The sequence below is a fragment of the Paramisgurnus dabryanus genome, chromosome 7 (assembly GCF_030506205.2).
Source record: "Paramisgurnus dabryanus chromosome 7, PD_genome_1.1, whole genome shotgun sequence".
In the NCBI taxonomy this organism is placed as follows: Eukaryota; Metazoa; Chordata; class Actinopteri; order Cypriniformes; family Cobitidae; genus Paramisgurnus; species Paramisgurnus dabryanus.
In genome coordinates, this window is record NC_133343.1 from 25,797,166 (window position 1) to 25,941,344 (window position 144,179).

Genomic DNA, 144,179 nt, shown 5'->3' on the forward strand with positions numbered 1-144,179 from the left:
CGTAATCGCAGAAAAAACACGCACTCACGTGTACCAAAAGACCAAGTCAGATATATCACTACAGTAAGCCTCTGTGTAATTAACTCGAGTCAAAAATCTCAAAGTTTCAAAGTGAATTGTGAGCTTTAATTTCCACATTCTTGATCATGACGTTAAACCCTGTAGATAGGATCCTGTCCTGTCACCATTTCAAAGCGATCCGATTTTTTCCCCCCGAAATTATTTGAAGAATGAGAGCACCCGGCCTCATTACGAGCATTCTTGCTTGAATTAGTGCCGAGTGTGTGTGTGGTAAAACTGTGTTTGGCTTTGTCTTCATCTGAGCTGATTCTTTGCTTATTTCTGCCCGGGTCAGAAGTACTTCAGCTAATTAGGGGTTCACTTGGTCTTTAGTCAAACCTATTTGGGCTTAACGTGTTCTGCCTCAGTGGTCTCTGCCTGGTACCTCCCAGAAGTTTTCACAGGGCATTTAATCTATACGTTGTTTTATCAGTATGTGTGTTTCTGGGGATCGAGCCTGTGATCTTTGGGCTGGTAATGCAGTCCATTGAGCTATATAGAAAAACTCTGATAGGAGTCAAGTAAAGCCTACAAATTTTAAAGGACAAGTTCGGTATTTTACACTTAAAGCCCTGTTTTCAGATTGTTTATGATGAAATAGAACGGTTTTGACTGAAATTTCGACATATGCGGCTGCCCCGAGAATTTTTGTGTGTTTGTGTTTCACCTCCCACCTTTACAATGGGTTTATAGGTGCACTGGAACAATCCTTCCTAAAATGCATTAAACTTTCGTTTACAAAGACGTGAAACTCACCGAGTGGTCAGGGGTGTTCACTGATATGCTCACACAAAAATCGCTCCAAAAGACGCATTCCAACAGGTTTTATCGTAGTTTTTACCAACTCCATTGACTAGTATTAGATGTGCTGTGAGGTACGGTATTACTCCGCACCGGGAACTTTGTTTCTATTCTTGCAATTGGCAATGGCGGATTAGCGCCACCACCTGGGCTGGAGTGTCTATTATTCAAGCTCTAAGCGGAAGAATGTACAGGTGTGAGGCGTTTGGAAAAATAGGTCCACAAGTTAACAATGAATGCTAAAACAGCTGTTGGAAAGCATCTTTTGCAGCGATTTTTGTGTGAGCATATCAGTGAACACCTCTGACCACTCGGTGAGTTTCACGTCTTTGTAAACGAAAGTTTAATGCATTTTAGGAAGGATTGTTCCAGTGCACCATTAAACCCATTGTAAAGGTGTGAGGTGAAATACAAACACCCGAAAATTCTCGGGGCAGCCGCATATGTCAAAATTTCAGTCAAAACCGTTCTATTTCACCATAAACAATCTGAAAACAGGGCTTTAAGTCTAAAATACCGAACTTGTCCTTTAAAAAAGACTGATATGCTGTGAATAACTTATTACAAATAATTTAAAGGTAAATTAGGGATGCACTGAATCCAGATTCTTTGGGTTCGGCCAAATATCGAATCCACTGTGATTCGTCCGAAACGGAATACTGAATCCTTCTCGCATCCTTATTCCATTAACACAGTAAGACAGATTAATGAAGTAAACAACGTCCACAGCATTGTATTTTTCATTTGATTTAATTTTAACTGTAAATTTTTATGCCAGGATGACAAGTGGGAAAAACTATTTTGACAATTACCATAAGCCTATGCATAATGAAAGCGATGCGGGGCGACACGCTCATTTTTCCAGGTGCGTCCGTGAAATAGCGCAAGGGTTCGGTTCGGTGGGAAAAAAATCTAGGATTCGGCCGAACCCGAACCCCGTCAAAAAGCCCAGTATTTGGCCGAATCTAAATCCTGGATTCGGTGCATCCCTACTTTAAATATAAAAGGACAATAGTTACTTAAAGGGCGTTTTGCAGGTAAAAATTTTCAACGAATTTGTGCAATTTGCTTGTTAATAATAAACATTTAAACTGTTATCCATTGTATTTTATGTTGTTGAGTATCACAAAACCCGAAAAATTATGAAAAAGTACAGCGGTTTGCAATGATTCTCCTTTCCCCCACAACGCACTGTATGACGTCACGCTGGGGAGAGAATTTCCCAAAGCAGACTTGAGAGCATTGAGAATGACTATAGAAAGACGAGTAAAGTACAGTTCTGATAGCGCAGATTATTTACATAGATAGATAGATAGATAGATAGACAGACAGACAGACAGACAGACAGACAGACAGACAGACAGACAGACAGACAGATAGATAGACAGATAGATAGACAGACAGATGGATAGGCTAGTATAGAGAGATAGGCAGACAGCCAGATAGCATAACGTTAGCATTTCTTCGTGTAGAAAGTAAACAAACAATTAACATACTCGTGCATGCTGGCTTGAGGGGGTCCATGATCCTGCCTGAAGTGGGTGTAACTTTTATGCGATCTTCAGCACAAACGGTTTTGGCAGCATGTCTCTAATCCTGGAAGGTGAGTGAAGCACGTCACATCTGTTCGCGGGGACCAGCGACCCAAACGCACTCACTTACTTACAGCCAGTAGCGAAATGGCAATCGAGAGAGTCGGGACTTTCCCGGTGGGTCGATCTGATAATAGTTATACGTTTCGAGTTAACAACACCGTCTGGCGGCGCGATGGGCGCCGGTTCCCGCAGCCCGCTGGTCAAAGTGCAGCCTCTCTGCTCAACAAAGTATATGAAAGTGCTCAACCTGTTCGGCAGGTCCAAACATGTACAGGATTTATAAAAATACGGTGATCAATGAGCGGTTCCTCCTCAAATGGCATAGTCTGTCGTGATGTAAAAAGCCGCCGAACGCCTGTTTATTACAGTATGTATGGGGTCGGATCCGAGTGTGCTGCAGCTGCTGACTGCTGCGTATAAAATGATCGTGTGATTCGTTATAATCACATAAACAATATAACAAAGCATCCTTTTATTTCACAAAACAATATATTTGAGATATTATTTGATAGACTAGTAAGTGTGGATTAAGGATGTTTAAAAATCTCTAGCCTGGTGGTCAGGACATGAATGGATCAAATCAGCAGATTTGCGAAGTTTTATTTATCTCCACATATATCATAAATAATAATTAGCATGGTAACTTTGCAGTATAACACATTATATATTTCCTACGATGTATATATGATTTCCAAATTATATACGTAAGTATTAAACAGCAATAAATGTCTCATCTATCTCTATGGCTCTGGCTGAGTCTTTCTCCACTTCTCCCCAACGTGACGTCATCGCAGAATTGCGTTAAAATAACCGTTAATACCAAAAACGTAAAAAAAGTGGTCTTTAAGACCATTTTTGAGACATTTTAAAAATTATACACATATCTTGAGTGATTTATGTACCCATTAATCGACAGTGGTGGTTAACCTGCAACACGCACTTTAAACATGGAAAAAGTAAGATTTTCATGCCATGGCCCCTTTAAGTACTATAATTGGGTCCCCAGTGCTTCTATCAACCTAGAAAATGTGAAAAAGATCAACCCAGTAACTTATTTTTGATAAACATTCTCTAGAAGCACGTGAAAAAATAGGTTGTTGAAATTTGGCTCTCCTTATGATGTCATAAGGAGCTCTTATTATAATAATACCGCCCCTTAATCTGCACTATCCAACCACAGCACTGCCATTTAGTGCAGAAAGAGAGAAAATAATTCACAGCACAATTGAGTTTCAATTTCAACAAACCACTATCATTGTGATCAGTGTTTGCACTTCATCCGCTCATTTGCATTTTAAAGGACACACCCAAAACAGCGCATTTTTGCACACACCTACAAAGTGACAATTTTAACATGCTATAATAAATTATCTATATGGTATTTTTAGCTTAAAATTCACATATGTGCTCTGGGGACACCAAAGATTTATTTGACATTTTAAAAAAGTCTCGTGACATGGCTTCTTTAAAGGGATAGTTCACCCAAAAATACACCATTTTTTTTAAATGATAAGTTGATATTACCCTTTGAGTTCCATAGTAGGAAAAACAAATACTATTGAAGTCAACGGTGTGCTTACCATCTTTATCAAAAATATCTTTTTTTGTTTTCAACGTAATAAAGAAACTCATAGAGGTTTAGAACAACACCAGGGTGTATAAATAATAACAGAAATTAAATATTTGGTGAACTATCCCTTTAAAAAAGACAATAAAAGGAAATAAACAATAAACAGTGGTTGTTTAAATAAACAATGCATTTGAGCCCTACTTAATGTGCAATAACACTTTAAACAATGCATCTGGTTCGTCCAATGTTATTGCTATGTGCATATTAAATTAAATAAATAAATAAATTATCGGCAGTAAAAAGCATTTCGTGGGCCCAAAATGTCAATTAACATGCATTCAAATGCAACTATAAAGTGTATTTGTGACTCCAGAAGTACTATTAATTTTTATCTAGGACCCATGACAGTGCAAATAAAAGAGACACCTGCTTTACCTGTTATATTGGCAGAGCATCATCACATTTAATTACCTTGTATAACATACTGTACAGTATGCATGCCTGCATGAGCCTATCACTGTTACTACAGTACCAAATGTGTTTGCAACTAAATATTACTGTAACAGTTTCTCCACAAATCACAAACGTTTGCATAAATTTATACAACTTACCGGATCCTTCGACTTGTTTCTTTCTGTTGGTGGGGGTCACTTTACAACTAATAAAACCATTTTGTGTGTCTGCGTGAGATTCTCACTATATCCACTTGTGTAGTCCACTCAGACTGAGCGAAAATCAAAGCCACGAAAATACGTCAGTGTAGTGGAGCAAATAGGATTACAAACGTTAAACGCCAAAAGTCTGGAAACACGGCGCAAATTAGGGGAGGAATTCACTGAGTAGAGATAATCCCCCCTATGTATTTAACACAGTTTAGTCTTCAAAAGCAGTATTCTTTGGTCACATTCAGACAAAGTCAATTGAAATTTTATGCGATAGCCAGAATATTTACTAAAAATAAGATTAGCTCAAATGCAGAACCCTATAAGCTTGTTTTTATAATTTATTTATACGTTTTTTTCATGTTTGCATTTTTTTATCAGACTCTTAATGGATTTTGCCAACAAACTGGTGTTTCTGAATGACCTGAGGCCAGGATTAAATGAATTTAAAGGGAAAAATTTGATGAATTTATAATACATGCCGAAAGCTTAATATCATTATCTAATTTTTGACCGAGGTGGCATTTAGTGGCTTTTGCAACTGATGTCTACATATATACAATAAACTTGCAACTTTTGTTGGCACTGACATGAATTTCAAATGATAAAGACCACATAACCTTTGTTATTGTTGGCTAAGACTTAATTAAAGTCATACAAATGGGCAACTATAGACCATCACACTTGAGCACTTCGATGGAAAGTCCAGCACGTGTGGAGTTAATTTAACATGACACAAGTTCAAACTTCTGTCCATTTGAGAGTCTGACTATTGTTTCTTCTCAAGATTTTGTATATCAGGGGTGTTCAAACTTTTTGTGAGCAAGGGCTACCACAATGCATTAAACAATCTGGAGGGCTACTTTTTGATATCATCTACTCAAAACTTTTTTGTTTTACTTGTTGATTTTATTTTACTTTTTGATATGTTTTAGTATTGTTTAAAATGTAAACCAAGCCAAGCTAATATAAAAAAATATTTAATAAATAAATTTGTCAATTGAGACCATTAATAGAATGTGCTTTGGCGGGCACCTCACAGACTCTGTGCGGGCAACCTGGTGCCCGCGGGCATCATGTCGGAGAGCACTGCTGTATGTACTGTAGAAAAGCTCAAGAGCCCAGTGTGAGTGTTAAGGAGTGAAATATATAAAAACGTTTGACAAACGAAACAGATTTTAATTGTTCTGAGCTTGAAGGATTCAACATGCAGATTTATCCCTTTGCCCGATAATCCTTTGAGCATTGAATATGTGCATGAATAACACATGGAAAAAATTATGTGGCCTGTGCTTGCAAATTAAGTTGCAATGAGCAAATTTTTAAAAAAAATTGTTATTTATATTTTGACATTCTCTATTAAACAATGTATTATTTGTTGGAATCTGACAAAAATAACTGAGCTAAACCTGTTTGAAGCTGATAGAGTCAGCAAAGTCAATTTAGAGAAATTTAAATACAAAAACAAAAGCATCCATAATTTCAAATCACCAATAAAACTAATAGATTTGGGACACAAAGTCAAAAACAATATCTATGAGAAAAATATATGTTCAACTTTTTTCTTTCTTTAATTGTTTGATTGACATTGAGACAGACAGCTTTAAGATCTACTGTAATGCAAGGATCTAATATAATGTTACACATCAGATGTTTTCCGCAACAGTTAACCAAACATTAACTTAAGACATAACAGATTATCTGCGTGAATTTCTTGTCAAAACACATATTTTTAAAATGTGTGAATATATCGGGGTATCGACATCAATCAGGTCCCAAACTTTATCTCTCTTGATAACTCTTTTAACATCAAGAAAGTCCTGCACTTTATTTTCTCATTCCTGCATGTTTTTAAACCGAAACCAAAATTCAGACGCGCATGTGGATGGACACCCATCCTTGTATTAAGTATTTAGGACTGTACTCCTCTAAGAAAACGTACAAATAAAGATCATTTTATGTTTAATGACTATTTAGAGCATTGATATGAGGGCTTAATGTACTTATTTTTATGAAAACATGTTTACATGTATATGCTGCACTAATGGTAATTAATAAAAATAATTATTTGGTGTCCAAAAATGATTTTATAAATAATATTAATTAATATAAATTACTATTTAAAAGTTTAAATCTGGAAGCTATAACATCAATGTGAATTCATCAATTAGATATATTAATCAATCAGAATTGCATTCTCATAAAAGGTGTGAAGTAAGAACTTCAACCTGACAAATCAAGCAAGCCTCTAAAATTGATAGACAGCATAAAATCAAAATAAATAATTTAAGTCTGAATTTTATGAAATATATACAAAAAAAAGTTTTAATAACACTATAAAAAAATTTGCCCTTACATTTTTAAGGTTAATCAACTGTCTTGACAAGTGATGAGTTGTTACTTAATGAATTTGCTTTAGTTATGTAAACTTTATAAGTTACAGCAACTGATCACTAATCAGGTTAAAATTACTTGTAAAGTTGATTAAACTTAAAAATTTAAGTGCAAAAAGGTTTTTTTTTTACAGTGAATTACACATTAATGTATGAGCAATTTGCATCAACACATGGGAGAGAAAGACACGCCTAATGACAAACACAGATTTCGCAGAAAAATTTCAAAACCTATCAAACTGGCCCCAGAGGTTGTTTTACAACCTGTCAAAACCAAAAACGTGTGCTGTATCTCACTAAACTTTACGAAACGTTACGGCACAAAAAAACACAGAAGTCTCGGGAATGTAAAGTTCCAGCAGTGGTTACCCTGAGTACTATTTGACAAAATCCGACACTGTGCTTGTAGAATGTAGCCTACAGAAAATGGTACAAAAGCTGTTACCTTTGATAAAGGTCCTAATATGCAACCTTTAGGTACAAAGGTGTGTACGGCTAATCATTCAAACTCATTCATTACAAATTAGCATGTTGGCATTTGAGTTTGTTAAATGACTTAAAGCATCTTTTTGAGGGCTACATGTCTCATCAGCAACCCATCATAATGTGAAAACCTACAATGCTGCTTTCATCCAGACAGGACAACAGGGTTAGGACAGAAACACCTAAAAGCATGTGAGGGGATACTGGGTTCAAAGAAGCTATAGGAGACAGCCTCCGGGAAAATATCTGAAAACATGCCCGTTCATGTTACTGAGAGTCTGATCTTGAAGAGAGGTTATGTCACTTACAGAATCACTTGTGATACTGCAATGAATTCTCAGTGTTTGGCTTAAAGGTAGGGTGTTTCCCCCAAACAGTTTAAATAATCTTAATATGCTTTACAAAAAAATAAAAAACAGTTGGCTGACTCCTGATGTTTTCATTTGTATGAATCTCTTTACAGTACGTAATTTATTAATTGCTTGAATTTTGCAACTGACTGGCTGTTGCATAGCAAACACAAACGTATTTACACAACATGCTACAAAACAGATGAGTAGCCGACATGTTAAAGCGATTAACAATTCTTGTCACTTAACTTTTTAGCATAGAAATTTGACTAAGCTACATAAAATACATTATTAGTACAATTTTATAATTATATACATTGTAAGAAAATATAAAAGTGGTCCCTATAACTGTCACTGTTGCAGTACCATTTAAAAATGCCCTGATATTTAGATACTAAAATGAACTCTTTAAGTGCAAAGGTATAATTTTTGAAAGGGTACTGCCCCTTGACATATATTGACTGTTTTTCTAACAGTGAAATTGTACTGTTATGTACTGAAACAAAAATCTACATATATTTTCATAAATTTAATTATTTGCATAAATAATTGCAGTATAGGCTACCATATAGTATACTAAATATAGACCAGACTTAAAAGATATGATGTGCAATATGAGATGCAATCTAAATCATCATATAAAACTAATATAAAAAATAAAGTATAAAGTACATTTTTATTTTTCTTAAAATCTGATATTTATTGTATGATTTAATAATCATTGTTTGCAGATGATTCAAGTTGTGGAGAAAATGCTGTATGGTAATAAAACCTGCCAAAGATAATTCCCCAGGCTGGACAGCTAGCATGATAAATCTTTTATTGTTGGTTCATTCAAATCTTTTCTTCTAAGGAATGAATCAAAAGAGTGGAGGGGCAGGGCTCATAGCCTCATTTTTGTAAACATTAGAGAGGTTTTGTAACAAGCAATAGGGCTTTTGTAACATGAAGACCAATCAGGGACAGGCTATGGTCATATAATCACTAAATATACACACCCATTTTTGTCCTCTGAAGAAATATTTCATTGCACTGCAGACTTCAGACAGCTGTTTTGTTCACATATTTATGTGTTTTATATTGTTTCCTAATTTTTGTAAGTTGCTTTAGATAAAAGCGTAAAATGTAACTGTAAATATGTGGGTATCACCATTATACAGTATGTATATGATAAACTCACAAATAAGATCAAACTCATATGATTCAATGTTGAAGCAAACATTTATATTTTATTATTTTATATAGAAGGAAGTGCTGCCATTTTTTAGCATTATATTAAGCTTTATTATTTTTCATTATACTTCACTTATAAAATACACACTATTCTATTAAAGCCAGGAGATGGAGCCAAACATTTCTTTCTTATTGTTAAAATCTGTTATAGCCACAAGATGGGAGTAAAGAGTAAATTACACCCTTATAATTTAAGATTCTAAGCTTTTTTTGTTAGATTTCAAGAATTTTTTGTTAAATGTCTTTTTTGTTAAATGAGTATTTTTAACATTTTGTTATTTGAAGAACCACAAATGGTTCATATAAGCATTGCTGCAAAGAACCCCTTTACCACCTTTATTTTAAAAGTGCATCACAAGTTAGGGAGCAGAGAGCATATGCATAATATTTTAATCTAAGCATACGCCCATTAAATAATTAATAGTAAGTGTAAGATGCTGTTGACATTTGGTATAAATGTTACAACTAATAGACTATTAAAATGACCTAAAAATAATCTAATAATGAAAATATCTATAATTCAAATAACATTTTAATTAATTTAGGATACTCCTTTTTGATCCAATATGATAAAAATAATTTAATAATCTAATAGATTAATCTTATCTTAATATTAATGATATATTATCTATTATGTTGGGTGTAAACAGTATAGACACAGTTTATGAGAATACTTTACATCTAAATATGAATGAAAGTAAGTTTAAAGCAGAGATTTAGGCCCTATCAAATTAAACCAAAATTATTTTGGGGGAGCTATAGGGGAGTGAAAGAGATCTGAAGAGATCTATTATCTTTAAATGTGATGTTCAATATTAATGCACCATACAGAGTCCTGGCTTTTACCCCTCAAAACAGACCCTTATGCAATGTTTTATTATATTTAAAAGGATGTTAGGGTATCTGTAACAGTACAGAGTACAAAGACAGAAACAGATGTTTTTTATATACTGTATGATGTGTGAAGTAACTGCAAAAATTCATTGTTCTAATTTATTGGCCAAAAACCCTGTTTCCTTTTCTCATTTTCCTGCAGTACTATTGTATAAAAGGTTTTTCATCGTTTTGGACATTGACACTCCCTTCCTTCCCCCATCCCTCTTTCACATGCTTTCTCTTTCTTTTTCCTGTGCTTTGTTGGCTTGTCAATTATTGCCTTTTAGGGAAAAATGTCCTTTAGTGTATTGCAATATTTCTTGTACGTAAACATTTAATAATTGTGCTGGCTACATTTACAAAGCAAAATCAAAATCAAACACCAGACCTATTTGAGAGGGTTTAATACAATTCGTTTCACGACTCAAAACTGGATTTTTTTCTAAAAAAATTTTATTCTGTGGATCTTTTATGCAGTTTATCGGGGCTTGCCACATCATACAACGTAGGAGCAACTGTGCAGTGTGCATGTATTGTACGTTACAATGTTTTCGTAACGTAAAGGGAGAGTCCTGTAGATATGGGCTGTGTATCATTTATAAGGTTGTCATCTACCGGTGACAATCCCAAACGCTGTATGTGTGTAAAAGCATGGCTAGTCTTGAAATGTCCTATTATTCAACAAAAAATAGGTATTTAGACCACAATAAACAGAACAAATATGTGACCCTGCCTGTGAAAATCACGAATGTAACATTATGTAGGATGATTTTACAGTAAATCACACAACAAAAGACTCTGTTTTCACAGGCATGGTTTTTAATTTGATGTGGTTAGCCCACAATAAGTTACACTTTAGATTTGAATCAATATTAAGTTCAAGGTGAGTTATTCTTTATTAAGGTTTCCACAGAGCTTAACAAATGTATATTTGAACATGTCCAGTGATTTGCTGTGGTCAGTGAGGTGAGGAGTGGAACTTTTCTCCATTAACAAGCCCAGAGAACTCATTAACCTGTCTTACTGGATAATCATCTGAATCCAAATGGATGTGGGAAAGTGAGCTGGCATTACAGTGCTGTCTGGACTCTGTGTGTGAAGCCATGTGTGAAATCACTGATGTGGATAAGATGCCATCAGTCCTTCACACTCCTTGCTTCCATATCCAAACTATACAATACGAAAAGGTCCATGAAAATATTTATCTTATATACTTTATATATTTAGCACTCTAAAAAACAAACGGTGCTATATAGCACCAAAACAGTTGCTTTGGATCGTAACGATAGAAGAACCATTTTTAGTGCCATATAGCACCGGTGAAGAACCAGTGAAGCACCAGTGAAGCACCTGTGTAGAACCATATAGTGCTATGTAGAACCATATGTGGTGCTATATGGCCCCTATATGGTTCTACACTGGTGCTTCACTGGTGCTTCACTGGTGCTTCACTGGTGCTTCACTGGTTCTTCACCGGTGCTATATGGCACTAAAATGGTTCTTCTATCGTTACGATCCAAAGCAATTGTTTTGGTGCTATATAGCACCGTTTGTTTTTTTAGAGTGTACATAATAAGTCTTATATATTTGCTACAATTCTCTGAGCTGATGTATATAGTCGTGAAATGTAGTTTTAGGCACATTGTTGTTCTACCACCCACTTGTTTTACTTTATTATTAAGAATATTGACTTCCAGTTTTCATGCCTGGCTAATGATATTTATTATTGCACCGGTTGGGCTGGGTTGTAGCTGACTTGTCATAATAGTGATCAGTGTGGGAGCTTCCTATAGCTTTGTAAAGAAGCCACCTAAAGCTGAACTTGTCCATAAAATGTGTGGCATTATCAGAAAATAATACCTACTTGTAAACAGTAGGTCATCTGACACTTCCACACAGCGGATGGAGAAGGGAAGTAGACAAATCCAAGCAGAGGAGGTCTTGAACAGCTGGTGACAAACTGCAGTAGAACACAAAGTCTTTAGAAGAACATTAAGGTGACCCTAAAGTCTTCAGACAAAGATGTGATGATCATTACCTTCAGGTAGATGGCTCTCTTCTTGGAGAAGAAAAATCACTGGAAAGGATGTCCCAAACCCAAAGAACAGTTTTGGAGGGATATATCATTATCGGGCTCTGCCCTGTGGTACACCCACCCATCCACATCACAGGGCAGGAGCCTACATCTAATCGTATTTGTTAGCGTTTCTATTTTTATATGACGCATAATAAGCTCTCATTTTTAAATTAAATAATTAACATGTCACTAAGTTTTATATTAGGAGAAGTGATGATGTCAAAGTTTAGTGTTTATGGTGGCATTAGATATCATAAATATTACTACATCACAGGGCAGGACCCTACCGCTAATCGTATTAGTTAGCGTTTTGTCTGCAAAAAGTTAACCTTTACATCTGTTTTTTGGGATCATTTGATACCATTAGATGCTTATGCATTTCAAAAGTAGGGCCATTCCTGTTTCCCAACCCACTTCTAACTCTTAAATGAGACCCTGGGGTGAACCTCCAACCCAACCTCAGCTTCATGCCAGTCCCACATTGACCCACACTGCACTGTGGGCATGAAGCTAATAGTCCCGCCCAGAGTGCTGCACCCAGAGTAGCAAATCCCAGACAAGCACCCAGCCACTCAGTTAACGTTGTCTTTGCAGGTTTGATTTTTAAAACGGTTTGGGACATTTCAACATATTTAATTATTTCCAATAACCTTTTGTCAGCAACTTGTTTCCAAAACGTCACAAGTTATCATAATAATCTCATCATAATAATTAATAATTTTAATATTTTTTTTGGCCCCTCTTCGGAGGACAACTTTATTTTAATTAAAGCAAATTATCTACACAATATGTTACAATACAGACAATAGATTTTTTTTGGCCCACCACAACCCCCCCTCTTCGGAGGACAACTTTATTTTTTATTAAAGCAAATGATCTACACAATATGTTACAATATACCCAATAGATTTTTTGGCCCGCCACCACCCCCCCTCTTCGGAGGACAACTTTATTATTTATTAAAGCAAATTATCTACACAATATGTTACAATACAGACAATAGACTTATATACAGTGCATTATACCATACCTACCATAAGCATTCACCAAGTTAAGTGAGACCCTGGGTACATAAGAAGAGAGGGGATTATGGCACCATGTACAGAGTGTAACACATAACAACGTGACAGACAGATAACAGAAGGACAAGACAGTTGACAAACACAAGAACGTATTATTAATGTTTGAGTAGAACGATCTTGAGCAAATTCTATTTGTTGATCTGAGATTCACATTGGTTAGTCACGGTTAGGGTGTTTGAGGAGAAATGGATTTGGAGATGTGTTATGCATGATATGGATATTGTGTGCCTATGTGTATGTGTGAATTGATAGCTGCAAGGGCAAAGGCAAAAGAGAAAGAAAATAAATGAACTTATAAAACGGAAGAGGGAGGTATGTGACTGTTAATGTACACCGCTTGTAGTTGTTTTTGTGTTATTAAGAAATGTTAAAAATAAGGACCAGGTGTCTTCAAAGGCTGATTCTGCTTCCTTCTGTGTGCATTGTGTTTCTCCATTGAAATGTGTTCTGAAATTACATTTATCCAATGATTGATATGGCCAGATTTCTTTGATTTCCGGTTTTGGAGAACTAACGTACTTTCTTAACGACAGAGAGATGAGCAACGGATTCCTATATTTTTGTTTTGTGGAATATGGATTTCGGAAAAGTCGCCCATGAGACAGAGTGTTATTGTTGTGTTTTGGTTTAAAATCATTGCATATAGCTGGGAGGTTAATTTTTTTGAAGTTATTAATTTTTTGAAGTTATTAATTTTAATAATTATAATAATATCTAATAAAAGCGTCTTTCTTAATAATTCAAGGTTTTAGATGTTTTCTCTCTTACCTGTCCTGCAGTGCTGCTCACTAGAGTGTTTTTTACCGTGCTACACGACTCCGGGCCTGATACCAACCCGAGCGGATCCTGCCCGGAGTCGTCTGCCGTCTGGGTACCCTCACCACACAACAACCCAACACTGTGACAACTGCGCTTTAAATAGCCTGAGAGCGGGCGTTCTATGGTTGTCATGGATTCTAAATATGAGGTCATAAATGGAACGCCTACACGCATTACGTAGCAACTAGTAACGTTACGTCAGATGCCGTTTACTTTGAATAGAAGTCTATGCTGAATGAACCGCCTTTGTGAGGAAAAAGCGTAACACATCAACAGCTTGTTCGTTCATCTTTAACATGTTTAACACTAAACAATAATTTTGTTGAAAAATTATATAGGTTTCACAGTGATTAAAATGCATCTGCGTCGGAGGCAAAAATGTGGGTGGGTCCAAAACATGTACTGGAGTGATGCCATTATCTTGTATTTTTGTGCCTTTTAATTAAACAATTCATTTTATAGCTTAAACGCTTTATTTACCTTGTTGTGTTGCGGTCGTGCAGCAGGCCAAAGTAGTAAAAACACGAAATTAATATCATTTATTTGAACTCTAAATGAGCCAAGTGGAATGGATTCGATGAAGCAGCAGCGTGGAAGTCAAGGCTGCAACTAAAACGCGGAACGGAGTTAATTTTTTACGTCATTCCTCAAGCGGAATGGATTTGACTGACGGCGCTCTGACAAGTGAACAGACATCCCGGTATGCGCTAAGAAAATGTGAGTGGGTCCAAATTAATATAATGATGGGTTAAAAAGTGGATGGGTCTTGTCCCACCCACATATAATGACTGAATTAACAAATTAGAAGTGATGCACATTGAATATACTGTATAATGCATGAAAATATATTGGCCGTTTAATTTTCAATCGGAAGGCTGCAGCCGGAGGTCGCATTATAGGCTGTATACGTCGGTCATGAACACGGTATTATTTCAGACTATTATAATGTTGACTATTATTCTTAGTTAGTCGTAAATTGCTGTAATATGCGTATGACTTGCGAATGTAATACTTAGTTAACTTACAAAAACAGGTTTGATGACGTTTGCAGCCTGCATATGCGACTTCCGGAGGCTGCAGCCTTCTGAGAACCGGCCATACAATTACATGCCAAGCACTCAAATAATATGTATATTTCCCATAACAAAAACAGTTCATACTTTTAGTTCATAAGTGCAATTATTTAATAGACAACCCGCGTTGATTTAAAGTAATTTATATTATTATTATTATTTTTAAGCTATTAAATATTATACACTTTGATATCGCACGCGTTGTATCCGTGGTTATAGCTTTTTAAACCGCCTGCGTCAGTGGCGTTCATTTCTCCATGGTAACGGCAGAGGGAAATTCATCTGCTCCGGCTGGTCTGGCTGGAGGGAACAGATAGGGGCGGAGGAGGGGTAGATGAGTAAATGGACGGCCACGGGACTTTAACGACACCCTGCGTCCTCACAAAGCTGACATGAAGTGTATCACCGGCGGGTTACATTTTTGCGCCTCGGTTTTCATCTCGTGTTCATGACTTTGCACTCGATATCACGGAGACACCAGAGATATTTTAGCCTCGGGTTACAAAAAAGACAAAAGATTTTCGCAAACCTGGGGCTTAAACCGAACAATACGGAGAATAAAGAGAGGTGAGTTCCGCTTGTGTATGAAAGGATTGGATAGTCTGCGTGCTGTTTTTCCTTTTTGTGTTTTATGGTAAATGTTAAGGGCATAAAATTGTTAGTATAACAACTTGATGATAATATGTTTAGTTTATCGCTGCGCTTTTGGACATACGTTTAATATTTGACAACCGCACCTACGTATAACGCTTGACTGCTGTCAGAAACTTAACCTAGTGTGTTTACTGCATACTACGTTTATTACACAAACAGTTTGTTTTTCTTTGCCTGCATGAGACAAACTTTGTGGAAAGTGTATGGTTGTGTTGAAATACAGGGTATAATTTTGTCAGAAGCACCTGATTGTCAGATGAGCGTTCAATGATTGCAAATTCAAACCTTGTTTACGTTTGGTTATTTGATTTAAACGGATCAAAAATATTAAAAACGTTGAACCATGTAAAAATTTAAATGTTTATGCTTAGTTATGCCCAAATATGTAAGTAAGTGTGCATTAAAGTACTTGGCTTTGGCATGCCTACTGTTTCCTTGTTGACACATGTGAGAGCTGTTGATAAGACAGATTGAGACAGATTTTTCTGGTCTGTTTTGAAACACAAAGAAAGACAAAACCCTATCAAAAAGCCCACTTTTCCCACCGTTCCTGCAGACTCTGAACTTCCTGCTTCCTGTGAAAGACAAACAATAGGAGACAGAAGCATGTGACATCCTGAATATTGTGCAAGGGTGACACAATCCAGGCCATATTTAGAAGAAAAGAAATTCGGGATAGTTTATTTTTTGTGTGTTTTAGGAAACCAGTGATCGTATTAACAAAAATCTAAATGAGATTTAAGGATTAGCTGGTTGTATTGTGTGCATGTGACAGACAGAGTATTTTGTTAGTAAGGCAGTATTCAAATAAGGAAGGCTGTGTAAAAATAGGGCACACAGGTGCCTTCAAACACACATGCATAATAAAAATTACAGTAGGCATGCATTTACTACTTTAAAGCAGTTCAATTGCATCATGCATGCATGACATCGGGTCAGTTCCAGTTCAATGAAGCTATTAACCGATATAAAGAGTAAAATGGGTGCATTAATAGGTTTGCTGATAGAAAGTGCTTATAATGTAAAAACACAAAAATGCACCACACATTAAAAGATGGTTTAAAGGGATTGTGCTTAGTTAAAGCAACAGCTTTTTACAGGAACCCCCCTACTGATTATGTTTCCGTCTAAATGATTGTTAAAGGTGTTTTATGTTCTTGCCCATGTCATATTTCAGTATTTTTGTTAACACTACACACAAGAGTGATGTTACATGATATAGTTGTAAATCCAGTATGTTCACGATGTGTAACCTGACAACGCGCTCACCTTCCTGTTAGACAACAAAGGAAGACTCACCACAAAAGATAATATTTCATGCCCGTGTACACACTGTAAGATGATGCTTTTTTAAGGGAACTTGAAAATGGGATCTTTAAGGAAGCGAGTCAGTCTATTAGAAATGACTCAGTTCTGTGCATTTAATTATTTACGCACTTGTTTTACAGCAGGTGGATTTAAATGTATTTTAAGATTTAAAGGAGACTGATGGTCAGTCTCTCTGCATGGGTCAGCGTTAATCTATAGGTTTGAAAGAACAAATCAATTCAAAGCCCCCAGATTTAGTAGTGCTGGCCGTGCCTCTGCGGGGTATGTGGGTTCAACTCAATTCAATTACACCAACCTCGGTTACAAACAAGTGTGACCCAGTGTCGTATCATTAGTCCCTCATTGCATTAAGGACACTGGTGTGTCACTCCAATCTGACCGTGTCCTTAAGAAGACACGCTGGCACATAAAGCATCAGAAGGTTTATACTGAAATGTACTTTGTGCAGTAGATTTTTGTATACTCAGGGTGTGAGCATTTGAGTATTGGATCAGCTTTGTATACACATGCATATGTTTCTAGTTAGATTTCTCACGTCAGAATAGTTGCAACAAATAGCTGTAAAATTAAGCTGTCAGAACACATTTGGATCATATTGTATACTGTAGATTTGCATTTGCGTGTCTATGATTACCTCAGTCATTATTTTGTAGTGCAAGGTGTCAAACTAGTTTGTAGGCTTGGACCGGAGGGCCATTCACCGGTTAAATTTTTTGAGTCACCTTTTTAAGGGGTCATCGATTATTAAGTTTATACAACAATGATTTCATCCGTAAACAAGAAAGTTTTATCTGGTTTGAGTGTTTGTTTACACAACGGGTACGTTTTTGATAACAACACCATGTAACTACGTTAACGTGAATCTGTGATAGTGGTGATGCCATGTGGGTGTGTAATGCTGCGTCCACACCAGCCGCGGTAGAGGTGTCAAACGCGAGTGATTTCAATGTTAAGTCAATGTCAAGACGCGTTGACGTGCGTCTAGAGGTCTCACGGCACGAATGAGGCATTTAGCGCGGCGGGGTAGACGCGATTTTGCCTCATTCGCGCGTCTAGTTTGTGCGAGTTGAAAAATTTGAACTTTGGCGTAAAAACGCGACTCGTTAACCAATCAGGAGCTTGCTGTAGTAGTGACGTGATTACGGGAAGGGAGCAAAGTCGCAGAAGCCCCTCCCATGACGTGAAATTCCGCGTGAATGTCTCAATGACTAGAATTTCACGCGCAAATGAAACGAGTAAACTCAAACTGTTCAAGCGGCAAAGTAGGCGCGAAGTACACGCGAATTTGATGCCTTAAACGCGGCTGGTGTGAACCCACGGTAACGTGTCTGCATTATTTTTCCATAAACACACACCTAACATGTCAAATGTGTTAAAAATACACACCAGAGAGCAATATCTATGGTAACCGTGGCATAAGCGAAATAATTGACTCCAGGGTTTGGAATTATTTGAAAATGATGCACACCCGCAGTGTATTACTCTGTATTCAACGGCCCGTCGTTAATTATTAGAAGATGCATATACGCACAACCGGTGCAACGTCATAGAATGTCTCTGAACAGGTTCACGCCCACTTTTGGGGGAAAACAAACTAGACCTCCCATTGACTTCCATACAAAATAGCGGTGTTCGTACACACCTGGCAGGCATAAATAACTTATGAAATTGCTCAGATTAAACATGTTGAGTAATTATCTGTCCACCCTGCCTGCCATAGAGCGCGAAAGATACATTAACACATTTAATTTGGTCAATATAAAAACATGTCCCTTTCGTTCTCACAGCGTCATATTTATGTAACAACGCTTCCCATTGGCCAGAGATGTCTTACCCGGACATTTACTCATACCTCATTGAGTCAACAGGGAAGCCAGTGAATGATTTTACTTCGTATTTGAAAGTTACTTCGTATTTATATATTATGTCTTTATATTTAGAGTACTGAGTGCACTTTACATCCATACATCTAGCCTTAGTGATATTTCCAGCAATCACTGGATAGCGCTGTTACACAAATTTGACGCTGGGAGAATGAAAGGGACATGTTTTTATATTGACCAAATTAAATGTGTTAATGTATCTTTCGCGCTCTATGGCAGTGATTTCATGAGTTATTTACGCCTGCCGGCTGTGTACGAACGTTGCTTTGTTCCGCTATTTTGTATGGAAGTCTATGAGAGGTCTGGTTTGTTTTCCCCCAAAAAGGGGCGGTGACGAAATTTACAGTCAAGTTCCCGGATGTGCCGGTAGTCCTTATGTGCGCAGGCTTGTAGAGCTTCTTTACAAGGTTAAATTGCCATCTACTGGCCTGCCATACGTAATACAGTCTTTTTAGTCATCTTTGCGTGTAATCCATGTAAACGTGTATCGTTTTTACAGTGATGCCGTGTATGTGAAATTTTGATGTGTGTAATATTATATATGACAAACCTATGTTGTGTAAACATAAATCTTGCACCTTCAATTAAAGCTTCATTACAACCTCTTAAAAATTCAATTAGAGCTACAAACCTATTGTTTTCATTGCATATTGGTGTTCTGAGCCTGAACTTTCATGTTTCCTGTTACTGTTCTCAAGGGAAACTGTGAATAATCCCTATAATTACAACCCATTTTCTACTTTCCACTGGCGGCGTATGTTCAATTACATTCCATTAATGCCCTAATAAAAGTGTCTATTAATATAAGACCACCTAGACACAAAGAGGAAGAACGGATGATAATGGTCCATCCACTGCTGTCTCGCTTGCCACCTTTGTTGTTACTGTATGTGTTTCCTCTCTTGAGAACTGTTGGCATGGAATCTATGGAAACATCTTTACAGAAATAAATGTGTGGCCTACAGTGGAAATCAATAGAGCTGTATGGCACAGTTCCACAAAAATAGTAGTGCTGGAAGGGTATATGGTTTTGTTTGTCTTCAGTACAGTATCTCAATATATTCTTCTTATAGTAATAGAGATGGATATAATCTGTAAATAATATTAATCTGGTAAGTAATATGCTAAACTTAATCAGAGAACTATTTCATAAATGGTGAATTGGATTAGCACATAAACAGGCTGGTGACAATGAACTGAAGGAAGGAAATGAACAGAGGTCAGGAACTCTTTTTCTTCAGCAGATGGTTTTTCATATTAGACTGACTGTCAAATAGACCATGTGTCATTTCCTTTTTGTAATGTTTATTTAATTCTAAAGGTATATATTTTGCCTGTGTAACAGATTGTGTGTTATTATAAAAGCAGCCAATCGATTAAAAGTGCATTAAAATGATCTTTGTGCTATTATTGGGATATTCTCAAAGTGCGTTAAAACAGAAAATGCAAGTATGTGATAATTTTTTCTTGTATTTTACATCAACAACAATTATACAAATGAAAATGTGTTAAACTGCTTTGGTTAAACATTTTTACAATAAATTACCATTGTCATTTTTAAACCATACGCCAAACAGCATGACAAATATTTTTAAATCATATTGATATTGTTTCGAGGAGGGGAGGAGATTAGCGGTTTTGATTAAAGAGCACCTATTTCATTTGCCTAAAAACAATGTTATTTTGTGTATTTGGTGTTAAAAAATTGTAAAAATTGTGTGGTTAAAAAACACTTTATTTTCCACATACCGTACATTTTTGTAGCTCCAGATTTCACTCTCTTCCTGAAACGCACAGATTTGAGAAGCTCTGTGTCCCGGATAGGCCAGCTGATCTGTACGTTGTGATTGGCCAGAAAACCTCTGACATCAGAAATGTGAAGCTCCTTACCATGTTTGAAAGATTCGGTCACAATGCAATGCTAACAAGAGTTAACTTACAGGCTATGAGTCCAAGCGGGAGGAATTATGATAATTTTGGTCTTGTCTACATCACCAATCCCAGGAAGTAAACTGTTGCCTACAATCCGTGTGTTTGTTGTAGTCCAAAAAAAAGATTTACATTGAAGACGATAACTTGTGTTTGGACAATAGATGCTCTTTAAAGATTATTTCAATTTCATGACTACCTTAAGTTAAAATGCAAATTCTTTGGATTCAAACATTGTTGAAATCATTTGGGATAATGTAACATGTGAAAAAATAGTTTTGGGATATTTTAATGCAAATATCTTGCAAATTTTGCCTTTAAACTATGATTTTTTTTCCATAGGGATATCCAGGGGTTACTTCTTAGTCAGAAACCTGATATTTAGTCAGTTTTCCTGCTTTAGATGCCTTAAGCAGGTGTTTTGTAAGCTGAGCATCAGGTATGCCTGGCCTTAGGGTGGGGCATACTGAGGTCTCGATAAAGGGCGATGACCTTGTCATGCCTTGAATGACCAGAAAAGGCGATTTACTGTAATTGTTGCCCAAAGGGCTTGGTAAAGATTTGAAGGATTTAACTCCCAACACAGTCATAATTTCACAATGTACAGTAGTCTTAGTTATATTATGAGAAAAGCAGCTGAAGTTTTGCTGAATTGTTAGTTTTTATGCATACAAAGCAAGTCATCTTGTATGACTGGAACATTGTGATAAGATTTAGTGATTAGACTGCAGGTGGCTGGTTGTGATCTAACTTGTCATGCATGTGAATTTTGTAGTTGTGCTTTTGTTTATACCGCTGTACTGTGCTTTGTTTATGCTGACACGTCTGTGGGCCATTTTACCCGCATGACGAGTGTGATTTCATTTAAAGTACTTTTAACAACTCTATTCTCTGTTTCCTGTTTATGAACCCAAAAGAAGTCTTTCAAAAAGCATCCTACTATACTTCCATGTCTTATACTAGACAAAATAGCAGACAGTATAAGTTGTCCGTGATTTCTGGATAATTTTGGACATTTAAATTGTAGTTTTATGCTACAATAATGGAAAAAAAATAAGTGCTGAGCAAAGATTAATCGCGATTAATCGCATACAAAATAAAAGTGATTTTTTGCATAATATATGTGCGTGTACTGTGTCTAATTATTGTGTATATTTAACCACACACACATTCATATATTCATTTCAGAATTGTTTTACTTATATATAATTTTTTTAAATTTATTTTTAATATAGAATATATAAAAATATCAATAAATATATATAAACATGTAAATGTTTCTTAAATACATACATGAATGTGTGTGTATTTATTTATACATAATAATTACACACAGCACATACTCATATATTATGCCAAAAATCACTTTTATTTTGTATGCGATTAATCGCGATTAATCTTTGCCCAGCACTAAAAAAAATGTAAGATCATATTTGTTTGTGTGACAATACAGCACATTCTGTAACTTTTTACTGCACTGGTCCGAGTTTGAACCCAGTCTGTTGTGTTGCAATAAAACTGTTAGAGAAATAATTCATTTATATTTATTAACTGACTCCAAATATAATTTTGCTGCCCTAGGCCTAAAGAAAAGGGCACAATGCTACTTTAACATTGCTTAAATAAGGGTGAAATGTCACAGAAGGGTAGACAAGATCATAAGACTCAGAACAAATGCTTTAAAATGTTATGCAGTGATGCTTTGCATAATATATATTTGGAGACGTGTTGTTAAGTAGCAGGGAACATTAAATATTAATATTTACAAGATCCACATGAGACACATGGGATATGATAAACATTTACGCCTCAGCAGCTTTATGATTGCAAATTCATAAAATGCGCATATTTAAACATATCACGATGAGGGTCCATTCAGTTACGAATTGAAGATGTTGAATGCATGTGTAGTGCATCAAACTGTTAAGAGCATTGTTGTTATGTGATTAAAAAAAAGTTTTATAGATTATAGGGGTATGAAGCGTCACTGATCTCATGATTCAATTTGATTATGATTATTATGTCAATAATTTGATTCAGATTTGATTCAGTGTTTACAAAACTATTTTAAGTTTACAAAAATGTACTTTATAGTCCAGGGCCACTTGTAGTAAAAAAACCTCTCTTATAGAGTCCCGCAGGAATGACGTATTTTTGTAGGCCAACCCAGAAGTTAGCGGGACACTAGTTCCCTTGCAAAAAATTCTCCCTTGCCCATTCTTTTTCCCAAATTCATTTTGAGAAAATTGTATGCATTTTGAAGTGTTAATGCGTAAATGCATTTACTAGAAATATTAAAAGCTGAATTTTGACTTCAAAAATCATAAAAGTTGTGTTCATCTGTCTTTGTGGATCTATGTAAACACGGATCTTTTTGACAGCATTATTGTGTGTACGTGACATTTTTTATAAACACAAAATAATGAATGTTTTTCATTTTTCACTACATGAACTCTCTGTACCCAAATGTTTGCGCATGGTCGAACCCACAGCATTTCAAAGCATAGCAGACCCTCACTTATGCTACGTTCAGACCAGCCACGATAGAGGCGTCAAGTGCAAGTGATTTCAGTGTTAAGTCAATGTAAAGACGCGTTGATGCGTGTCTGGAGGTCTTGCGGTGCGGATGAGGCGCTTCGCGTGGCACGGTAGATGCGATTCGCTTCATTCGCATGTCTAGTTGGCACAAATTGAGTGTTGCAGCGGGGAAACACCCAAGTTGAAAAATTGGAACTTTGGCGGAAAAACGCACAGTGTTAACCAATCAGGAGCTTGCTCTAGTAGTGACGTGATTACAGGAAGCGAGAGGAGTTGCAGAAGTCTATAGAAGGGTCTCGATGACTAAAATTTCACGCGCAAATGAAGCGAGTAAACTCAAAATGTTCAAGCAGCAAACTAGACATGGTAGACGCAAATTTGAGGCCTCAAATGCGACTGGTTTGAACCCACGGTAACATCTAAACAATGGAGCATACTTAAGCCTTTAGTAAACAGTGTAACTGTGGGTTCACACTAGACACGAGTTCAACGATTTGCGCAAGTAGATTACATACAAAGTCAATGCAAATACGCGATCAGATGCATCCTTGCGTGGGGCGATGCAAATGACGTGATGTGGGCGGCGCGTTTGCCACAAAAAAAACACGCTATTCGCCTCAAACGCGTCTTCGCCTAAAAATTCGCATGACAAAAAATCCCGCGAGTAATGCGATGCCCGGTGTTTGGTGTGTACGTAGCATTAGACAATTATTTGCCAGGGACAACTGTCAATCATATAGTGCATTATACAAAACATTTAATTCTGTTATTGACCAATCAGAAAAGAGAATTCCATAGAGCCATGTAACAAAAATGTAGATACCCCATCTGTCTTTATCCATTTTCCTCCCCAACTTTTCCCTCCTCACTCGCTTATATATGTATTATTTTTATCATTGTCTATGCTTCTGGCCTCCTGTGGTGAAACTTTGAGAATCCATTTAAGGTTTTCATCTCTTGCAAATGACATTGACAGCCAGTGGTCTCACGTTCTTAATCTATCGTTTTGAAAAGTCCCTGCACCCACAATCCCGCTGGGACCTTATTAGAGGGGGCAGACAGACAGTATGCGCGAAACGCTAGGCAGAAGCAGCAGTGACCGCCTCCCCTCCTGCTCTGTGGCATCTGTGTTATGCGCACACACACACACACACACACACCCATTCTTTTTGTCACGGTTCAGAGGTTTCAACATAACCCAGCTCTGTGTGCTGTGGCCTATGTCAGCCCCAAATCCCAGTCAAATAGACACTTTAGTGGGCTCACAGTCACAGCTTAAATGCTAAATGCCCGACCAGGACACAAAGTAATGCCCCACTGTAAGCTAAATACCCTTAAATATTCATGAAAGTATATCCTTTTAATTTTTTATAACGATGTTTAATTTTTGAACCAACAAAGATAACTAGATTTTTACATTGGTGCTTGCCACCACATTGATAGGGTGTTGTGGATGTTGCCATCAATGCCATAGCTAGTAACCACCTATGGTACTCTAGGTGGTTACTGCGGTGTTGCTATACAGTTGCTATGAATGTCTGGGTTGGTACTGTTGTGTTCAGTTGATAAGGTGTTTTTAAGGAGTGGTTGCTGTGCTATTTTAGGTGGTTATTATTATAATGTTGTTATGGGTTGCGGTTGTGTTCTGTGTGGTTACTGTGCTAATGTTATACAGTTGCTATAAATTTCTAGGTTTGGTTAAAAGGTTTTTAAAGAGTGGTTGCTAATCGTACTTTAAGTGATTGCTATACAGTTGCTTTGAATTTCTAGGTTGTTATTGTTGTGTTCAGTTGCTAAGGTGTTTTAATGAATGGTTGCTATGGTGTTTTAGGTGGTAGCTAAGTTATCAAGTTGCTGTGGAGTTGCTAGGGTGTTCTTGGTTGTTACTGTGGTGTTGCTATACAGTTCCTTTGAATTTCTGGGTTATTGTTGTGTTCAGTTGCTAAAGTGTTTTTAAAGGGTGTTTGCTAATGGTACTTTAGGTGGTTGCTATCATGTTGCTATGGAGTTGCTAGGGTGTTCTTGGTTGTTACTGTAGTGTTGCTATACGATTGCTTTGAATTTCTAGGTTGTTATTGTTGTGTTCAGTTGCTAAGGTGTTTTAATGAATAGTTGCTATGGTATTTTAAGTGGTAGCTATCATGTTGCTATGGGGTTGCTAGGGTGTTATTGGTTGTTACAGTGGTGTTGCTATACAGTTGCTTTAAATTTCTGGGTTATTGTTGTGTTCAGTTGCTAAAGTGTTTTTAAAGAGTGGTTTCTGTCATGTTGCTATGGGGTTGCAATTCTGTTCTTTGTTGTTACTGTTGTGTTGCCATACAGTTGCTTTGAATTTCTGGGTTATTGTTGTGTAAAGTTGCTAAGATGTTTTTAATGAATGGTTGCTATGGTATTTTAGGTGGTAGCTATCATGTTGCTATGTAGTTGCTAGGGTGTTCTAGGTGGTTTTTGTTGTGCTGCAATACAGCTTCTGTACGCATTTCTGGGTTATTGTTGTGTTCAGTTGCTAAGGTGTTTTTAAGGAGTGGTTGCTGTGGTATTTTAGGTGGTTGTTGTCATGTTGCTATGGAGTTGCTAGGGTGTTTTTGGTGGTTACTGTGGTGTTGCTAAGGTGTTTTTAAGGAGTGGTTGATTACTGCCATGTTGCTATGGGGTTGCTGGAGTGTTCTGTGTGGTTACTGTGGTGTTGCTATACAGTTGCTATATATTTCTGGGTTGTTGTTGTGTTCAGTTGCTACTGCGTTTTTTAAGAGTGGTTCCTATGGTATTTTGGGTGGTTGCTATCATGTTGCTATGGAGTTGCTAGGGTGGTTTTGGTGGTTACTGTGGTGTTGCTATACAGTCGCTGTACATTTCTGGGTTATTCCTGTGGTGTTCAGTTTCTTTGGGTTTTCTTAGAAGTGGTTGCTAGGGTGTTGCATGCTGGCCCATGTTAAAATGTCCACCCTATGTCCCTATGATATTCAGATTTACCAAGTATGACATTATAATTGTCTATAATGTTTTTCTTTATAAAATATAATTTTCTTTAAATGTAGCATTTGAAAGGAGAGTTGAATGTTTATTTCTTTCATTATACACTCAAATCTTACTGGAGTATAAAACATTTTTACAGAGAAACATATTTTAACGGTAAAAAAATGTCTAAACAGCCTGATCTCATTTCAATCTCTCTCAGATATGAAGCAATTATTCTTAAACTATACACAATGGGTTGGTGTGATAACATTAGAATTTATTATCGAAAATAATTTCCCCGACCACCAATCCTCCTGTCAAACTATCTGTAACCTAACAAAGACTGTAGTCAGTAAGTAGGTTGGTCAGACAGCCTTTTGGTGTTGCTTTCATACAGCCTGACTGTGCAGTGGACCGTTGGGTTTGAAAGGCATCCCAGAGATGAAAATGCTAATGCAGACACTGCACATCTTACATCTCAAAGTACAGTCATACACAGTTTTTGGGCCATCAGCTGTTGATGTGCACACGTGTACTGCGGAGGAGCTGCATGCCTGTCATGTATCAGCATGTGTGCCCTTTGGATGCCTAACATGCCTGAAGTCTACAGACAATTAATCGTCTTCATATTGCATTTGGTAATTGATGTCACATTTCAGCTATGCCGGGGGAAAGTAGAGGATGATGAGGAAGGCTGCTCTGTGCGGCCCTCCTCTGGGTTTTCAGTGGAAATGAGCTCATTAATACAAATCAGAGCTTGAGCATTACTATGAGATTATCTCTGAGCAATATTGGAATAGGGAAAAATGGAAACAAAGAGAGAGACCAAGACATAAAGTCCCCATGAAATTAAAGATGTTAGCCTTAAGGATATCTATTAGCTAATGTGCTCCAAATAGGGCATTAATAACCTACAATCTCTTACTTCTGTATGGATCAACAATTTTTTTAATATCATACAGCATTTTTAATCAGATTCCAGGCTGTGAGGTTAACTAAACACTTATTGGCTCTTTGTAAAAGCGAGTGGGGCCATTCATTGTGTTTCTCTATGAGAAAGCTATCATGGTGGTGCCATGTTGAAATCACACAAGCAATTCAAACAAATTAATAAACAAAAGCGTATGTGTCTAAATGTGTCTGCGTGAAACGACAAATTCTCCCTTTAAAGGGATAGTTCACCCAAAAATAAAAATAATGTCATTAATGACCCTCATATTATTCCAAACTTGTAAGACCCCGAAAAAGACATTTTGGTCAAAAAATAACAAATAACGACTTTATTCAGCTTTGTCTTCTCTTCCGCATCTGTTGTGAAGCGCATGCGCGAGACTAAAGTCACGTGAGTGCAGTGACGCGGATGATGTACGATGCGGCTGACGTGTTATCTGGTGCGCCCCAGATTTTTTTTGTTTGTTTGTTTTTTGTGTGCCCGGGCTTCATTTACAGTCTGAGGGAGAGGCACGCTGTAAGTTTGAAAAAAAAACTTTGCAACATGTCTGAGGATAACACGCCATCCGTGTCACTGCAGTCACATGACTTTAGGGTGTTTTCACATATACACTGTTTAGGTCGGCCCAAATGACGTGTCGCTCCGAGTACGGTGCGTTTGGGTCAGTGTGAACACAACAGCCGCACTCGGGTGCGCACTAAACGACCGCTCCGAGACCGCTCTAAACAGGTGGTCTCGGAGCGGCTGTTGCCGAACTCTGGGGCGACCCACCTGTGGTGTGAACACTGCTGGACCTCGGGCCGAACCAAATACAGGAAGTTCTCCACATGTTTGAGCCACTGGGCTTTCGTTGTGACGTGAGCCGGGTGTTATATTGTGGGTTAAAAACAAACAAGCCAATCCTGGTCCGTTGCATAGAGATTCGCTGTCTCCTTTACGTTTGAGCTGATGATTTTATAAATGCATAGTTGTCCTCCACACACAAATAGTGAACTTACGGGCTTTTAGCAAACGGCTCCGTGAGAAAGGCTTTAATAGAACAGCTACGCAATTTCTCGTTAAAGCAAAGAAACTTCGCAAAGACGTGCATCGTTTATCTCCACATCTTGATAGCTGCGCTCTCTCTGTCAGGCTGGTTGTCGTGGAAACGTGGGGTGGTCATGAGACGGTAAGAGCTGTCAGAGACCAATGACAGCGCTGACCGTTGTCACATGGTGTACGGTGCGGCATTTCGAGTAAAGTAAAAAATATATATATGTGAACACGGACCGCACTAACTGAAAAATGATACAATGTATTTTAGTGCGCTCCGAGGCCGCACCACGGTGCGCACCAACATATGTGAAAACAACCTCGCGCATGCGCTTCAAAACAGACACGGAAGAGAAGACAATGCTGAATAAAGTAGTAATTTTTGTTATTTTTGGTCCAAAATGTATTTTCGATGCTTCAACACATTCTAACTGACCCACTGATGTCACATGGACTACTTTGGTGATGTTTTTACTACCTTTCTGGACATGGTATACAGTACATAGATTTTCAATGAAGGGTCAACAAGCTCTCGGACTAAATCTAAACATCCTAAACTGTGTTTCGAAGATGAACGGAGGTCTTACGAGTTCGGAATGACATGAGGGTGAGTCATTAATGACATATTTAAATTTTTGTCTGAACTATCCCTTTAAATCTTGACAAGTCGACTGTGTGTTTATTAAGACACGTGATTGGATTTGAGTGCTGAAACGAGAAAGCCCACCTTCTCCCCAGACAAGTCTATATAAACAGTTAGTAGAAGGACCTCTGTCATGATGTTATAAAACACAACAAACAATTGTCCTGTTTTTGTTGGAAATACAAAAGGCATTTAATTGCCAGTGGGGTGCCATCAAGAGTCAATGTTAATAAAACGAATGGGATCCCATGTCACTGGATGGCTTGAGGGCATGCACATGACACCCGACGAGTGCCAGAGTGTGAGGTCATCATTCAACGCCGAGCCGAAGCTGGAATTGTATCTCCAGCACAGTTTGTGTGGCAATAAAAGGATTGTTGCTGTATTAGGCCGACATTTGTAATGGTTCATTATACACACTCACAAAACAAAGCACAAGACATCAGTAGTCTCTAGACTGTACTTCTCCCACATTGTATTTTCCTTTCAAACTCAACAACAATGACAGAAAGTGAAAATTGCGTGTTGCATTATGTTTCTGCGCATTGATGTAAAAGGTGGTAGTCTTTGTTTTAGTTCAGAGACCTTCTTTTGGGTTTCGATCGAAAACATGACTTCAAAAGGTACAGCTGTGTTTACTTTTAAAGGTGTAGGTCGCATGTGAACTGTGGTTGCAGGCATTACTTTTATAGAAGTGCACTTTATGGTGAACTGAATATCCTTTCCCTGTCTGTACGGTTTTGTTTTGTTTGTAGTTGCATTCCATACACACCATCTGTATTAGGGATGGGCATGATTAATCGACGATCGATAATTGATCGTTAAGAATTTTGTCGATGAAGTTGATTTGTTATTGATTAATCGAATACTTTTCTATCTAATGCAGGTTGCGTTGCCTAGCGTAGCATGTGTCTTGAAGCAATTAAATGAATTTTACTGTGTGGCAGCAATTCAACATTTTACCACCAGGGTGCAATATTTGACACCATACTCCGTTATCTGTGACCTTCTGTTTTGATTTCAAAAGAATAATTATGAAGAGGTCATGATTTTTTGGAACAAATGAAGTCTATTCAAGCGCATATATATTCCGTTTGTCTAACTAAATTTAGTTTAACTGTCTTCCACAAGTTGATCTTGTAATAAAGGTCTCATGGAGGAAAACATGCTGTATTTTTATTCAACATTTTTGAATTATAAAAGTTAAATAATTATTTTTTATTATAAAAATATTAATGATTAATCGATAGTCGATCGATAATTCTCCCGACAATCGACCAAAAAAATTTAATCGAATGCCCATCCCTAATCTGTATAGATGTATACATGGATGTGTTTGTTTTGATCTTGTATTTTCATAGCCTTTCACCCTCTCTCTCAGTTAAACCAGAAACTTTTCACTATATTTCTGTTGTTTTTATAAAGGATGCATGCTCTTAGTAAATTACATAGATCTATATTTTGTATTAGTTTGTGTGTTGCATTGAGGATAATGTTTATTTAAAAGTATAGTTCACCCAAAAATGACCCCTTACTTTCAAGTTTTTAGAAACCTGTATACATTTCTTTGTGCTTCTGAACACAGAGGAAGATATTTTGAGCACCATTTACTTCCATAGTATTTATTTCCTGGTATGGAAGTCAATGGTGCTTTCAGCCAGATTACAAATATCTTCATTTTTGGTGAGTAAATAATGACAGAATTCTCATTTTTTTAAACGAACTATCCCTTTAAAGTATTATTAATAGGATATTAATAGGATACTTTATTATTAGGTCAATATTTACATGCAAAAAATTATATGTGTAAATATAAAATTACATTTTATGGGTATTGGCTCAATGATTTTGACAATGAATGCTGTATATTTATTATTATAATGTGTATTCAGCAAGTCAGTACTTCAAAATAATCCCCAACAGGAGACTTGGTTATTTATTACCCTGAAGGGCTTTATTTTATGATAATGATCCACTGACTGTACATTTTTCCCTTTTTTTAGTACCACAGTCAAGTATTTTAGAGGGCTGTATAATAAAATAATATTGTGATATAAAACAGTCATAGTAAACACTTTGGTATTTGTGAATTGTTGTCGACTGGGACTTTGAGGTGAGCTTGAGGTGTCCTGTTTCTTACCCCAGTGTTCACCCATATCAATGCCGCAGGGTCTGTCAATTCCCAGAATGCACTTAAACCTTTGACTCTTAGCCTCCCAGCATCCAATCAGTTTTTAACATCAATGACTCCTTTAAAACATCAGGCTACTCTTGAACGTGGGTCACAACGTTGTCAGTCATAGTTAGAGGCTCTTTACACTTATATCTGTTTGAGTAAACAGCTTTTTGTGTGTATAAGTAGTTGTGCTAGGAGCTGTAAGACAGTAGTACAGAAGATGAGGCATTGTGACATTATTTTGTGTAAACTATAAGATTTGGTTGTTTGTTGAATATTGTTGTTGCAGGTAAATTGCATGTCAACATAGCTGGTTAACATAGATGTGATAGAAGTTTTTTAAATGACAAGAATGACTTACAGTGACTTTGTGAAATTTATCACATGGCTTGACTTCATGTATTGTAAGCTTGCAGTCGTTTTAGTTTGATACAGAAGTGGGCTTATAGATTGACCTATTTTTTGAAGTAGTTTAAGTTTTTAATGGTGTAGGTACCCTTTAAAGGAATAGTTCACCCAGAAATTAAAATTCTGTCATCATTTACTCATCCTCATTTTGTTAAACCTGTATGAATTTCTTGATTCTGTTAAACATTTAAGAAGATATTTTGAGAAATGATGAAAAGCACACAGTTGATGGTACCCATCGACTGCCGTAGTATTTGTTTTCCTACTATGGAAGTCGATGGTACCATAAACTGTGTGGTTGCCATCATTTATCAAAATATATCAAAAACATTAACGGATTTCGAACAACATGAGGGCAATTAAAGCAAGACAGAATTTTAATTTTTGGGTGAACTATCCCTTTAACTGAATTATTCCCTTTATGGAATTTTATTTCCATTCGGCAAAATTGAAAAGTACTTTGTTTTCATTACTTTGAGACACTATTTACAGCAGTAACGACTTTGAATAAGCTCTTCGAGACAGCTGTGTCAGATCGAAGTACTGTATTTTATTTATTTATAGTAATTTTTTATTCTTTAAGGAGCATGTCTAGGACATATCCATATATTTCCAATGCCTTCTGTTTCTATTTTTAGGAGGATGAAATCATAAGCAAACTGAGAAATATAAATATCCATACATACTACTGCCAGATATGACAGCTGTGTGTTTATGCATCTGCACTTGTTAAATTCCCTGCCAGCATGGCCTACAGTCTGAACTTCTGTATTTATGCAAGACCTCAAATGTGTATAGAAAGCCAAAGGGGACACAAATACACAACTTGAACATCTTTTTAAGATGCCATAAATACACAAAGTTGTGTTCAAATTAGTAATTTACAGAGATGGAAAATGTACCTCCTTATTGTATTTTTTCATAATACCTCTTTGGTTTTGCATAGGAGTTTGGGCGTTAGTAATAACATGTCAGTCTCTTATATTCCAGATGTTTCTAAAGAAAGTATTTTTATTTATTTCCTATTGGAATATGCCGGGTGGAGATGCACAGTGTCTGGTGGAAAATATGCCCAACAAACTCTCACAAATGCGTACACACAGCCAGAAACAACTAATGGTAACCCCCATATTCCCATAATAATGCAGGTGAAAGCATCACTTTTTAAATTATGAAGGAAAGCAGTCAATGATGAACAGTTACTCTTTCTTTATCCTCAGTGACTGGTACTTTGATCACCAAGTAAAAATATCTATTAAATGGCCATTCAAGTATCTGTAAAAGTTGATCATGAAAGCCTTGTGGAGAAACCACAACATTTGTTTATGAGAAGGGAGTGGTTGGAGCAGACATTGTGTGCGTCCTCGATTGTGCGCTCTCGATCTTCTGTTTATGAGTGTGTAGATACTCATTGTGCATCACTGTGAACGTCTATGTGTGTCATTGTGGCTCGTCTCTGACTCTGGATTGTTTGTGGCCTGCCCTCTTTCTGTGCGCATCTCCAAGGGGAAAAGTCTTGGACGGTAGCCTACGCAGAAAGCCTGGCATACCGACCCTGGCTCTTCCAGGCTCCAGTGTAGTTACATCAGCTTCAGAGGGAGCACAGTCTCCCAGTGTACCAGACAGACTGGCATGGCGCTGGGCATGTTTTGTGGCGTAGAGGATCTCTTGGCCTCTGGGAGTCAGATAGTGTGGACTTTGGCTGAACAGGTGTTGAGAAGATGCTACAGTGATGGGCTTGTGCCCTGTAGGAGATTCATGCAAACATGGTGCCATCTAGGAGATGTTTATGAGGTAGGAAATGAGACTTATTTTCTAAATGGTTCGAACTTTGAATTTGGGGTATGACTGCTGAGCTTTGCCTCTATATACCACCTTATCATATTAAAGAGATCGTATTTATAATGTACTGTATCTTCATTTTGCAAATTGTGTTGCAAGACACTAATCTTGAACTAGATTAACTGAACTAAACTTTTGTTGTTGTATTGAAAGCATGTCTGTTGACTTTAAATGGAAGGAAGATTTTTTTTATTAAGTTATTCACAGCACATCTGCTCTATTCAGTGAATACTTTATCTATAGATGTTTCGTTCTTAACTGAGGATGTTGATTCTTATTTTATTGTCGGGAATGCTGTGGTCTGTCTGCTGCCATTGTGTGCAATGAATGCTATTCTAGTAACCATAACCTGGATTTAGTCATTCATGACATCTAATATATAATGTATGCTGTCTGTCAAAGACAGGTGTTGTTTTTTTAGAGGTAAACTGACTGTATTTTAGCTACTTGTTTATTTATTAACCATATGGACATTGCATGCATTACACTTTTTAACAGACTGACATTCAGAAGATGCTGGGAAGTCTAAGAAAACCTGTTTCAATACTGTCAGATATAAATAGTCTAAATATGTACCCTAGCTCCACTGGAGCTATACCCTTTAAATGTACAGATGTACATAAAGATGGTACAAAATGTACAAAATGTACAGATGTACATACAGATGTTACAAAGGAGAGCTTATTAGTATCTCAAAGGTACATCTTGGTACCAAATGTATCTGTACTTAATGGAACATATGAGGACCTTTTTAAAAAGGGTACTGCCCCAGTGGCAGCTCATAAAGTTTAAATAATACATGATAAAACTTAAACAAGAAAGTAAAAATGTTGGCCATAAAAATTGTTGGGTTCTGTATTTCTCTTAATTCACTTTATAGAGAGTCACTGCACAGTTGAGTGATATTTATATTTCCAGACAGATCTTCTCTCCAGATGTTTGTTTTTTGCAGTAGTGTAGTATCTTTAGAGCTGGTTGGTCTGAGTCATTGCATCCTTTTGCTTTTCTTGTGACTCATTCATGGTGGGACACAATGTATGTATAGGAATACAGAATCACTGTCAATTTTAAACATGTATTTTACAATAATACCAAGTATTCTATTTCATATGCCTATTTATGTCTTTTTTCCTGTACTTATATGAACTTATTGTAAAGATGCTTTACAACAGTGCAATTTAAATTGAAAGTCACTTTTTAGAATACATCCAGAAAATACAGGAAATGTGTATAGTGTTTATGCAGTATTAAAAAACAGAATGCAATTATAAGCTAAAGTGTCAAGTATTTTGTAACATACCTTTTAAAGGCGCTATATAAAATTAATTTTATTATTATTGTTATTCATTTGTATTATTATTATTAATAATAATAATAATAATAAATATAATAATAATAATAATAAATTAGGGCTGGAAAAGATTAATCGTGATTAATCGCATTATTCACATAAAAAAATAAAAGTTATTTTTGCATAATATATGTGTATGTGTGTGTGTACTGTGTGTAATTATTGTGGATAGTGAACCACACACACATACATATATTCATGTCAGATTTTTTTTATTTATATATCAATTTTTTATTTATTTATATATATATATAATATATAAAAATATAAATACATATACATACACATATACATGTTTCTTAAATACATACATGAATGTGTGTGTATTTAAATTTTATATGTACATAATAATTACACACAGCACACACTCAAATATTATGCCAAAAAAATCCCTTTTATTTTGTATGCGATTAATCGTGATTTATCTTTTCCCAGCCCAATAATAATAATCATTATAATAAACTTTATTTTATAATGATAATAAAATGTGTTTAGTGCCAAAAGAGGTCACACTAAATACTGACTTTGCCTAAAGAAGCTATTTTTTCTTTTAAAAATTGTGTTATATTTGACTTTTTTATGTATTTAGGGCTGCCTAATGATTAGTCACAACTATTCGTTTGAAGAATAGAGGTTTTTGTTTACATAATTATTATACACAGTACGTCAACAAATATATTATGTAAATACAAACACATGTATGTATAATTTTAAGGAAAATATATTGATATAATAAAAATTTATATTTATATATGATATAAATTATATGTAAATATACAAATGTTTATACACTTGCAAATATTTCTTAAATCTATACATGCTTGTGTGTGCATTTATATATAAATAATTATTATACACATTACAAACACATTTAATATGTAAACAAAAACTTTTATTCTGCAAACAATTAGTCACGACTAATCGTTAGGCAGCTCTATTTGATATTTTGGTATATATTTCCTGTTTTTTTGTTTGTAATGTCATCAGACTTTTGCACAATACTGTATATGTACAATCTTGATATACAGTATGTATAATGTTGATAGTTTAAGTGGTGTTTGTTATTGGCTGGTTATAGCCCTGTCTGGGTACTTAAGGGCCGTGTCTGTACATGGGTGGGAGTGTAGACCTTTGTCTGAACTCGGATTATAACTCACGGTGAATGACCCATATGTCAAAAACATTACACGTCACATGACCCTCTCTTTTTTCATGGTCACTCATTCCCTGACCCCAGCCCTCATGCACACAACAAATTCATGTTAATGCCCTTGTTGTAAGGAATAATAGTAAAGCCACAAAGATTACAGATCCCAAACTCAATACTTTAAACGAATCTATTGTCTGCATTGATCATAACATGAGTTGGCTGAATGTTTAGTCAGACTGACACAGCGGCCATTTGGTGCCTGGCACAGTGATGACCTTATAGTCTGAAAGCACACAAAACAAGAGAATCAGCATGAGTAAATCTATAACATGCAACCAGATAACGTATAAATGGAGGCTTGTTTGGGGGTTAGTGGAGGACTTTTGGGGGGCAGGGATGTAATGCCACATTAAGCTTATATAATGCTGAGTCTGGTGTAGAGAGCTTTTTAAGAACATTGCTGTTGGCAAGATACAGTCCATCCTGAACCCAATGAGGCTTTCTGCTTTGCTGGTGGGGCAGATTTTCCTAATGTATGGTAACTGGTATGGCTGATTATGGTATTGATAAAGTAAAAATTTAAAGGTTCACTCCTAAAATTGGTGTTTGGAGGAATAAAACTGCATATTGAAGCATAAACTATACAAGTAGAAAATATTTTTTCAACTAATTTGAAACCAATACCAAGGGAGGTATTGATAGAGTGTGTATGTTTTGTCAATTTCCATAACATTGCAACTTTTGTAAAGCATGGCTTTGTTAAGCAAGGGTTACTATTGTGACTAATCCAAGCTTAGGCGATTGTGTGGTTTTTTTTACAATAAGCTGGCTTTAATGTGGGTTCTTGTTTTTTATGGGGTCTAACCAACTGTTTTTACATCATTATTTTATTTTCTCATTACATTTTTATTTTAGTGTTTTGAAATACTAAATGCTGTAGTTATACTCATCTGCAAAAGATTTTAGTCTTAAACACACTAAACGCATATGAAGGTCACTTTAAACTGGTTAATGCACATGTGAATAGTTAATTCTAGTTAATTAATCAACTGTTATCAGTGCATGTGCATGGGTGAATCTGTTGGAGAGAGATAATTTGGTTCCTTATTAATTCAATGAAAATTCATGCATGACCTGTGTTTGTTCTTCAAGCTTGAATTATTGATGAAGCCAATTGTGTTTTTAATTTATTTTGCAAAAGGTTTATAGTAATATAAAAGATTTTAAGAAGAAATTGATTTTATGCAACTATAGTAACACATGTTTATCAGTGATGCAGATACCTGTAGTGAATATGTTAAGACTAATGGGATAGTAAGCGTCTCTGTAGCTTTTTAACAATAAAAAGCAGTTTCACATGATCATTATATTTATTCTATTATTCTTTTAAATACAAGACCCTCACTTACGCAGCTGCATGGCTATTGTGCAACAAAACATGATGTAAACCTAGAAAAATAAGTACAAGCATTGTAGCAGACGTCTCATATAGTGAAGAGAACAATGTCTCCTTACAAGTTAAGGGTTTACGTGAGTTCAGCTTGGTTTAAGCATTGTTGTGGTTGTATAAGTATCTCTCTTTCTCCAAGAACATGCCAAGAAAAGCTAGGCAAGATGACAAAATTTTAAATCATAAAAAGCAGCCTCTTGTATTTTGTGTGTTCCTAATGCAAAGCAATCCAAAAGCAGATTTTGGAATGTTAGACAATACACAAATGGATCACTAATTTCCAAAATTAGGAAAATTAGATGTTTGGCACTACATTAATATGAATACATAATGACAGTTTATAGCTATATAATATGTAGAATATCTTTTCTTAACATTTTACAAATAAGGCTTTATTTGATAACATCAGTTAACTATATTGGTTTATAATAATTAATGGATAAATAGTGCTTTTATTAATTATAGTTAATGTTAATTTTTAATATTTACCCATACATTATTATGTGAAAAATGATATTTGTTAACATTTTGCACAATGAATTAACTTTTTATCACTTACCAAACAGCCATCGTGAGACAAGTGCCAAGATCACATCTAAATTAAGCTGACTGTACACAGAGATCAATCCTCCATATGGAAAAAACAATCCAATTCATTTACTCAATATCAAAGGACACACTCACCTCACCTCACATTAGATTAACTTTTATAAGTGCATAAAAGCATAGACGTGTGAAAATTCCTCTAGGGGTCACGGAAGATCATGGACATACCTACACATATTTAGACATTACATATGTTAAATGTCGTATTCTATACATGTGTACCTGCATCAATGATGCAGATAGTGAAAATGTTAAGACTAATGGGATTCATGTCTGACTTTACCAGATGACGGAGGGCCGGCTGTGCCAGGTGCTGTTGCTGGATGACCGGCAGTTAGAACTGCTGGTTCAGGTAAACCTATTATAACCACAGTCATAGACTGATGAATGGTTAATTCTATTATATATAAAACATCTGGACATTTATAAGAACTGCTATTTTCTCTAAAACAGCCAAAACTGTTGTCCCGAGACCTCTTGGATTTGGTTTCATCCCATTTCAACCTAAAAGAGAAAGAATATTTTGGAATCTCCTTTACTGATGAGAGGTAAGTTGATTTAAAGTGATTTATCAGCATTGTATGAAAATCCATATTTATGAAAGGACATTGCCGCAGACTATCATGCTGTTATGAAGCATCATTTCAGTTGCCATTACAGCTTCACTGCAATGATGAGTCTTGGCAGTCATTTACATAATTACATTTGTTGATGTTCTGGAACATTTCAATGACAAAATGTGTCCATAGGACCTATAAGCACCAGGTAATAAAAAATAAGACAACAAAAAGCAAGTACTACCATTATAGGGTGAGCATATAGGATTTTTTTTGAGCCAGCATTCTCTGATGTATAGCACCATGCGCAACATGTTCATCAATAGCATTGCTATTGCAGATGCTTTGCTAGTATTTAATGAAAGCATTCAGTTAGTTTTTGTTTTTTTATCAGGGGTCAAACAAAGTGGCTACAGCTGGAACGCAGAGTGTTGGATCATGACTTTTCCAAAAAGACTGGACCTCTTGATCTCAAATTCCAAGTCAGGTCTGTTCAGAGTTTATGTACTTTATGCCAGTATTTATCCAGTAGGGGGCACCACACGCACAAAATGAAGCAAACTGCAACATGTTAAAGCAATGCAATTAATGTTTTCAAATATGCTACATGATTTTATTGATTATTATGTTATGTTTTCTTTAGGTTTTACATCGAGAGCGTCGCATATTTGAAAGATGCGATCACTGTTGAACTGTTTTTCCGGAATGCTAAGATAGCTGTCTACAATGTAAGTGATCCAAGTGTTAAAAATCATGGCACATATTGTTTGCAGAAGTATTTATAATAGCAAAATGCATGCTAAATGTTAGCAGAAAATGAATTGCAGTTGCGGTAATGTTTTCATCTCGGGCAATTGTCTGTGAAATGCTTTACTTTGTGAAGCTTTTAAAAAGCCTGGCAGGTGGCTGCCATTAGGATTTTTTTATTATGGGTATTTACACATGGCAGCCCTGGCACAGCAGGCTAGCTGGCTCCACTTTAGCCTCTTTCAAACTGTAAGGGCTGTATTAAACATCCATGGCTAATTCAAACTAACACATTAATAAGAAAAAAAGGATTTGTATTTCATGTCCTCATATTTCCTTGTGTATAATGGCAGCTATTTGAAAGTATCACATACTGTACTTCAAAACAAATGCACTGATGCTCTTTGCTGCAATAAAGTAAATTGCCTTTTTCAAGAGAATATTACGTATACAAGACACGTTATTAGTATAACTATTAGTAAGGTTGGTGTTAGTCAAGTTCATATAACATTTAATAGTGTGATGTGTGAGCCCCCGCGGGGCGCTGCATATGGGGTGATTATGGGGTTGAGGGATTTACTCGTTGCATCACATCGACCCCATGTTAACTCATTAAACGTGTAAGTTAATCTTACAACTGCCACAGGGCCGCAAACTTCTATTACTCATCTTCAACCATGTGCAGAAAACGATCCTATCACATTTATAAATACTTTTATTCACTTTTGTGAGACATCAGTAACTTTTTTATGCTTGCTTTGATGATGCCCGTTGAAACACGAGCGTCGAGCGCTGAACCTGCTCAAAGACTGTACCACTTCATTCCGGGGGGATTTAAGCAACTGAACGTAGCAATTCCGAATATGTTTGTGTAGTTTATACTGATAAATTAACGTGTTAACGTAATTATTTATTCATCGTTATATGATACGGTGAAATTAGGGTAACAGTTAGATCGAGGGGTTTTCTTTTGTAGAGATACCCTTTGCTGTACACAGATGGTATCGTCCAAAGTGGAACCTGTGTCTGTGTGGAAACTAGTCGGATAGTTTGATGCGGTATGTGTGGGATAGAAATTAAGATATTCGTACATTTTTCACACGCTTTTCTTTCTTAAAATTTGCAGGGTAACCTTGAGGTGGAGAGTGAGACTGTTTTTAAGTTAGCAGCGTACACGGTGCAGGTGAGTAGTATTTTGAATCTCGTGCGTTAGTTTTGACAGGCTCCCCGCCGCGAGCTGTTTTGAAGAGATTTGAATCTGAACTGATTTCAAACGGTTTTACATTTAAACGCGTATTGTTGATGTTAAATCGTTGCATGTTAGCGTTTTTGCGCAGATAATTGTAAATGTGACAATTTACAATGTACAATTTAAATCAAATAAATGTGTAAATAACAGCTTTTTCTTGAGTGCTTGTCCAGTACCAAGTTTGCAGACGTGTGGCTATCTGGCCTTAAGCTTCTTACAGCATTGATTCACCAACCTCACTTTTGTGTTTTTCTTTAGGAGGCAAACGGAGACTACACAAGGTAAGAAAAGTGCTTTATAGGCTTGAAAGTTTTAAAGAAATGTTATGTGGAATAGATATGGATTGAAATATATGAAAGAGCACGTTGAGTTTTCGGTGGCCCAAGAAAATGGACACTAATAGTGCATTAATAATACACGCAAAACCAAAGGAATTAAATGTTACATATTTTACATGCATTGTATGTTATTATTAGAAGTTTATGTGTTTTAAAAGATATTTCAGGATTAGCTAACAGAACCTGCAGATTATACTGTGTATATTACTTCAGTAAATGACATAATATTAATGGTTTCCATAAGAAAGACATTAATGAGATTAAATGGAGAGCATATGGAAACTTTACGTCTTCATAAGCATCTCAGATACATCTTCTGAGTAAAAGACCCAGAAGGCTCACAAATGTATCTCTTAAAATAATCTTAACAATGTCACAAACTGAGCTAGCCATGTCCAGCCATAACTAGACATGAGTTCAGTTATAACTCAAAGTTCAACACTTGTCTCTTGAAAGTAAGCGCTGTATTATATGTTATTGTAAGGTTGTCAATTTAATAATAGAAAATTCAAAATTATAATTTCTTTTATCATAACCCTTATTGGTTCACTGCAATAGGGGAGGATGAGTCTAATGTAAAACTGCTGAGACAGACTGGTATGTTTGGGAGTCGGTTTAATCGAAAAGCAAGTTAATATTTAGGCTTGGACCTTGGTTGATCATTTTCAAAAGGTGCAATTAATGAAAGTGACTAGAACTTTATGTACTTTATGGCAGTTATGTAAATAAATCTGATATATATGTTCATGGTTTAGATATAAGTTCCCTTGGACCTATAACTTGAACTTTTTCTATCCGTTCAATAGAAATGTTGCTCACTTTCAGATCACATTATTACATACAGTAAACATACAGTTTGGTCCATAACATGCTTTTTTAATAAATATTGAGTCAGTTTATTTTAAATCCTCAAATGTGGAGTCATTCATGTACGAATTAATGTTAACATGAACAGGTTTTTGTAGCAGTTAATGGGGATAGGGACAAAACCCTCTGTTATAACAAATAAAAAGAATGACTTGGGCAGAAAGGGTTAAACCTTTGTTCTGTTCACTCTTTCTCAGTAGTCCTTTGGTGCATTATTGGAAAACAAAGCTTGTGCACTGTTAAGCAGAGTGAAAAAGGTGTATAATGGCAAAAGGTTTGCCATGCAACAACTGCTATTGTTTATCTTGTTACAGAACTTGTAAAAAGCCCCTATGGAAGTCTACAGTGTTTTAAAATATTACTTATCAATACTTTATCTCCTTTCTTAGTAGAGAAAATAGTAAACAGTGCATTTTAAGTTTGCTAAAAGTTTGTTTTGTCAACTTTTAGGAGTAAGTTCCAATTTGACTTTTTACATTGATGTTTACTGTATGTTGACAACATAGAGCTGTGTTTGTATTAAGTAGTTAATGTTTTTACATAAGGCTGAAAAAGGTGCTGACACATTGTGTTGCATCCTCTCTTTGGACCTTTAAATATGCACTTTTTTATTTTTCATTTAAAGGTATAGTTAGGTCACGTCAGTTTACATTTTATTGCTGATAGGTTTGATCTTGCTTGCTGCCAGATTAAGCAGTATGTGTAAGTGGATCTGGTAGCAGCATGTCAGTACTGATAGTACCGTCTAATAATTTAAGTGTGTTTAGGATCAAGGAAACCTTTCTCTTTTTTTCTGGATTCTGTTACTTGCATATGCGTAAAGGCTACCAAATCTTGTAAACCTAAAGCTGTTGCATTTAGGAAAAGCTGGAGGCCCAGGGCTCTAAGTTTATGTAGGAAGTTAGGAAGACCCCCACATCTTTTTCATATAAACCTACTCCTCCTCCTCTCGTGCTTTAAGGGGTTTGTAGTTGTCAGGCGCAAGGAAGTGGAGACATCTCCCGTTGGCAGACGATAGGGCGTCCAGCAGGATGCTGATGTCATCTTCCTGCAGTTTATGTCAAGGACAACCAGGCAGGGGGTTCATTCTCCATTTAGGAATCACACATGGTGTCACTTAGTAGCATCATTATGTGAATTTTTATTTTTGATTTAATTTGATTTAATTTATATGAAATGTTATTATGACATTTTTTCATTTAAAAATATACTGGTAACGCATCTGTGGACCATGGTCTCTGGTACACCTGTGGATCGGCCACTGTCCAGTCACTAAACTTTGATGCATATTTCATACAAAACTAAAAACAACTCTGGCAACAACTTAAAACAAGATGAGTCTGTATATTTTCCACTTTTTTCTGTGTTTATCATAGAGCCATGTGTGGAGACTGCCGCATGAGATATTTTGCTCTCCATTGGTTGCTTTTGGTTTAAGAACATAGACATCAAATGACCTATTTCCCACCATTTTCTTATTCAGTGAAAGTAGTTGAAATTTTAAAACCGCTGACACATGACTAACTCTATAAATCTATAAATTGCTTATGCTGGGTTAAGCGTTTACTCGCCCTTCCTTGCCAACCATTTGATAGTACAGACAGTATAATGAATTCCAGATTGCTGACAGGGCATTCGGGTCTCAAGGCGCCAGCTTACTGTATTTTACCACATCATCAACCCAGCCTGCTAGATTTATCCTTTTAAAATTAATATAAATCACTGAAGTGCAAAAGTACTAGCTTGAACAGGGAATTGTGCCAGAGAATACAATGGTGCTAAGTCAAGCAAGGTATTAATGATCTGATAAGCGGGGCAAAAGAGGTTGCTGGTCTGCTTTACGTTTGTTATCAGTTTTGTACCCGGTTTCCTTTGTTTTGTTTTTTTATATATAATTTTCAAAGTATTCTGACTCAGATGTTGTGTTTTTATAGTGTTCTGAACATTTGGATCAGTTTTGTGTCTTTGTTTTCTGAGTAATTGCTTTCTGTAAAAACAATATCGCCCACTACACCCTCACCACGGATTTGGAAGATGTGTTCAAAGGTTCTTAAATCAGATCAGATGTTTGGAAAGCCATGAAATGAGGGTTTAAAACACAACTTTACAGTTTTTGAATCCAGGTGTTTTGTCTTTCCTACTGTCGTGCTGGTGCCAACCACAAATTTTTTGTATTTTTATTCTAACTGGCTCAAGCTGTTTTTTGTTAACTCTCTTTGTAATTGAAAGATACTTTGCTACACCTGTGGCATTATTATGGACTTTGAAATTAAAGTATAGCATGCTTTATCATTTGAGATAATTTGCTATTAGCATAAATGTTAGTAAATTTACATCTGATAACATGTAAGCTCTCTGTAACTCAAAGACTAGGTGAATAAGGAGTTTCTGTGGTGTGAAATGTGATCAAATGCATTTATTAATGATTTTTGATTTATAGAGTTGGTGCCTTTTGATGTGAATTTGATGTGTAAATGTAGAGCTGTGTTTAAAATATGAACAGCTAGGGCTGGACGTTATGACTGTATATCCCGTTACCGTGAAATAACATTTCAGACATAAAAGATTTTTTATTCCGTGCATTCCACGAAATGTAAATAAGTGGGCGTGGCTAACTCTGCACCGCATGTTAGACTGAGTGATGTAATTTTATAATAAGCGCCAGCTACCACCGTGGGTGTCTCTCTCTCTCTCTCCCTCTTTCCTTCTCTTTCTCTCTCTCTTTCTTGCATGCAGAGGTCTCTTAAGGGCTAGTGCAAGGAGCTGCGTCACCAAATAAAGAAAGCACTTCTCGAACATAATGCTAATAGTTGTAAAGTTTTCTGAACTTAAAGCAAGCTAAGACAAAACTTGCATTTATATCAGTGACACGTATGCTGCTGGAGCGATGTTGTTTGATGCGCCATTTGAGTAAAAACACCTTTGATCAGAATGATGAGAAAGAGACACAACGATTAAGGTCTAAAGTAAAGAGCATCAAGATCTTAAAACAGATTCCATGGTTATCGCCATATAGCAATTGTTATATTTATAATATCCATATTTAGAGATCCGTCTCTGACATACAGGTATTTCTTCTGCCTGTAGGTTTGTGCATATATTCATAATTTTTATCTTACGTATTGTCTATTTTTGATGTATGGTATGCATAAATACAAAATTCAATAGATATATAGCTTTAATAGGCTATAAAATTTAATAACTTATTTAAAAACAAGATTCTTTCTATCAAGACTTAATCTGGTGTTATATTTTAGGCATTTTTCATTCTTAACACTAACTTCACTTGCCCATATTTTAAAACTTTGGTGAGCTTGTAGTTAAAAGCTATAGTGAGTGGCAAATTTCTGCAAATTTTTAGATTACAAAAACAATATAAACTAAAAACATACATAACCTAAAATATACTGTTATTGTGAAATAAAATGACGCACTCCGTATAATGGATTTTTGGTCTCACCGCCCACCCTTATGAACAGCACTTTACCTTAACAGAAATTCCATTGAGGGGATCAGAGATAAAACCAACATGGCCCTTAGACATCAAAAACAGTACCTCATCATTACTTATCACCCCAGTGTACTATTTCAAAAGGGTGATATCTGCAGTCCTCATACAAAACATTACCCATCATTTAAATCACACCTTAAAACATCTGATTTTATAAATTCCTAAATGTGACCCAGTCTGTGAAAACCCATCTGAAGTAATTTGTGATTTACTGTTTTCTACATGATATCATCTTGCATATTATAAAAACATTCTGTGAAAATATATCCTTAATATTGACTGAGTAAGGTCAAAGATTGAAACAAAAGTAAAAACAATAATTGAGTGAAATCAAACTTTGATGCTCCAAATCTCATAATAAGATTGAGACTTTAGCCTGGATTTTATAATAATGTTTTGTTTTCTACATTTTTTTGTAGTGATGAAAGTGCAAGATTGGACATAAAGAAGCTTCCGGCTTTTCCCACAACAGTTTTAAAGGAGCACCCATCATTAGCCTTTTGGTAAGATAAGGAGTTTCCACATTGGCATATATGCATTTGGCAGATGGTTTATTCAAAGCGACTTACAGTACAGTTATACATTTTATCAGTATGTGTGTTCCCAGGATCGAACCCATGACCGTTTGTGTTGTAAATGCAATGCTGTAGCAGTTAAATGAACACTCAAATTTTTGAAAATAGGCTTATTTTTCAGCTCCCCAAGAGTTAAACGTTTGATTTTTACCGTTTTGGAATCCATTCAGCCGATCTCCGGGTTTGGCGTAGGGTGGCCATTCGTGCCAGTTCCGCCAGACACGTCCCGAACATGTTTAGTGATGCACCGATGTATCGGCCGCCGATATTTATCGGCCGATTTTTGAAGAATTTTAAACCATCGGCATATCGGCAATAGCACGAGAAAGGCCGATACCGATTGTTTATTAATTAACTGCATAAAGAAATCCATTATATGTAAAAAATGAGTTAATGTTGTTGTTAAAATAAATGCTGAATAGCAAAAACCACCTTTTAAGGTTGTCATGCTGTCTTATTATATTTGTTTTAGCTTAATTTGTGCCTCTCTTATTATGTTGGTCAGTTGAATGTTAATTAGATCCAATCCATGTTCAGTAAAAATAATTTGATGCAGAAATAAACTAGCTTATAGACCAGCTGTATAGTACAAGTGTTTAATATCGGTATCGGCCAGAAGTTTTCTGTTTAAATCTGTATCGGTATCGGCCCAAAAAAATCCTATCGGTGCATCCCTAGTTCGTTCTCCGGAAGTCGCGTTGGTCGACCGCATACGTCATCAAGGTTTAATATTTCGGGTTTCATTTCAAAAAAGCAACCGTTACATTTCAAGGTAAGAATGAAACTACAATGACTGTATGTCTTAAAATAAATAAATCTTAATTTTCTAATGTATTTTAACTAAAATGAAAGAACCTCGATGACGTATATGTGGTCGAGGCGACCTCCGGAGAACGAACTCGAAAACAAGTTCGGGACGTGTCCGGCGGAACTGGCACGAATGGCCACCCTAGTCTCGCGGTACCACTTTTAGCATAGCTTAGCAAAATTGTTAGAATCTGATTAGACCATTAGCATCGGGCTCAAAAATGACCAAAGAGTTTCAATATTTTTCCATTGGTGCAGCAGGTGCAATGATACTGCGCAGCACCCGAAAATAGTCCCCAGTTAGGTAACTTCCAGTAGCTGGGGACTATATCAGATTCAATGAATTAGATAAGCTATGCTAAAAGTGGTACTGCCAGACCTGGAGATCGGCTGAATGGATTCCAACACAGTAAAACTCTAATGTTTAATTCCAGGGGAGCTGGAAAATGAGCCTATTTTCAAAAAAAGTGGTGTGTCCCTTTAATCTATAAGAGCACATACTGAAACCATGGAGTTTTATCAAACAAATAGTTCAAATATAAAGTAGTAATGTCTTTAATAACATTTTTAATGTCAAACCCACAAATGATACAAATATTTCTTACTAGTGTGTGTGGACTAATTGGAAACTCTGAGCTGCAGCTGTTTAGTGCAGATATGTAGTGTATAGTATGCTTAGTATGCAATCAGCATTTTGTGTGTGTTTTTAAACAGACCTTGTTAATTAACATCCTTGTTAATTTAACCTGCCCTGTGGCTTCTGTAACTCCAGACATTCAGATGTTGATGTCTACCAACTTAAAAAGGATTGATGTGGCACCTTTAATCAATGTGTATTCAGTGTTAAGAGCAGACAGATTGAAATCACTGAACAGCGATCATTCATATGTGTGTATATGAGTATGCAGCGAAACAGCTGTGTGTAAGCGCAAGTGTGTGAGAGGCAGCTGTGCGAATGACTGCAGACGCAGCTGTGTATGTGCTAAAACAAAATTGCATGTATTATATTGCATGTGTTTTGTGCAATATTCACGATTAGCATTTATTTCATTTAGTGTATTTGTGAATTTTAATGTATGCTTAAATGTGTTTGCAGAGCTGATTTATTAGGATAACCGCTCCAAATAGTGCATTTGTGATTCACAAGGCAGCCAGACAGATGGCATTTCACACATGGTTGCACCTGGCATAATATCTGACCAGTTAATAGTTCGACTATCCAAGTCATTTCAATGGCACATTCATGTGTTGGTCTTGTGTACAATCACTGTTTATTTCGCTTGTGTCTGTAGTAACATTTCTTTGTTTCTATCTTTACCTCTAGTGAAGATAAAGTAATCCAGAATTACAAAAAACTTAAAGGGATCAGTCGTGGACAGGCTATTATACGGTAAGGACGATAGTCATTTATATGCCTCATGTATAGGAAACCAAACTGCGTAGAGAAACTTAACAGCAAAAACTACGTGTCTGAGCTAGTTTTTCCTCTGATAACGACCCAGTTTGTTTGTGGATAGGCGAAACTGCGTAATTAATTAAACCACATTACTTGAAGTGACTGCTTTCACCAGCCTAACCTTACTGTCCCAGTTTTTTGTTAGCTCACTAGGATGAGACAAGGTCAATTCTGTCAACTTGATTTGTGTCCCTTTATTGACTTTGTCCATCACTGTGAAAGCACAAAGAGAAATCGATTGTAACCTCAGTGTCGCATTAAGAGATGACTAACTATGTTTAACGGTTCCCCAATCTTGTTGTTTTTCTGTGGAACGCTGACTTACTCAACATTATGTTCTGTGTTATTTAATGGACTGTAACATTTATCAACAGATACCTCACCTTGGTTGAATCCTTACCTGCATATGGAGTTCATTACTACGAAGTGAAGGTGTGTGGTTTTTTTTTTTTTGTATTTTAGGAAAGTAAGAATTTTTGCAAACTTGTAAGGCAGTAAACATAGATGATGATATAATTTAAGGCTGCCCTAAATAATAGGTTCTCAAGTTGATGTATAGTTGATGAGGTAATTAACAGGAGTAAAATGTGTGTGGTGTCATTATAATTGTGCTTAGCTAGCTCACTAAAAATGTCTATGAAGATCAAACAGGTTGTACCTATTTGATGTTTTATTTTACTACTGTTGTGAGACATAAGTGGCAATTACCCCATAATTACTTTTCTTTTCAAAGCAGTCCCTTATTTTTTTGCAGGATAAGCAAGGCTTACCGTGGTGGTTGGGTATTAGCTACAAAGGCATCGGCCAGTACGACCTGCAAGACAGACTCAAGCCACGCAAGGTTGGTTTTTTAGACTATAAGAGACTTAAGAGCCTTGCATTTGTTATAGTGACATCCTCTCCCGTTCATTCTGGTTTGGACATGCTTGATACCAGGAAGATTCGAACCTACATCCTTATATCAGGGTTTCCACGGGTCCTTGAAATCCTTGAAAGTTTGTGAATCTGGAAAAAAAATTCAAGGCCCTGGGAAGTTTTTGAAAATATACATACATAGATACAGGTCATTGAAAGTGCTTGAATCTATTTTATGCAAGAAGTTTTCTGGAAAAAATTTGTATTATTCCCTGTGTAGTGTAGGATAATATCATAAAAATTCTAGATTTTTTATGCACACGTGCTAAACTGTTCACTTTAAATGCTTGTTCTGTATGTGAATGTTGATTCATACCAAAATGCTTTTTTGCATAGTCGTGTTTGACAAATGAAAACGTCTCGGGTTACGTATGTAACTGTTGTTCACTGAGAAGGGAACGAGACGCTGTCTCCCCTGCCATACTTCCTCCATCTCTGTAACGCCATCTTTGGCAATATTTCAGATAGCGATATATTTCCGGGCATAACCCCTTTCTTTGTCGTTAAGCCTCACCATTGGTTGAATTTGATATACACATTCAAACGCACTTGGAGGCGTCCCCAAAGTGTCACCGCAGTGACGCAGCGTGAGTTCCCTCGAAAGCGAACTGTAACAATGTATCTTATAAGGTAACACGATGTAACCGTGCTCTCACTTGACATGTGTCCCCACATTAAGTCCTTGAATTTGAGGTTATTGCACCTGGAAAGACCTTGAAAGGTCCTTGAATTTGAAGTTAACTAAGGTGTGGGAACCCTGTTATGTGCACAACCACTGCCATTTCACATATTTATTAGTTTATCATTATTTTAAAGTTGTTATGCCAAAGAAGTTGTGATGCCACAAAAAAAAAACAAGTGACAGACAAAAGGTCATTTTGCTCATCACTCATCGCAGGTTTATGTGAAAGACATAACGCTCAGTTGAAGAAAAGTATTACGTGTCACGAGTATGTGCACAAAGCACTGAGCCGTAGCTTTGACGTCTAAGTCTGGTTAAGACGAATTAGTACTGTTCAGAAAAGCAGATTATATCCTTAGTGAATCCTTTGTATTGTAAGCCAGCAAAATTTGGAAAAAATTGTAAGTAATGTCCCATTTTTAGACATTTCTAGTCCCCTCCATATGACAGCTCTTTTATTGTAAAGAAATGCTGTACTTTACTCCATCCTCATTCATTACAGTAGCTGTTAATTGGCATTCATTACTCCACTTCTCTGTAGGATGCAGCTGGGTGTGTATGTATGTTCAGCCCTTTGCTAAAGTGTTAATGGGCACGTCCCATTCTCTAACCGTGCTGCATGGCTGCTATGAACACAAGCCCCTCCCTATGCAGGGTGTAATTATGGCGCTTCATGGGGAGCTGTGATGGTCGGTAGGGGTTGGGGCTGGAGCGTTGCCAGCAATGTGAAGTCTGAAGGGGGATTGGTTCCTTTGGCGGTGCCCCAATCAGCTTTTCCACTAGCATAGCTAAGAAGTCCATGGGAGGTTTTTCCCTTTGTTTGATTTTTCACTATCAAGCAAGTACTATGTAGTTTAATGCTACAGAGATGGTGTTGGATTGTAATAGAAGGGTACATACAAGGGTACTTGAATTATTGACCTAATTCATACCTTATTATCAACATCCCTTACAAAGATGTACTGTGGTTGTAGGAATATGGTGCAGTAATTGTATTAGATGATAGTACCATGTTGCTTTGGTTTATGCCATTGTGCTGAAATAATAAAGTAGTACCAAGTGACTTTTTGGCATTCTGGCGAGTAATGGTACTCCAAGCACAGCAAAAATAGCATGGTATTACCTTGCTACCATTGTGAAAAGACCATGTAAGTACTTTGTTCCTTTTGGGACTTTACAGATTTTCCGAAAAGCATGTTATTACCATGGTACCATGACAGACCATGTTACTGCCAATGTTACTGTTTGGGATGTTATTTGTAAGTGACTGTACTTTAAAAATAGCATGGTTCTGCCATGGTACCATGTTCAAAACACACAGTGTTACTTTTGAGATTTCCAAAATACTTCAGGAATAGCACAGTATTACCATGGTGCCATGTTTAAAAGACTGTATTAGTGACAGTACTTCAAAGTACTTGGAAAAATAGCATTGTATTACCATGGTACTTGTCCTAACCCTACCATATTTAAAATGTATTTGGCTTTTTTTCTATTCCCTTTTGTGCCTGTTGTTCCTCTTCGTTCAACACATTTTTTTAAGTACACTAGGCCATGTCAGACTGCAACCCATCATCTTGCCAGTATTGATTGTGCTTTCTGCCAGGGTGGGCAGTCTTTGTGTGCATCCGCCCCTCAGTCTCCTTCCACCACGCCGAGCTCATTATGCAAATCTTACCGTCATTGTGCATTTCTCTCAACCCAGACAATTGATCAAGCAATAAAACACAATTAGCTTAGCAGGGGGGCTATAGAGGAGAGCGAGGGGTCTCGCGGCTGTAACTCTTCCACTGGGAAGAGCTATTGGGGGTGTCTTCTAAATGAAAACTTTTCCCGTGCTCTGAAGCGATGCCCTGTAAAAGTGATAAATGAAGTGCATTTCTTAAATTGTTTTAACCATAGACTTATTCTTAAGTTTTTGTTTGCCTCTAATCGTATCTAATAAATATTATAATAGTATATATTACAAATAATATTATAAATATTATATCTTATTATTTTATTATTTGTATTTAAGTAAAAGTGTGTGATTCTGCAATTTAACTATGTAATATGTGACCTTTGTCTTTGAAATCTAGGCTAAAGGCACAAAACTTAATTGGGAGATATGAGCATCACAATTTTATTTCAGACATTAAAGGGATAGTTCGGCCAAAAATGATATTAAACCCATGATTTACTCACCCCCAAGCTGTCCGAGTTGCATATGTCCATCGTTTTTCAGACAAACACATTTTCGGATATTTTAGAAAATGTTTTAGATCTTTCAGTTGATTAAATGTAATGTTACGGGGTCCACCCATAGTCCACGACCTTCAAGTCCAAAAAAATGCGTCCATCCTTCACAAATTAAATCCAAACGGCTCCAGGATGATAAACAAAGGTCTTCTGAGGGTAATCCGCGCGGTGTTGTTGTAGAATTATCCATATTTAAAACTTTATTAACGAAAATAAATACCTTCCGGTAGCGCCGCCATCTTAGTCGCGTCCGCATTCAGGAGAGAGTATTAGCGTAGTGTAAGCACTTTTCTTAGTGACGTATGACAAATTCGGAGGGCGGGGGCACAGAGCAGCAGCAGAGTAGCCTCCGTAGGCTGCGTAAGCGCTCATCCTGAATGCGGACGACTAAGATGGCGGCGCTACCGGAAGGTATTTACTTTCGTTAATAAAGTTTTAAATATGGAAATTTCTACAACAACACTGCGCGGATTAGATGGCGGCGCTACCGGAAGGTATTTACTTTTGTTAATAAAGTTTTAAATATGGATATTTCTACAACAACACCATGCGGATTAGATGGCGGTGCTACCGGAAGGTATTTACTTTCGTTAATAAAGTTTTAAATATGGATATTTCTACAACAACACCGCGCGGATTACCCTCAGAAGACCTTTGTTTATCATCCTGGAGCCGTTTGGATTTAATTTGTGAAGGATGGACGCACTTTTTTTGGACTTGAAGGTCGTGGACTATGGGTGGACCCGTAACATTACATGTAATCAACTGAAAGATCTAAAACAATTTCTAAAATATCCGAAAATGTGTTTGTCTGAAAAACGATGGACATATGCAACTCGGACAGCTTGGGGGTGAGTAAATCATGGGTTTAATATAATTTATGGCCGAACTATCCCTTTAATTTAATTATGATTTTAGTCCTTGAGATGGCAGTATTATAATATATAAAGGTTATATTTTTTAAGTATGTTCTTTAAATTATATGGGATGATTATATTTATATGTATTTTTTCATTCCATTTTTTACACTTGGATTTCATGATTCTGTCTGTATTTTCTGCTTCACAGAAATAATAGTGCCCTATATATGCTGCAAATATGAACGATACCTCAGTTTGTGTTTAAATGCCCCCACAATCCCTTGAAAGTTATCTGGAGTTGGCTTTATTTGACATGGTCCAGGAAGCATCACTCTTAAAGTGCTTGAAACCACTAAAGACCTTAGTGAGTGTATATCTGTTTTCCCAGCAACCACGCTGGCGTGGCAGCAAGTAATACACAGACAACCACCACTTAGTCAGGTTAAAAATTTTTTTTAGCATAAATCATAGAAAAAACTGAGATTGTCCATTTCAGACAATCTTCGCTTCGACTTTCTTTATGATTCCAATAATAAATGTTGTTTTCTTTTTTCATCTTTAGAAGAATTTAGCTTGAAAGTATTTTTACTTGAATCTCTTGGTGCATCTTATTTAGATGTTTCAGTTTCGCTCTGTAGCTATTTTTAAAGAAAAGCAGAATGCAGTTGTCAGTCACTAGGGATGCTTAACGATTAATCGTGATTAATCGTTAGCAGAATAAAAGTTTTTGTTTACATCATATATATGTGTGAACTGTGTATAATAACTTTGTATAAATAAATGTACACACATGCATGTATATGTTTAAGAAATGTTTACATGTGTATATTTGTATATTTATGTATAATTTATATTATATATAAATATAAATACTTAATATATACATTTTTTTTCTTAAAATTCTATATGAATGTGTTCATATTTATATATATATACACATTTATTATACGCAGTTTACACACATATGTGATGTAAACAAAAACTTTTATTCTGCTAACGATTAATTGCGATTAATTGTTTAGCATCCCTATCAGTCACATTAGTTTAGTGTGATAATCACATTCTTTTACTGAACTTACGTTTTTAGGACTCGCACACCAATTTTGTGAGCAGAACCCAGTCATGGTCATTTGTGACCCTGGACCACAAAACCAGTCATAAGTAGCACAGGTATATTTGTAGCAATAGCCAACAATACCATACAATGTATTGGTCAAAATGATAAATCTTTTAATGCAAAAATCATTAGGATATTAAATAGATTATGTTCCATGAAAATATTAAAATAAAAAAATATATATTTGTCATTAATGATATGTTTTGCTAGTAAGGACTTTATTTGGACAACTTTAAAGATGATTTTCTTGCACCATCAGATTCCAGATTTTCAAATAGTTGCATCTCGGCCAAATCCTAACAAACCATACATCAATGGAGGCTTATTATCCAGCTTTCAGATAATGGATAAATATTAATCTTAAAATAAAGTGACCCTTATGGCATGGGCCGGTTACCGGTTTCAAGGTGTACCGAGGTTTTAAACAGTCAAGGTTTCAAAACCACTAAAATGTTCTGTGATATTGTTTCCAAGGTATAAGCTATGTTAATACACAATTTATTAAGTCATGTAGTTGATTTGATGTTTACATATAATACACAATACGAGAATAATATATATTTTTTGAAAGCATATTATAATTTAAAGGCTTTTTTTTACCTGGCATTTGAAAATAACACATTTTAGTGTTGCAATGGCAATACCAAAACATTGTGAAACTTTGGTATTTTTGCTTACGGTTATCATACCGTCAGAATCTTATACCGGCCCATGGTCACTTTTTTGTGTTTTTGTCACTCATCTGGTAGCTAAAAATAAAATTGTGCTAGCAACAGTTCATAGATTCAAATCCCAAGGAATGCTTGGACTGATTGAATTCCTATTCTTTATCTCCACATGATGATAAAATCTTCTGCTAAACACATAAATCTAAATGTTATTAATTAAAATGACATCCTTTAAAAATGTTTGCAGGAAACTGCTATATAGATTCAGGATCTGTTACTAAATAAAAAATGTACATTTTACGGTTTATTTGTTCAATATAATTAGTAATTGATGAGTGTGTGAACACGTCCCATATGCTTTAAATATTTAGTCACACATCTTGTTTGAGGGTGTGTCTGTGTTCACGACATATTTCTTCAGTGCTTCATCATCATCCCAGTGACATAAAAGGATTTAAGGTGTGTATGATTATAAAATACTACTTCCACACATGCAGGTTGTGCATGTGCTGATCTTTCGGTGTGTTAACCACACAGGTATCGACGGTGCTAAAAATTCTTTAATTATGATTAATTTGTGTTTTCGATGTTTCAATGACACGTGCATCAGAGCTTACAAATCCATGTTGTGGAGGTTCACTATTTGCCACTCCAATATATATATATATATATATATATATGTTTTTTTTTATTAATTCATTTGAATTTTATTCATTCATTGTACTGCAGTTATTTGGTGTTTCTGAGGCATGTCTGTTTTTATCAGACACAGACAGTGTTAAATACTTTGTTAAAGAGGTGTTAAAGATTGTTCCCATTGTCTCCCCATTTGCACTTATCTAGCTATCTGTTATTTAATTGGCTAAAAGAATTATGCTGAAATAGCTCGTCTCGGCTTTATAGACGACTTCTGTTATTGTATTGTTTGACAGTACTTTATCTCAAATCAAACTTTATCTCTGATTTTACATTTCAGTGTGACAAGAATGTTTTATCACAAACTCCATAATTAAATAAGGACTTGATGTTAAATGCGTGACGTTGCTTTAGTTGAAAGCGTCTGCCAATGTGTATGTAAATGAAAAAGCACGTTATGCTTTTCTGCATGTATATTTACATCAAACGTGTATTTCACTTAGTTATGCCGTTAAAGTTGTCCAAAAAAGGTCAAGGATTTCTCATGTTGGCGGTAAGAGGTTCCTTGTTGTTAGCCATTTAAATATTGTGAAACAAGCAGGGTGTTTTCGTCAGGAGGTGAAGAGTGCCATGGCCAGAGATTAATGATTACAAGAAAGTAGTAGATTCTTGACATATTTGCCCTGGGAAGTGTATGGGGAACCGTTGAGCACCAATGGGTGGTGCATTACGATTCGGACAACAAAGACCAGGACACAGAAGATGTGGATTAATAAGTACCGAATGAAGGGCGTACGTAATGATACATCCACCAAATCCCCTCCCAAGACAAAACGAGAAGAATGCCATTCCGTGTATGTGTATTTCACAGACGACGAACCTGTTTGACTGGTTCATTTGGGAGAGGAAGTGAGTATCAGAGTAGGAGGTAGGCGGTGATAACCAAGAATTAACTGGTAAAGGAGAGCTAGAAAGAGTTTCAGGAAGATATTGACGTAGTATGCGAGACAGAACGGGGAAGAGAAGCAAGTACTCAAAGTTGTCTGACTCAAGGTGCGTAAGGGTGCTTGTGATGTCAGTAGAAAGGGGGAGAAGGGGCGGGGCTTGCACGCCTGATACTCTTGCAACACCTTTCGGTCTCTTCGACAGCACACAAGAGAGTATTGTTTAAGGAAGCCACTGTGGGAAACTTTAGAAAAGGATTGTATTGGAAATATACACACATCCTGGGATTTCACAGGCTTTTTTGAACTGGTAAGGTCCAGTTTATTTATTTAGAGTAGATTGTAATGTCATAATGTTAAAATATAACTGTCAGGAATGCGTTACCTTTTTATAGTCAAATCCGCTGTATGCTTTCTATGCTCCGATAGCACTGTTCCTGTAAAGGCGGTCGTGTTACTCACAGCTGCAATCATGCTGTACCTGGTGGGGAATGGTTTTTTAACATTCCTAGTAAATCCTCACCCCCGCACACTGATAGTAGCTGGATATTGTACTTTCCCTGCCGGAGTCGGAGGGCGTTGTGACTAAGTGCTTTGTAGCTCAGGGGAAAAGGGTTTTTTTTTTAAAGAAAAGTGCTCACGAATGGTCCCTCAGCAGCAGATGTTTTGCAGCGCTTGAACCACAAACCTGTTTTCAGTGCACTCCCTTTAGGGCAAATTTGATATTGAAGTGGCCGGCTTCAATGGTGGATTGCCCTGTTTTAAGGGGTGACAGTTTATTTCGCTTTATTACAGATCTATGGATGTTTTGGGTGGATTGTTTCTAGGGGGATGTAAATAATATAAATATTTCTATGCTGAAATATAAGGATGTAAATGTTTGGGTCCTCATTCACCCCTGTTTCAATAGTTATTTATATTCGGTATGAATGAAATAGCTGTTAAGTTTGTAGTTCTGTGACATTTAAAGGAAATTATATGCATTTCCTTTTAACTGTGTTCCTGTTTAAACCCATGTCCTATTTTTCCCTATAGCTCTTTCTGTGGAAACAGCTCGAGAACTTGTATTTCCGTGAGAAGAAGTTTGCGGTAGAGGTCAACAACCCTCAGAGGTAAGAAGATAAGATTAAATAAAATTAAACATCATATCTGAAGCTTAATATGCCTTTCCCTATGCCTTTAACCTATATGAGGTACTTGGGTCATAAATAGTTGTTTATCTTTGGGGTTTGTTAGAAATCAAGAATAATTTCTGCATCACTCACTGTATAATTGTATAATAAAGCTATTGATACAAATCTTCTTGATGTAGCTGTTGTGTTTCCATCTTTGTAGTCATTTATTCTGTATTGTAGTAGTAATACGGGCTGGGATTGCTCTGTAAACAAAGATGATATCATCTCAGTTCTTGTGTGTACCAACCTGCCATATTGTCAAGTACTTCCATATGTACCTTCAAACTAGTTTATATGGGTTTTGACTAGTGATCGACTGATATGGGGTTTTATTATTAAGAAAGCAATATGGACGATATAACGCAAATGTAATTACAGTAAATGAGAGACAATCGGAAAATTGGTCAAACTAAATAAACATTTGTTATGCAAAATATTTATAAATATAAAATTTTAAAGTACTTAAAACATAGTTAGTGTGGTTCTGACATCTCACGGGACTGTGCTGCACATCAGAGTCTATTTAAAGACAATCAACAACATAACCTCATGTTAAAAAGTGAATAATGATAGGTCTTTTCTGGATGTCTTTTCATTACAAAACAACACAACACATTTATGTAACAGAAAAATGTACTGGCTGATTGAAAAGATTTATCGGCTTATGCCGAAAAAAATTCAAAATATCTCAAGTTTTGACTTGAGGCAATATTATTGAATATGATTTAGTCAACATGACTATATTACATTATTTTAAAAGGACATACCACTTTTTTTTTTAAATATATTAATTTTCTAGCTCCCATAGAGTTACATATTTAATTTTTACCGTTTTGGAATCCATTCAGCTGATCTCCGGGTCTGGCGCTAGCACTTTTAGCATAGCTTAGCACAATCCATTGAATCTGATTAGACCATTAGCACCGCACTAAAAATAACCAAAGAGTTTCTATATTTTTCCTATTTAAAACTTGACTCTTCTGTAGTTACATCGTGTACTAAGACCAATGGAAAATTAATAGTTGCGATTTTCTAGGCAGATATGGCTAGGAACTATACTAAGTAACATATAGCCCTTCATTGATCTCAGATATGTTATTAGATATGTCCAGTATCTTTAATTACTATGCAATTTGACCTCTGCATATTTCATTTACAGAAGGACAACTTCTAAACGCACATTTGGTCAATCTGGTCAGGTCATCCACACTTGGTATGCCAGTCACTCTTTGATCAAAACCATCTGGGCGATGGCAATAAGCCAACACCAGTTCTACCTGGACCGCAAGCAGAGTAAAGTGAGTATGCTACAGTAAAAATATCAGTTACATGAGTAAATGAGATGTTATGCCTAAATGAGATTGTTTTACCTTTAGGCCAATATAACTACAGCAAAAAGTTTGGGTGACATTGCCATGGATCTCACGGAGACCGGAGGCCCAAGGAACAGTAAGCTGATCAGCATGGAAAGTAAAGACAAACTCATCATGGCCAGCACTGGAAGTTTGGTCTCCTCAAGTAAGACAATACACTTTTCTTGCTCCATGAACAGATTGATGCGCTCTGGTCATTTTTAAGAAAAACTCTTCATTTGTTTTCATTCAGATTCTGCAGACAATGAGGTGAATGAGGAACAGAAGAAAGAAAAGATTGCAGAATTGAACAACAAAAAGAAAAACCTGGAGGAGCTTCTAGCACTAAAGATGGATGAGCTAAAGAAAGTCTGCCTTCGAGAAGCGGTTAGTGGCTTTGTCACCATAAACTGTTTAAGATATACCCTAAGCTGGTGTTTGAAAATATTTTTGTTTTTCTTCAAATTTGATCAGGAGTTGACCGGTGTGTTACCTAAAGAGTACCCGGTGATGCCAGGAGAGAAGCCACCCAATGTTCGAAGACGCATGGGAACTGAATTCAAATTGGATGACCTCTTCCCCTATGATGCTGTAGGTTGTGCTCATCTCAAACTTTAGGATTGATTTTGTGGACATCTTTTGCTTATTTAAAGTTTGGCCTTGCAGGACCCAACCTTAAGAAACTTAGAGGGGCGCTTTGCTCTCCAGAAGAAGATTGTGGAGGCTGCACAAAAACTTGCCTATGAAAATGAGCTTTGTAAAACTGTAAAGAAAAAGCGGAGGAGAAACCTTCAGGATGCTACGAAAAAGCTCCAACTGATCGAAAACGAGATTAATGATTACAGAGTGAAGGTTGGCAAAAAGCCCACACAAAGAGCTTCAGTCATCATTGCCGGTGAGTTTTAATTATTAATTGCTAACATGAATTAAAAGTTAGATGTTTTTGCATTGACTAATATGGTTAAGCTGACATTAGCTTAACTTAGAACTCTCTTCTCCAGCTCCACTAGATTTAAACATTAGATTTTTACCGTTTTGAAATCCATTCAGCTGATTGCCGGGTCTGGCGCTGCCACTTTTAGCATAGCTTAGCATAATCCATTGAATCTGATTAGACCATTAGCATCGCACTCAAAAATAAACAAAGAGTTTTGATATTTTTCCTATTTAAAACTTGACTCTTCTGTAGTTACATCGTGTACTAAGACCGACAGAAAATTAAAAGTTGCGATTTTCTAGGCTGATATGACTAGGAACTATACTCTCATTCTGGTGTAATAATCAAGGGCTTTGCTGCTGTAACATGGCTGCAACAGGCGTAGTGATATTACGCACTGCCGGAATACGCGATGCTAATGGTCTAATCAGATTCAATGGATTATGCTAAGCTATGCTAAAAGTGGTTGAATGGATTCCAAAACAGTAAAAATCAAATTATTAACTCCTAGGGGAGTTAAAAAATGAGCATTTTTTCAAAAAAGTGGAGTGTCCCTTTAATTTGAACCGCTGTACTATCCTATTTTTGTTTTCGCTTGTTTATTTCTGATTACATTAATGTAAAGCTGCTTTGAAACAATTAAACGATTGTGAAAAGCGCTATATAAACAAAATTTTATGAAAGAGGCTGTGCTATATTGCCTAATCTTACAAGGATTCGTACATATTTTAAGAGTTGGCTAATGCGTTGTACAAAAATATATGATTATCATAAATATAAACCCCACCCCTAACCCCAAAATCACAGGAGCAAAGGCAAATCACAAAAATGTGGTCTAGTGACATAATACGAATTTACTACCTTGTAAAGTACGCACAAATTGCCATAAGATAGCGAATATAGACATGGCCGAAAGGAACTGTTCCTCACACTAAAGTAAAATCTCTTGTTTTTATAGATAATGTGAGCCTTGACACCCTGAATTTGGATGATGGTGAGTATTTAATGCATGTATTATGAGAACACTACTTAATGCTGCAGGCTGGATTAGGTTCATACCCTCTTAATCTTTATTTTTGTATAGATGAGCCATTGCACAGACTACGTTCCCGTTCAGTGCAGTATTCTCCACGTCCAAACTCTGCGAACTCCTTTCCTGCAGAATACCATTCGGATCACACAGATCCCATTAATGACGATATCCAGGAATATAGCAGGTAAGAGAGGCCCATCATCTACAGCTCTAAAGGATTAAACTTGAATACTTCTTGCCTTTCCCTGCCCCTGGTTGCTGTTTATGTTTGTGTCTGTTGAACTAGTAGAGACCTGCGAGTAAGAAACCAACTCCACATTCCTGCCTTCCCCTGCCTCTCCTTCTTCCTTCACAATCTGCTCTTATCAGCACAAACACTCACAGTGTTAAAAATAGTGCCCCAGGAATAAGCATGTCACTACTTGACTGCGTAAACTCCAGCGGTAATCGCAAAACAGGGCATATGCACGCAGGAAAGCAGGTCTGGAAAATTTCAAAGGGACAACTTTGCAATTATTAGAATGAACCACTTATAGCAAAGTTCAACAAAAGCAGACTGTTGGAATCTGTTTTCGTAAAATGAGATGTACAGTCGACGTTCACTAGTGTTATTTGATCACTTAAACCTCAAAACCATTAATTGTATTAGATTTAACCTGGCATTCCGAGAAAAGTCTTTTGTTTCCTCTGAGGCTTTGTATGCGATAAGAACTCCACCCTTACTAGGAGGAACTTTTTTTCTAAGTTATTGTTCTTATCTGTTGTAGATTAAATTATCCTGAAGAATCTTTGATATATACACACGGAGATACCCTATCAACACACAGCAGCCCCTACCGTCAACTTTTGCATCAACCTCATGACTCCCGGAGCATGCCTCCAACCCCGCAACTTCCCCGCAATGCATACAGCAGTATCCAGCTCAGGTACAGCATGCCTGACAACCCTTCTTGTTTGCATGACCTTTGGGTTTCCTTTGTGAAGTAATAAAAGAGTTGGGTTCCCACAGTCACAGAAAACTACAGGGATTCTTGGCTTTATGTTTGATTTCTATGTAAATGAGTAAATCGTGAACATTTCAATAGTTACTATATTTAATCCTGACTGTGAAATCCTGTTTATGAGATTTGGAGCATCAAAGTTTGATTTAATTAATTGATTTCAATCGTTGACATTGCCTTACTCGGTAAGAAAATCACAAATAATGACTTAAAGGGACATTCCACTTTTTTTTGAAAATATGCTAATTTTCCAGCTCCCCTAGAGTTACACATTTGATTTTTACCGTTTTGGAATCCATTCAGCTGATCTCCAGGTCGGGCGCTAGCACTTTTAGCATAGCTTAGCACAATCCATAGAATCTGATTAGACCATTAGCATCGTGCAAAAAAATAACCAGAGAGTTTCGATATTTTTCCTATTTAAAACTTGACTCTTCTTTTAGTTACATCGTGTACCAAGACCGACGGAAAATTAAAAGTTGCGATTTCTAGGCTGATATGGCTAGGAACTAAACTCTCATTCTGGCGTAATAATCCAGGACTTTGTTTGTGTAACAATTGGCTGCAGCAGGCGTAGTGATAATACGCAGTGCCCAAAATAGTCCCCTGCTATTGAAAGTAACCAAGGGGACTATTTTCAGGCAGTGCGTAATATCACTACGCCATGTTACAACAGCAAAGTCCTTAATTATTATGCCAGTTTGAGAGTCCTAGCCATATCTGCATAGAAAATCGCAACTTTTAAATTTCTGTCAGTCTTGGTACACGGTGTAAGTACAGAAAAGTCAAGTTTTAAATAGGAAAAATATCGAAACTCTTTGGTTATTTTTTTGCGCGATGCTAATGGTCTAATCAGATTCAATGGATTGTGCTAAGCTATGCTAAAAGTGCTAGCGCCAGACCCGGAGATCAGCTGAATGGATTCCAAAACGGTGAGGTTCAAATTCTAGGGGAGCTGGAAAATGAGCATATTTTCAAAAAAAAGTGGAGTGTCCCTTTAAGATGGGATTATCTGTGACATTTCTGAAACCAAGTGTAGTAGTATAAATGTCTAAACTTGTAAATTAATACCTGGCATACATTGATCTAGCAATCTTAATTAAATGATTTAATCATGCATGTTTATAGCATTATAATCTACTTTGTACTAACACCACTATGTGTATATATAAAGCTCTTGTTACTCTTGTAGTTTATGATATTTACATTTTGCTTTTTGCTATTCCCGTTATGCAGCACTCATTTTCGGCAGCGAAGCGGCAGTCTGGAATCTCAGTCGCAGTTCATTACAGAAAGCGAACCGCCCGTCCCCGCCTTCACGATCTCACCTCCCCGTCGTAGCAACAGCACCGAGATCCTCGACGATGGATCTTCTTACACCAGTCAGTCCAGCGCAGAGTACACTGGGTCCGGCTACCATTCCCGTGCTAAGAATCGCCACAAACGAAGGCAAGGCAACATTTACGCCAACACGGGAAGCATGCCCAATCTAGCCCAAAATGACTCGAGGTATTATACCTCCCAGCCTCAGCAACAACCAACCACCACGGCCTATTACGTTACCGGATACCCACGATACCTCGAACCGGAAATGTACCCGAGTGCACCGTATGTGTATGAAACTGAGATGGAGGGACAATATAACATCAACGCTTCCTACCACAGACATGACCCCTATGGAAACTACGTTCAGGATGAGATGGACGGTATGCCCCAGAACCTTTATGCCACATTAAGGCCATCAAGGGTCCGTCCACCATCTAGGAATGAGAACTTGGCCAAAAGCATGCAAAAGCTGGAAGTGGTGGAACACTTGAGGGGTTGGTACCAACGACAGCACAGACAACAAGGCTATGATACATACAGACCTCCTTCTCAGCAAAACCTCGGTTATAGGACCATGTCACCAAGTTACGTACGCAGCGACAGTTCAGCTTCCTACTCGTCAGGTGAGAAGGATGTATGAAATTACATCCTCATATTTTTAACATCCTCATGTCAGAAATTACTTGTACTTTGCTTAAGAGTATGAATGTAAAATATGTCAAGCATGATTGTTTAAAGGGGACATTTCACAAGACTCTTCAAAGATACATGTTTGGTGTCTCCTGAGTACATATGTAAAGTTTTAGCTCAAAATACCATATAGATAATTTATTATAGCATGGTAAAATTGCTACTTTGTATGTGTGAGTAAAAATGTGCCGTGTTTGGGTGTGTCCTTTTAAATGCAAATGAGTTGATCTCTGCACTAAATGGCAATGCCGTGGTTGGATAGTGCAGATTAAGGGGTGGAAATATCCCCTTCTGACATCACAACAGGAGCCAAATTTCAATGAGCTATTTTTTCACATGCTTCTAGAGAATGGTTTACTAAAACTAAGTTACTAGGTTGATCTTTTTCACATTTTCAAGATTGATAGAAGCACCGGGGACCCAATTATAGCACTTAAAGATGGAAAAAGATGGTCAGATTTTCATGATATGTCCCCTTTAACCATAATTTATAGTGTAATGGCCTTACTCAGTCAATATTTAAGATATCAAACTGTAAATAACACACATTTTCACAGGCAGGATCACACATCGCAGAAATGTTTTTTCTTTTAAAATGAAAGCTATTTCAGGGGCCTTTGCTAAGGTCTGGTCTGGTTGCTTGACAAGTGGTATGCAAAACAATCACGCAACTATTTTCCTCATGTTGCCATCCCAGAGCTATACAACAATGCAGTCATATCGCAATACGCATCACAGACAAACAAAATATTGCAGTGTTATTTCCCCCCAATGTGGTGGAGTCCATATATATATATATATATATATATATATATATTCCTAATACACTATGTATTGCTTTATTCTCTGCAGTATAATTACATTTTTTGCAGAATTGGGCATGAATTTGGGTCTGGGTCTGAATTTAACTGATTCCCCGCCAGCCGTTTTTTAAAAAGTTGTGCGCCAACATTTTTTTGTAATTTTCACAAAGTTTTACAAAATGCCTCCCAGGAAAATTTTCTTCTAAAATTATATAAACATACAAATATAAACAAACAAAGTGGGGGGAAAAATAAACGTTTCATCCTATCAATATATTTTTTCCCTGCTTATAAACTTTTAAATATGTTGTTTAGCAAAAAGCAGAAATAATTGCATTTCTGTGAAGGAATTTTTTTAGAGATCAGATTCAGAATGATTATCAAAACATACACAGAGTTTAAAATTTATAAATAAAGTTTTTGCTTCAGTTTTTTTATAAATTGGGTAAGTGTACCGCCATCTAGTGAATAATTGCAGTATTGCAAATTAACATGAAAATTCATCAGGAACACATTTGTTTATGCAAATGTTTTCTCTTAATTGACAAGATAAATCGTCAATGGCAGGGAAAGAGTTAAAAGAGTCACCTACCCACATACTTTGGAGTAAATTGATAGAAATGGTCTTATTTTACAGAAAACTCCTCAACTTGTATATTTTTTATTTGATGATGAAGTTTTGGACCCACTGGCGGTAATATGCTGAACAGTAGTGTTTTCCACATGAGGCTTTATACTAATTGATCTTCATTTCATTGGCAGTGAGTTCAGGAAACTGGCACGGTCGTCCGGTCATGGGAATGCCTCATGAGTATGAAATGCCTCTTGCACACCACCAGCCTTACGGCTACGGCACCGTCCATCACGGTCACTCCTTACACAGCAGGTACAACTTTTTCATAAACCATTACTCGTTACCTGAACTGTCTTATTAAGAGTTAATCATCACAATACCATGCCAAGAGTCGACTCATTTCTGGGCGATCTAAAGGCAAAAATATCTCTCACGCTAGGCAGGAACACCTAGAAACTGCACAAAAACTTAACACATGCATATTAAGGGCTCGGCAACCACTTCTAGTATTCAAGTATGGTATTTAGTATGTATATTAAATTTAGCTGCAATGTTAACAACCTGCCTGACGTTTTGCACCTTCACTTAAGCTTTTTTCTCCCTATGACCGTTCTTTCCTTCACAGACGCGACTCCAGCGTTCACCCTAATCGTGCTTGGCATTACTCTGCCAGCTCTCAATACTATCCTCATTACACCCAAGCTTGCTATTCTTCCCTTCCTCCTCCTCCTACCTCCTCTCGCTATAAGATGAAGCAACTGGGCTTGTCGCCGCCTCAAACCAGTGAAAGGGTTAATAAAGCTTCATTTGCTATGTGTAGCCCCTAATAGTAAGTAGCATTTGGGGCTGATGTGTATGTTGTTTAGTCGGCGTCTGAAGATTGTGTGTCGTAAAAGTTTGGCTTCCGACTGCATGGCTTTCTTCGTCAACATGCTTGTGTTTCTTCCAAATAAACATTTAAAGCATTAGTTCACCCATGATGTCGTTTACTCTGCCTTCATGTTGTTGCAATGCTCTTCTGGGAAAACTGAGAACTGAGATGTGCAAAAAAGCTCAGTGAGAGAACAAGAAAATCATTTGATTTAACATAATAGCAAAAAATTCATCCACCATAGCCCTCAAATCTCATTCAATTTTAATAAGACATGTCAAGATGATGCATAATGCCGTATCTGTGATGAAAGGCACAAGCATTAACATGACAAATCCAGTGCATGGGAAACGTCTTGACACAGCATGTTTGAATTGAATGCAAGCACAAATAAGATTTAAGGGCAATGACGGATGAAGAAATTCAGTGGTTTAATTATCCAAAAAGTTAAGATAATAATCAGTTTTTCATTCTGTGTTCCCCGAAGAAATGAATTCATACATTTTTTAAATAACATGAGGGTGAGTAAACGACCACAGTTGTATTTTCTGGTGAACTCTCCCCCATCCACAAACATCCAGTAGTCAACTCTGTCTGGTTGTGTGTGACGAACACACACAAGCACTCATCATCCATTTTATCTGACTGCTTCCTCCCAAACCAGCCCTGACCCCCATCTGCTGCCTCTGCCTCCTGACCCTCTTATGGACAGATACCCACCCGAGTTCGGGTTGATGACTCCGGGCAGGAGAAGCCCATTGCCGTTGTCTTTAGATGTGCCTGGTGCTGTCGGCAGCGATTATGAGCAGGAATACTTTTATAGTCATTTCTAAAGGCACAGACAACACATAATAAAGTGGTGAGATATGCAAGGACCCACATTGACTAATGCCAAATCACTCGGGGTTGCAAAAGTCTGCACTATCGCTGCACCGATCTCCGTACTCACTGGTGGTGGTGGTGGTGTGGTTGCGTCTCTTTACAAACGGTGAAGGAAAGCATGCGTGTGCAAGTTATGACTAGCTTTTGTGTGTTTTTGTATGGTCTGCTTCAGGTGTGCCACTGTGATGTTTTGTCTCACAACAAACACATTTACTCAATCATCATCTAATCGACTGCTGCTGCGTCACACAATGAAACGGAGCTCGCTTCTTGACCAGATATACTGAATCTCTTTGCACGAAGAGGAAAAATGTTACAAAACTTGCTGCACAAGAAGTTGTAGGAATTATCCTACAGTGCAAAGCATTGTCCGTGACTGGTTTTAGTATATCTGGTGCTAAATATATGTGTATTGTGAATAATTTAACAAAGTGGGATTTAAAATGTTCTTTTAAATTGTGCGCCTTTTTATGTCTTTGTCCTTGCGTGTGTTTCTTTTAACATGCCCTCATTTTGTGTCAGATCTGTTTGCAAAGTTACAAAAGGTGATTTAGCACTAAAACTAAGTCTGCTGTAGGAACTACATTTAATAATTCAGTTTTTTAACTTTTTAGCATTTTGCATTACTTTAAAAAATCACCTTGGATAAAGTCTTGCAGGTTTGGCACAACAATGACCAAGTTTTCATTTTCGACGTTTTACTCATATATATAGCGTTTTTTATTTATTTATTTGCAGATCGTACATGGATATACACCAACACGATTCGCACACGAGCAGTCCCGTCGACAGCAGTTTTGACTCCGAAGACCACCAGACAATTTATTGGCACGAAGACTCAAAACCAGGAACAATAGTGTAGAGAGCGAGCGAAAAAAATTCTCACACTCTCATGTGCCTTCTCTCAAAGGTTGAAATGCATCAGCCGCTACAGGAATGTGACCCGTCGAGAGCCTTAAAAATATACTCATGGTCGATCCTGCTGGGTGACTTCGAAAAGGACAAAGCATTACTTTTTTGAATGGACTTTTGGAAAAAGATGCTTAAAATGCGTAAAGACTGAAATGTACCAGGACGCTGTGGGGTGAAACTTTTAATTCGGTATTGTACAGTGGGCCGAATGGAGTGGCTGTTTTATGCTAACATGCACATAGTAACCACATAACTAAACAGGTTGTGAAACTGAAGGATATTGCAAACTTTTACGTTACGTCAGGCACAAACAAATAATATGAAGGATTGAGCCCGCACCGATTTTTGTGTGCTACGCTTCACCAAAATACTTTTCAGTGCTTTTTGTGTTTCATATGCCGATGTTTTTTTTTTTTCTGTTTTGTTTAAAACCAAAAGTACTTGGAATGTGACTGTGCAAGAAAAGCTTTTGTATTCAGTATTTTCTCACTCTCGAGTGCATTTACAATACAGGTGTCATTTTAGGTGTGTCTTCTTCACACTTGCATTGGGACACCTGTGCATTGATCAGTAACACTGTTTTTGATTTGCATGCAACTAGCGCTTAGACCGATCACAAGCAGTATTACTGTATTTCGTTTTTTTGTTTTTTTTTTGCACATGCCAAGTACTCATCAGTTATGTCTGGGGTCAACGTGTTACTTTGCGTCAGCCAGCGTAAAGTGTTACATTTCTAATTCTGCTAAAAAGCGAATCCACACAGAAAGGACTTCGATTAATGAACGATAAGCTATTTTATAACACGGCTAAAGTTCCTGTAGAGGTGTATGTGGATGTTATCAAAGGCAATTGGTCTCGTACATTCATTAACAAACTGCCAGGTACAGGAACTGTGGACGTTTAAAAGTGCACTTTTGAACTCTGATGGATTTTGCTCGCGTCTAAAGATCACAACCATGTGCACAGCTTTTCTCTTTCCAGTAGAGAATGTAAATGTATTTGTAAATAATGTACAAAAGTTGGTTACATTTTTCACCTTTTAGAAAGATTCGTTTTTATCATTTTGAAAAAAAATTGTTTTAAATACATAATATATAGTTTGGATTTGTCAAGCTGGTTCTTAGAAAAATTCTCGACGAAATTGAATTAGAATAAAAAGATACAAAAATACATCGACTCATTATTGACCATGTTAATCTTGTTAAACATGAATGGTTTATTGCACAGTGCTTAAAGGTTAAAAAGGATCTCTTGACACAGGGTTCCCACAGGTCCTTGAAACCCATTAAAGTTTGTGAATCTGGGGAAAAAATTCAAGCCCCTGGGAAGTTTTTTTTAAATATACATGCATAGATACAAGTCATTGTGCTTGAATCTATTTTATGCAAGAAGTTTTAGGGAAAAAATCCGTATTATTCCCTGTGTAGTGTAGGATAATATCATAAAAAATTCTAGACTTTTTAAGCACACATGCTAAACTGTTCGCTTTAAATGCTTATATCTTCTGTATGCAAATGTTGATTCATACCAAAATGCTTTTTTGCATAGTTGTGTTTGACACATGAAAATGTCTTGGGTTATGTATGTAACTGTTGTTCCCTGAGAAGGGAACGAGGCACTGCGTCTCCTTTGCCATACTTCCTGCATCCCTGTAACGTTGTCTTCTGCAATATTTCAGATAGCGATATACTTCCTGGCTCCTGCATAACACCGTCTTTGTCGTTAAGCCTAGCCATTGGTTGATTTTGATATACACATTCAGATGCACTTACCCCTCAAAAGGGAACTGTAACAATGTATCTTAAAAGGTAACACAATGTAACCTTGCTCTCACTTGAAATGTGTCCCCACATTTAGTCCTTGAATTTGAGGGTATTGCACCTGGAAAGACCTTGAAAGATCCTTGAATTTGAAGTTAACGAAGGTGTGGGAACCCTGTTGACAGAAATGCTATATAAAATATATAACTATATTGTCAGTGGTGTTTAAAGACCTTACATAATGAACTGTATTGTTTTTATTACCTTAGAATGAGCCGTTTTTATGTACATGGAAGTCGCCATCATGTTTCTACAGTAGCCCTAAATGGACAAACTGTTATATAGTTTTGTCACCATGTTGTCTCAGACGATGACATGTTTGTCCTGTGCCGTCTACCGTAGCTTCTCTATGTGTTTCGAAAGGGAGGGATGAGCTGTGGACTGAGCCGTTGGTCTCACTGCTAGATGCCGCTAAAAATCTAGACACTGGTCCTTTACCAAATTTATTTGAGCACCACCCCATTGTAAGGTTTGTGCCACAGCTGCCCTAAACTAACAGTAATAAAGGCGCGGGGTGCATGATCTCTGAAAGCCAATGTTGACATTTAAAACCACCGAAACAAACACACCCCTACCCCAATAGAATCTGGACCTCCTTTTGATGGACCAACCCCACACATACACAACCCAGGCACGATGTTGGTTAGTAGACATGCCCATTACTTTTGATTGGCTACAAGGGTGTTTTGGTACTCGGCCCGAGTCCCTTTTCAAAAGTATTTTTCGAAAATCATGCACCCCGCTTTTAAGGATTACGAAAATGATTTTTTATGTTTCTGTTATGTTTAATCCAGCAGTATGTATAGGCTGAGGCTCTTTAGTCACAGTCCTATTTCTAATGCTAAATTATAAGTGTCGTTATCCATGAGTTTTCGAATTTACATTTTTTTAAGGTACTTTATCATTTTTGTATTTAGATGCTAGGGGTGGGGGCGATATGACCAAAATCTTATATCACGATAGGTTTCGTTTTGTATCACAATATGTATCACGGTGGAGTTTTTATTTTATTTTTTTTAATAATGTTTTTATGTTATTAAAATATTTAATGCCACAGAATTTTTATAATTCTCACAACAACAAAAAAATTAGCATAAAAAAGAAGATAAAAACAAACAAAATTCAAGCTCGTTGAAGATAAACATGTGATGAAAGAATGATAATATAATATATATATATTATTATTATTATTATTATTAAAGGTAGAAAAGTGATTAAGTCAAGAGCAGTAACACTGTTAAATAACATGATAACATGTTTGACAGATAGGAGCAAAATTAGGTAACTTCCCCTTTAGGCCAAAGTCCAGATCCAATATCTGTGACACATGCGTTTTCTCTTTTAGCTGTTTACTTTCTTTTAAGCCCTTAATGGTTGTGCTTATGAGGATACTCGCAAAGACGAGAATTTCGACGCGTATGTTTATTTGAGGCCAATAAAGCGGCAAAAATGCACATGAGCTTAATAAGCAGCGGATGCGCGACTTGCGCACTCTTCTCACATAGAAACAGCGCGTGCATATAGCACTGTGTTGTTTGTGTTTTAATGGCTTAAAATCACTTGTTTTACAATTGCTGTGCTTAAATACGTGTACAAACATTAAGTTGTCATGACCACGCGCACAGCAACGTGACGTGGCCAATAACCTTGATAGAAACGATAGTCCAAAATCTCTACAGGTTGACAAATTTCTACCGGGTTATCGGCCACCCTTACCAATTACAGTTAAATACTTGCCATTCTTATTAATAGAAAAATACGTTTTATTGGTCGAATGTTACACTTAATTAATATCTACTAAGAGAAGTTGAATGTGCCGGCTCAATTGGGTATAAAAACGCAAATTCAGTACATTCATCACTCTTGTTCAAACTGATGAAATGCTGAAAACGCTCTGAAAAGCAATAAAGCACTTCACTATTGTCTTTGAGACAAATAGACAGGTGGTCTAATAAATTAGTTTATAACTTCATATATAATATGCATGAATATGATTTGAACCATGGGCAGAAAAACAAAAGGTGAAGCTTGATGACGATGCTCTTAACATGACTAATTAATAATATTAAGCCCGTAGGCTGTTTATAAAATTAATTTAAGATGAATTATTCCATCGTATCCAATTATCATGATATTGATAGTACAATCCATCATGCACAGACAACAACATTTGGATAGGTAGTTAAGGCCTGGTTTCACAGACAAGGCTTACCTAAAGCTAGGACTAGGCCTTAGTTAAATTATGATGTATAAGCATCTTTTATAAACATGCCATTGAGACAAATCGATGGCACTGGCATATTATAAGATCTGCCATTTGCAAGTTACTATCAAACGGCTAAAACGTGTTTTAGTCTAGGACTAACCTTAAGCCTTCTCTCTGAAACCAGCGGTAAATGTATTAAAAGATAGAACAATTAAAGCTTAGAGTTAAGGTACACTGTGGTTTCCTTGTGTTTGTCATTCTCATTACATTCACACGTAAAGAATCAAACCAGAAGAACGTGTTTTGGCAACCTTAAGAGCGCATGAGCCACTCCCCTAAAGATAAGCAAAGGTCTACATTCAGGTGGTGTCATGTGTTTACCCAGTGAAGCGAGAACAGATAGGGTAGCTTGCTTGCTTGCTTAGGATTCATTTTTGATAACTGCTCGTAACACATAATTGGTTTATATAACAATATAAACTTTATATTTAAATAGTAAAGTATTACATTTTATTGTTTGCTGTACTGTATCTCATTTATGCTTATGTTACATCTGTCAGCCACTTTTTTTTTCCAAAGCATCTTGGAGATCTTTCAAGAGTTACATTTTATCAGCATGACCTTTGCACTGCTAACGCAATACTTTAGCTAAAGGAACTGATTAATTTTATTACAGTGTATATCTTTTATATTACAATAATGTGAATTTTTGGGACATACTGTATGTTCAAATTATCTTTTTCTCTTGATTTTTGGACTGAAATGTGATCCTATTGTCAACACATAGGTTAAATTCCCAGGGAACTCACATGATGATGATGATGATGATGACTTGCGTACACTACTAAAAGACAAATACACATATGTAAATAACTTGGAAATTCACTGTCGTACAGGTCTTAAAGTACACTCAAAAAATATGCTAAATAGTACTAAAAGCTTATATGGGAACCATTTTTAGCACTATATAGCATCTCTGTAGAACCATAAGTGGTGCTCAAGCATGAATATAGCACCACTTATGGTTCAACATAGGCAATGTTTAGCACTAAAAATAATTATGAGCCAGTGAACCATATTTTTTGTGTAGTTCCTCTCTCCCCGCACCCCTCATGTGTCTTCACCTCTGAGAGACACAAAGGTTTTGTTCTTATGAATTCCAGCCCAGGGCTGTTTGCTCTCCACTCCTACTGAAGTGTGATGGTATGTTTGTGCTGCAGCTGTGCTCCTCTGTCTAACCTCCTCTAGGTCTCATAGACACCAGCTGTGCAAAGCTATCAGAGAGGTCAGCTGATACAGACCATATATTAGAGCCTCACTAACACACGTACTTTAATTTGACAGGTTAGTTTCTGATTATGTGCCTTAAGATTATGTGCCTTAATTCACAGTCAAAACACAACACTGGCCAAATTCAGTCATTTTGAAGGATTGATAGATTTATCAAATTTTTTCCAAACAGTGTCCAAACTATTTATATTCAGTTGTACATATTTAGATTACCTTTAATTTTCCTTTATATACCAATAACACTTTAAAAGTTGCAACATCTTTAAATATCAAAAAGATTAATATTGATTCATACATGATACATCATTGTAAACTGTAAAGCAGTGGTTCTTAACGTTATTCCTGGAGGCCCACTGCCCTGCACATTTTGTATGTCTCTTTTGTCTGACAGACTCAGTTCAGTTAATTGAGATCTCTTCTAATGAGCTGATGATTTGATTCAGGTGTGTTAAATAAGGGAGACATACAAAATGTGCAGGGCAGTGGGCCTCCAGGAATAACGTTAAGAACCACTGCTGTAAAGGGTTTGGAACGATGCTCATACAACTGAAGGGCATTATAAATGACGTCACGTTGGATCTGCAGGATGTAGTTTTGTTTTCCACCAGCAGGTGCCGGCCTGAAACCAATATACTGTATTTAAAAGAACATACTGTATTTAAGCAAGTATGCACTTTGTATTATGTATTTCAGAGTACAGTGTTTTGAAATTGTTTTGGTCATTGCTTAAAGTTACACTGTAAAAATTCTACTTGTACTTTTTTTTTTAAGTTGAATCAATTTGAAATTGCAATTAATTTAAACTTTCTTAGGGATGAGTTGTTAGTTATAAATTATAAAAATAAAGTTATGCTTAATAACTTAAAACATAAAGGTGAATTAGCTTAAGTTACAGCAACTCATAAAAAATAGGAATTATTTGAAAAAAAAATGGTAAATTCATTAAATTGGTTAAACAGAAATTTTAAGTATAGTACTGTATTGCAGAAATAGGTAATGTAGTGTAAAAATATTCAAGAAACCACAAATGTGTCATTCAAAAAAAACAAAAAAAGTATTTAATACCCTGGTTATTGGTTGAAAGAATAAGTGAAAAGTTGGATCAACTTAAAAATTACTTTGGTTACACCTAAATGTGTGTGTGTGTGTGTGTGTATAAATATATATATATATATATATATATATATATATATATGTATATGTATATATATATATATATATATATATATATATATATATATATATATATATATATATATGTATATATATATGTATATATATATGTATATATATATGTATGTATATAAATATATATGTATATATATATATATGTATATGTTAGGGATGCACCGATAGGATTTTTTTGGACCGATACCGATTTAAACAGACAACTTCTGGCCGATGCCGATACCGATATTAAACACTTGTATACAATACTATACAGTTGGTCTATTTGCTAGTTTATTTGTGCATCAAATTTATTTTTACTGAAAATGGATTTGATCTAATTAACATTCAACTGACCAACATAATAAGAGAGACACAAATTAAGCTAAAACAAATATAATAAGACAGCATGACAACCTTCAAAGTTGGTTTTTGCTGTTCAGCATTTATTTTATTAACAACATTAACTCGTTTTTTTTTTACATATAATGGATTTCTTTATGCAGTTAATTAACAGGCCGATACCGATTGTTTTTCTCGTGCTATTGCCGATATGCCGATGGTTTCAAATTCATCAAAAATCGGCCGATAAATATCGGCGGCCGATACATCGGTGCATCACTAGTATATGTATATATAGGGATTGTTCATGTTTACACATAACATAAATGCAACAGTCTTGTTTGACAGAATATGCCGTTTCATTTGATTTAATTGATTTCATATCTGTTAGTTAATTTACTGATTCACAAGGAATATAACATGTTTGTTGTTTCTGTCATGGTTTTGTCTTTTCAACAGTTATCTTTTGACATTTTACAGCCGTCAACAGAATGTCACAATTACCTGTTGAAACAAAGTAGTCTTTGTCCTGTTTGGAATCTATACACAGCATTGCATTCTTTACCTTTTTTGTTGATTTATTCTGGTTATTGTAAAGCAGGTTGTGACCCTGGACCACAAAACATGTCAAGTCATGTTTTTTTTTTTAGATTCATACATAATCAAATATACGGTATTGTGCAAAAGTCTTATGTGGACTCGGTCTTGACTCGGACTCGACCTTCTCTGGTCTCGGTCTTGACTCGGACTCAACCCTCTCTGGACTCTGACTCGAATGAGCTGGTCTCGAATACAACACTGCATATTTGGAATGATGACATAAAACATATGGAACAAAATTTGGCTTTATTATCATTATCTTTTGCATAGATTTGAATAAATATGTGAACTTGTCTGTAAAATCCAGGCTTATTGTCTAATTTTGAGATTAGGAGCAGCACAGTTGGATTTCACATTGATCTTTGATGCAACCTTACTCAGTTAATATTCAAGATATCGAGGTTATATTTTCCCAGAATGTTCATTATCTAGGAGAGTTTTATGTAGAAAACAGTAAATCACACAAAAAATGACTTAAGCTGGGTTTTCACAGACAGGGTCACGTATTGTATAGCATTACAGGAAATATCACAAAAATTGAGAGACCTTTTGTACCTGGAGGGCTTAAGGTGATAACCATAATTGAAGACTCAGTAGACTCAATCATTATACATTATTGTGCAAACGTTGTGCACATCACACTGCAAACATTTGGATATCGCATGACTAATGACTTTTTGTCATGTTATACTTAATACTTTGGATATACAATGTGTTGGAGTACACTAAAGTAACACTTTAAACTGATTTGTATAACACATTTGCTTCAGGCTACAGAAAGAAATTAATTTCTCATGATATATCTAAACATTTTATTTTTCACAGTATGGCGAAATAAATGTAAAAAAGTATCCACAAATATTTGACCTATATGGACTTGAACTGAGATGTAAACAATCTGTGCTTAAAAAAAAATACAGTCATTTTGTAATTTTTCATTTATAGTTTTCATGATACTTCCAGGTTTTGCATGAAATCACCGAAGCCCATCAGGCATAACATGTAAGTTGGAGAAAACAGAATAGATCTTATAAATTGTGCCAGTTCGCCCTGAAAACAGTTCCTTCATTTATTGATGAGAACCACACAAAGGAGTAAACATCTCTGTTTCAAAGTTCACTCCTTGAGTGTGTTCTCCAGAATGCCTTGAATCTTACTGAGGCTTTCTTCTTGCTGGCCCAGTGCTTCAAGTATGATACTCATGGGTGTTTTTTTGAGTCCTGCACTTTCCATCCTATTCTCCAGTTTGTTTTTCATGTTACGGAGGCGGAATGAGGCATGTGCGAAAATCACTGAAACGCAGAACGACAAAGCACTTTGAATTTCATTTTAATTGGACATTCAGGTTAGTTAAGACTTGAATTACACAGTAAAGTTACCACAGAAATCCTACCATTGAGATCTATTCAACTGAATACATTATCATAAGTGCTGACATCAAACTGGATCCTGCCTTTGCTTCTAAAAGTAAGTATTGTTATGATAATAATGATTTTATTTCTTAAGAAACTTACAGAGAATTGGTAGCTTGATCCCAAACAGTAGCACCATAACTCCACCGAAGAGTGAGATGAGGAGGTAGCTCACCACCATGACAAAGAAAACAAATAAGGTAGGGTTCTCTTTCTTGAAGCTCTTGATCCTTGCCTTGTTCTCACCTGCCCATACAGAGCCCATGAAGACTGAAGCCACTACTGCTAAACCTGTAAACATGCTTACAGGATATAAGAACCTGTGGACAGAGAATTGTACAGTAACAGGATGTTAATAAGACTGATGTTGGATTTAGGCATGAGAGAAAAGTCAATGGTGACCCCTATTGGTTGTTGAGAGCAAGTACAATAAAATATTGTACTTGCTCTGTCATCATTTTGTCATCATTTTCTCATGCTCATGTTGTTCGAAACCTGTATGATTTTTTTTCTGATAAACACAAAATAGGATATTTTGATTAATGATAATTTATTTAATTAATTGTAACTTGGCTTCATTTATTGGTATTTAATGCAATACCATTCATTAAGTGCTGCTGAAGTATTCATATACTTTTGGCCTACTGTAAAAAAGCATTCATGGCAGTGCCAGGCGTTTCCTTGTTTAATTTTGTTTAGTGAGTCTTGGCAACTGGTTTTAACATTACACCAAATCCCCAGACATAGACACACAGCTGTCCAGAAAGACATAGATAGAAATTACCTCATGTTCTAAATGGGATATAAAACATTACCCAAAACTTGAGCATATATAATACAAACAATGTCTCTAAGTACACAAATTCCTTAACTTACACAAAAAGTATGGTGGTATCACCTGTCAGATGGTACTTTAAAATAGTGTACACAAAGCTGATGAAATATTACCATATTCATGAACCAAGGTATTTACTAGTGCCCCAACGCAGTTTATGCTATAAAATATGATCGTTTTTTGTTTGCGTTAACAATGTATTATAAATTATAATACATAGACTGACTAAATGAATGTGTATTTTTAATCGTCAACATCAACGAGCGCTTAAAAGTATCGCGTTACTACACATAATAAACCAATGCGTTAATACTACCTCAAACCTTACTAATTTATCTGAAATTAGTTAAATCCCACATTATGCACGCATGGATGCCATGCACTTACCCTACGACCATAAAAACAATGATCGCCATCAGCAGATAGTTTGTTTGATAGTACAAAAGATTGCTGACTACTCTGTTGTTCCATTTCGCCAAATCTCGCGTGTCAGGTTTGGCGAAGCGATCTGAACCTGGGAAGAAATCATCCCAGGATCTCATAGGAGCGATCTCTACTTTAGCCATTAAACTACTTTAACCGGACAGGACCCGTGCTGCTGTCACCGTCTATGTGTCACTTCCTACTCTCGCGATGTCTTTTAAGTTTTTCTAGGCGGTAAACAAATAGCTTGTTCGATTTCATGAGGCGCTGCGCAGATCAATCGGCGAATGACGTCAAAGTACCGCGAGAGGAGAGGTCTGAACGTGTCAAAGTTGATGCAATCAACCAGAAAATCTTTATTTGTTATCATTTGCTGTCACAAATTCATTTAGAAATAATTTACAACCTCCGAGGTAAGTCCTTATGTTTTTAAACGCAACATGTTGCCACTCAGCCACATCATTGGTGTTCGGTCTCTTACGTATGCGTCCCGGAAACGATGTGTGGGACATAGCTCCGCCCACTTTTACTGTCATGGCAGAACGCTGTGCTGTAAGGTAGCCCTCTGTTTTCTTTAGGTGAATACATTTAATACGTTAGTTTCTCATTTTGTCATGTGATGAGTTTGTTTGACTTTTTAGTTAGTTTAGCATTTATAGTCGTGCATTATTTACATAATTGTATGTGCTGACTGGGCGAGTCGCATTAAAGATATCATGCCATCACCATCAGTTAACTTACCCAACAAACATAGTTATCAGTGGTTCAGCATTGATTATTTGTTTTTGTAGTGATACAACTGACCTTACCAGCTGTTTGTTGTTTTAGTATCACAGATGTGGGCTAGATTATTTCTGCGTCCCACGCTGATCAACCGAGTTCATCTCACGTGGAGTCTGAGGTCATTCATCACAATGCAACTGAAAACTAGTGAATTTAAGTCTTTATTTAGCAACGGGCTAGTTAGCCTTGCGGGTAAGCTCACTTATTAATTTAAGACGACACGATTATTAGTTAATAGTTACTGGGTCATTACTTTTACAACAGCTAAAGTAGTGGTACCATGATCCATGTATTGTGCAGTGATATACTGTAACAACATGTGTGTTTTTTGGTGGAGTTATGCATGTATTTAAAAGTTTCTAGACAAATTGTTATTTATATATGATTAATAAATTAAATTTACATATACACATTTATTTAAATGAGTTTTTTACCTTACAAGAAAGGGTTTTTCCATATCCGGGCCCTTTTTTGCTACTTTTGATGCTTAAATAGTCCATAATTTCAGAAAATGAAAGTTATTATTTTTAATTTCAATAATAACATGTGTCCCAGTCTGAAATCCAACTAAATTCCCATTATCTAATTAAGAGGTTAGGAGTATCAAAGTTTGATATCAATCATTGATGTCACTTTTTTCAATATTTGACATGATATTACTCTGTCAATATTAAAGATGTATAATATTTACAAAATGTTCTTAACATTATATAGGATGATTTTATGTAAAAACAGTAAATCACAAAAATTTGTGACGTTGCTGGGTTTTCACCGAAATTCATACATATGCATTATTAATAGTTGTCTAGTACCATCCTGTATTTAAAGGAATATTTTACTTCAATAAAAATAAAATTCCGTTAATTTACTCGCCCCCATGTCATCCAAGTTGTTTATGTCTTTATTTGTTTAGTTGAGAAGAAATTCAGTTTACAGGATTCTTCTCAGTGTTTTTTCTCATTTTCGTCAAGAAAAATAACAAATATGCACTTTTAAACCACAACTTCTGGTCTTGCACTAGCTGTGTGACATGCCAGTGCGACCTTGCATATTTGCTTAGCACGTCGAAAGGCCAGCGTTACATGTGTGAAATGCACATTTGCAGACAATTGTGAACAATAAACTGACACAAAGGCATTAATTAGTATCATTCCACATACAACAGCGTCGGATCGGTCCTCTTTCTCCACACGTGTAAACACTGGAGCAGTAGTTTTGCGTAGGTCATGTGTAACTTTTCGACGTGCTTACGCATTATGTTAGGTTGCACTGGCGCATCACGCGGCTAGTGCAAGATGAAAAGTTGTGGTTTAAAAGTACATATTTTAAACTTTTCTTGCTGAAAATGACAATAATTTGCTAGATATCCTATGCCTTGTTATGCCACGTTTGGGACAGTTTAGAGCCCTTTGAAGCTGCAATTTTAAACTGCATTCAAACTGTAAACTGTTGAGGTCCAATAAAGTCTATTAAATTGAGAAAAATCCTGGAATGTTTTTCTCAAAAAATAAATAAATAATTTCTTCTCGACTGAACAAAGAAAGACGTCAACATTTTGGATGACATGGGGGTGAGTGAATTATTGGGATTTCTTTTTTATGAATGTGAAGTATTCCTTTAGGCAGGCATTACTGAAATCAACAGGTTTAAAGATTATCTCAAGTTATCTAACAATCATCGTTCTAAATCACCAGAACTGTTTGATAAGAACAAGTTTGAGCTGAGGATCGCGGGAGGTGCAGTGCGGGACCTCCTGTCAGGAAAACGACCTGAAGATGTGGATTTTGCCACCACTGCCACACCGGAGGAGATGAAGAACATGTTTCAGACAGAAGGGATCAGGATGATCAATAACAAAGGGGAAAAACATGGGACCATCACTTGCAGGGTAACACAGTTGTTTGTATTAAATGAAATACAGTTGTTACTAATGTTGAATGAAATCAAAGACTGAAATCAAACTTCGGTGCTCCTAACTTAAGCCTGTATTTCACAACAGGGTCACATTTTATTACCTAAAGTAAACTAGATGAATGTAAATAAAGGCTGCTTTATACTTCAGTTGCGTTTGTGCACTGTGTACAATTTTGCACCTTGCTCTATATTTGAACTTGGATGTACATTTAATTGAATACTTCCATTGTGTAGCTTCATAATGAGAACTTTGAAGTGACTACTTTGCGGGTGGACGTACAGACCGATGGGAGGCACGCAGAGGTGGAGTTTACCACTGACTGGCAAAAAGATGCAGAACGCAGAGACCTCACCATTAACTCAATGTTTCTCGGTAACCTTTATAATGTTTTAAAAACGTGCATTCTGGGACTTTTAGCAGCATCTAGTGGTGAGACTGTGAATTGCAACCAACGGCTTAGCCCACAGCTTACCCCGCTCTTTCGAAACGCATAGTGAAGCTATTGTAGCCACCAAAGGACAAACACGTCATTGTCTCAGATGCGATCTATATAACAGTTTGTCTGTTTAGGGCTACTGCAGAAACATGACGGTACAAAATGCCGACTTCCATGTAAGGGCTGTATGTAGAAAAAAACGTCTCATTCTAAGGTAATAAAGTTCATATTGTAGGGTCTTTACACCACTGATAATATAGTTATGTATATTATATTGCATTTCTGTCAAACGATCCTTCTAAAGGTCCCACATTGCATCTTTAACAGATCTCTGTTTCACCTTAATAAATGCATTTCTTGTAAATTTGTTTGCAGGACTTTGAAATACTAACAGTTGTTTGTGTCTTTTCCTAACAGGGCTAGATGGGACTTTATATGATTATTTTCAGGGATATGAGGACCTGAAGAACAAGAAAGTACGGTTTGTTGGCAGTGCTTCATTAAGAATCCAAGAGGACTATCTCAGAATTCTGAGATATTTCAGGTACTAGTTTTAATACAGATTTGGGAAATAGTTTTAAAGGTGCATTTGTGTAACTTTAAGGGGGATTTCTTGACAGAAATGCAATATACATAACTATATTATCAGTGGTGCAGAAAGACTCTTCAAAATAAACTATTTTGTTTTTATTACCTTAGAATGAGCCGTTTTTAAGTCCCACCAGGATTTCACAATTTCTTTTGGTGATTTTTCTTACTGTAATACCATAAATGCTTAATTTTAAAGGGGACATATCATGAAATCTGATTATTTCCATGTTTAAGTCCTATTATTGGGTCTTCAGTGGCTGTGTCATAGAAAATGTGAAAAAGATCAGCCCAGTTACTTAGTTTTGGTAAACCATTCAATGCAAGAATGTGGCTCCCCTTGTGATGTCAGAAGGGGATAATACCGCACTATCCAACCATGGCACTGCCATTTAGTGCAGAGATCAGCTCATTTGCATTTTAAAGGACACCCAAAAACTGCACATTTTTGCTCACACCTATAAAGTGTCCATTTTAACATCCTACACTCTAAAAACAAACGGTGCTATATAGCACCAAAAGTGGTTCTTTGCTCGTAATCATAGAAGAACCGTTTTTAGTGCCATATAGCACCAGTGAAGCACCTGAGTAGAACCAAATAGTGCTATGTAGAACCATATGTGGTGCTATATGGCCCCTATTTGGTTCTACACAGGTGCTTCACTGGTGCTTCACTGGTGCTATATGGAACTAAAAACGGTTCTTCTATGATTACGGGCAAAGAACCACTTTTGGTGCTATATAGCACCGTTTGTTTTTAGAGTGTAGAATAAAATATCTATATGGTATTTTGAGCTAGTACTTAACATGAGTACTCTGGGGACACCCAAGTATTGTGAAATGTCCTCTCTAAATAATTAAGTGTGCAAGTAAACAGTCAATGATAAAATAAGGACAGAGAAACAAATGAAAATATGATAAGTACAAAGTCAACATACAAACAAACATTGCTTTAATGAGGTACTGTTTGTTTTTTGATGAACACTGATAGCTGTCCCTTTAAAAACCTAGACAGTAATGCATCGATCCAATAACCACACGTCCAAAACTTCATTTTCCCTAAACTGTGCGTTACATAACCATCTTTTGTGTACCTATTTTTGCCGATGGACATTTTGACCGGTGTGTATGTGAGCGTTTAAGTGCAAAGCCTGAAAGGAGTGTGGCCCTCGCGCACTGACAGGTGGCATGCGCACGTGTGCCAGACTCCTGCACGCACCCAGGGAAGCCATTTGATTTAAAGAGCACCTATTACATTGCTAAAATAACATTATTTTGTGTATTTGGTATACTACAATGTGACCTGTACAATCTATATACAGTATAATACAATCTATGTATACCGCAGTCACCATAGTTTGTGTTTAAAAGTGATTCAGTGATGGCCAGTATTGGTTATTGGCATATTGAAATGGCCTACATGGTTTGTTGTTAACTGTAGATTCTACGGACGGGTGGCAGCTGAACCTGGACAACATGAACCTGAGACTTTGGAGGCAATAAGAGATAATGCTAAAGGGTTGGCTGCCATCTCAGGGGAGAGGATCTGGGTGGAACTGAAAAAGATGGTGGTCGGAAATCATGCTGATCACCTGCTGGAGCTCATCTATGAGTTGGGTTTGGCTCAGTATATAGGTGAGACACAAGAGCCTGAAAAGCATATTTAAGGGATGTAATATTTTAAGAGAGGTGACAAATGTGATATAGATAACATGTTGTATTTTTTTGAATGCACTTTTATGTATCTGTGGATAAAAGCATCTGCCAAATGTATAAATGTGAATGAGTACAGACTTGTGTGCTTTATGCAGGTCTTCCAGTAGATGGCAATGTAGAAGAGATGAAGAAGATCTGGCAGAGAGCATGTGATGGCTCTCCTAAACCTATGACTATATTGGCCAGTCTGTTCCGAAGCCAGGAGGATGTGGAAAAACTAGATTTGCGACTAAAGCTTTCCAGGGAAGAGAAGAACTTGGGAATCTTCCTGGTCAAGTACAGACGAGACCTTGTTAAGGGGCAAGACGAACATGACAGCCTTAAACCCTACACAGATTTCATCATTGATGTATGTACTTTTTTTATATTTATTGTATGGTGCAAAACAAATGTCAAAGCATCAGTTGCTATACTTTCAGTTCTGCCCATTAGATGGAAATTTGACATTTTATGCATGTTGGTGGTGCATAGTTCAACATTTTAGTTTGGTTCGTATCCTTGCTCTGGGGTCATGGTTTAATAATATTTTTACACGGCTTGTTGAAATGCTTGATTATTGACCACATGGTAACCCAGATGCTGCCAATCATTTTGACAGATACAGTTTAAAATTACACAAAATTGTAATAATAAATATGACATTCACAAAATATTAAATTAAACGGGGAATGGCATGAAAATCTGACTTTTTCCATGTTTAAGTTCTATGATTGGGTCCCCAGTGCTTCTATCAACCTAGAAAATGTGAAAAAGATCGACCCAATAACTTAGTTTTGGTAAACCATTCTCTACAAGCACATGGAGAAATTAGGTTATTGAAATTTGGCTTTTCTTATGATGTCATAATGAGGTCTTATTATAATAATACCACCCCTTAATCTGCACTATCCAACCACAGCACTGCCATTTAGTGCAGAGAAAAAGAGAGAGAGAGAAAATAATTCACAGCTTAATTGAGTTTCAATTGCAACAAACCACCATCATTGTGATCAGTGTTTTAATTCACGTCAGCTCATTTGCATTTTAAAGGACACCCAAAACGGCACATTTTTGCACACACCTACAAAGTGGCAATTTTAACATGCTATAATAAATTATTTATATGGTAATTTGAGCTAAAACTTCACACATGTGATCTGGGGACACCAAAGATTTATTTGACATCTTAAAAAAGTGCCATGGCCCCTTGAAATAGTGTGTTCGTGACATTTGAACATCTTGTCTTATCTTAAAACTGAAAGTAAATGGGTTTCCCTCGCGGAAGTCTGCATTCATATAATAAGCAAATCAAGTGAATTCAAACCTTACTTATGAGGTAAATAACCGTGTAATAAGCGGGATAGGCAGCCGCCGGATGTTATCTCGAAGAGAGCCCCTTTAGTGTGATTCAAGTCGTGATAGAAGTCCTGATCACACTGTCGGGACTTATTTCTGTGATAACAATCGGCTGCCTATACATTATTCCTTACTTATATGTTGCTGTTAGGGATGCAAAAAAATCTATTTATTTAAGGTCTCTATTAAAAAAAATTTTTCGTAGTAATACAGACAATACTGTAAATGCGCTTAAAAATGTGCATAAGATGTGTATAACTCATCTAATTTTACTTATTACAGTCTCGAGAGCTGGACTCCCAGAGTAAAGTACTGGAGCTTCTGAAGTATCAGGGAGAAAAGAAAATCCACAATGAGCTTAGCAGGTGGTCCATCCCGCGTTTCCCGGTCAGTGGGCATGACTTACGCAAGCTGGGTATCACCTCAGGTAAAGAGATTGGCACCATCCTTCAGGAGCTCAGGGAAACGTGGAAGAAGAGCCGCTATCAGATGAACAAAGAGGAACTTCTGGCCACTCTCAACAGATCTTGATATGAGACGAGGGAGTGCGTAAGGAAATCGCTTGGGTTTCGGCATGAACGTGCTGTGACACCAGTACCAAGACTCTTAAGAGAAATAAAGAAACTGTCTTTGCCACCTGTAAGCATGTGTACGATGCTCATTTTTCATTTTGTGGTGAATGAAGCTTTTATGTGTCTGGTGATTCAAAGGCATTGTAAAACACTCTCTATAAATGCCAATTTAGTTTGACCGCTCATCTTTAACTAATATTGATTTGAATTTTCTAGCGTAGTGGATGCATGGAAGTTGAGTGTTGCAAGGATGCAAAGTTCATGTTGTTTACTGGATGTGGGACTGTGCCCTTTTGTAAATGTGAAGAGGTGTAATTACAGAAAAGTAATTTGGCTGTCTCTCAGTGATGAGAGACTCTTATGAAGCCGTAGTCATGGTTTTATTATGAAGAAAATTATGTTCCTCTTGTCAGCAGTTCATGGTTGTTAGATGGTTATATAAACAATTCGCCAGGTGTTTTCTTTGAAATAAAGTAGCACACATCGGGTCTTGGAGTGTGATGTTCTATTTAATACATAAGGTGCCTTGCGTTTAGGGTACAATTGATGTATTACAGTATTTATCATTGATACTTATTTTGTGTAATTCACAACAGGGGCAGTCATGGCTTATTGGTTACGGAGTTGGACTTGATTCCCAGGACCGTCAAGAAGAAGTGACTAAATGGCAGGTCACACAGTTGTCTCCAACAGGGTGCCTGCACAAAGTAGTTTTGATTAGACCATTTCAACAAAGTACCCCTACAGATTGTTTTATCCATTGTGGTAGGTAGCCCTTGCTTCCAAAAACGTGTCAGTACCCTTGCACTAGACTTTTCGTTCCATTAGCTGGGTTTTCATCCAAATGTGAAGCAATATTTTCAAAATTGGCAAAAAAAGAAAAACAAACAAATTATGTGATTTTCCATCAAGTTGTTCAAGCTAATGACTCTGGTATTGGTAACCTAGCAACTAACAAGGTAAACAAAACAAGGCAGGCTTGGTAAACAAAGACATGACTGTATGTACAACCCCGAACCATAAAAAATTGGGACACTGTAGAAATTTTGAGTAAAAAAGGAATGGAATAATTTACTAATCTCATAAACTTACATTTTATTTACAATAGAAATGACACATCAAATGTTGAAAGTCGGACATTTTGAAATGTCATGCCAAATATTGGCTCATTTTGGATTTCATGAGAGCTACAAAAGTTGGGACAGGTAGCAATAAGAGGCCAGAAAATTTTAATGTACATATAAGGAACAGCTTGAAGACTAATTTGCAACTTATTAGGTCAAAAGAAGGAATGCAGCATTTTTGATGCAGGCACTAGCATCAAGGACATTATGAGGACGTCATGCTCCATACATGGGACAGCGGAAACAGCTAGATGAGTGTAAAAACATTTTTGTGAATTAAGGATTTTAGGATTAGGATTTTTAATCGCAATTTGGCGTTTTCATCACTCGTTTTTGATTCGATACTTCAAAATGCGCATAAATCATGGTGACGGAAAATGGCTAACACTGTAGGTTTCTTTCAAAACGGCGAATCTTTTTAAAATTCGCAACAAAAATAAAGAAGTGCGAATTAGGTGCGTTTCCATTAAGTTATTTGAGCGAATGACGGTGATATTGGTAACCTAGTAACCAACAGTAAACAAAACAAGTACACCTGGGGCACGTTCAATCTCACACCGGTGCGCAACGTTTTGCTACGGTTTCCGGGTTGAACGACATGTTTCCTGGAAACGGTGTGCAACGGAATGCAACAGGTTTTAGAAGCGTTTTCTCTTGTTTGGTGGGTGTGTCAGAAATGTCGGCCCAATCAGCGGCAAGATGTATAAAACCACGCGATAGTAAAGAGACAGCTCGCTCAATGGGTTCAAGTTGGAATGTTGTCTTTCATTCTAGACGGCAAGGTCAGTGACTGTAACATCGAGGGTATTTTACAGTATTAAACACACATTTATAACGATTTCACCAGGCTTTAGAAACAATTAAAAAAGAACACAAAGAATGGCCTCTCAGCTACCGTAGTTGCAACTCTTGCGTCATCACAACAGGGTGTTCAATGCATCACCGTTTCAGTTTAATAAACGTTGTGCAACGTTTTGTCGGGGCTGAACGCAGCCATGGAAATGTTCGCTGCGTCCGAAAACTCAAGGCAGTGACTCGCTGCCTCATGAGGAAATTACTTTGGAGGTAACGTTATGAAGGCAGCTCAGAGAAAGACTTTCGGACACACTTCAAAGGCAGCGTGTTTGAAATATAAACAGAGAGCGTCTTTGTGATAACTAATCACATATTTGAAAACTACAATACTAATTTCTCGCTAGAAATGCAATTAAAAGGTGTAAAAATGAAAATCTACCTTTATTTACACTAAATTGGTGGTCCAGTCGCGTCCTTGGCCGCCATTTATTTTTTCAAACTCGACCGGGTCGACCAATCACATTCTTACTGTACGCACACGCATAGGTATCTCAGGAGACAGGAAGTAAACCAAACATTGAATTCGGACATGCCTTGATGCTTTCCTGCCTTGGAAAGCTGCCTCAGAAGGCAGCAATTTAGAGTTTTCGGACGCAGCCGTAGACAAGACATGACTGCGTGTAGTCGCAGTGGGGTAAGTTATTTTATTAGCCGTGCAGCTGGCAAATTGAATGCTGTCAGAGAAGAAGGAATGCAGCATTTCTGATAAAGGTATTGTATGCCAACATGCGTCGACGCCGAGCTCCATATGGTAAAGACAACTCAAGCGGAAACAGCTAGATCATAAACCGCCTACTTCCATATAAGTATGTAAAAAGCACTACTTCGCATACTCTATAGTATGGAAGTAGGTGGTTTGGGACGCAGTTCTCGTCTGTCAGGTGCAGGTGGGTTAGATTCACTACGTCACAACGAATTTGGCAAATGCGTTTCCATCTTACATTATTCGTATTTAATATTTTTCGCACATGTCAAAAACCACCTCAAACGAGTGTAAAAGAATGCAGCATTTTTGATAAAGGCACTAGCAGCAAGGACATTAAGACGACGTCGAGCCCCATATGGTAAAGACAACTACAGCGGAAACAGCTAGACGGTCAGTCTCGTGGTTTTAATTTTCGCTCCTTCTGGAATCAATTCAGCAAATGTGTCCGATTATTCGTATTTACTGATTTACACATAAATCAAATAACCCCAAGCGAGGGTATAAACTTTTTTGGCAATTACATTTTTTTTTATCGAAATTTGGCGTTTTCATCACTCGATGCGATAGGCTACTTCAAAATGCGCATGAAATCATGGTGGTGGAAACATGGCTACTGTAGCTGGGTTTCCACCATAGACAGTAACGTGAAGCTAATTTTTTCAAAATTCTCAACAAAATAAAAGAAAGAAAAATGCAAATGCAAAGTAGGTGCGATTCCATCAAGTTGTTTGAGCGAATGACGGTGCTATTGGTAACCTAGCAACGAACAGTAAACAAAACAAGATACGCTTGGAAAATGTAGACATGACTGCATATAGTGGAAGTTATTCATTTATTAGCAGTGCAGCTTGTTATTGGCAATCTGAATCCTGTGCACAGAAGAAAGAATGCAGCATTTTGATAAAGGCACTAGCAGCAAAGACATTGCGACCAGAGTCGTATAATAATAGAGTTACGACACTCACATAGACATCCGTTGTAAGAATGGAATGCGGAAGTAACAGCGTTTCATGTAGTGACCGGTAGTGACGCATAGTTCCAAACGCAGCACTGAAGCCCATTCATTTCAATGGCACCTGCTGGTAAATCGATGAAAATACCGTTTCTCTTTACATTTTCGGACATTTCATTATTATAGTCAACAGTGATATTTTATGAACTCTGCTGTAGGTAATGATTATCGTTAATAATAACTAGTAACATTTTTATATTTTAATGAGTTGTGTATAATATGTGTGTATAATTAATATTTTATTACTGGTGGCCATCTACTTTATACTTATCTTTTTTATATATTACGAGTAACACTAGGGGGCAACAGCGACAAGCTAAATGCCTTATAAGAAAGTTACACTGCTTCACAATGCTGCTATGTGTTTCATTGTGTTTGGTAAGTAATACGAGTGATGTATCCTCGAAAATCATGTATGATTATATTAACATTTAATGTGAATTTAAAATATGAATTTAGTGTGTTTCTGTTATGCTTCACTGTTTCAAATAACCGCGTTGGCGATCTTTTTTGTGATTTTAATATAGTAAAAGTGTAGGAATTATGTTTTTAGCAGATTGATACCCATTTATATAGCCATATTTTGCTACAAAAATAAAAGATAAACTGTGTTGCTGTAGTTGGTATAGATAACCACAGTTATATTTGGGTCACAATTAACTGTTTATCTTTATTAACTGATTTACTGTATTTCCATCACTCCCTAGTAAAAAAAAAAACGTTATAAACACAGTAAGTATAGTGATCAATTCCCATTACAAGCTAATATTTACCTAAAATAGCTGAAAACCTATGCAAACAGATTGACAGCCCTGCTTGGTTTGGAACTGTAGAACGTTACCTGAATCACGTGACCGCGCGGCGGCGAGATCAAAGCGTTTCGTAACTCTGTTACTATACGGCTCTGATTGCGACGACGTCGAGCCCCATATATGGTAAAGACAACTACAGCGGAAACAGCTAGACGGTCAGTCTTGTGGTTTTAATTTTCGCTCCTTCTGGAATTAATTCAGCAAATGTATTTCCATCTCCAATTATTCGCATTTGCTTATTTACACATAAATCAAATAACCCCCAAGCGAGGGAATAAACTTTTTTGGCAATTAATTTTTTTTTAAATCGAAATTTGGCGTTTTCATCACTCGTTGTTGATGCGATACTTCAAAATGCGCGTTAAATCATGGTGATGGAAACATGGCTACTGTAGCTGGGTTTCCACCCAAACGTGAAGCTAATCTTTTCAAAATTCTCAACAAAAAAAAGAAAGAAAAATGCAAATTAGGTGCGCTTCCATCAAGTTGTTGGAGCGAATTACCTTGGTATTGGTAACCTAGCAACCAACAGTAAACAAAACAAGGCATGCTTAGGAAATGTAGACAGGACTGCATGTATTCAGGAAATGGGGCAAGTTATTAATTTAATTGTAATTGAAAAACTAAATGCTGTGCACAGAAGAAGGAATGCTGCATTTTTGAAGGAGGCACTAGCAGCAAGGACATTGCGACGACGTCGAACCCCAAATATGAAAACTACAGGGGAAATAGCTATAGACGGTCAGTCACATGGTTTTAATTTTTAGCTCCTTCTGGAATTTATTCTGCAAATGTTTCCATCTCCAATTATTCGCATTTACTTATTTTCACATGAATCAAATAACCACCTCAAGCGAAGGTAAACATTTTTTTGCCAATTAAGAAATTTTTTTTTTTTTTTTTTTTTTTACCTTAACTTATAACAGTTTTTTTTATTATTTTGACATGTTTTTTCCAATGTAAGCATGTACAATATACAATGTGTCTTCCCAAGACAAAAACTATAAGAGCACGTAAACAGAAGATCTTAAAAGATTTGTGACAAATTGGCATCAAATAAACAAAGAAAAGCAAAAAAATAAGCAAATAAAAACATTGCATACATTATAGGATACATGCATAAACATATTCAAAATAATAAATAAGTAGATGAGGAAACTACAAATGGAAAAATAAAACAATTATAAATAATACTGTTATTAGACACAAACCTACAGAAAGGCACATTAATATTTCCTGTGCATAGATTTGTCATCAAAAGATTCCAGCCTAAGGTGGAGACCGATACATGTCATTTGGAACCGGAAAACAAACAAACAAACAAAACAAAAAACACACACACATCAGAACACAAAACACCCAGACCATTCTTTAAAGATGCAAAGTTGCAATGCCCACCTCCAAAAGGAGGGGGCACCACACCCCAGATAGCCCCTAATTAGCACCCATGACTATTTTTCTCACATCTAGAGGCAGGTGATCTATAAATGGAGACCATAAGTTATAGAAATTCTGCGCATTACCCCTAAGTACAGCAGCCAGTCTCTCATGGGGCAAAACTGCAAAGATCTCTCTATACCACTGTGTCACAGAGGGAGGAGTGTCATTGATCCATCTAATAAGGATGCATTTCCTTGCCACGAGCAGTAGTTTATCCAGCAGTTTGTATCCTGTTGCATCCAGTTTAAGTGTCATTGCCTGTCTTTTGGATGGGAGCCCCAAAAGAAAAAGACCAGGGTCTTTTTTCAATTTTATCTGAAGAATGGTGTTAATTTCTGAGGTAATGAAGCTCCAAAATCTAGAGATATACATACAACTCCAAAAGCAGTGAAAGTATGTCCCCAACTCTGTATGGCACTTAACACATAGAGGAGATATGGTATGATCAATTTTATTCATTATGACTGGTGTTACATGTAATCTATGCAATATCTTATATTGAGTTTCTCTGAGCCGGTTACAAATAAAAGTGGACCTTACACATGTAATGGCCTCCTGCCAGTCATCATCTATATATTCATTGCATAGGTCTTTCTCCCATTTATGAGCCATTGTATTCAAGGGTCCAGGGGCATGTGAGTAGATAAAAGAATAAAATCTAGACAAAAAGTGAGTAGCATTAGTTGTGTTAAAGAAGAAACCTTCCAAATTACTAAGAACTGGCGAATCCAACACATGTCTTTGCTTTGAGGAAACATAATGCCGAATTTGTAAATAACCAAAGTGATGTTGCTTTGGGAGATCAAACTTCTGTTGTAATTGTTGGAAGGACATTAGGGAGCCATCTTGAAACAAGTCCCTTATTACACAGATTCCCTTCAAGTGCCATGCTTTAAAGATAGACAAACCTAAACCCGGGACAAAGTCCTGATTTAGATAAATTGGACTCAACATAAACAAAATTTCACCTTCCCCAAAGAACCTTAAAATTTGACGCCAAACTTTAACCGAATTGTAAAGTAACGGATTTTTCCTCACTATATCCACATGCTTGTAGGGACAGGCAAACAGGCTCCAAATAGAGAATGGGGAGCAAGCCCATGAATCCACACTAGGACAGAGATTACAGTAGGACTTATACCATTCCCAAATTAGTCTGGCATGGCAGGCCCAATTATAATATAGAATATTAGGCATAGCTAAGCCACCCCGTTCAACTGGCAACTGTAAAAATTTGATCTTTTGTCTAGGCTTCCTGCCATTCCATGCAAATCTATCAATTAAGAAATTTTTAATCGAAATTTGGCGTTTCCATTACTCGTTTTTGATGCGATATTTCAAAATGCGCATCATATGAGTGCGCATAAAATCATGGTGATAGATGCATGGCTACCGTAGCTGGGTTTCCATCCAAAAACCGATCCGAACGTGTAGCAAATCTTTTCAAAATTCGCAAAAAAAGAAAACCAAACAAATATAAATTAGGTGCGCTTCCATTAAGTTGTTTGAGCCAGAGTCGTATAATAACAGAGTTATGAAACGCTTTGATCTCGCCGCCGTGCGGTCACGTGATTCATGTAACGTTCTGCAGTTCCAAACCAAGCAGGGCTGTCAATCTGTTTGCATAGGTTTTCAGCTATTTTAGATAAATATTAGCTTGTAATGTGAATTGATCACTATACTTACTATGTTTATAACGTTTTTTTACTAGGGAGTGATGTAAATATAGTAAAACAGTTAATAAAGATAAACAGTTAATTGTGGCCCAAAGATAACAGTGGTTATCTATACCAACTACAGCAACACAGTTTATCTTTTATTTTTGTAGCAAAATATGGCTATATAAATGGCTATCAATCTGCTAAAAACATAATTCCTACACTTTTACTATATTAAAATCACAAAAAAGATCGCCAACGCGGTTATTTGTAACAGTGAAGCATAACATAAACACACTAAATTCATATTTAATTGTATTTATAGTACACACATTAAATGTTAATATAATCATACATGATTTTCGAGGATACATCACTCGTATTACTTACCAAACACAATGAAACACATAGCAGCATTGTAAGCAGTGTGACTTTCTTATGGACCCTTTTACTGTTTGTACACAATGATGACGTGGCAGCGTATGCGCGCGCATTTAGGCAACGGAAGTATCGTAAGAATCAACAGTGAAGCAACACAAACAGTAAGTTATTTTAAAAAAATTGACTTTATCAACATTTTCAACACAGCTACCAGATCCGTGTACTATAGTGGAGTGGATAAAAGACGTTAGCAGATGGCCAAAAATAAAGTTGCCAGATACATATATACGTATATTAGTATATTATATTAGTGCAACCAAACGCAACAACGGGACATTTTGATGTTGAGAAACCGTTTTAATAAACTTTCTGAGTTGCTACCACGTTAGAACCAATGGGGAATAACACCACTTCCGTTGCCCAAATGCGCGCGCAGGCTATTTGATCACGTGAGCTGTAAAAGGGTCTATAAGGCATTTAGCTTGTCGCTGTTGCCCCCTAGTGTTACTCGTAATATATAAAAAAGATAAGTATAAAGCAGATGGCCACCAGTAATAAAATATTAAACCATTAAATCTATATTATTCACACATTATACACAACTCATTAAAATATAAACATTTTACTAGTTATTATTAACGAAAATCATTACCTACAGCAGAGTTCATAAAATATCACTGTTGACTATATTAATGAAATGTCCGAAAATGTAAAGAGAAACGGTAATTTCATCGATTTACCAGCAGGTGCCATTGAAATGAATGCGCTTCAGTGCTGCGTTTGGAACTATGCGTCACTACCGGTCACTACATGAAACGCTGTTACTTCCGCATTCCATTCTTACAACGGACGTCTATGTGAGTGTCCTAACTCTATTATTATACGACTCTGGTTTGAGCGAATGACTCAATTGGTAACCTAGTAACCAACAGTAAACAAAACAAGGCACGCTTGGAAAATGGAAAGAGGACTGCATGTAATCACAATGGGTTATTAAATAATTTAGTTATTAATTTATGAGCAGTGCAGCTTTTTATTTCCAAACTAAATGGTGTGCACAGAAGAAGCAATGCAGCACTTTTGATGAAGGCACTAGCAGCAAGGACATTGCGACGATGTCGAGCTCCATAGGGAAAATATTGAAATAAAACTGCTTCAGTTTTTATTTATAAAAATGCCAACCTGCTCATTACATTCCTGCTGAAAAGCAAACCAAAGAAACAATCATCGCAATCCAAGAAACAATTTTAATGGAAATATGTTGGGATCTGGTCTGGCAGGTGAGAATCACATCATTTTAATCCTACTGGAATGAGACTTAAACACAGCACATATGAATCTGTAATGGTTTTATTAGATGATTGTTATGCTATTTTGCTTTTTGTAACGGAAAACGAGAATTTGTATTGTTTTTTTATCAGTTATCTAAATGTAAAGTGGCCTAAATATTTATTGAGTGTTTGCTCAGCTAAGAGACAATTCGTCCGTTTTTTAATCCAGAACATCACACCTCACCAGCAATGTCATCTTGAGTTGGTGGAAAAAGCCCCTCCTTTCGTTACCCAAACCTACATATAAACCATCAAGTCTTCACTCAGCATACACTCCACTCAAGATAAGCATTGTATCCATCGATAAACTTACACTTTATTTGTGATGCGCCAAATAGGCTCTCCAAACATTTAGGAAATGTCTTACTTGAGTTTAAACCTAAGCAACGCAAGCTTGGAGATGGAATCGACGGCCGATGAACCACGCGACGAGCACCTGGCTAGTATAGAAATCGCGCTGCTCAGCGTCATTTTTCTATGCGCGCTCACGCTGAACTTCGGTCTGCTGCTTGCGCTCTGGAAGAGGAGGCGGCACGCGTCTCGAATGCGCGTCTTTGTAACGCATCTTTGTCTGGCCGACCTGGTGGTCGTCTTCTTCCAGGTCTGCTCCCAACTAATGTGGAAGTTAACGGACCGTTTTCTCGGTCCCGACCTGCTATGCCGCTCAGTCAAGTACTTTCAGGTCGTGGGCATGTTCGCGTCCACGTACATGATAGTGGTGATGACCGTGGACCGGTACCAGGCGGTGTGCAACCCAATGGTGACTTTCCAGAGGAGACGAGCGCACTTGAACATCCCCGTGTGCGTCGCGTGGGCCGTATCTTTTATGTTAAGCATCCCGCAACTATTTATTTTTTCCCGGGTTCAGATCGCACCGGGTGTCTACGACTGCTGGGCAGAGTTCATTCAGCCATGGGGACTCAAAGCTTACGTGACGTGGACGACGCTGGTCATATTTGTGCTGCCCATAATTACAGTCATGGTGTGCCAGGTGCGCATATGCCGCGCGCTTCAGATCAATGTGCATATGAAGACCCAGCAGCAGGGCCAGCTTTCCTCCAGAACCAGCAACGTGCATTCCGTGTCCAAGTCTCGAATTAAGACGGTGAAGATGACGGTGGTGATCGTTATGACTTACACCTTGTGCTGGGCACCGTTTTTTACGGTGCAGCTTTGGTCTGTGTGGGATGCGTGCGCTCCTACTGAAAGTAAGACAAAGTCTGTGGGTAGGTAATCTATCTACTGTTCAAAAGTTTAGGGTCACTTATACTCTGTTAGTAGATTTTCTTTACATATTTCCAAAAAAGTAAATAAAATCTATGGAATACACAAATGCGCCTTAAAAATAAAAATGCATTTTACCCTTCTTCTTCTCAAACAACTTTTGTTTGTTTTCTTTTGTCTTGTTTTTTTGTTTGAAAAATTTCTAATGATAGATAGTGACCCCAAACTTTTGAGCAGTAATACAATCTGACAAAAATTGGTGCCATGAAAGAACCATTTTTGATTCCTCAAAGTACCATTGAAGATTCATTTCATTCATACAATTTTATCATCTGTTTTCACTACAAAGACCCTTCTTTGAAACAGAAAGGTTCTTTGAATGTGACAGTTTTTTTATATTCTGCCAAAAATAGTTATTTTGGTACCATACAGCACCTTTATTTTTAAGAGTGTTATATTCTACTTTTCTATTTGCCTAAATGTTCCCCACATGTACACAGTTTGCATTTTGAGGTATGTATGTAGAATATAATCAAAATTGAACTTGTTTGTGGCCTAACCTATATTTTTTATTTCAGATGGGACCTTTACTATCCTCATGTTACTTGCAAGCTTAAACAGCATTGCCAATCCATGTATCTACCTGATTTTTACTGTGAAGTTCCCCAAATTGTTGGGGATTCTCCTGTGCATGGAGCACACCGATGTGAAGGAGTCGCTGCCTGAGGAAACCACGGTGGTCAGCTCGCTGTACAGTGAAAAGAAACCTTGGAGTACCATGTAAATATTGTAGTAATAGATCAATAATTTGGTTCCACTGTACATAGTATGGTATCGTATCGCTATAATACTTGTATGTAAATAAAGGAAATATTATATTAAAACACCAAATAAATTTGGAGGTTAATGATTATTTTGTAAATATTAATATTATATTGTTTCATCATCATTGCTTTTATCCCTCCTAAAGTCTATGTTGTATAGCTGTTTCTGGTCATTTCTTCTATTGAAACCAAGCAGATGTGGTGTCCATATTACAATAGATGATGTACAGTAAATACTCATTGAGATACTGTAGTAATGTCAGTCGTAAATATTGAGACAAAGTTAAAATTACAGTATTGATGTGAATATGTCAGTGTTCTGTTTGTTATCAATAAAGTGTTTTAAAGCTTCATCATGTTAGAATTTATATGCATGTTAATCCTCAGTCATTTTAAGTCACAAACATTACAGACATTATGGGAGACAAACACAAATTGTAAAACAATGGATGTCAACCTTTTCACTTCAGGCCCTCTCCATTGTCCACATGCAATATCTGCCATTGTCCACATGCAATATCTGCACAATAAAATATTCTTATATATATATATATATATATATATATATATATATATATATATATATATATATATATATATATATATATATATATATATAATTTTGAGTAATCTTGAGGTACTAAAAAACCACTTAAACAGTACTTTACTGTATAATAAAATATTTATTTTATATATTGCACTATATTAATTTATATTAATACGTTATTTCATTTTAAATACCACATTAATATTATACTTATTAATATTAAAAATAATAAATGTTATTAACATTTTATTTTATTAATAAATTATGTAACATATAAGCTTCATATAAGATTCATTGATTCATTACAAATTATGTATATATCATATATTATAATAAATATATAGTTAGCAAGTATACTATACTTCAGAGTAACATTACATATCAAAAGACAACCCAAGCAATGATCTTATTAAACATATTTTATTTAATCATTACACACAATCACTGTGTTTGTAGTACAGTCCATCAACAGTATTTATTCCAATAAGACTAAAAAAACATGGAAAAGGAATTTTCTGGTGAGGATCAGACTCCTTGACAAAACCTGTTAGCCAATAAAGAAGAGGAGATACTTACAGAAAAGAAACAATGTGGATAGGAGTTGTACTTATTTTGATGTTATGACTAGTGTTAATGCCTGGCTTATTACAGCAAGAATAAAATGAACTGTAAATTGTTCCCGCCAAAAAAATACCCAGAATGCAATACAAGCTATAAGGTATTTTTCTGAAATGTAGAAATATGTTAGTGTTCTGAAGGCTTTTATAGTAGTATACCGCTAAATCTACTGTGACAGTGCACTAGCTAAATTGCTGCATTTTACACTGTATGCATTTGGGATTTAGTGAAATATACCCTCACCTAAAGGATTATTAGGAACACCTGTTCAATTTCTCATAAATGCGATTATCTAATCAACTAATCACATGGCAGTTGCTTCAATGCATTTAGGGGTGTAGTCCTGGTCAAGAAAATCTCCTGAACTCCAAACTGAATGTCAAAATGGGAAAGAAATGTGATATAAGCAATTTTGTGCGTGGCATGGTTGTTGGTACCAGACGAGCCGGTCTGAGTATTTCACAATCTGCTCAGTTACTGGGATTTTCACGCACAACCATTTCTAGAGTTTACAAAGAATGGTGTGAAAAGGGAAAAACATCCAGTAAGCAGCAGTCCTGTGGGTGAAAATACCTTGTTGATGCTAGAAGTCAGAGGAGAATGGGCCGACTGATTCAAGCTGATAGAAGAGCAATCACCAAAATTGGACAGTTGAAGACTGGAAAAATGTTGCCTGGTCTGATGAGTCTCGATTTCTGTTGAGACATTCAGATGGTTAGAATTTGATGTAAACAGAATGAGAACATGGATCCATCATGCCTTTACCACTGTGCAGGCTGGTGGTGGTGTAATGTTGTAGGGGATGTTTTCTTGGCACACTTTAGACCGCTTAGTGCCTCGTTTAAATGCCACGGCCTACCTGAGCATTGTTTCTGACCATGTCCATCCCTTTATGACCACCATGCACCCATCCTCTGATGGCTACTTCCAGCAGGATTATGCACCATGTCACAAAGCTCAAATCATTTCAAATTGGTTTCTTGAACATGACAATGAGTTCACTGTACTAAAACAGCCCCCACATTCACCAGATCTCAACCCAAAAGAGCATCTTTGGGATGTGTTGGAACAGGAGCCTATCCTATGAATATGGGCAAACATTTCTAAATAATGCTTTCAGCACCTTGTTGAATCAATGCCACGTAGAGTTACGGCCGTTCTGAAGGCGAAAGGGGTTCAAACACAATATTAGTATGGTGTTCCTAATAATCCTTTAGGTGAGTGTACTTACCAGTATAATTAGAAACAAAAGCATCAATCAGAGATTAAACCAAAGGAATGTTGCACAGCCACTTCTGCTTTAGGAGCTTTATGTTGACCTGACTTTAATTAAGGCTGATCTGGCTTGCTGTAAATCTAGCTATTCAGTGGTAGTATGCTGGTGGCATGTGACAATCATGGTTGATCTACCGAAGTTATGCATTAGTAGAGTGTCATTTTTTGACTTCTGGTGGCAGTGGTGCATATACTTCTAAGCCACTTTTCATTTCTTTCCCTTTTCATGTGACATTTCCCGTGATGTTTACATCAATGGAGTTAGGTATAAAAAGCATTTTAATAGCCAGTCTGATTACAAATGTTCTTGGCCTGCTTTTCAATGTAAAGAAAGCGTTCTTTTAAAATAGTGTGCCAGTATAGGTCAAGGAATTATGAGATCAAAAATCAAACATGTTTGCTAATGCATAGAAATGTGAAAATTGGAGACACATATCATAACCTTGGACTCTTTGATGGTTCAGATGGAATCCTTAATAGATAAAAGGGAACACAGAGATCTTTTCACTCAGTATATAGCCCTAATTTTCTGACAAATACAGCATATGAGCAGGCCCATGTTTTTGTAAACAGAGTCATAACAATGTAAAAAGTGAAAGTGTGCCATCGTTATATCATTAGTTTTCTTATTTAGGTTGCTACTGACATCCTAAAATTTTTTTCAGTTAATTAATTATATCATATTTAAAGATAATGGATTTTAGTTGTCCATCCCTACTTTTAGTGAATGTTTTAAACCTTATGTTACGGGGTTAAAGAGAACATCGGTGACCCTGAACCACAAAACCAGTCCGTAGCCAACAATACAGTGTATGGGTCAAAATTATTGATTTTATGCCAAAAACTTATTAGGATAATAAATAAAGATCATGTTCCATGAAGATATTTTGTAAATTTCCTACCGTAAATAAATACAATCACCTAAAGGATTATTAGGAACACCTGTTCAATTTCTCATTAATGCAATTATCTAATCAACCAGTCACATGGCAGTTGCTTCAATGAATTTAGGGGTGTGGTCCTGGTCAAGACAATCTCCTGAACTCCAAACTGAATGTCAGAATTGGAAAGAAAGGTGATTTAAGCAATTTGAGCATGGCATGGTGGTTGGTGCCAGACGGATTTCTAAAGAATGCTTTCAGCACCTTGTTAAATCAATGCAACTTAGAATTAAGGCAGTTCTGAAGGCGAAAGGGGGTCAAACACAGTATTAGTATGGTGTTCCTAATAATCCTTTAGGTGAGTGTATAAACAAATTATTTATCATTAGTAATGTGTTGCTAAGGACTTCCTGGATGATAGAAAATCAGAGGGATGCAAACAGTGAATAGGATTCACAAACCGTAAATTCAATAAAGGATACAAGCAACAAAACTGGGTTTGGTTCTGATGTGTAGTTCAAGGAGTTTAAGATCAGTTCAACTTGTGACATGATTTGTGCCCATTTTCGGTACACGTGCCGTTTACGTATCAAGTAATACTTTTGTAATGTACACGTTTGTGATTCTCAGAAAAACCCCATGATACAACAGAGCCGTGCATTTTCAATTGATTTATCTTTCCACTGCCTGCTGCTGCTAATTTACATGTGTTAAATGGGTAGTTTAGCTTAAATGAAAAATCTGTCATTATTTACTCATCCTCATATTGTTCTGAACCTGTATGAGTTTCTTTATTCTGTTCAACACAAAATAAAATATTTTGATAAATGATAATAACCACACGGTGCCCACTGTGTTCCAACACAAATACTATGGAAGTCGATGGGTACAGCCAACTGTGTGCTTACCATCTTTTATCAAAATATCTTTTTTTATTTCCTTTAAGATTAATGACACAGTTGTAATTATTGTAATAGTAACAGTGTTTATTAATATCAACAAGGGGTCTTCCTCCTAAATGTCATCACCATAGCACCCTCAATATGCATCAGTGTGACGCTACAAACGAAATAAGCTTTCAGTTTTAGGATGAAAAGATCGAATCTCTTTATAAAAAGACTTTGAGGCCTGCTGACATCATTAGCGTTGGCATTGTGGAGGCTTTTCGAGGATAATGAATCAATGAATGCGTCTGAAGCTTTGACCATTTATGAGCATGTTTTTGGAAGTACATATCACGTGTGATTCAAAGAGACAACAGAGTAGCATTCAATATGATATTTTATGAAACGTGTGCCATTTTTCGTTTGTTTATCATATAATAATGAAGTCGAATTATAGAAATATATATTGCATAATGCGTGGGTGTGTTTGAAAGGATGTTTACATTTATACTTTAAATGGCTCCTTTTATTTTTTAATAATGCATAGCTTGCTATTTATTGACATAACACTTAAGATTAAAATTGATCTACCTTTGAATAAGAGGCAAGCACATGAAAAAGACACGTTACATTTTCCACAAGCAGGTTTTTACAATCTTAAGCTGACAGGTTTGTCAATCCCCGTAAGAGGTTGCGTGAGAAGAAGCTGATCAAGCCATTTTGATCTTAAAAAAATTCATATCATCTGTTCCCTATAGGACACGTGTACCCAAAGCACAAGTTCTGTCCATGAAAAGACCCTTAATGTACAATCTGTGCTATATTTATAAGTAAACACATAGTGTGACCTCTTTATATGTAATTTTTTTACACCCTTATTGGTCAACAAAACATACTCAGAATAATATTTAGAGTTTTTGACCTAATGCACACGGAAAGCTTCAACCCAATGACAGCATTAAAGTGCAGTCAACCCATGCTGGCTATTGACTGGAACATATCTTCCACAGGACCTAATAGACGATTGAAAGTACTGGTCATGCATGCACGTGTATGTCCCCACGCCGACCATATTGTTAGTAATAAACTTGAAAAGGTTTGTCTCATTTCACGCTTCGTGGGTGTCTCATAACATCATCCACGTGAGCCTTTTTACAATGAAGTGTTCCTGAGTGCTTACAGGAAAGACATAAGGTTTCCATCCGTATTCATTTAGTTTCCTTTGAGAGAATTGCCATGGCATGATCAAATATATGAAAGAAAATGTGTGGCAGCTCACCATCACTGATTTACTCACTTGTGTTGTTCCAAACCGGTATAGCTTTCTATTTTTAGTGGAACATAAAAGACTGAACATTAGGGAATGACACACTCGGTCACCATATCCTTCATTGCGTTTGGTGAGTGAGGTGTCAGCCCATAACTTTTTACTTTTGTGATGCACAGTTTGGATAAATTTAGATGAAAGATGTTTCAACCAGGTTTCAATCCATGGTATGGACAAACCCAACCATTGCTGGGTTGTTCCAACCCATGGTTGGTCAAATATGGGCATTTATATGCTAATTTAATTATACAGATGAATTTGTCCACATTTTATTCTGCCATGAGTTGAAACAAGCCAGCATTTTTATCTGTGCCATTACAAATGATATGCGTATGATCTGGCAATAAAGGTTGCGCATAAGCACTTCAAAATACATAGTGTCTACTCTATATCACAAAACGATTGCTCAAGTATTTTAGTGGGATATAGCAGGTAAGAGCCAGCTGTAAGAACAAAATAATGGTTTGTGATTGCTGTGTCTGGCTCTGCTAAGATATTTTTGTGAACGTAGAAATTATTGCAATGAATGCAGTATTTCAATTTCCCTTACTGCGCGCTCTCGAATTTTATATTTGTCTGATTTTAGTTTCAAAAACCTGTCCCCTTTTTCATTTGTTATGTAATTCTTGGACAAAGGCTATTACACTTTATAAGAATAGCCGCTGTTTACCTGTAATGCTTGCTCTCAGGTCGGTGTAATACTTGATCTTCCTTACTTGTCTCTATGTAGGTCAGATTACACCATGTTTCAGACATTTATTAAATGAATTTGTGGACATCATGGTCAAAAATTCTAATAAATAAATAAATAAAGGGTTAAATAGAATGCATTACCACCATCCCTACTGAAATAACCAGTTAAACCAGCCAAAGCTGGTCGCTGGAGGTGGTCTCCAAGCATGGTTTTAACTGACCCACCAGCTTTTGACCAGCTAAAAAGTGGCCCAAACACCTCTAATACCAGCTAAAACCAGCCTAAGCTGTTTGGCTGGTTTTATGTGATCTCCAAGCCTGGTTTTAGAGGGCCAATTTAGCTGGTCAATCTGGTTTAAGATGGTGGGTCAGCTGGTCTTCCAGCTTGAGAATTGGCCAAGACCCCTCTAAAACTACGCCTGGCACATCAAGCTACACCAGCTAAAACCATGCTGGGAGACAGCTTAACCAGCCAGTTTAGGATAACTGTTTTTTTGTCTGGGCCCTACTGAAAAATCCAACAAAGACCAGCATAAGCTGGTAGCTGGTTTTAGCTGGTTTAAGGTGGCAGTACCTGGTCTAAGCTGGTGCTCCCAGCCTGGGAAATCTGGTCAGGCTGGTGGGTCAGCTGGTCTTCCAGCATGACTAGCTATGTCCAGCTAGACCAGCTTAAAAAGTGATCAAAATACAGCTAGACCAGTTTAAAAAGTGACCAAAACCCAGCTAGACCAGCTTGCTACACCAGCAATACCAGTTAAAACCAAGCTGGGAGACCAGCTAAAATCAGCTCACCAGTTTATGCTGGTCTTAGCTGGATTTTTCAGTTGGGGGGGATGCACCGTACACAAGGCCCTTACGAAAATTAACCATGGTTTTACTACAGTTAAAACCAAAAAACCATGGTTACTGTAGTAAAACCATGGTAACCAAAAAATAACCATGGTTTTGACAACTATGGTTTTCAAAAACCAAGGCTCCGGAACGGATCTGCAACGGATCTGCTCCGAAGCCGACAGCTCCGGTCTGGATCCGTTGCGGATCCGTCCCGGAGCTTATTGCTATCAGGGAGTTAGACCATGGTTATTGTAGTAAAACCATAATTTTGCTGATAGTAATCAATACACCAAAAAACCATGGTTACTACACTTTTAACACAATAAAACCATGGTTAATTTTCGTAAGGGGGGGGGGGGGGGCGCACGCTGAAAAAGTTTGACAACCACTGGTCTAAACATTTTGTATTTTTAATCAAATTATTTGATGACAACCCCTCAATACCCTCCCAAACTCTGGAGATGTAAACATTACGTCAGAATGTCTGCCAGTGTATGATGTATGTGTGTAACTTCATCCCCTCAGTGCACCTCTGCAAACTTGGAAAGGCTCAATATTTGTAATTTTTTTATTATGTATTTAATTGTATATGTTGCAATGATTATTGTCATGTTAATTGTAATTTGATTGGTATTTAAATAATAAAAAAATAAACTTGAGCAGGGACGTGAGTATCTTACGCTCTTTGACGTCAAACGCCATTGGCTCTTGGATGTCTCGTCGTCAGGTAACGTCACTGGCGCCATTTTTATTGAAAAGCTTGTTTTATGATATTCATATTAACGATGGAGCTGTTTATCATTTTGGTCCCTGACAGACGCAAAGTGTTTTCTTCACTTTTTTGTTATAAAGAAAATTATAAAGGAAAATAACGGGCAAGATTTCTTTCAATAATTCACCATTTACTTTACATAGATGAAGAAAAGTTTTACTGTGCTGAAACAACGTAAAGGTAAGTAAAAAATTACAAGATTTGTGTTATTTTTGCGAGATTTATCATAAAAGAAACGTTGGGACAAGAAAACGGTGATTGGGAAACTTTATTTTAAAGTTATAAGATGTTGGAAATTGAGTAAATGCAAGATTCTTATTGGCCAACATGGATTAGTCAAGAGTGACATCTCGTGGTAAATTGTAGTACTACCGTTTCCATACCTCGTTATATAAAGTGTAATCCTACGGAGCCCCCTAGAGGACATATAGGAAATTGAAACGCAAACAATTGTGCTTTTTACTGTTCAAATCCTAAATTATAGTTTTAATTCAGGATCAGTAAGAGTTTATAGACAGCTTATACATTTATTTATTTTTTATTGTGTTTGTGTTTTCTTTATCCCATTAAATAACAAATGTGTTTGATGAAAGTGCTTTATATTATGTAAACATCAGCGTAAATTAAACCTTAAAATGAGCCTAAAATAAAGCAAATTTGGTAATCTGAGAGTTTGGGTACTGTTCACAGAAATAGTTGTTTTTCTGATAGTAGCCTGACGTTGGACTATGTGTTTTAAAAGTGTGCTCATAAAGTTGACCTCTGGGGGGCGATAAAGAGCCACGTTACAGGATTCAGCAGTGTTCACTGTATAGTTGGATCAAATTGCAAAGGTAGTGCAGAAAAAAGCAGGGGAAGTCATTTACATTTGATTTAATGCTCTACAGATGATTGAAAAATGTCCAGAACGGCACATCAAATGTGCTGTGTGGTCAAGAAATTCACCTTGCACCAAAACATCTGCTTGACAGATCAATAAGGGTGATCTACAGTCGGGTGTATTTACCTGGTGTGGTGAAGAACTTAACTTATTATGTTCCATAGTACCTGAGAATGAACACAGACCAGATTTCCTCCTCATCAGTATTCAATGATCATCATGGCATCCTGCAGTGATACTGCTGTGTTATCTCACCTCTCTTCCGCTCTGCTGTGTGGCTTTGGGAGAGGCTACACAGAGCATCATGCTTATCTATGACAAACCACCCCATCTGAGACTGTCTGCTTTCCTTTACTCACTCACTTACCGTCTGTCTGTCTGTCTGTCTGACTCCTGTGTTCCAGTACTGCTCATTCACACTCTTTATTTTGATTATCTCATTCATCTTATTAAACCAGTGACATGTAAGCTCTTTAGAAAATACCCCAAATTCTCCCAAATTCCTGGCTCACTTTGTGCACGAGCTTCACATAGGGTACTATTCAGAGCTTTGTCACGTGCCTATGCTTTCACTTTTATTCCCATCAGCTTCAAAGGTCTTTTCTAGCAAAGACGACATCTGATAGAAATAAACCCTCTAAAAATATCTATGAGGATACCCAGAGCTGTCGACATTTCACTGTAAAAGCCAAAACACATCAAAGGTTTGCCCTGAACATCTGAAGGGAGTGCACCCTTATGGATTTTAATAATGGCGTTTTTGCTGCTGTGCTTTCTTTACATCCCATCTAAAATATATTAGATATATACGTTAGTTTGCTTACTCTGTTTGAAAGCATGTCGAAGTCATCAAGTGTATATACAGTACATAACGCATTGCAAGATTGTTAGTTTGATATAAGTTGATATAGGTGAAAAATGAGAAGCAGCACATTTCTTGTTATGTTTACCCTTCTGATGGACCGACAAGCAGTTGAGTTGCTTTTCCGTTGCCGGGTAACACTGTTTGGTTGCTACACAGGTGCAGACTGCACCTGCTGTCTCTAAATACTGCTCTTTCATTGGTCCAGATGTATGGTGAAGCGAATCTTGGCCAATCAGGAATTACAAAGTGTTGCCAAAATTAACTTCCACAATACACTGCAATGTACAAAGACCTGTAATGCAGGACATAATTGTCTTGCATGACATTTCAAAGCAGCAGGGATCTATTGGTCTATTGGTCATCATTTTAATTGTAACAAAACCAAATCAGTGTTTAAAATCAAGCCATTTTGTATATGATGAATTTTAATTTCAATTGTTATAGCATTGCATTAGCAACGCAAAAGGTCATGGGTTCATTTCGGAAACACTTTTAGCTTGAATGCACTGTAAGTCGCATAAATTAGTATGAATTAAAATATTTCGGACTCTTAACTGGTGAAGATCAGTAATCTGACTTAATAAGATTGAAGGAAACAGAGAAATCTGTGTCTTTAATTCAGGACCTGCTGCCAATTTCAAGCCCATTTCCACAGTAGTGAAACAGTAGTTTGTTCTCTTGGCCCTTGAATCAGTGCCTTGTAAATTGGCCCTCACAAAAAAGGATGTTTCTTTAAATTTGGTTGACAGTCTAAACTGTGCTGCAGGCAGTGACCAGGACATAAATTTAAACAAATTGCCCTTGGAGGGGCAATAATCTCTGCCCATACTGGGGCACTTTGTAATCTTATTAAATAATTTAATTTGCAAATGAATAATATGCAATCTAATAATGATGATAGAAAATACTATGCTGCTTTTGTCAGACATGAATCCGAGTTCTTTGGCAGGCAGTGGTTACCATTGCAAGAAGAGCAATCTTTACATTTTAATTAAAGATTTCCTAAAATGTAGAAAATTATGAATAAATACATTATTTGAAATAACCAGCACTAATGAATCGTTGATTTTCTGATGACTTGAACATCAAAATAGTTTCCGTAAGACCACATTTTAAAATTTTACATATCTGATTTAAATAAAGCAACTTTGATTTATTTTAAAGAGCACATTATTGTCCGATTCACAATTTTACATTTCCTTAGGTGTGTAAGTGTGTATTAGTACATGTTAACGATATGCAAAAGTACATACCACAAAGTAAAGATGACGCGAGTTTATTATTATAATTCCTCCCCCTTCGGACTCACAGTCTGTAAGTTAACTCCTGTTAGCTTTGCATTGTGCGCGAATCTTTCAAACATGGTAAGGAGCGTCACGTTTCCGGCTGATGTCAGAGGTATTCAGGCCAATCACAACGTACAGATTAGCTGGCCAATCAAGGACACAAAGCTTTTAAAAACCATGCATTTCTGAAATATGGAGCTACAAAAATGTATGGTATGTGGAAATAATGTGTTTTTAACCATAAACCACGCAATGAAGCAGGAAGCTGAAGCAAAAGCACCATTGACTTCCATAGTGAGATAAAAATACTAAAAGTACAAAAATGTCTGGTTACAAACATTGCTCAAAATAACTTTCTTTCAGCATAACAAAAAAGTATTCATTTTTGGCTGAACATTTCCTTTAAGATGGAGTATAACTTATAAGCCTATTTTGAATATTTTCATACTTAGGCAAATACTGAATGAGTCAGACATTTTTGCAATATCTGCAGTGAATTTTCCTCAGTAACTCTCTTTCAAGATAATAGCATGCTGTTTTGTATCTTGCTGGGAGGGTAATTAACACCATTGCTGCCTCTTTATTATATCTGATGTTTAAGATTATAGAGACAAATGTGGGCACACAAAGAATGGAAGTGCAGAGTCATGCCTGCAGTGTCTTATCTCCGTCCTTGTAACTACAACCGCATCGGAATGATTTTTGGCATGCAACTGTAAAACCGAACAAGTGATCTGGGATCAGAAACGCCATCTAAATTCCTGCATCCTTGTGATCTCGCTGCTTTCAGAGGAACTTCACTTTGCTCATAATTCGTTTAGTAGTTTGGTTTAGTTTGAAAGAGTAAACTTCATTCCCAACTACCTGTACATTTTCACATATGTGTATATGTGTATGCGTATCTGACTGTCTGTAGGTATGAATCGGGCTGGTGTTCCATTTTTGATTAAATGGTAGTTCTGAGAAAAGAAAATTGTAGTTAGGCGTAGGACAATAAAATATTCGTTCAGTCATTGCATTCAGTCCGAATGGTATGATAGCACATGTTTCCTGTTAAGTGCCACGCACATAACAATAACTATATTAGCGTCCATGCCACTAGACTATAACAATAACTATATTAGCGTCCACACCACCAGACTATAACAATAACTATATTGAAGTTCACACCACTGGACTATAACGCTAACTATATTATCGTCAACGCCACCGGACTATAATGACAACTATATTATCGTCCACGGCAGTGTACTATAACGATAACTATATTAGCGTCCACACCACCAGACTATAACGATAACTATATTGCCGTCCACGCCAGTGTACTAAAACAATAACTATATTAGCGTCCACGCCACCAGAATATAACAATAACTATTCTAGCATCCACGCCACCTGACTATAACGATAACTATATTGCCGTCCACGCCAGTGTACTAAAACAATAACTATATTTGCGTCTACCCCACCAGACTATAAAGATAACTATACTAGCATCCACCCCACCGGACTACAACTATAAGTATATTAGCGTCCACGACACCGGACTATAACGAAAACTATATTAGCGTTCACTCCACCAGACTATAACTATATGGCTGTCCATGCCAGTGTACTATAATGATAACTATATTAGCATTCACACCACCGGACTATAACGATAAGTATATTAGCGTCCACGCCACCGGACTATAACGATAACCATATTAGCATCCACACCACCGGACTATAACAATTACTATATTGTCATCCAAGCCACCAGACTATAATGATAACTGTATTAGAATCCATGCCAACAGACTATAACGATAACTATATTATCGTCCACGCCAGTGTACTATAACAATAACTATATTAGCTTCCACACCACCAGACTATAACGATAACTATATTAGCATCAACGCCACCAGACTATAACGATAAGTATATTAGCGTCCACGCCACCGGACTATAACGATAACTATATTAGCGTTCACTCCACCGGACTATAACTATATTGCCGTCCATGCCAGTGTACTATAATGATAACTATATTAGCATTCACGCCACCAGACTATAACGATAAGTATATTAGCGTCCACGCCACCGGACTATAACGATAACTATATTAGCGTCCACACCACCGGACTATAACAATTACTAAATTGTCATCCAAGCCACCACTATAACGATAACTGTATTAGAATCCAAGCCACCAGACTATAACGATAACTATACTAGCATCCACGCCACCGGACTATAACGATTACTATATTATCTTCCACGCCAGTGTACTATAACGATAACTATATTAGCGTTCACACCACCAGACTATAACGATAAGTATATTAGCATCAGCGCCACCGGACTATAACGATAAGTATATTAGCGTCCACGCCACCGGACTATAACGATAACTATATTAGTGTCCACACCACCGGACTATAACAATTACTATATTGTCATCCAAGCCACCAGACTATACTGGTGACTATACTTCCACGCCAGTGTACTATAAAGCTAACTATATTATCGTCCATGAACTATAACGATTATTATTAGTGTCCATGTCACCGGACTATAACGATAACTAATAATAATTAATTTTATTTGTTATAACTATATTATCCTCCATGCCACCGAACTATAGCGATAACTGTTTTATCATCCACGCCACCAGACTATAACAACAACTATATTATTGTCCATGCCACCGCACTATAAAGATAATTATTTTATCGTCCACGTCACCGGAATATAACGATAACTAATAATAATTATTTTTGTTTGTTATAACTATATTATCCTCCATGCCACTGCACTATAGCGATAACTATTTTATAATCCACGCCACCAGACTATAACAATAACTATATTATTGTCCATGCCACCGCACTATAACGATAATTATTTTATCGTCCACGTCACCGGACTATAACCATAACTATATGCTTATTTGCTCGTGAGGCGCAGTAATCCCGCAAATCTTTTTTTTAAATCAATGATTGCATACTCTACACACATGGTATTATATTGTAAATAAATGGACTGTGGGTTCTTGTAAGTAAGTGGACTGTGGGCCTTACCTGCCTTAACCACTTGTTTTATAGTATATGCATTACTGCCTAGTGTCAGTCTGTGTTTTAACAGTGCAAAAAACCCCAGAGCTATTTCATAGTAAATCATACTATCATTAGTGTATACCATTATGCTAAACCAATATTTTGTAATTTTGGGTTAATCACAATAGCTGAAAATTCCTACACAAATAAACAAGAGAAGTTGCAGAAACGGTTGTATGCGCATACCTGCGTGAGTTTGTGTGGGTGTTCGTTTGGCTGTCTGCGTGTGAACGACAGCGAGAGGCTGACCTTTTTTGAATGTCATGCTTTATGTGTTTTCTCCGGATGCTGGAGCATTTCTGTTTCTTCCCTTGGCATCTTTTTGGCACGGGCTGTCATTCACTGTCAGAGCAGTTTACGCAGAAGGCTATGGTGCTCATAATGAATCTCATCTGTCTGGAACACCCAGGCATATTAAATACATATTGAGATTGGTGCTTGGCATACAAAGCGAAAACTAGCAACTAAAATGAAGGTGCAACAATCTGTCTGTACTTTGAAATAGCTCTGCTGCTGTATCAGATTTATTTAGTTACTACACATGCTATTGTGTACTAATTGCAGAGTACTTCTTTATTGTTATAGATGAATTATAGAGGAACATGTGTATCATCCTCAATTCTGGATTATGTGATTATTATGATGAGTAGTTTACTGACACCGCTTATAGGATTTTCGCACAAGTTAATGATGCACTGCATTGCATTTACAATTATGCATTTGGCAGATGCTTTTATCCAAAACGACTTGCAATGCATTACAAGGTATACATTTTTCTCAGTATGTGGGTTTCCTGGGTCCCTGGTTCGAGCCTCAGATAGGTCAGGTGGCCTTTCTGTGTAAAGTTTGCATGCCCTTCCAGTGTCAGCAGCATGGGTTTATACTGGGTACTCTGGTTTCCTTCCACATGCCCTAGATAGTTGATTTTAAATTTGAAATTGTCCATAACCCAACCTGTACTGTACAGTATATGGATTAACCAGTTCTTGACATAAATATAGCCATAGATGCTGAAATGGTGTAAAGAAGAAAGAAAGAAAGAAAGAAAGAAAGAAAGAAAGAAAGAAAGAAAGAAAGAAAGAAAGAAAGAACCTGGAGTGTTTTTTAGATCTTTTCTTTTAAAGATTTTTCTCTCTGACTCTTTTGAAACATGATGCATCTCTGAAAGCTCTGTAACATTTAAGCATCAGAAAAAAAACTGATCGAAACCTGGGCCAGTCAATCATAATGCTTAAACTACGGACAAACTACAATAATTTGTAAGAAAGTTTGCCTTGTGCTGTTTCTGTCTGTTTGTTGAATCTATACAACAAATAATCTTAAAGTTCAGCAACACAATCTCTCATTATGTATTTTACGAGGTGACTTATGGGGCAGTCACATTACACTTTTCGTTCCATTGGCTTTCTTTCATACGCATGCTGTGTGAAGATATTTCGTATTGTGTACCAAAGTTTAAGTCTAGCGAACTCTAACCTGTGAATTAGTATCTTGTGGAGGCCTGTAGAAAAATGGTACATCACGTGGTAACCTTTCTCTCTACTGAAAAGCAAAAATAGACTGTTAAGCACTCCCCGCCCATATTTGAGGCAACGTCCAAAAAGATTTGCATGCTTAAAGTCTAGTATGACTGCCCCTTCATTCATATTAATTCTTATGAACATACTTGTACGTTTTTTTACATTTGCTTTCACCCTTGTAAAGTTGGGTTCATTGTATTCCACATTTAGTATTGTAATCATAAGTTTTCGCTTTGTACAAATTCATACGAATTCATACAAATTAGCCAACTCGAAAAATATGTACAAACTAAAAATATGTACAAACTCCCATCAGATCAGGCTGACTTCAGGGCTCAAATGGCATATAGCATGTTAAGTGAAGAAAATGTAGAAAAATTGTAGAAAATGTAGAAAAATTTTAGAAAATGAAGGCAATTTTTTTAGAAAAAGTAGAAACATTTTAGAAAATTTTGAAAACATTTTAGAAAAATGTTAGAAAATGTAGAATATTTTTTGAAAATGAAGAAAAATGTAAAAAATGTAGAATTTTAGAAAATTTTGAGAAATGTTGAATTTTTTTTAGAAAATGTTGAAAAATTTTAGAAAATTGTGAATTTTTTTTAGAAAATTGTGAAAAAAATGTAAAAATTGTGAACATTTTTAGAAAATTGTGAACATTTTTAGAAAATTGTGAAAATTTTTAGAAAATTGTAAATTTTTTTAGAAAATTGTGAAAATTTTTAGAAAATTTTGAATTTTTTTAGAAAATTAAGAAATTTTTTAGAAAATTAAGAAACTTTTTAGAAAATTAAGAAAAAAGTGAAAATTTAGAAAAAAGTGAACATTTAGAATTTTTTTTTACATTTAGAGAAATTTTAAAAAATGTTGAAAAATTTTCGAAAGTAAAGAAAATCCTTTAGAAAATTCCACTGCTATTTCTTCAGGGTGCTAGAAATCTTGAAAGAGAGTATATTTTCTATTAACATTTTCTATTTTCTATTAATATTTTCTATTAATATGAAAGAGAGATACTCTTTCATATTTAATTAATGTAATTGTCACATATTTCTCTCTCTCCAGATTTTGCATGCCTATCAAAGTAAAACAATTCTCTTAGGCTAATAAGCCCTTGCTTTTTTGCTTTTGTTGCCTCTGTTGCCTCAATGTCATTAAGCCTTGATTAAGTCTTATCACTCTAAGTCAACAAATGGGGCTTCATTAGCACCGGACTGGCAAAGGGTAAGTGGGCAGTGAAATGCCCAAAGGAGAATGATACAGGTGTCAGTAGACAAAACATGGTTCTTAATGAGGGCAGAACTGAGATTGTGGATGTGGGATGTCCCATTATAGAAATGGAAAACACCTGAACATATTTACGTAGTATTTTAAATTAATACTTTAAATTTGTCATCATTTGTTTATGAGATAGAGACTATGGCAATTGCATGTGTACATAAATAATTTAATTATGGCTTTATTTTAAAATGAAAGTCCTAACCATAAAACAGGCTTTATTACAGTGCCAATAATAAACACATCTATATTTATATTTATTATCTATTTCTCTATAACATTTTGTCAGTTTAATGCTTAAAGAAACACAGATCATTTCTAATGTAACAGCGTCTCTCTTCCTAGCAGTCATAGCAAGATTTCTGTGGAGAGGCGAACCCTTCCCAGAGTCTTAAAGTCTGGATTTGACTTGCAAATTCCCACATTTGCTCCTGACTGGCATCTTACTGTAAAGGTTATTAATATTAATGAGACGATTTGCATTCACTGCACATACATTTTCGTGTGTCTATGCAAGTACACTGCTCTTATGCCTAATAGTTAAAGAAACAAAAATTACTGCTTGGCAATGACACCCATGCACACCTGTGCAGGTGATGACATTGTCGTGAAAATTGATTAGCGCCATCACTTTCACCTTCACCCTCTTATTCTCTCGCTGTCATTAAAGTTATGACCTGAGCGCTGGAGTGATGCAATCTGTTTTATTGGTTGGGCTGAATGAGATGTATTGAGGAGTTATCTTCAGGTGTTATCTCCGGTTGTGTTATAGCCGTAAAAAGCAAGTGACAGATGGTGGGATGCGAAATAAGTGTGATAACAGCTAGAATCTGTTTAAAGTTTGCATGTCATTATAATGGTCGTTTCACACGGTATGTGGCAGGCGCGAGTGTCTAGTTTATTTTCAATAAATTTCGGCAAAATGAAGGCCTTGCTCGTGCACCCAGAATCGTGCCCCTTCCACGGACATGGCTCTTCTCGGCAGGCGCCATTGAGTTTCCCTGCAGTCACATACATCATGTTGATGTGTCTTTTTATGTCTAATACATTTTATATGGTAGTTATCATCTACATAAGTCCACACATCATGGAGTTTATAGAGTCAAACATTTTGTTGTTTTCACCCACATGTTGTTTATGCACAATTTAATGCATTTTATATGCATGATAAATCATTTAATACGGCAAAAAGTACCAACAGCCACACATCATCGAGTTTATCTTTGATGTAAATCCAAACATATATTTTTTAAAAGATTATAAAGATTTCACTGACCTGCCTGTTTGATTTTCTCAGTATGGTATATCCGGTGTTAGCAGAGTTCATATTTAACATCCTGCCTCTGTTTGGCCTGTCGGTTTTCCACTCATTCAATTATGTAATACTATTACATTTCATTGTAGAGCCAATCGAATCGGAAGATCAACATTCAATTTCCTCCCCCGTGGCATTCGTAGAGATATATGGCTGGGGTAATTGAATCTCTCTGCCCATGTTTGTGAATTTTGTTCTTGACCAGACGAGTCCAATAGCAGAACCTCAGGTGCACCGCAGGGTTTTATGAGAACAGATCAAAGACGGCTTTGAATGAGAGAAGGATGTCCATAGGTGATGTGCAAAATATGTTTACCTCCCGAAGTAACCGGATAAGATTAGCCAAAAGACATTTTAGTCAGGAACATTGCCAGGATATGATAGAGTAGCCATTCTTGTTTCCTGCTATTTCTGTCAGTGCCTGTTTTATTTTAGGTATTTGATGGTCTAAAATTGTTTTTATTTCTATGAGATGTCTTGTATTAGATTTAGGACCACCAAAAACTATTGTGAGCCCACACTTAAAAAAGTTCTTCCAGAAAAACTTGGATTTTTTTTTGTGATTGTTGCGAGCAAAAATCCTTGATCTTGTGGCATATTTCTTTAAAAATGCGATGGAATATGTAGGATATTTCTGCAATTTTATGCGATGAAATTGCGGGAACGTGCCAAAATTGATGGAACTTGCAAAAACTGTTTGCAGCTTTTCATTGATGTTCACGTTGCGTAATTACGTCACTTCCTAAAATTCCCATGAGAACAGGGGACATGGCTGCACATGTGTGAAGAAAATGCAACATTTTTCAACTTTCTGCTAAGATATATGTGACTTTTTGCTACAAAAATGCAGGGATTGTGATATCATGCAAGCCCCATATATGTTGCATGCTGAAATCTGCAATTTATTTGGCAAAAGTGAGGCATATTTAAAAAATGCGGCCCCCGCATAAATATGCAAACTTTGGCTGATTATGCATTGAATCATGTGATTGCATTAATCACGTTTTTCTGGAGGCACTGCCGATTTTCCGTTTCATGATTTTACATTCATATTGGTATGCTAGTATGTGTTAGTACATGTTAACGATTTGCAAAGTTACAAATCCCAAAGTCTACGATGATGCAAGTTATTGTAACCAACTGAAATATTTTTTCTTGGATTACAATGAACTCAAGAATTGTAGTCAACAGTTTACTTCCGCAGCATGGACTTGAGATTGAGATTTATTTATTTATCCTTTTGGAAACTTGTTCTGCACCATAAAGCACGCCTGATACATCTATACATAATGACGATTAGATAAATAACAAAACAAACACAAAACAAAATATACAAAAGACATGATGCACATTATCATAATTCTGCTCGCTTCTTATTCACAGCCTGTACTGTAAGGCGTCTATGTTTTCATATTTAAAGAATTTATTTGTCACTATTCATAACATGATTCAAACGCGTGTTTTGAGCCATGTAGAGTAGTGCTTGTTGTTTCTACGATCACAAATGCAGACATGGTTTTATGTTTTAGTTTACCAGTTTGTTACGTTCTGCTCAAGCCGCGCTGGCAAAGTTGATCGATCAGCTTGGTCATTAGCATTTTCTGGATCAGATTTGCTCGTATTGATAAGGTAATAAAATATTAACTCCTTTTGGGAGCTGTTCTTCCAAATATGGTAAGGAGCGCAACATTTCCACCACTCGCTTGAGATACTGGGCCAATCACAAAGCACTGGAAAGCTGACCAATGGAGCACACAGCGCTTTTCAGAACGATTAGCTTTATACAAATCGACACGTTTCAGAAAGGCAGAGCATAGAGAAGCAACATTAATGTGCGGTATGTGGAAAATAATGTGTTTTTTGAACCATAAGCCACATTTTATTACACCAAAACCCCAAAATAATGGTCTTTTTAGCAATGTACTGTATTTGTGCCTCTTTAAAGCTGCCAAACATGAATTTTTTGTCTTATTGTGTAGCTTTTATACATCTAGCTACATGGTGTTTGCTGTATTAAGTAAAATAAGCTGAAGACTAGATGTCTTGAGACTTCAAAAACACATTGCTATGGTAACGTTTTCCTGAGGTGTTTTATCTTCCAAGCAGCCAGTGACACATCACATATCGAATCTGTCATATCAGGTGGAAAATCTGTTTTGTAACAGCTTTAATACGTCCAAGCCAATCTTCCCGTTTCAATAAATCCGCAAACACAGGAAAGTAAGTCTTTAAATTTTTATTAGCTTATGTTATTGAATTTGGTGATTTAGACTATCAGCAAAATAACTAACATTCATTAGGCAAAATACACAAATGTGCTAAATAGATCAAAAAGGTTTTTTTCTTTCTTAAAAATAAAGGTACTTTATGATGCCATAACATTTTTTTTTTTTTGGCTGAATGGTTCCATGAGAACCTTAGTTTAAAGGGACACTCCACTTTTTTTTGAAAATAGGCTCATTTTCCAGCTCAAGAGATACGGCAGCAAACTCCTTGATTATTACGCCAGAATGAGAGTATAGTTACTAGCCATATCTGCCTAGAAAATCCCAACTTTTAATTTTCTGTCTGTCTTAGTACACGATGTAACTACAGAAGAGTCCAGTTTTAAATAGGACAAATATCGAAACTCTTTGGTCATTTTTAGCGCGATGCTAATGGTCTAATCAGATTCAATGGATTATGCTAAGCTATGCTAAAAGGGGTACCGCCAGACCCGGAGATCAACTGAATGGATTCCAAAATGGTAAAAATGAGGTGTTTAACTCTAGGGGAACTGGAAAATTAGTGTCCCTTTATCATCCAAAAACATTAATCAAAAAGCTCATCAATTAGAGCCCACAGGTTTTTTAGAGGTTGTTATCATGGATAAGTAATCTAACTTGACTACAGTAATGCAATATGATTACATGATTCTTTGTAAATGAAATGGATCTCCCTGAACACACAGCACATTTCAACTCATTTGACTGTAATAAGCTTGCCGATGTACTATTACGTAGCCTTTCTTTCCTTCGACTGAAATACTGATGGATAATGCTGACTGCAGCCTGCACACGCATTTGACATTGCAGTGCTAAAGGTCAAACGATCAATATTGTGCCCTGCAGATCTTGTGCATCACATGCAATCTGAATGTTGCTCTTTCATATCTGATGTTTTGATTGCATTTATCTTTTATTAAATGATAAAGGGACATACACACATCTAAAGATGAATATGGCAGCGGTATCAGTCGTGACAGATCATATTTCTCTGTGTGGAACCTCAACTGACAGCAAACCAAATTGATAGAAATGAAACAATATAGGGAGCAAAGCACAAGGTGCCATACGACATCAAACCGTACATTCTGCTGGGTTGAAACGGGCTTGAATTGTCGCAGGAATGTGCGTTGACTCTGTGGCGGATGGGGAATTGGGCATGTTTTTCAGACTGTTTCCCTTCTCCCAGCGGGGTTGTTTGTTCCAACAGCTTGTAATAATTTTTCCAGAATGCATAAAAATATGTAGGGTTATTTTTCTTTCCTTGATCTAGTTATTTAGATGGTGCTGAGTTGTGGTATTAATGTTGTTGTTTACTGTTTGTTGTGTAAGTGATTAGGTTAGGTTATATAATCACTGTATTGATTTTTTTTCTGTTAATAAAACAGGCCCTTTGGGATTTTGGCACGTTCTTTTGGTGTTATCACTGGTCTAAATATAAAAATGTGTGAGAACATTTGTGTGTGTGTGTGTGTGTGTGTGTGTGTGTGTGTGTGTGTGTGTGTGTGTGTGTGTGTGTGTGTGTGTTTGTTGTACTTGTTATTTGCTCTTCTTTTAAAAATATGCAAGCAAAATGCTTCTACTTCGTCCTCACAAATTTAGTGAACATATTGAAAACCCATTTGTGAGCACCTATGAAGTTGTTCTTATTGTTTGAAATGTTTTCTTAAATATCTCAGTAATTTTTTTTGACATTAAATGAAAGAAAATGGAAACTTTTGCATAAGTCGCATATCAGATATTTCTCCTTAGATATCGCTCCGATGTGTCTCTCAAAATTTCATGAAAGTGTCCATACCAGAATTCCAATTTGGAGATAATCCAAGCACAGTTTGGGATGTTGTTGAGACATCGGTGGGGATTGTTTCTCTAGGAATCTAGGAGAATGAATTTTATGTTTTTCCCATAACATAACTTTCCCATAGAGTCTATGTGTTCCACTGCGGAAATGTGTTTTCTTATCCTCCAAATTTACATTCATGGCAGAGCACAGCTCACTTTAAAAGACCCGTTTTTAGTTTCGTCAAACTTGGGTCTAACTTGTGCTGGCACATGGGATAGTCATCAGTATGGTAAGCGTGTCTCAGATCTAAGACCAATGTCCCTGTTGATTTGCTGTCTTTTACTAAGGTGGAGAGGCAAGGTTTCTTTCATTGCAAATTCTCAAGGCTGACATCTCCAGGCAAGCATCCGCTTCATCCCATCGTAGATGCCCGATAATCTCAGGTGTGCACGCTATTGCAGCCACAATCTTCCATTTTTGTGTGACCTATTTTAATCATGAAAGCTTTGATATTTTAAAGTTTTGTCTTGAATATTATTGTTTTTTTTTATATCAAGTTTGTGATAGCACATGGCCCATTGTCCAATCATTTTGAATTTGAAACTTTCAGAACGTAATGTATTACCGACTTCTCGGATCTTCACTTATTAGAGTCGCCATGAAATAAAATGAAAAACTGTCATTTGTTTTGTATTATTTTTCTTAAAATTAATGTGCCCTCATAATCTTTAATCAAAAACGCAAATCTTCTCCCCTCTTCAAAACGATCTCTCTTTACTTACGGTCATATGGTATGGCAGTTGGGTGGGGTATGAGAGAAGATCGCTGCGATTAGCATTTAACAACACGACCCAATTTCAAACGATCCAATTAGATCTCGATAGACAAATTCAGGCTACGTTTACACGTATATTGTTATTTTGATAAAACTGGGACATTTACCTTCGTTTGCACCCTTCGTTTACACGTAAACATAGATTTCGCCTCCGATTCTTTCTAAAAACTCTGGCCAAAGTGGATATTTTGAAAACCTTCGTTTGCACACTTGCATGTAAACTGAGACAAACGGATGTTTAGGCGGCAAAGCTCGCACCTACGTCAAAAGTGCGACCTATGTTTACATGTGACTGCTACTCTGAACGCTTCTATTGTTCGACGACTTTAAATATCTTAGTTTATTTCTGCTTTTAGTTGCTAAAATTGTATAGTTTAACTTATTTCGCTTTGCTTACATAATTTCTAAAGAATTCCTCAAAGTTTGATCTGTTTCCAGACCTGTTTTTACAAAATTAGGATCTTTTTTAATACTTTCCACCATCAACTTGGTTTTTGGCCACTTGTCTTTCCGCAAATACAGAAAAACCCTCAGCGGTCAACCCACATAACCACATTTATATGTCTTTCATGTCTTATACTCTTCCCTTTGAGCTCTAGTTAACAACTATGTAAAAGTGAGGACTGTGACTTCCTGAGTCAATAATACATAGAAGCTGGGCTGAATAATTGATCGTCCACTTTATGTAATTGTTACTCTGCGTTGAATTATTCATTGTTGGGAAGTTGGATTGTCTAAACCTCAGAAAAGAGGCACAGCGAAGCACCAGTGTTTGAAGATGAGAGTGGGGCAGGATGGGTTTGATTGCTGTATATATCTGCCATTGTTTAGTGGCCGGATGATCTCTTTAGGAGCTCTGTACAGTATGTCTTTGTAGGGCTTTGTTGAAAATCCCAGAATGGTTACTGGTCAGTTGGTAAAGCTACTGGTCAGTTGATTGTGTTTTATAGCCAGCCCAGAACTTTTGTACCATATGATTTAACCCTGTTTCATTATTTTGAAACTGGGACTTAGAAGCCACCAACAAAGCAGATTTTCTTGGGTTATAGATGAATATAACAGAAATTATGTACATAACTATGCTAGCACTTGGATGTAGAAGTACAAGTAGATTTCAATATTTAATTTTGGTCATTTTAAGTGTACTGTTGATGTAAATGGGTCTCTAAAAGTGGATGGGGGACTACTAACTAAACTCTCACTGGATGACTTTCCAGGATAATTGGTGCAAAAAAGGATGTGTCCAACACTGAATTATTCATTGGCTAATATCTACTGCTGCTGACGAGGCAACAAATTGCCTTGGATCTCTTATACTAGGGCAGACATCCCACCTCTCCTGGATGGTCTGGGAGTCTCCCGCATATTGATAGACGCTTTCCTCCTGCCTGCAAATGATGTGAAATATCATTGAAAATCAATTATTTAAGAACATGCGAGTTAGAGAGGTCAGGTTCAAATAATGTTTACAAGTTCTCAGTCTAAAGTTCAGTTCATTATACCAATATAGTTAATTTAGAGTACACTGCAGTAAGGTTAACTCTTTCACCGCCATTGACGAGATATTTCATCAATTAAGAGAAAACGCTTCCCCGCCAATGACGAGATTTTCCATCGTTCCGCAATACCGCAATATCCACCAGGTGGCGCCCTTCCGCAACTTTTTAAACCCGGAAGTATTGCCGTATGGCAAGCGGCTGCATGTCCGTGTCTGTTTTAAAGATCGCTCTGAATGGGATCTCTATGAGAAGTCCGTCACAAAAATTGAATTATCTCTGCTTTTTGCTCAAAATGTGGTGTTTTTGCAGAAACCTACCCATATTCAAAAGCTGATTATAAAAGAACCACTGAAGGTAGGATGAAACGTTTTTTTTTTTTGAAAGCAGAGGGTCTGTTCTTTCATTTTTTATATTGTATGTTTATATATTTAAAGAAGAACATTTTCTGGAAGGCATTAAACTTTGGTGAAAATCATGAAAAACGTTGGCGCTGGCTGGCAACTTTTTTTTAAAACGCTGGCGGTGAAAGAGTTAAATTAATTACTAGGGGTGGGCAAAAAAATCGATTCTTAGATCAATCGCGATTCGGACGTGGGCCGATTCTGAATCGATTCACAAATGTCAAGAATCGATTCTTAAATGTTAGTTTACAAAATAACGTCACGTAATCAGAACCAAAAGGCGGAACTCAACTGGGGGAGCGGTGATGCACACGGACAACTTAAGAGAGCGCGCCCTGCAAGAGCGCATAGCGGAGCTTACAAGAGCAGAAGAGAAAGAACACTTTAAATGCTTGTTGGACTATACTGCATATATCTCTACATTGAATTTAGGGCTGTCACCATTACTCTATTCTTTTTGAGGAGTTTTAAAAAAAATCCTTGAGTACATGTCGAGTACTCCTTAAAATAGCGGAGATGCGGTTTAGTGAAACAAACAGTATCAGAAGCATACAAATCAGCGCTACGCTGCCTCTCTCTCCCTCTCGTTTGCTCGCTCACACACACCGTGCGTGTGAATCAGCAACTGCGTGAGGCAAGAATGCGCATCCATGTGAATTTTGGAAGTTAAAGACGACTGAGCTGCAGTGGCATGGCAAAACACATTTGAGAAGAAAGGCGCAGCAACTCAAATAGACCTGCATGTTTCACAATTACTCCAAAAGACCATAATGACAATTTTGCGCGTGGAGCAGCAGTTGTGCGATCTACCGGCATTAGCTTTGCGATCGACGTATTGGACACCCCTGCCCTAAACCATCCGCTGAATGTTTAGATATAACATGAATATACTTCTGTAAAAATATGCACATAGTTTGTTATTCAGTCGCTGGGTGCGCTGCATTATATAAATACAGTAATACTGCCAATCACTGTGTATAATGATGATGATTAGACGCTTAACGTTCGTGGAAGTTAATGCCGGTTAACATATAGAATTAATATGTCACGTTAAATTAATATTTTTACTGGTTTTAATGTCTTACAACAGAAACAGGACATGTATGTATATAAGAATGACATTATTTATCCCTAGTTGCATTAAAGTACAGTATATGACAGTTCAGAGACTAGCAAAAGCGCAAACATTAACCTGGCTTTGAAAGCAAATGCGACGTAATGACGTCACAGATATGCAAATTAGTACGTCAAGAATCGATTCTGAATCGATTCATGAGGGTCCAAGCGATTCCCACCCCTATTAATTACATTATAAGTACATTAAAGGTGGGGGTGCATGATTTTTGAAAAACAGTGAGTTAACCCGAGTACCAAAACAAACTTGTAGCCAATCACCAGTAGGGGGCGTGTCTACTAAACGAAATTGCAGAGTCTGCATATTTATGTGGGGGCCGCATTTTTTCAAATACGCCGCACTTTCGCAGCATAAATTGCAGATTTCCGTGCCCAAAATATCTGCATATTTTGCATGATTTCATAATCCCAGCATTTTCGTAGCAAAATCACATATATCTTAGCAGAAAGTTGAAAATTTTGGCATTTACTTCACACAAGCGCAGCCATGTCCCCTGATGCCATGGGAAGGTTATGAAGTTACATGATTATGTGACGTGAACACCAATGAAAGCTGCAAAAGCTGTAAACAACAATTTTCATTGCTTAAATCTGCAAAAATATCCAGCATATTCCATCATATTTTTTTAAGAAAACATGCCACAAGATTAAGGATTTTTGTCCACAACAATCACAAAAAATGGCGCCTTTTTTGGAAGGACTGAATAGCTGATTAGCTGTTAAAAGAGCTAATCATATTAAAAAATAACATAGTACTGTATAAATTATTATAGGTCACATACCCATCATGATTCTTAGCCATTTTTGTAAGTTGTGGGCCTAAATGACTATACAGTACCATATCTGTACTAAACTGACTAGTACCGCCTGTATGAATGGCAGAACGACGACCATGTGCGACTCGCTGAACACTGACGCAGCTTACTGTCTGTTGTCAAGTTAGATTTATCCTTCAGCTTTGCTTAACCTCTATGCATACTGTACGTGCACTTACAGACGGACACACACACGCAGTGCGACCACCTGTGCTTCATCTGCCCGGAATTCAGTTCGGCTTCCACGATTTCCCGTCCGTGTGTCATATCCTGTCTGAGCCTCTGTCTGTCTCTGCTGGGACTCCAGACGCAAACATATGGTGTTTATTGGTTAGAAAGATAGGGGATAAAAGTTGAGCTGGGAAAATAAATAAATAAGACGAACTTTCTTTTTTGAATAATTTCAAATACATGAGAATTTCTGTATGAATCTAAATGCTGGTGGTTTCAAAGGAGCCGTTCTTCTGCTTCTCTGCTCCATGGCAACAAGTTCTGCAGTCTTAACCCACTAAGCTTCTTATGCATGTATACAGGAGCTAGACTCCTTGCAATGTATATCCAAGTCCTAATTCTTATTTCGGCCTGCAAAATGACACGCAGATAAGCACGCACATCCTCTGCTATCTGGAAATGTGTGTGTGGATGTTTGTACATGATGTATGTGCACATATTGGTGCACAATGTACGTGCATAATGATAACTGGATATTGACCCCTTTGTGTGTACCACAGGTCTTGGTTGAGAGCATTATATTTTTTTCAATCTAGAATCCTCTTCGTCTCAGCTCTGTCAAACAGGGATTATAAATTGACTTTCACGCAGCATTCAGGCGGTCACAGCCATGCAGATGCTATAATCAGCTAATGATGCATAATCTGTGTCTTAATCTGTTTTTATGCAGGAGTCTCAAATCCCATTGTTAATTTGGAAACCAGGTGTCATTCATAATGCAGTTGTAATTGAGATATACTGTAATCAACTGCTCACAAGATAATTTAAGATATATTCTGTATAAAATTGTATGATTGTCTGAGGCAATCCATCATATAGCACAGATTTGCTGCTGTAGTGACCCAAGTCAAAGATATTGGATATAACAAGATTGAGCACTACTGTTACTATGAATGGAGGACAATGCAACGCTCAATATGACAACGGTAGTTCCACCTTCCAATTAAAAGATCCATTCATCAGTCAATAAAGACCAGGGCTCCAGACTGCCACCAAAATTTGAGAGTGTGCCACTGAATTTTACATTCAGTCGCACATGTGCGACCAGTAAATTTGACCTTTTTTTTGTGATGTGACACTGAATTTGAAACAGCACATTGTACGTTCTGCATCTATTATTAAAGTATTTATAAGTAATACAGTGGAAATTTGTAGAAATGTGAATATTTGGTTAGCATGTTGATTTACAGTACTGTATGTGCCCCCAAATATTTTGGTTGCGCCCCTAAAATTTTCAGTTGGGGGCCACTGTGCTACTAGTGAAAAAAGTTAGTCTGGAGCCCTGAAGACTGATGGTTCTTTGGAGGAGGGGCTCTACACAACATCGCAAGAGGTGCTTGCCAACTTGTGCACGTACGCAGTAGCTGAAATAACCTCGAAAAGGTGTTTTTTTTAGAGAAATTTGAGCTTAAGAAACAAAAGTTACGGTATTGATGTCAGGTTTAATTGATATCTGTTTAATATACTTCATTCCAGAGAGGAATTTAGTCTTGACTGAAATAACTGCCTAAGTGGGTTCCAAGCGCGCGATTTTCATAAAGGGACTTTGCCCAAGTTTAAGTCCCGTTTTTTTAGCTAGTACCATTCACCTCTTTCAACGCTCCATTCTCTATACACCGTCTGACAAAAAAGTGTTAAAAATGTCAGTGTATGCACTATCCTGCAAAAATGGCCCAAAAATGTAACTTAAAGGAATATTCCAATTTCTTTAAATAAAAATCCAGATAATTTACTCACCACCATGTCATCCAAAATGTTGATGTCTTTCTTTGTTCAGTCGAGAAGAAATTATGTTTTTTGAGGAAAACATTGCAGGATTTTTCTCATTTTAATGGACTTTAATAGACACCAACAATTAACACTTAACACGTAACAGTTTCAAAGGACTATAAACGATCCCAAACGAGGCATAAGGGTCTTATCTAGCAAAACGATTGTCATTTTTGACAATAAAAATAACAAATATACACTTTTAAAGCACAACTTCTCGTCTAGATCCGGTCCAGCGTGACCTAACGTAAATGCGTAGTGACGTAGGGAGGTCATGTGTTACATATATAAAACGCACATTTGTGGACCATTGTAAACAATAAACTGACACAAAGACATTAATTAGTATCATTCCGCATACAATAACGTAGGAACGGTCCTCTTTCTCAACACTTGTAAACACTGGGGCGGAGTTTCGCGTTCGTCCTCTGTGACCTCTTGACGTCATGACGTATTGCATGGGGTCACGCTGACGCATCACGACCGGATCTGGACGAGAAGTTGTGCTTTAAAAGTGTATATTTGTTATTTTTATTGTCAAAAATGACAATCGTTTTGCTAGGTAAGACCCTTATGCTTCGTTTGGGATCGTTTATAGTCCTTTGAAACTCCGTTGAAAAAAACTGTTACGTGTTGATTTAAGTGTTAATTGTTGGTGTCTATTAAAGTCCATTAAAATGAGAAAAATCCTGCAATGTTTTCCTCAAAAAACATAATTTTTTCTGGAGTGAACAAAGAAAGACATCAACATTTTGGATGACATGGTGTTGAGTATATTATCTGTATTTTTTTAAAGAAAATTTAATATTCCTTTAAGAGTAAAAATAATGTGGTATACTCAACATAGTTTACTAGTTGCATGGCTGAGAAGCAATGAAATAAGTTCACTTTCATATCAAAATTTCCAGATATTTAATTCACCCCTATGTCATCCAAGATGTTTATAACTTTATTTCTTCGGTCGAAAAGAAATTAAGTTTTTCTCCATATAGTGAACTGCAATGAACCCCAACAGTTTGAAGGCCCAAATTGCAGTTTTGCAGCTTCAAAGGGCTCTAAATAATCCCAACCGAGGCATAAGCGTCTCATCTAGCAAAACGGTTATCTTTTTCACCAAAAAATTAAAAAATGTACTTTTTAACCACAGTTTTTTTAATCCATGCTATGTGTGTGAATTTGTACGGTAATGACTTCTGTATATGTTCCAGCTTTGGCTGTTCAGTGTTTAGTTTAATGAAGTTTTAATTGTATATTTTGTCACTGTGGGTGGTTGTATCATTGATGAACATCTACCTCTCATTAAGGCACAAAATCATTATACCATACTTCTGATGAAAAAGAGTTTTGTGTTTTCACATCCCATAATATTACTCGGATCGAAGTTGTTTTCCCAATGAAATGTTGAAGGCTTCCTTGCCGGTATTGCCGATTTTAATTTCAAAGCACTGACACCAGAATCTGACAGCGTCAACCATTTTAGACTGGCATGCTTTAGATGAGTCTTACCCTTGTTCCTCAGGCCGCGCAGAAGGTATCATAAACCTCATTCACACAGCAGTTTGGGCCCAGAAAATTTTTGTAAAATTGCCTTCTTTTTACAGAGGCTTCTGTGTGAACACAAACACGTTCCGTAAATGTTCTGGGATCGGTCCTGTAAAGGGGACCCTTGAACTTTGCCATAACATTTACGGAAAGCATTCTTTGTGAACAAATGGCAGAAATGTGTCGAAGTGAGGACGCGCTTGTCAAGAAGTTATCATTCAGCTCTTTGACACGGGGGGGGGATTAAATGAAGATTAACATTCATGACGAAATTGTCTGTAAAGTGGACTGAAACTGTCCGCGCTGAAGCTGAGATAATTCACAAGCATAATAGAACAGCGCATCACGCTCCTTATGATCTTATCCTAAACAAAGATGCATGCGTGTGGTTTCACGAGAGAGAAATCACGAATAATAAGCAAACTTTAGACCAGTGGCGGTTCGTGACTGCTCATCCGAGGGGCGCTAATTCAAAATAAGTTTTCGGAGTGTCGTGTGTTGCTTGCGTTTTCAAAATATGTGTTTGTTGTGTCATGTAAACATGTTCATCCCATGTTTTGTCAAAATAAGTGCCTGCTACACACTTGTCAAAACCGTTTATGATAAAAGAGACGCTCACGTTCACAAAATACACGCAAGAAACTACCTTAACAGTAAACTCTGATTACGCATGAGATTATGCAAGTATCTTGCAAACGCGAGCGTCTCTTTTATCATAAACCCTTTAGACACGTCTGTAGCAGACACTTATTTTGACAAGACACGTAAAGAACATAGGATCTTTCGATGTGCAGAACACATATTTTCAAATTACGAACCACACACATGACGGGCTACATACATGTTGTGACGAACTTCGCATCGAGCGCCCTCGAAAAAAAGAAGTCACCGGCCACCACTGCTTTAGACGCTGCAGAAAAAACCTACCAAGTGCCTTGAATGAACGCACAAATTCCGGAAAATCATCTGCACTGTGAATAAAAGAAAATCAAACCATCCCCGACAATTCCCGGACGCATTTCTGTGTATTTTCTGTAATCTCTGTGTGAAAAGGGCTATAATGGTTCTGTATGCCATGGTGTCGCACATAAATCCATTTCTCCCGTTTTTAGGTCACCTCCAGGTTTTTTGGCACCAGCCCTGGGCAATCTGCCATATTTTTTTATAACAAGTCAGATTTTGTGAGTTATAGTCTCATTACCCATGCATGCTTTACATGTATACATTATGTTTTATTCATGCATACGCTCTCCGTTCCAATAATTTGGACAATGGGGAATTCAAAGCAGTGATGAAACGGGAGAAATGACGAGTGAACATTAGTGATCTATGACACCCTCCACGCACAATGCCTGTTGCAAACCTCGTTAAAAGGTAATTAGCCGTTACTAATGTGGATCAGCTTCCATTTACATGTGGCAAGATTTACTAGCCACTCTGTATCATCTCCATAACACCAATAAGGGTTTTATAGAAGGATGCCAGACCTCATTCTTTCAGCAGTGCTATATAAATGACTTTCTGATTGCTCATCAGCCTTTCAGTCTTTGTCAGTTTTAAGGCCTAATATGTGTACAATATGCCTTAATTGTTATTTTTTAAGGATTAATCATGGTGATTCATTTTCGAAACAGAGAGATGATGTGAAGCCTTGCTGTTGGTTACAATCCTCATTGTGATAGTAAATGTTATTGTTTATGCTGCTAAGCCTCTTAATTTTTGAAGAAAAATTAGTGCTACTAACAGGGTGCTGTGAGAGGTTTTCATTGTGTGGCTCAGGGGTCGATAAGATGTTTGGAGTGCTTTTAGCATGTTCCTTGGTGGTCTCTTTGAAGGTACCAATGCTTTGACACATGTAGCCTATTGCAACACTATTGCAACCTAATAAAAAGGTAACTTAAATAAATGCATGTTTTCAAAGTCACAGAGTAATCATTTAAAAAATCGTGATTATGATTTTGCCCATAATCGAGCAGGCGTACAAAGTTGAGTATGGACAGACGAATCACTTGTCTCAATTGCTGTAATCATAACGCATCGTGTGTAGTTAGGTCAAGGTGAAAGGCCCTGCCATGATGAAAGGGTGTTTCTCCTTCAATAAGTCAGTCTTTGTATATTTTTTACATCAACACCATTAGTCCAATAGCACACTTCTCAACAAGCCATACAGTTTGATTTATTGTTCATGTTTGTAGCTAAAGCGGTACCAGAGCAGTTACACGCTGAATTTGTTCTTAACCCCTGACCCTAAATACGAGCGATCATAAACTTGGTGCTTACCTCAGCAATATTTAATAATGTGTTTAGCTCTATAACACATTTATGGTACACTCCAAGACTAAGACTGCTTGTATTTCTTGTTTCCCAGCATCCTTTGCGCAGGGCTGATTAAATTATTTAGCTTGCTTCAAAGCCCATAATATCCATCTATACTGTCAGCCGATACAAATGTGAATTATTAGAGATTAAATTCAGGCTCATACAGGCCTAGACCACAGGATCACACACCAATTGTAATGACGATTCATGGTTACAACCTCCATTGCCCTCAGTGGCCGTCTATCAAAATTTTGAAGACAGTACAATTGCCCACATATAATGATAGACACACACACAAACACACACGTAAAATACATATCAATAGACAATGTACATACACCTAAATGCACGAGAGCAAACCCGCATTCATCACACGAAATGGCAGGCGCCCACAGAACATGCTGGGCCTGTGACAGTAAGTAGGTGGATGATGAGGAATCGTGAAGCAGAAAGGAGTAGAAGGGAGGGATGGTTAGATCGCAGGTATGTTTTTCTTCACAAGCAGAGCTCTGTTAGTTTTCGTCTGAAGATCTCACTTCCCCTAGCTTCACCATCACTATCCCTCTGACAAACCTCCCAAACCTCCTTGCTTTTTAGGCCAAAAAGTAAATACAAAAGTTTCATTTGGGCTGGTAGAGGTTACAAGATAATGCCCAGCCGTATCTGAGCTTTGTAAATAGGATATAAATTAAATTGTTTACCTTTATGGTAGAGATGCGCCAAAAGGAAAATTATTGGCCGAAGTTGGATAGAATGAAAACACATACCGAATTTTTTTTTTTTTTCAAATTATTTTGCCAATTTTCTCACCATTGCACAAGTTAAATGTCCTTTTTACTACTATATTTATTTCACATTGTTTACCAATTTAACAATGATTTTTTTTACATGGTCAAGCACAAGCAATGGAAAAGAGTGAGACGGCATGATTGACAGGTGCATAACAGAGGAAAAAGCGCTTTGGGTCTAACAAAAAGCTTTTGTTAATAAACGTTTTATTTCTCGTTTAACTCTTTCCCCTACATTGACGAGTTATCTCGCCCAATTAAGAGAAAACATTTGCCTGGAAAAAAAACATGTTCCTGATGTGTTTTTATGGTCATCTGTAAAACCGCAATTATCCAGTAGATGGCGCACTTACCCAAGTTATAAAAAACTGAAGCAAAAAATGATTTACTAATTTTACACTCTGTGTGTGTTTTGATAATCATTTTGAATCTGATCTTTGACAAAATTCCTTCACAAAAATTCTATTATTTCAGCTTTTTGCTAAAAAAAATTGTAATTATGAAGAAAAATACCCATATTTAAGATTTTATAAACAAAGAAAAAAAGTTAAGATAGGATGAAACGTTTTTTTCCCAGTTTTGTTTGTTTGTTTCTTTGAAAAAAGAGGGCCTGTTCTTTCATTTGATATGTTTATATATTTTTAAGGGATGCACCGATAGGATTTTTTTGGGCCGATACCGATTTAAACAGACAACTTCTGGCTGATGCCGATACCGATATTAAACACTTGTATACAATACTATACAGTTGGTCTATTAGCTAGTTTATTTCTGAATCAAATTATTTTTACTGAACATGGATCGGATCTAATTAACATTAAACTGACCAACATAATAAGAGAGGCACAAATTAAGCTAAAACAAATATAATAAGACAGCATGACAACCTTCAAAGGTGGTTTTTGCTATTCAGCATTTATTTTATTAACAACATTAACGCATTTTTTTTTTACATATAATGGATTTTTTTATGCAGTTAATTAATAAACAATCGGTATTGGCCCTTCTGGTGCTATTGCCGATATGCAGATGGTTTCAAATTTATCAAAAATCGGCCGATAAATATCGGCGGCCGATACATCGGTGCATCACTAATATTTTTAGAAGAAAATCTTCCTGGGAGGCATTTTGTGAAACTTCACAAAAAATGCTGGCGAGAATGAGTTAATATATGCGTATTTGTCATTGTAGAACTATAAAGTTTTTAATACATACTACAGTTGATCTTCGTCGTTCCTCTTCTTGTATATGACATGAGATAAAGAGCTAAAGTCTCTCGATTGCTGTGCTTGTGCATTCAGCGAGCAAGTACCTAGGATCGCCGCCGTGTCTTATTCTTAGGCTGCATGGTGTTCAGTATGTCTTGATTTTAAATGATAAATGAAACTTGTAGTGCTGTATGTTTTTGTGTCTTTCTCTGAAACTTTAAAATGCTTACCAACATGTTTGCTGCACTTGTGCGCCTCTCACTCTGCGCTGGTTGCTATTTGATCACGTCATCAAAGACCTCATGTTCGGTAAAATTTATTTGGTCTTTTCACTTATTTTAAAGAGTTTTTTGCTATTTTCTGACAAATAATTTCGGTTGCCGAACAATCGGTGCATACTTTATGCATAAGAAGGTTGGAATCAGCAGTGGTTTGTGGCTTGAGACTCACATCTGTGTTTATGTCTCCATCTCTTTCCGTCTCCATTTTGCTCTCCGTCAATTTAATTCAGACAGTAATGAGAAAATGGTTATTATTGCTGTCATTCAATAGTGATTTGTTGAAATTGCTTCTGGAAATCTGCTTTTAAAGAAAATCTGTCTGCACTCATAAAGTCAGCTTGGAATGGAAGCATGCGTTCCTGTCACACACCTAATGGCCTGATACCAAATCTCATTTAGTGTTAATTTAAATGACCTTTCTGTTCAATCAGACATACTTAGATTAGTCATCTCCTAAGCAGGGGTGTCCAAACTCGCATTAAATAAATCGAGAAGACTCAAATATAAGTGTGCGCTGTTAATATTTCTCATCAGTGAATATCATCATAATAAGATTAAAATGCACTGTTTTGAAAAGATCACAGCATATAGGGATCAAAGGTGATTTCTTTTTATCCAAGATAAAAAAAATGCTTAGAGGTTGCAATGCTCAGGGGGGTTAATTATGTCTAATTCATTTAAGTATGAACTCTGTCTCTGATGTTTTTCATTACAATACCTTGGGATGTAAATGCAAATAGATTATAGTCTGTTATCCTACTGTAAGAGTATAGAGAGGTAAGATGTCAATACAGTAGCTTAGATTACTTGTTTTTGGAGGAATATTAGGTGAGAAATATTAAACTTTAATGTAAAATCTTATATATCTCCATATATATTGTTTTCTTCCTTTAAGAGCTATTTCCATTCAAATATGCAAGGGCATGTCTAGTTTAATATGATGCTTGCTATTTCTCATATTAATTGACTCCATTTCCATGTTTCTTTCCTCGTGCTGTCTAAAATATTTGCTTTCTATTACATTTCATTGCCGTCTATACCCTTTGAGTCCCACAACCCTTAGAATATCTTTGTAAATCCATAGTACAGAGACATTTTTGAGCATGCTTAATCACATTTACAGACTTTGTAGTAGTGCTTTATTTATATCCTGCTAACCAGACTTAGAGAAATTTTAGATTGATCATTTGAACATAACCTCTACCACCACCCTTCTCAGAGGACACAAGCAAAAGTGCATTGATGGTCATCATAACCTATTACCACCCTTCTTATTCCCTCAATCCTCCTCCATTCGGTGCTCAAAGAGAACATTGAAGGAGATTGTAACCATGTCAACGGTAGGTCTCTATAGATTGCTGGAGTTTGCTGTTGTGGCAACAATCCATCGAGACCCAAAGGCACAGGACACGAGTGTGTGTGTATGTGTGTGTGTGCAATACAGAGGTTAAAATAGCTTCTGTAAACAGGAAAACATGTGGTCTTGTACTGTAAAAATGTCAGTTTTGAATGGCAGGAGGTGTAGTTTTTTAAATGCACTGTAAAAAATGGTCTTAGTGGTGCTATGGTTGTAACATTCTTAGAGACTTTCTTTATTACCATAATATTGAAACATCTGTTTATCTTTTTCTCAAACCCTTTAAAAAATCTGTGTCCCATTTATGAGGAATATGGACCATTTTGGATGTGAAAAATGTGTTTAAACAAGACATTATCCAACTGCATTAGGCTACACAAATGAAAGTAATTCCATCATGGTTAAAAATAGATGTGTTACAGTTTGAGGGGTGAGAACCAGAAGGGTGTAATTAATATTTTGGGTGAAATTGAGATATTTATATCAAATGAGAGCTCTTAATTAGCTATTTCTGCTGCTTAAAGGGGACGTATCAAGAAAATCTGACTTTTTAAGTGCCATAATTGGTTCCCCAGTGTTTCTGTCCACCTAGTGGAAAAGAACAACCTAGTAGTACTGCTGGTTTTGGTAAACCATTCTCTGCAAACGTGAAAAAATAGGTAATTGAAATTTAGCTCCCCTTGTTATGTCAGAAAAATCTAATACTGCCCCTTAATCTGCACTTTCCAAGAATGGCTATGCCATTTAGTGGAGAGATCAGCTTCTGCTTCTGCGTATAAAATGATTGTGTGATTCTTTATGATCATATACAATATAACAAAGCATCCTTTTTTCACAAAACAATATATTTAGATATTATTTGATAGTAAGTGTGAATTAAGGATGTTTAAAACTCTCTAGCCTGGTGGTCAGGACATGAATGGATCAAATCAGCAGATTTGCAAAGGTTTATTCATCTCCACATATATCATAAATAATAATTAGCATGGTAACTTGCAGTGTACCACATTATATATTTCCTACTATGTAGGCTATATATGATTTCCATATTATATACGTAAGTATTCAATGGCAATAAACGTCTCACATGGCAATAAATATCCTCACAACATTATTATTTCTCAAAACTTTATGACAAAAATTAATTTCAAAGCTGTATTCTTACAGTTATTGAAAGATGCTCACATTATTCTGCATATGATTTAAATATTAGACGAGAGTATTTATATAACGACAAGGAACGTCTCATGGCAATAAATGTACATAACTTAACATAACAGCATAATGAAATGAATAAACAGAGAAGGAAGCAGGATTAACATGTAAATTGTATTAATATTACCAAAAAACAGTAATATTAATGAAATAAACTCCTGAGGTAAATGCACCAAACACACTTTAACCGCACTAACAAGTCTAAATAAGCAATAACAGTGGAAAATGTTTTCAATTCAATTTTATTTATATAACGCGTTTCACAATTGTTAATTGTTTCAAAGCAGGTTTACATGAGAAAAAACATTATTATCTCTCAAAACTTTATATGACAAAAATGATATTTAAAGGAAATATTCCTACAGTTATTCAAAGATGCACACATTATTCCATTTATTACTTCCTGTTTATGAGCGCGTTCGACCCTATTTTTTTATTTATTTTTTTGACCACCAAGGGCGAAATTTCGAAATTCCCTGCTAGACTTTTTGGCCCCACTCCGCCCCTGGACACAAGTGATTTCTTTATCAATTTAGAATTATAAAAAGATTGAAATTAGTCACAAATCAAGATCAAACCATGTTTTTTTTTTGTTCTGAACCTTTTTGAAGTTGGTAAAATGTCACTTACGCCCTTCTGGTTCTCACCCCTTGAATTGTGCTTACTATAACCCGGACATTGTAAGCAAAAAAACTTATTAGCAAAAAAGAAAAGAAAAAAACAAATTTACATTTTACCATTTCTATACTCAATATTAAGTTACCTGATTGTGTCTATAGTATACATATGTTGTGCAGAGCACATGTATTTTACTTTCTTTATACCTTTCAGTATTTTTATATTTCATCCATTATTTTTGTATCAAATAAATTACAATTCTATTAAGAAGGAGACAGGATCTGTTTGTCTTTAAAGCTACGGATCAAATGTGCAAGTGTGTTTAAATGTTATTAGGTCAGCATTTTTGCCCCTCGAGAGACTGCTAAGGGTGAAAGCTCTTGATCGGGCGAGGTAGCAAGATGCATCCCAGAATGCACTGCAAGATGGTTGAGTCCCAGGAGACATTCAAATCCCCATGCAGCAAACCATTGGCCTAATTTAAGTTCGGCTTAGATGATCAACCCCAATATACTCAAATTATTTGATATTCTTAATGTTGTTGCAGTTCGAGTTTTATTTTATAAAGGTTAAAAATTAAATATCATACTGCAAGCATCATCAACAATATGAGCATTTCCATAAGGGTAATGTCAGCAGTAGCAGCTCCTTTGTAGTTTGTGTGATAGAAAGCACTTACTGTCTTCTGGAGTAGATGTGTTTAAATATTAAAACGGGCCTGGCAAACGTTCTTCCATTCTTTTGAAGGTGTGAATCGAAAGTGGCAACGTGCCATAGAAATATGCTGATGAAAATAATGGATATTATTATTAAGGCATCTATAGTGAACAGGTTGGAGATGAGATGTGCTATGAGGAGGCTTGTTTTGAAGGTGACCTCTGGGAAGCCTGTCACGGTCATGCCTCTAAAAACTTTTTGATGGAAAGTGGCTTTGATGGAAAAAACAGACTCTCATCTTTAGTAGTGCTGCTTTTAGAATTTCGCAAAAGACTGAAATATGGCACATTTAAACGATCCTCTCTGGAATTGTGTTGGCAGGGTCTTTGTTTCATTCCTCATTTTAAAGAGGATAGCGTAGCTTGAATTATCCATGCAGTGTAAATTACTGTTTCTTATTATTCTTCATATCTGTGGGTGTAATTCTTTAAACAAATAGTTGTGCTGCTGATTGTGATCATATATTACATTTCATCAGGACCCTTTCAAAGTCTTGCTGATATAGAATGGCAATTTGTGTCATTTGTGTGCAATAACTCACTGTAAAATGTCATAATTAAACTGACTGCCGACACGAATAGTTTGTTGTCAATGATGTGTTGTCTCTTAAAGACAACTGAATTTCCATTTCAGAGACACATAATCCAATTGTTATGCAGGTCATACAACAGCAAATTCTTAATTATGCTGAATGATTATTTATGATTAAAAACTATATACAAGTTGAATATAAAACATTATAGTTAATAATGCTGTCTGTACTGCATGATTTTAAAGCACCTTTAATATACTAATGATTTTTGGCATAACAAATTGATAGTTTTGACCTATACAGTGTATTGTTTGCTATTGCTACCTGTACATTTACCCATTATGATTTGTTCTGTGGTCACATATCAGCAGAGATTTGCTATATGCCATGAGTAAAATATCTTTTCATCTGAGTATCTTCACATGTTCTTGTTGTAAATAAGAACAAATGATCTGAATTGGTTTAGTGCATGTGCAGAGCAGATCAATACATTTCTTACTTTGATTGCTTTAAACACCTTTACAGCACATTTGGAAATGTACCTCCTGTAGTGTACCGGCATTCGTGTATTAACATGATAAAGCCCCAGGAGACAGAATCCCATCAATTCTGACAGTTTTTGCTCCACTGCCCCAGTAAACACAGCATTTACCTGATGTGCAACATTCAGGATTCCCAAATGGAACGGCTTACAAGCACAAATCTGCTGATTTGTAGTCTGCATATAAGCTACCAACTGCACATTACAACTGAATATGTGCCGTCTGGACTTGCATTGGAGATAACAATTCAGCAATGATATTTACAGCACTATTTTTTATATTGCTGCTCAAAGTTGTTATTTGTACCTTTTTTAGATTAAAATAAACAAAATCATTATGGAGCAAGTACATAAACCCTCAGTTTATAATAATGATTTATAATTTAAAGATTGCTTAGGAAATATCAGTTGTTTTTAAGTAGAAAGAAAGATATATTTTAAACTGAGCGTGAAGGTTTGTTCCATCTTCTGGTACATTTTGCCCCGAAAATGATTTTGTAGAAATCGTAGTTGATTGAACACGAAATGGTGACAGTATAATATCCAATATTCTGGGGAAAAAGGTTATGATTCTTAACCTAAGATTAAGATGTCCCCTGTGGATGCTTCATGATGAGATGAATTCATCTGGGTTATTTCAGATAGCTTGGCTTGTTTATTAGCCGACCATCTGAGTCAAGTTTCCATGTAGTATGAGGTTTTTGCATTAATCCTAATTTCATCCAAGAGAAAGGGACACCAGTTCAACATAGGAGAGTGTGATCTATATCTCATGCTGCTTTTTAATGCCCTTTTGAGCAACAAGGAGAATTTTCAGCAAATAACCAAATTTGCTAAGCAGAGTCGCATTATACAGTTGATCCATTCAGAAGGATGCTACTGTTGACGTTTAACAGATTTAGCATACCTTTTAAAATAGGGTCAGAATAATTAATTTAAAATTTCATTTCTTGTTCGAATTCAAGAGTGCTAACAAACATAGACTGTAAAAAATATAGACGTAGTGTCCTTGATGTCACCCATAGGTTTGTGAAGAGCTTTTTTAAGCTTAAAGTAGGCGGTGCCCTGTGGTAACAATCCATATGCTGTGAAGTATGTGTTGCCCTCCCCTTGTAAAAAAATTGCTATTGTTTTACCAAAAATAAACCCCTAAAACATGGTTACTATAGTTAAAGAATTTTTGTCACAAATCGACAATGATTTTGCTACTTTTGTACCATGGGTTTACAAATGGTATACTGGCAGAACAAAATGGTCCCTAGCTGTCAAAAAATACAACTTTGCGCCTAAAAAGTTTATATTAGTACCTCATAGTATTGGTACCAATTACCTCAAAGGTGCATATTGGTACAAAATGTATGCATATCTGTTCCTAAATAGTACATACTGTCTTAGGACCTTTTTAAATGGTACTGTCCTAGTGACAGTACACAAAAAAACCTGTTTACTATACTTTCACTATAATAAAACCATGGTAATTTTATTTTTTTTAAACAGGCTGATGTTTCACATAGCAGCTAGTATACACCTATTTACTATTATAAGCCTTTAGATGTTAAAAAAGTTTGATGCCTGTTTTGTGGGGTAATGTTCCAAAATATAGGTCAAATAGGAAAATGTAAATAATTTACATTTAGCAGACGCTTTTATCCAAAGCGACTTAAAAAATGAGGAAATCTTTCATGATATGGGAAGAGTCTTTTACCAGAGGTTGGCTGACCAGCTGGTTTATAATAATTTTATGATGAAACTACGTAGCACACTGTAAAAATTCCTTGTTGCACTTAAATAAATAACAACATGATCTCACGGACAGTTGTGTTATAGTCACGAAAAATTAGATTAATTTATTTGTGTCTATGGCACGAAATTCACATTTTTTTGTGCATGGAGCACGAATGTGTTTTTTTCGTGTCACCCGCACAAATTTCTATAAATAGTTTTTCGTGCCCATGGCACAACTTTCTTTTTCATGTGATTTTATGTATTGTTTTCTAGATCATTGTCGTTTGGAGTTGGGTTGGGGTTTGTTTAGGATGTACTTTTATATATTGGTTTCTACATCTTTTTCTTCAGCTTTTAAAACTATTCTCACCTGGAGTAAAACATCTAAAATGTAAGAGAAAGTGATTTTAACCCCAAGTGAGAATGGTAAAAAAATAGAAAAAAAACAATGAGAAAATAATAAAATTAAATGTAAAAGAAAGTTGAGCAACGGACACGAAAAACTATTTATAGAAATTTGTGCAGGTGACACCAAAAAGACACTTGTGCTTAAGGCATGAAAAAAGCTGAATTTTGTGCCATGGACACAAACAAATTAATCAAATTTTGCTTGACTATAACACAACTTACTGTGAGATCAGTCTAATAAATAAATAAATAAGGCAATAAATTGGTGTTTTATCATTAAATGAGTCTGGAAATTATTGACTACTAAACATTTTTTGATGCACTTAAATTTTTAAGTTCAATCAACTTGAAATTACAATTAATTTAAAGTTTTTTGACTAGTGAGGAGTTAAAATAACTTAAGCAAATTCAACTTCATTTTTATAATTTATAGCAACTCCTTACTTTAAAAAAAGTTGACATTCATTTAACTTAAAAATGTAAATGTAAAAAATAATTTTTATTCAGTCATTTCCAGACTCATTAAAATGATAAAAACACCAGTTTATTGCCTTATTTAGTCCATTTCCATGTGAAAACAAAAACTACTGAAACTTATTTTAGTTCCTGCCTAAGCATCATTTCACAGTTATTGGCATGCAAGGACCACTTTGCCAGTTTTCAAGGTTACATCCAAGCAGGTACATCCACTTCATTTAATATTGCATGATGTGACACTATGCACTCCTGTGCCTCGTTCACAAGCACTCACGGGCGCGTACTGTGCGGTGCAGAAACAGTAAAAACACATTTATGGCACAAGCAGAATTTATTTTTACATGACAGTACATAAACATGACATCTCCCACAAGGGAACCTCATAGGCAATGTGACTAATGCGTTTACCATAGACTGCAGCATTGCCTGAAAGAGTTTACTAATAATTGTTTATGGCCTCCGGTGACACTTTAGTCTAAATCCTGCAGGGTAAGTGCTGGATGTATTTTGGCAGGTCTGGCCGAGTTTTGGACAGCTGTACAGGACAATAGTAACCGGTGTAATCTGTAGTTTAAAGTTGATTCTGAATTCACTTTTTTTAATTGCAGTTGCTGTTTGACCATAAACAACATCTGCAAAGTTACAACTCTCAATGCAACAAGAGATATTTACCAGGAAAAAAAACAGCAAATGGCTCGATTGCCTACAACTAAGCGTCTTCCTGGGTAAGTGACATAACAAACCCTAAAATATACCTCATCACTAACCAATCTAAGTATTTGTGATGGAGGGGCTTCATAAGAGTTTTTTATGAGGATGGAAACAGCAGTGCAGAATTAAGGTTAAACATATGAAAAATAATGTTTTTTTTTAACAAAGCATAAACACATGTCCCAATGTACCCCATAAACACAAGTAAACCTTAGTAAACTCCCCTTAATCCCCATGTTATTTTCCGTTGTGTTTCTTGCATCCTTTTCTGCTGGTGTCATCAAAACTATTCCGGGTGTTTATGTGCCCAATAGTTTATGGCTTTCATTATGCAAATTTGTATAGACTTGACTTAGTTTATGGCTGTGCATTCATCTACATTGGCAGGAACATCAAGAGCCATCTTCCCCCTGCTCCTGTAATCGGAGAGGTTAATTGTCTCATTTTAAGGATATTTTATAGCACGCTAGAGGTGTAAATTTTTCCTGTCTGCTTTACAAAACTTGTGAGTGCTAATGGGGTTTATTTGACCTAACTGCTGTAGTTCATATACAAGTACAAAGCAATTCATGCTTCATTAAACTCCAGTTTTCATCTTAAATTTATATATCCTATAGCTCAGACTGGTCGAGCATGTGGCTAGCAACACCAAGGTCATGGGTTTGAACCCTAGAAACTTTGGTGAAGAGTGACCTCATATCCATTTACATTACAATTACATTTATGCATATGGAAGATGCTTTTATCCAAAGTGACTTACAAACTATTAATTTTATCTGGAATCAAACTCACAACCTTTTGCGCTGTAAACACAATCATTTACCAGTAATCTACAGGAACACTGCACAGCCATGCAGTGACATTCAAATGAATGTTCCTCCGTCCAAATTGCGAATTGTGGGACCGCTGTTGCAACCCGGCTCTCACAGACCCTTCATCCCAAGTTTCCAATTGTTTAAACTGACCAAAACCTTGAGCTGAACTACTGAGATTTCCATAGAGCTTGGCCTGGTGTCAAGCCATTGTCTGCGTTGCCTTCCTTCATTCATCAACTTAGGAAACCCCCATTAGTAGGCAGATGTTCCATTCTCAAAGTCATTGCTCGAAAACATAAGTGTCGGAATGCAGATCCGAGGCGTGGGGGTTGCAGAAACGGGAATCGTCTCCCATCTTTCCCAACATTTGCTTTAATGAGCTTGCTCTGGGGTTCTGCAGCAGCCATGAGTGGATCTATTGAACCCTATAGTGAAGCGGGGCACGAGCCTGGCGTCAGGGTCAAGGTAACAGCGATCCGGTTGATGAATATGGATGACATGGTCCCATCTGCTCCCACTGCAGCTTGTAAACAAACACAGGCGTGTGAATCAGAGGCGGCCCGTGCGTTCCCACAAAACGAGTTCCCAGCTTTTGGTGCGCCGGCAGATGTGTGTACAAAAACTGAGATTTGTTTCAGAGATGCTGTGAAATGATAGACTTGAAGTCTGTTATCTAGACGAAAATATGTCTAAAGTTCCCTTAGATTTATGCTTGTATTGTTTTACAGGTCTCAGGGGGAAATGCGACAGTCTGCAAATCTAATTTACTCATCTGATCTATCTTCGGGTTTGTCCTCTTTATGTGTTACACTGATAAAAGTCTCCAAGGGAACTCACAGCAGAAGGCAAATGTCACATTTGTATTACAGTATGGCTCTGCATGAGGATTCTGCCCGTACGTGGCATTTTATAACCGAATTAGAGTAATCATATAACGTAGAAATTAGATTAGGTAGAATTATTAATGAAAGACTTCTAGGTCTTGATTCACCGCATGCCAGAAAGCCAAAAAAGGCACCGTTCAAGTCATATTGTATTTTATTTACAAAGATTGCAGATGGCACTTAATCAAGATTTCACAGGAGGCTAAATGGATTATAAATTGTTGAAAAAATTTGAGAAGAAGCCAATCGCTGCGGCGTTGTATGGTGACTATCCTAAGCTCATCGCAGCGGGGGGTTTTAACATTGGCTGGTAGTTCGGTGTGGTGTTTGCAAGCCCCATGCGGTCCAACTTTAAGCCCCTTCTGTCTGAAATGCCAATCAGCTGTGCAGAGTGAATACATTTTAAATTCACCCGTGCTGAATGGCGGTCCATGCCGTTTAAAGAGGACTATTGTCCCCTGATTCTTTCTGCCTCAGACTAGCAGGTGTAATCCAGAGTAAGCATGTAGTCAAGTTAGAATAAGGAGCATGTGCACTGTGCAAACAACAGCAATAAAATTAACTGATATTGTGGGTCTGTATCACTATAACATTAACAGTTATTCTTCTGTTCTATATTGGCTATGTATTATTATCACTCACTATTGTTATAAGGTGATATCTGGTCATTTGTGTGTCGTATTAGAATGATAAAAGGGTGATGATGTAAGTACATCTCTGCCTGTCTTGACTATACTTCTGTAATGCAAATAGTAGAGAGCAGGGACAGCAATGCCATCTGTTACTTTACATGCTAATACCCTAAATCCCCTGTTGAATCTTCTGGTTAGCTCATTGTGTCTGTATGTCAGGAAGAATGGCTTCTCTTTGTGTATTACCTCACATTGGGAGAAATAAATCAAGATATTTTCAATTTCCTAATTCTAAACCTTCTACTTGGTAGATAGATCATCTGCAGAAATTCATTGTGGGAATTCACAGTGCATGAATTCATCTCAATTATTCAACTCGTTTTAAATTTTAAACATTCACATCCAATCTCCATCCTTGGCTTTTTCCCATCCTCTTTTTCCCAGAAACTCAGATTTGCTCAGGGATCTTTTTGAAATTTGGAGAATTCTCAGAGGAGAGAGAAAGAAACTGAAAGGTATATGGCTACCATATGCTAATGCTTACTAATGTCTGAAGGACTAGCTGTTTGAATTTGATTTGTATGTAATGGAAAGACTTGTTTCTAGATTTCCCTGAATTTGTAATCTGGGCTTCTGGCGTGTTCTTTCAAGGTTTTTACATTTTCAAGACTCGGGTTAATATTATGTTAGCTCATGTTGTGTGAACAATGCATTGTAAACAATATGGTTATGTTGCGGTTATTTTGCATAACCTAGCGTAAGAAGTTGAACTAGTGAAATATACAAACAGCTCAGATGCAAAAGCCGCACCTCCGTCAGAAATGACTTTGGCATGTATATGTTTATCAAATACTTTCATTTCAAATCTGCTTAATTCTGGCCTCCATCCATTCAGAAATGCCGGTTTGTGAAATACAGTTAAACACCACATCAGTTTGTCACCAAAGTCCTCAAAGTGCACCGAAGACAAAGTGAAGTGGCAGTGGATCACATTCACACTTGGGTCCCTTGTAAGTACTTGGACCTGAATACAGTCTGAATTTGTGTTTTAGTTACTAAATTTTTACCTTTTTAATTCTGGCTTTCATCATTTGCAATGTTTTAGTTAAATCTTTGGTGATTTTGAATCAGTTTTTTTCCAAAGAAGTGGATATTTTACCACAAAAGCTTGCATGCACTTTGTGAAGCAAAAGACAGTCACATTTGTTAAATATCAATGAAAAGACTAAAGTGACATTAGTGAAAATAAGGTCCTTCCGTTACTGATTAATAACCTTTCCATTGACATTAAAGGGACAATAAGTAGCATTTTCCCCCATCTAGTGGTGAAATTGTATTTTGCATTCAAATGAATAGTGCTCTCTAGCGCCACTCTTTTCCAAATGCGTGTTGCAACTACGGTAGCCGTTATGTTCTCACTTATCTCCTTGTCCGTTTCAGCTGGTTCACATGTTCTGACTGAAAACACGCTTTAGTAGGCTAGTGCTTTTTGTCCCTCTTTGCTATTATAGTTTATCAGTATGGCGGAACGACATGGAAGCCTATTTGGACTTACCCGTTCAATATAAGTAAAGAGAAGAAATTCTATAAGCTTACAAAGAAAATTCAGATCACTGGCAGAGGTCATTTGACACCAATAAGGACATATTTATGAATGAAGACATTGATTTTGATTAATAAAACACTTAAAATCCTACTTACTGTCTTTTTAAAGTAAAATTACTGAACCTAAACATAAGACCCAGATAAAAATGCTTATTTACAAGAAAACATGTTAAAGGGTTTTGCATCTGAATTTCTCATATGCAGTCAGTAGAAAAAATATTCTGCAGAGTACTAAAAGAAATGTAAAAATGCTTTTTTCAAAGTTTACTTATTTGCAAAAATGATGTTTCAGAGGATAATGACTCAAGGCCCTCTTACAAAACAAGGCTAGATTGATAGGGAGCTTGTGCCCTAGTATTGATAAAAGTCTACAAAGGCTTCTGCTACAAAACTTAATGGCTTTGTGATGAGATTGCGTTCCCAAATATATATCCTTTTATTGTCTTAAAGGCGGGGTGTATGGTTTTTGAAAAACACTTTGGAAAAGGGAGTCA

At 36.6% G+C, this 144,179-nt stretch overlaps 4 protein-coding genes across 11 annotated transcripts; 3 read left to right on the plus strand and 1 right to left on the minus strand.

Annotated features, from left to right (window-relative positions):
* The first annotated feature begins 15,388 nt into the window (after positions 1-15,388).
* On the plus strand, positions 15,389-68,868 carry frmd4ba (FERM domain containing 4Ba). Of its 4 annotated transcripts, none has more exons than XM_065279812.2 (24): positions 15,389-15,641; positions 38,262-38,327; positions 38,429-38,523; positions 38,927-39,019; positions 39,176-39,260; positions 40,406-40,462; positions 40,787-40,809; positions 45,664-45,747; positions 47,951-48,016; positions 48,457-48,514; positions 48,837-48,923; positions 57,178-57,254; positions 58,477-58,615; positions 58,694-58,835; positions 58,923-59,056; positions 59,144-59,260; positions 59,336-59,564; positions 60,565-60,600; positions 60,691-60,823; positions 61,407-61,565; positions 62,877-63,589; positions 65,222-65,345; positions 66,569-66,763; positions 67,525-67,661. In XM_065279812.2, the coding sequence occupies exons 2-23, from the start codon at positions 38,262-38,264 to the stop codon at positions 66,735-66,737; spliced, it is 2,886 nt and encodes a 961-aa protein (XP_065135884.2). In that variant the 5' UTR covers positions 15,389-15,641; the 3' UTR covers positions 66,738-66,763; positions 67,525-67,661. The 4 variants fall into 4 exon arrangements, with proteins under 4 accessions (XP_065135884.2, XP_073671292.1, XP_065135882.2 ...); XM_065279810.2 differs by lacking the exon at positions 15,389-15,641 and adding an exon at positions 33,153-33,370; XM_073815191.1 differs by lacking the exons at positions 15,389-15,641; positions 66,569-66,763; positions 67,525-67,661 and adding exons at positions 33,151-33,370; positions 65,671-66,562.
* A 6,486-nt stretch (positions 68,869-75,354) lies between these two features.
* arl6ip5a (ADP-ribosylation factor-like 6 interacting protein 5a) lies at positions 75,355-78,018 on the minus strand. The gene is made up of 3 exons (XM_065279818.2): positions 77,758-78,018; positions 76,638-76,855; positions 75,355-76,415 (listed from the first exon to the last, which is right to left on the minus strand). Exons 1-3 carry the CDS (start codon positions 77,934-77,936, stop codon positions 76,240-76,242), a joined length of 573 nt encoding a protein of 190 aa, XP_065135890.1. The 5' UTR covers positions 77,937-78,018; the 3' UTR covers positions 75,355-76,239.
* Positions 78,019-78,227: 209 nt separating this feature from the next.
* Positions 78,228-86,127, plus strand: trnt1 (tRNA nucleotidyl transferase, CCA-adding, 1). 4 transcript variants are annotated; one of them, XR_010542555.2, is made up of 9 exons: positions 78,228-78,371; positions 78,622-78,768; positions 80,271-80,464; positions 80,725-80,863; positions 81,345-81,471; positions 82,957-83,150; positions 83,327-83,580; positions 84,849-85,205; positions 85,735-86,127. XR_010542555.2 is itself a non-coding variant. In XM_065279813.2 (8 exons), exons 2-8 carry the CDS (start codon positions 78,630-78,632, stop codon positions 85,095-85,097), a joined length of 1,296 nt encoding a protein of 431 aa, XP_065135885.1. In that variant the 5' UTR covers positions 78,228-78,371; positions 78,622-78,629; the 3' UTR covers positions 85,098-85,625. The 4 variants fall into 4 exon arrangements, 3 of the variants coding, with proteins under 3 accessions (XP_065135885.1, XP_065135887.1, XP_065135886.1); XM_065279813.2 differs by lacking the exon at positions 85,735-86,127 and having other exon boundaries at positions 84,849-85,625; XM_065279814.2 differs by lacking the exon at positions 85,735-86,127 and having other exon boundaries at positions 78,306-78,350; positions 84,849-85,625.
* A 7,503-nt stretch (positions 86,128-93,630) lies between these two features.
* Positions 93,631-96,816, plus strand: avpr2b.1 (arginine vasopressin receptor 2b, tandem duplicate, 1). 2 transcript variants are annotated; one of them, XM_065279816.2, is made up of 2 exons: positions 93,631-95,683; positions 96,260-96,816. In XM_065279816.2, the coding sequence occupies exons 1-2, from the start codon at positions 94,816-94,818 to the stop codon at positions 96,463-96,465; spliced, it is 1,074 nt and encodes a 357-aa protein (XP_065135888.2). In that variant the 5' UTR covers positions 93,631-94,815; the 3' UTR covers positions 96,466-96,816. The 2 variants fall into 2 exon arrangements, with proteins under 2 accessions (XP_065135888.2, XP_065135889.2); XM_065279817.2 differs by having other exon boundaries at positions 93,631-95,665.
* Positions 96,817-144,179: the final 47,363 nt, after the last annotated feature.

What these genes read in the sequence shown, in the direction of transcription:
- frmd4ba (XM_073815191.1), top strand. Translation starts at nt 33,209, where the DNA reads ATGGCGCTGGGCATGTTTTGTGGCGTAGAGGATCTCTTGGCCTCTGGG. An exon ending in AGCTTCAGTCATCATTGCCG is followed by an intron (nt 59,565 to 60,564) that starts GTGAGTTTTAAT and finishes TTGTTTTTATAG; the next exon opens with ATAATGTGAGCCTTGACACC. An exon ending in GGTCACTCCTTACACAGCAG is followed by an intron (nt 65,346 to 65,670) that starts GTACAACTTTTT and finishes ACGCGACTCCAG; the next exon opens with CGTTCACCCTAATCGTGCTT.
- arl6ip5a (XM_065279818.2), bottom strand. Translation starts at nt 77,936, where the DNA reads ATGGCTAAAGTAGAGATCGCTCCTATGAGATCCTGGGATGATTTCTTC. An exon ending in ATTGTTTTTATGGTCGTAGG is followed by an intron (nt 76,856 to 77,757) that starts GTAAGTGCATGG and finishes CTCTGTCCACAG; the next exon opens with GTTCTTATATCCTGTAAGCA. An exon ending in GATCAAGCTACCAATTCTCT is followed by an intron (nt 76,416 to 76,637) that starts GTAAGTTTCTTA and finishes TCTGCGTTTCAG; the next exon opens with TGATTTTCGCACATGCCTCA.
- trnt1 (XM_065279813.2), top strand. Translation starts at nt 78,630, where the DNA reads ATGTGGGCTAGATTATTTCTGCGTCCCACGCTGATCAACCGAGTTCAT. An exon ending in CATTAACTCAATGTTTCTCG is followed by an intron (nt 80,864 to 81,344) that starts GTAACCTTTATA and finishes TTTTCCTAACAG; the next exon opens with GGCTAGATGGGACTTTATAT. An exon ending in GGGTTTGGCTCAGTATATAG is followed by an intron (nt 83,151 to 83,326) that starts GTGAGACACAAG and finishes TGCTTTATGCAG; the next exon opens with GTCTTCCAGTAGATGGCAAT.
- avpr2b.1 (XM_065279816.2), top strand. Translation starts at nt 94,816, where the DNA reads ATGTCTTACTTGAGTTTAAACCTAAGCAACGCAAGCTTGGAGATGGAA. An exon ending in AAGTAAGACAAAGTCTGTGG is followed by an intron (nt 95,684 to 96,259) that starts GTAGGTAATCTA and finishes TTTTTATTTCAG; the next exon opens with ATGGGACCTTTACTATCCTC.